This window comes from Oncorhynchus masou, chromosome 30, assembly GCF_036934945.1.
Source record: "Oncorhynchus masou masou isolate Uvic2021 chromosome 30, UVic_Omas_1.1, whole genome shotgun sequence".
Classification (NCBI taxonomy): Eukaryota; Metazoa; Chordata; class Actinopteri; order Salmoniformes; family Salmonidae; genus Oncorhynchus; species Oncorhynchus masou.
Window position 1 is genome coordinate 26545353 of NC_088241.1, and position 144179 is coordinate 26689531.

General features: G+C 44.4%; 2 protein-coding genes and 1 long non-coding RNA gene across 6 annotated transcripts in view; 2 read left to right on the forward strand and 1 right to left on the reverse strand.

Annotated features, from left to right (window-relative positions):
- Positions 1–28526: 28526 nt before the first annotated feature.
- On the reverse strand, positions 28527–105519 carry LOC135522455 (zinc finger protein 516-like). Of its 3 annotated transcripts, none has more exons than XM_064948728.1 (6): positions 104837–105519; positions 88348–88435; positions 52320–54681; positions 42230–43591; positions 38961–39065; positions 28527–31709 (listed from the first exon to the last, which is right to left on the reverse strand). In XM_064948728.1, exons 3-6 carry the CDS (start codon positions 54118–54120, stop codon positions 31372–31374), a joined length of 3606 nt encoding a protein of 1201 aa, XP_064804800.1. In that variant the 5' UTR covers positions 54121–54681; positions 88348–88435; positions 104837–105519; the 3' UTR covers positions 28527–31371. The 3 variants fall into 3 exon arrangements, with proteins under 3 accessions (XP_064804800.1, XP_064804799.1, XP_064804801.1); XM_064948729.1 differs by lacking the exon at positions 88348–88435 and adding an exon at positions 33166–33233 and having other exon boundaries at positions 31553–31709; XM_064948727.1 differs by lacking the exon at positions 88348–88435.
- An 8812-nt stretch (positions 105520–114331) lies between these two features.
- Positions 114332–118030, forward strand: LOC135523131 (uncharacterized). Of its 2 annotated transcripts, XR_010452780.1 has the most exons (3): positions 114332–114407; positions 114608–114701; positions 117040–118030. It is a non-coding gene; the product is annotated as an uncharacterized LOC135523131 (long non-coding RNA). The 2 variants fall into 2 exon arrangements; XR_010452779.1 differs by having other exon boundaries at positions 114338–114701.
- A 14208-nt stretch (positions 118031–132238) lies between these two features.
- Positions 132239–144179, forward strand: part of LOC135522456 (zinc finger protein 236-like) — a 122768-nt gene continuing 110827 nt past the window's right edge. The window contains exons 1-5 of the mRNA XM_064948730.1: positions 132239–132446; positions 136068–136201; positions 137186–137350; positions 137737–137915; positions 138149–138279. Of these exons, the coding sequence (XP_064804802.1) occupies positions 132395–132446; positions 136068–136201; positions 137186–137350; positions 137737–137915; positions 138149–138279 (661 nt within the window). The 5' untranslated portion in view covers positions 132239–132394. The remainder of the gene's footprint in view (positions 132447–136067; positions 136202–137185; positions 137351–137736; positions 137916–138148; positions 138280–144179) is intronic.

The following is a 144179-nucleotide window of genomic DNA, read 5'->3' on the forward strand; positions in this document are numbered from 1 at the left end:
GGAACATGGAGTGACAGTAAGGGTCTCAAATGTTCCATATTTCTGCCTACACTAAATATATACGGAATATATATTTAGTAAACATATGCTTTCGCGGATACTTTTATCCAAAAGCACTTACAGTACAGTGAAATATTTATTTGCACTTGCAGTAAATGCTAACTGTTTAGTTTAAGTGTGTGATCCATGCAGGAATCAAACCCACAGCCTTCACGTTGCTGGCCCCACGTGCTAACCATCTGAGCCACAAAGGACCACAGCATGATACCAGTATATGAGCCTGTGACTCATTTTCTCTGCTTTTCTAATTCTATAGTGTTGGCTCCATGAATGGCATATGATTAGTAACTGAGCCAAACCACGTAATTTGCTCACGCTCTGAGTGTGACATTAATATACGGAACGATCAGAATTGTCTCTCTAATCTATAAGCTATAGATTGAAAATACACTGTAATGCATTTGCAGGGGAGGAGACCATTGTGCTCACAGAACTTATTTTTGAATAACATAAAAATCCCCTTGTGAGCAATCAGGCTCCCCAGTATTTGCCAGAGATGGGTTTCACATGGTTGGGAACCCCCCCCCCCCCCCCCCCTCTCTCCCCACCTCTCTCTCTCTCTCTCTCTCGACAGGGTTGATTTCCATGAGAATCACCGTGGTGATTAATCACTAGCGTTCCTCCATTCACAGATGTCATTCAGCGCCTTTTAAAGCCATCACCCCTCATGATGTTTATGGGAGGAGAAAGACATGGTGCTCCACGGTCCCCCCACCCCCAACCTTTTCCGCCTCTCCCTCAGGGACCTCCACACAGTCAAGAACTGAGCTGTCCCAGACCAACCAGAATCCATCCACCCTTCCCTTGCCACCAGCTGCCTCTTGTCCCCACTGCACTACAAAACCTCTCAGAAAACTTTCCCCCACTTCTCAAGACGCTGACCGGAGACCTCCACTCTATTTTTGGGATGAGGCTGCTGCAGCTTTTGATGTAACAGAAAAAAAGCTGTTTATTTTTTTTAAATTCGTCCTCACAGATACGTTTCTCAAAAAGGGTAAGCGAGACAGGTCTTTTAAATAGTGCACAGTGACATTTGCCTTTAAGTTAGCAGTTTAAATGTGTTGGTGTCAGCTGAGTTATCACCACTGAACACAAGAAAACAAAAAGACAGGGAAGAAGCGGGGGAAAGGTGGTGTTCCAATATTTTGCAGGTCTATGCTGATAACAGTACAAGCGTAAACTGTGCGAGTGAGGATGGTGGGTATCTGGGTGGAGGGGATAGCATTAGCAGCTTTAGCTTAAAGGCCCTGGGGAAGTCAACGACATGTTAATAAACACTTATGGAGGAGCTTGGGGGTGAGGGTCGCGAGGGGGCTTGTGTGAGGGGTGAGAAAGGGTGAGGAGGGGGGTCAGGCTCATGCTAGTCAACCCGCTGTTTCCTCCTGGGCAGGAGAAAGGAGTTAATGACACCCTAGAGCTTCACGTCCTTCCGCTCCTCCCTCTCCTTTATGGGCCTGTGAGCGACACCACACAGCCCTGCTGAGGTGAGGAGGCGACGGAGACAGCGCTCCCATCCTACCAGCCTGCGAGTGGGAGACTCAAACAAAAAAAAAGGGAGAGGAGTGGGGGGAGCCGGGCCACAGATAGCTGTGATTATTATGACTAAATATAATATAAACCGCCAGCGAGGGGGCGAGAGAACGATCCACCCCCCCCCTCCCCCAGGGCCCCTATTGAAACCTCAACACTAGGGCGCTGGTTGAGGACAGGTTTAAAGACAGTGCCTTTTCAATGCCAGTGAGAGGAGGGTTGAGGGTGGGGAGTTAATGAAGGGCTTGGTGAAGAGAGTGTTCAGCGGGACCAGGATGAGGGGAGGTGAGGCTGCCACGCTGTCCGTCTCATCCCAGGGAAGAGATGGGGATTCCAGGGAAGATTCCCGGGGACGAGGAGGGGGGCGGTGGAGGCGGCAGTGCAAGTCAAGGTCAAAGTGGGACTAAGGGTGAGCGGCGACGGTCCAATGCTCATGCGCCACAGCTCTCCACAGGTCTGGACAGAGGCCAATAACTCTGGGACAGTCCAACTATGACTCCCAGGCCAATAAATCCCTCGTCTCTCAATCCAAAATTCATTAATGGCTACACAAAGAGAACAAGAGAGGAGAGAGGGGGAGGCAGTGTAGCAGTGTGATGCTTCAGCGTATGCGGATGCCGGGCTGGTGGGGGGTTATACTGGTATTTCCATTGTAGTGTGAAATTATAACACTTTACCTGCTTTAATTTTCCAAATACAAATTAAATCCTCAGTAAGTTGACTGTAAATCAATAGTTTCATTTAGGGGCCAGCATGATTTAACAAAAATGAAAACTAGCTGGTCTGGTCAATGGAAGCGGGTCATAAATCACAGAGCTTTGGGAGGCAAAAAGCCGATTTGACTTGTATATGGAGTGGCCCCTGGCCAGGGGGAGAGCAGGGTGGAAATGAACTCCTGGTTTATTAGAGCTCCTATTGACCAGAATCTGTTCTACCTCGTCCCCTCTGTATCACACACACACACACACACACACACACACACACACACTACAAAAAAGTTATTCACCCCAAATTATTATTATTTTTTAAACAATTCAATTTTGGCAAATATCTGATTTAAAAACAATGCAAACTTTCAAAGAACGGAAGGGAAAACTCGACCAGATTTTCGAAACAACAGAAAAAAACAACAAATGCTGTGTAAAAAAAGCTGTCTGGTCTCTCTGGTAGGGTTTGTATTTGAACATCAGATCGACACACCTACATCAAACATCTAATGTCATGGCTCTTCAGAGACGCAGACGAAAGGGATAGAGATGCAAGCCTCACATTGTCATCAAACAATCAAACAAACAGTCATCCGCTTCTCCAAACGCCTTGGAGCTGAGCAGCTGAGCTGCAACCAGACAGCAAGCCAGATTACAACAAACGTCCCCCCTAATGTAACACTAAGCAGTTAGCACTACATGCTAACACCATGTCGCCCGTATTCACAGAGCATCTCAAAGTAGTGCTGATCTAGGATCAGGTTTCCCTATCCATATAATCCTAATCAATATGATCTAAAAGGCAAAACTGATCCTAGATCAGCAATACTCTGAGAATCTTTGTGAGTATATATGGGCTCGGTAGCGGAAGAACAATTATTGGAGCTTATGCCCCAAACACAGGTTAATTTGAGTGTTGTCATATCTCTGAGGCCAAAACACAGACTATATCACATGCCAACCCGATCCCTTCCTTCCCCTTAGGCCGGGATTCGATCCTGTTGCTCCTTTTCGGGCTATTCACCATTTAAAGGCAATGCAACCGTGCTACAATGCGATTCTTCCGCCGTCTGGATTGAATCCTGGCTTCAGTCATGTAAGTCACAGACTATCAGCATGATGGAATATATTGTCTCAAAGCAGAACATTATGGAAGGTGGCTGTGGATATTATCGCTGATTGTTAATGAATGGTTGTGAATGCCACAGTAAATCCATTACGAAGCTGTTATGTCCTACTTAAATTCTTCTCCAAAGTGTTTCTCATATATCTTTGCATTGGTTCATTACAGCCCTGGACAGGTAAAGCATTCTGAGTTCTGCCCAGGTTGACCCCCACATGCTGCCTTTGTGTTTCCACTTAAAAATAATGGACATCCCCTGTCCTACACCCATCAATCAGCCACTTAAAATCCTCCAGGAAATAGTTTAGGGGTCACGAATTACAGTTATAAGGGTTTTCTGACTCGGAATAGATTAGCGAGGCATTAACAATGTTTCATTAACCTTGTGTTAAGTGACATCCTCCCGTGATTAATGGACATTATTAACAAAAGGGAGATTGTGATTCCTAAAATGAACCTTTTTGTAAAATGTCTGCTGCAATGTTAATAGATTTGTTTATTAATCATTCGTAAAAGCTAGGACCTGTTTCTTCAACAGATAGATAGAAGTCAGAAGAACTCCCCTCTCTTGGTGCTTAGACAGACAGACAGACAGACAGACAGACAGACAGACAGACAGGCAGGCAGGCAGACAGACAGGCAGACAGACAGACAGACAGACAGACAGACAGACAGACAGGCAGGCAGGCAGGCAGGCAGGCAGGAAGACTTCGCCCTGAGAGAGAAAGAGAGAGAGAGAGAGAGCATCTGGGAGAGGATGTGTATGCTGAGGGAAGACTGAATCCTGTCACATTGATTTTCAGCAGTCTCATGTTTGTGTGTGTGCGTGTGTGCGTGTGTGCGTGCTTGCGTGCGTGGAGGTGTACTGGGGACAGAATAGCTGTAGTCAGGCTGTGGGAAACGTTCAGTGTACCCACCTCAAACCCATTGCTTTGATACACTGTGGCAGCATTCAAAACACAAAATTAGATAGTCTTCATTTACAAAGGTTTATAAAGGAAAGTACTGTATAATTATAGCCAACATCAGTTAATTATATAAAAAAGGGTTAATTCAAATTATGAAATTAGATAAAAAATTAGATGTTGTTACATTGGTTCTATTGCTAACTGATGTGTTAAGAAGATAGCACCACTGTTGTAAATCTTTACAGAGGACTTACCGACACAGCAAAAGGAGCGCACATTCCACAGATTATATTTCTGTCAATGATAATGTAATAATTCCCAGAGAGAGAGAGAGAGAGAGAGAGAGAGAGAGAGAGAGAGAGAGAGAGAGAGAGAGAGAGAGAGAGAGAGAGAGAGAGAGAGATCGTAGGGTCACTCTTCTCTTCTCAAGTTCACACTGGAGATACTCTGTCCATCACCTTCAGTCCGCCAGGCCCTTCAGAGGCTGGCTGTACTGCGTGTAAGAAGCTTGCATGGGGTGAGGATACAGGCCAGGAGGTGTTGGTATCCAGGTATCCTGTCCCCCTGTCTCCGATATCTGCAGGGCCACATGGGACCTCACCTTGCTGAGTGCTGTCTGAAAGGCTGACAAACCAGGTTGCCATCACATTTGGTGTGTGTGTGTGTTTGTGTATGTGTGTATCATACTCTCTACTCCTCTGGGCCAACATATTGCACTCGCTCTCCATCTGAGCTTCAGAAATAAATAAGAAACATACAATTAAATAAAAATGAGCGTCTAACCATCAAACTTGACCGGATAAGCACCTCAATCAGCCGCCTTAATCTGTAAAAGTCCCCAGCCCTTACACACACACACACACACACACGCATACACACACACACACGCACAAACACACACACACACACACACACACACGCATACACACACACGCACAAACACAGACGCACGCACGCACAAACACACACACACACGCAAACACACACGCACACACGCACACGCACGCAAACACACACACACATGCGCGCGCACACACGCACACGCATACAGACTATCACAGCAAATTACAGTTACAAGGGTTTTTCTTTATTTTTAATATTTTTCTATATTGTAGAATAATAGTGAAGACATCACAACTATGAAATAACACATATGGAATCATGTAGTAACCAAAAAAGTGTAAAACAAAGTTAAATATATTATATATTTGAAATTCTTCAAAGTAGCCACCCTTTGCCTTGATGGCAGCTTTGCATACTCTTGGCATTCTTTCAACCAGCTTCATGAGATAGTCACCTGGAACGCATTTCAATTAACAGGTGTGCCTTACAACTTCTTAGAGCTGCAATCCCGTTAACGTGATCGATATGACAACAGCCAGTGAAAGTGCAGGGAGCCAAATTCAAATCAACAGAAATCTCACAATTAAAATTCATCAAACATACAGGTATCTTATACCGTTTTAAAGGTAATCTTGTTGTTAATCCCACCACAGTGTCTGATTTCAAATAGGCTTTACAGCAAAAGCACCACAAACGATTATGTTAGATCATCACCAACTCACAGAAAGATTCAGCCATTTTTCCAGCCAAAGAGAGGAGTCACAAAAAGCATAAATAGAGATAAAATTAATCACTAACCTTTGATGATCTTCATCAGATGACACTCATAGGACTTCATGTTATGCAATATATTTTGTTTTGTTTGATAAAGTTCATATTTATATAAAAAAAATCTCAGTATACATTGGCGCGTTACGTTCACTAGTTCCAAAAACATCCGGTGATATTGCAGAGAGCCACGTCATTTTACAGAAATGCTCATTATAAATGTCGATAAATGCAATTGTTAGACATGGAAATATAGATATACCTCTCCTTAATGCAACCGCTGTCACGCCCTGGTCGAAATATTTTATGTTTATTCTTCATTTATTCGGTCAGGCCAGGGTGTGACATGGGTTATTGTGGTGTGTTTTTGTCTTGGGGTTTTGTGGGATGTCTAGCGTAGTCTATGGCTGCCTGAGGCGGTTCTCAATCAGAGTCAGGTGATTATCATTGTCTCTGATTGGGAACCATATTTAGGCAGCCATATTCTTTGAGTGTTTCGTGTGTGATTGTTCCTGTCTCTGTGTTTGTAGTCACCAGATAGGCTGTAAAGGTTTTCACGTTCCGTTTGTTGTTTTGTATAGTAAGTTATTTCATGTATAGTTCATTTTTCATTAAAGAACATGAGTAACCACCACGCTGCATTTTGGTCCGCTTCTCCTTCAACAGACGAACGCCGTTACAGAATCACCCACCACAACAGGACCAAGCGGCGTGGTAACAGGCAGCGGCAGCAGGAGCAGCGAAAGGAGGAATGGACATGGGAAGACGTTTTGGAAGGCAAGGGTTGTTACACTTGGGAGGAGATACTGGCTGGAAGAGATTGCCTCCCATGGGGACAGGTGGAGGCACTTAGGAGAGCAGAGGCAGCCAGAGAGAGAGGAGCCGGCGATACGAGGGAACACGATTGGCTAGGAAGCCCGAGAGTCAGCCCCAAAAATTTCTTGGGGGGGGGGGGACTCAGGGAGAGTGTGGCAGAGTCAGGAGTCAGACCTGAGCCAACACTCCCTGTTTATCGTGAGGAGCCAAAGAGGAGACCAGAACCAGAGCCGGTGTTGGAGGTGAGCGAAGCAGAGACTGTGAAGGAGTTAATGGGGAAATTGGAGGAGAGAGAAATGAGGGAGTTGCTGTGTTGGTGCTTTTTGCATGGAATTCGCCCGACGGAACGTGTCAGGGATTTGATGGCACCTGGGTCAATTTTCCATACTCGGTGCCAGCCTCACGCACCAGGCCTCCTGTGCACATCCCTAGCCTTGCACGTCCTGTGCCAACACTGCTCTCAAGATCTCCAGTACGCCTTCACGGTCTAGCCCATCCTGTGCCACCTCCACACACCAGCCCTCCGGTGGCAGCTCCCCGCACCAGGCTTCCTGTGCGTGTCCTCGGCCCAGTACCACCAGTGCCAGCACCACGCATCAGGCCTACAGTGCGCCTCGCCTCTCCAGCGCTACCAGAGCCTTCCTCCTCTCCTGCACTGCTGGAGTCTCCCGCCTGTTTAGCGCAGCCAGAGCCTTCCTCCTCTCCTGCGCTGCTGGAGTCTCCCGCCTGTTCAGCGCAGCCAGAGCTGCCAGCCTGCATGGAGCAGCCAGAGCTGTCAGTCTGCATGGAGCAGCCAGAGCTGTCAGTATGCATGGAGCAGCCAGAGCTGTCAGTCTTCATGGAACAGCCAGAGCTGTCAGTCTTCATGGAACAGCCAGAGCTGTCAGTCTGCATGGAGCAGCCGGAGCTGCCAGTCTGCATGGAGCTGCCAGTCTGCAAGGAGTTGTCAGTCTGCAAGGAGCTGTCAGTCTGCAAGGAGCTGTCAGTCTGCAAGGAGCTGTCAGTTTGCATGGAGCTGCCAGTCTGCATGGAGCTGCCAGTCTGCATGGAGCAGCCAGAGCTGTCAGTCTGCAAGAAGCTGCCAGAGCTGTCAGTCTACATGGAGCAGCCAGAGCCGCCAGTCAGCATGGAGCAGCCAGATCCGTCAGTCAGCCAGACTCTTCCAGATCTGCCAGTCAGCCAGACTCTTCCAGATCCGCCAGTCAGCCAGACTCTTACAGATCCGCCAGTCAGCCAGATTCTTCCAGATCCGCCAGTCAGCCAGACTCTTCCAGATCCGCCAGTCAGCCAGACTCTTCCAGATCCTGATCCTGGCAGATCCTGGCTGACTGGCAGATCTGGGAGAGTCTGGTTGACTGGCAGATCTGGAAGAATCTGCCAGTCAGCCAGACTCTTCCAGATCTGCCAGTCAGCCAGACTCTTCCAGATCTGCCAGTCAGCCAGACTCTTCCAGATCTGCCTGTCAACCAGATTCTTCCAGATCTGCCAGTCAACCAGACTCTTCCAGATCTGCCAGTCAGCCAGGATCTGCCAGAACCATCAACCAGCCAGGATCTGCCGGATCCAACTACCTGGCTGAGCTTCCTCTCAGTGCTGGGCTTCCTCTCAGTGCTGGGCTTCCTCTCAGTGCTGAGGTTCCCCTCAGTCCCGAGCTGCCTCTGTCCCGAGCTGCCCCTCAGTCCCGAGCTGCCCCTCAGTCCAGTGGGGTTCTGGGTGAGGACTACTAGGCCATGGTCGGCGGCAAAGGTGGACTATCCTAGGACGCGAGGAGGGGGGACTAAGACATTTATCGAGTGGGTTCCACGTCCCGCGCCGGAGCCGGATCCGCCACCATGGACAGACGCCCACCCGGACCCTCCCTATTGTTTTGATGTGCGTCCGGGAGTCCGCACCTTAGTGGAGGGGTTCTGTCACGCCCTTGTCGAAATATATTATGTTTATTCTTCATTTATTCGGTCAGGCCAGGGTGTGACATGGGTTATTGTGGTGTGTTTTTGTCTTGGGGTTTTGTGGGATGTCTAGCGTAGTCTATGGCTGCCTGAGGCGGTTCTCAATCAGAGTCACGTGATTATCGTTGTCTCTGATTGGGAACCATATTTAGGCAGCCATATTCTTTGAGTGTTTCGTGGGTGATTCTTCCTGTCTCTGTGTTTGTAGTCACCAGATAGGCTGTATAGGTTTTCACGTTCCGTTTGTTGTTTTGTATAGTAAGTTATTTCATGTATAGTTCATTTTTCATTAAAGAACATGAGTAACTACCACGCTGCATTTTGGTCCGCTTCTTCTTCAACAGACGAACGCCGTTACAACCGCTGTGTCAGATTTCAAAAAAACTTTACGGAAAAAGCAAACCATGCAATAATCTGAGACAGTGCTCAGAAGTTGTTTTTTTTCAAATCCGCCATGTTGTAGTCAACAGAAATCAGATATAACATAATAAATATTCCCTTACCTTTGATGATCTTCATCAGAATGCACACCCAGGAATCCTAGTTCCACAATAAATGTTTGTTTTGTTCGATAATGTCCATTATTTATTTCCAAGTAGTTACTTTTGTTAGCGCATTTAGTACACAAATCCAAACGATGGTGCAGGTCCAGACAAACATCGGATGAAAAATTCAAAAAGTTATATTACAGGTTGAAGAAACTTGTAAAACTAAGTATAGAATCAATCTTTAGGATGTTGTTATCATAACTCTTCAATAATGTTCCAACCGGAGAATTACATTGTCAGTAGAAATACCATGAAACGCAGGTCGCTATCATGTGAAATGCGCGTGACCAAGACCTGGCTCTCTGCCAGACCACTGACTCAAACAGCTCCCATCCGGCCCCACAATACAGTAGGAACCTCACTCAAGTTTCTAAAGACGGTTGACATCTCGTGGAAGCCTTAGAAAGTGCAACATAACCAATATCCCATTGTGTATTCAATAGGGGCTGGGTTGAAAATCGACTAACCTCAGATTTCCCACTTCCTGTTTGGATTTCTTCTCACGTTTTTGCCTGCTATATGAGTTCTGTTACACTCACAGACATTTATTTATTTATTTTTTATTTCACCTTTATTTAACCAGATAGGCAAGTTGAGAACAAGTTCTCATTTACAAGTGCGACCTGGCCAAGATAAAGCAAAGCAGTTCAACACATACAACAACACAGAGTTACACATGGAGTAAAACAAACATACAGTCAATAATACAGTAGAAACAAGTCTATATACGATGTGAGCAAATGAGGTGAGATAAGGGAGGTAAAGGCAAAAAAAAGGCCATGGTGGCAAAGTAAATACAATATAGCAAGTAAAACACTGGAATGGTAGATTTACAGTGGAAGAATGTGCAAAGTAGAAATAAAAATAATGGGATACAAAGGAGCAAAATAAATAAATAAATAAAATAAAATAAATACAGTAGGGAAAGAGGTAGTTGTTTGGGCTAAATTATAGATGGGCTATGTACAGGTGCAGTAATCTGTGAGCTGCTCTGACAGCTGGTGCTTAAAGCTAGTGAGGGAGATAAGTGTTTCCAGTTTCAGAGATTTTTGTAGTTCCTTCCAGTCATTGGCAGCAGAGAACTGGAAGGAGAGGCGGCCAAAGAAAGAATTGGTTTTGGGGTGACCAGAGAGTTATACCTGCTGGAGCGCTTGCTACAGGTGGGTGATGCTATGGAGATAAGACGGGACTTTATCTAGCAGGGTCTTGTAGATGACATGGAGCCAGTGGGTTTGGCGACGAGTATGAAGCGAGGGCCAGCCAATGAGAGCGTACAGGTTGCAATGTTGGGTAGTATATGGGGCTTTGGTGACAAAACGGATGGCACTGTGATTGACTGCATTCAATTTGTTGAGTATGGTATTGGAGGCTGTTTTGTAAATGACATCGCTGAAGTCGAGGATTGGTAGGATGGTCCGTTTTACAAGGATATGTTTGGCAGCATGAGTGAAGGATGCTTTGTTGCGAAATAGGAAGCCAATTCTAGATTTAACTTTGGATTGGAGATGTTTGATGTGGGTCTGGAAGGAGAGTTTACAGTATATCCAGACACCTAGGTATTTGTAGTTGTCCACGTATTCTAAGTAAGAGCCGTCCAGAGTAGTGATGTTGGACAGGCAGGCAGGTGCAGGCAGCGATCGGTTGAAGAGCATGCATTTAGTTTTACTTGTTTTTAAGAGCAATTGGAGGCCACGGAAGGAGAGTTGTATGGCATTGAAGCTTGCCTGGAGGGTTGTCAACACAGTGTCCAAAGAAGGGACAGAAGTATACAGAATGGTGTCATCTGCGTAGAGGTGGATCAGAGACTCACCAGCAGCAAGAGTGACATCATTGATGTATACAGAGAAGAGAGTCGGTCCAAGAATTGGCACCCCATAGAGACTGCCAGAGGTCCGGACAACAGACCCTCCAATTTGACACACTGAACTCTATCAGAGAAGTAGTTGGTGAACCAGGTCGAGGCAATAATTTTTTGAGTCTACCGATGAGGATGTGGTGATTGACAGAGTCAAAAGCCTTAGCCAGATCATTGAATACGGCTGCACAGTAATGTTTCTTATCAATGGCGGTTAAGATATTGTTTAGGACCTTGAGCGTGGCTGAGGTGCACCCATGACCAGCTCTGAAACCAGATTGCATAGCAGAGATTGTATGCTGAGATTCAAAATGGTCGGTAATCTGTTTGTTGACTTGGCTTTCGAAGACCTTAGAAAGGCAGGGTAGGATAGATATAGGTCTGTAGCAGTTTGGGTCAAGAGTGTCTTCCCTTTGAAGAAGGGGATGACCGCAGCTGCTTTCCCATCTTTGGGAATCTCAGACGACACGAAAGAGAGGTTGAATAGGCTAGTAATAGGGGTGGCAACAATTTCGGCAGATAATTTTAGAAAGAAAGGGTCCAGATTGTTTAGCCCGGCTGATTTGTAGGGGTCCAGATTTTGCAGCTCTTTCAGAACATCAGCTGACTGGATTTGGGAGAAGCAGAAATGGGGAAGGCGTGGGCGAGTTGCTGTGGGGGGTACAGAGTGCTGTTGACCGGGGTAAGGGTAGCCAGCTGGAAAGCATGGCCAGCCGTAGAAAAATGCTTATTGAAATTCTCATTTATAGTGGACTTGTCAGTGGTGACAGTGTTTCCTATCTTCAGTGCAGTGGGCAGCTGGGAGGAGGTGTTCTTATTCTCCATGGACTTTACAGTGTCCCAGAACGTTTTTGAGTTAGTGTTGCAGGAAGCAAGTTTCTAGCTTCCCTGAAAAGCTGCATATCACGGGGTCTGTTCGATGCTAATGCAGAACGCCATAGGATTTTTTTGTTTGTTGGTTAAGGGCAGTCAGGTCTGGGGAGAACCAAGGGCTATATCTGTTCCTGGTTCTAAATTTCTTGAACGGGGCATGCTTATTTAAGATGGTTAGGAAGGCATTTTTAAAGAATAACCAGGCATCCTCTACTGACGGGATGAGATCAATATCCTTCCAGGATACCCCGGCCAGGTTGATTAGAAAGGCCTGCTCGCTGAAGTGTTTCAGGGAGCGTTTGACAGTGATGAGTGGAGGTTGTTTGACCGCTGACCCATTACGAATGCAGGCAATGAGGCAGTGATCGCTGAGATCTTGGTTGAAGACAGCAGAGGTGTATTTAGAGGGCAAGTTGGTTAGGATGATATCTATGAGGGTGCCTTTGGGGAGATACCTGGTAGGTTCACTGAAAATTTGTGTGAGATTGAGGGGATCAAGCTTAGATTGTGGGATTGCTGGGGTGTTAAGCATGTTCCAGTTTAGATCGCCTAGCAGCACGAGCTCTGAAGATAGATGGGGGGTAATCAGTTCACATATGGTGTCCATAGCACAGCTGGGGGCAGAGCGTGGTCTATAGCAGACTGCAACGGTGAGAGACGTGTTTTTAGAGAGGTGGATTTTTAAAAGTAGAAGTTCAAATTGTTTGGGTACAGACCTGAATAGTAGAACAGAACTCTGCAGGCTATCTTTGCAGTAGATTGCAACACCGCCCCCTTTGGCAGTTCTATCGTGTCTGAAAATGTTGTAGTTTGGGATGAAAATGTCCAAATTTTTGTGGTCTTCCTAAGCCAGGATTCAGACACAGCTAGAACATCCGGGTTGCCAGAGTGTGCTAAAGCAGTGAATAAAACAAACTTAGGGAGGAGGCTTCTAATGTTAACATGCGTGAAACCAAGGCTTTTACGGTTACAGAAGTCATCCAAAGAGAGCGCCTGGGGAATAGGAGTGGTGCTAGGCATTGCAGGGCCTGGATTCACCTCTACGCCACCAGCCGAAAAGAGGAGGACTAGGATAACGGTAATAAAAGTAATAAAAGTAATGAGAATTGGTTGTCTAGAACTTCTGGAACAGAGAGTAAAAGGAGGTTTCTGGGGGCGATGAAATAGCTTCAAGGTATAATGTACAGACAAAGGTATGGTAGGATGTGAATACAGTGGAGGTAAACCTAGGTATTGAGTGATGAAGAGAGAGATATTTTCAATAGAAACATCATAGAAACCAGGAGATGTCATTGCATGTGTGGGTGGTGGAACTAATAGGTTGGATAAGGTATAGTGAGCAGGACTAGAGGCTCTACAGTGAAATAAGCCAATAAGCACTAACCAGAACAGCAATGGACAAGGCATATTGACATTAAGGAGATGCATGCTTAGTCGAGTGATCAAAAGGGTCCAGTGAGTAGTGAGGTTGGTTGGGGTCACGGCGATTCAGACAGCTAGCCGGGCCATCGGTAGCAAGCTAGCATAGGACGGAGGTCTGTTTTTAGCCACCTTGTGCGTTTCCGTCGGTAGGATTAGTGGGGTTCCGTGTGGAAGAGGGGATCAATCCAATTCGCAAAAAAAAGAAAAAAAAGAGATATAGTTATAGAGGCCATTCAGATAACAGCTGATAAGACAGCTAACGATTAGCGGGCTGCAGATGGGCATTCAGGTAACGTCGCGACGGAGGAGCCAGCTGGATAACTGGATAGCTGGATAGCTTCTGGCTAGCTTCTGACTAGCTTCTTCTCATTAGCTTCTGGTTAGCTTCAGGCTAGCTTCTGGCTAGCTTCTGGTTAGCTTCTGGTTAGCTTCTGGCTAGCTTCTGGTTAGCTTCTATGGAGGATTACAGATTTGAGGTAAATAATACTTTTTACATTCTTTATAAATTGGTGAGGCGGGTTGTGGGAGAGTGTTTTGAAGTTGAGTTTATGGAAAATAAAAAATCGATATATAAAAAGGTATGCGAAGAAAGTTGTAAATATATATATATATCCGGGACACGACAAGACGAGGACAAAGGACGTCTGACTGCTCTGCCATCTTGGTGACATCATTCAAACAGTTTTAGAAACTTCAGAGTGTTTTCTATCCAATACTAATAATAATATGCATATATTAGCAACTGGGACTGAGGAGCAGGCCGTTTAGTCTGGGCACCTCTTGGCACCTTTCATCCAAGCTACTCAATACTTTCCCTGCAGCCATAAGAAGTTAATGCTTTTGAGCCAATCCGTTGTGTTGTGACAAGGTCGGGGTGGTTTACAGAAGATAGCCCTATTTGGTGAAATACCAACTCCATATTATGGCAAGAACAGCTTAAATAAGCAAAGAGAAACAACAGTCCATCATTACTTTAAGACATGAAGGTCAGTCAATGCTGAACATTTCAAGAACTTTGAAAGTATGTTCAAGTGCAGTCGCAAAAACCATCAAGCGCTATGATGAAACTGGCTCTCATGAGGACCGCCACAGGAAAGGAAGACCCTGAGTTACCTCTGCTGCAGAGGTTAAGTTCATTAGAGTTAACTGCACCTCAGATTACAGGCCAAATACTTGCTTCACAGAGTTCAAGTAAGAGACACATCTTGATATCAACTGTTCAGAGGAGACTATGTGAATCAGGCCTTCATGGTCAAATTGCTACAAAGAAACCATTACTGAAGGACACCAATTAAAAATAAGAGACTTGCTTGGGCCAAAAAAAACAAGAGCAATGGACATTAGAACGGTGGAAATCTGTCCTTTGGTCCAATGAGTCCAAATTTGAGATTTTCGGTTCCAATCGCTGTGTGTTTGTGAAATGCAGAGTAGGTGAACAGATGATTTGTGTGGTCCCCACAGTGAAGCATGGAGGAGGAGGTGTGATGGTGTGGGGGTGCTTTGCTGGTGACACTGTGGGTGATTTATGTAGAATTCAAGGCACACTTAACCAGCATGGCTTCCACAGAATTCTGCAGCGATACGCCATCCCATCTGGTTTCCACTTAGTGGGACTATCATTTGTTATTCTACAAGACAATGACCCAAAATACACCTCCACGCTGTGTATGGGCTATTTGACCAAGAAGGAGAGTGATGGAGTGCTGCATCAGATGACCTGGCCTCCACAATCACCCGACCTCAACCAAATTGAGATGGTTTGGGATGAGTTGGACCGCAGAGTGAAGGAAAAGCAGCCAACAAGTGCTCAGCATATGTGTGAACTCCTTCAAGACTGTTGGAAAAGCATTCCAGGTGAAGCTGGTTGAGAGAATGCCAAGCGTGTGAAAAGCTGTCATCAAGGAAAAGGGTGGCTACTTTGATGAACATTTTTTGGTTAGTACATGATTCCATATGTGTTATTTCATAGTTTTGATGTCTTCACTTTTATTTTACAGTGTAATCCCAACTTTTGACTAGTACTGCACACGCACACACACACACACACACACACACACACACACACACACACACACACACACACACACACACACACACACACACACACACACACACACACACACACACACAAACACAAACACACACTATCCATGTAGCTAGTGAGGGGCTCTCAGCTCCCTGTCTCTCAGTCTCTGTACTGCTTGTGGGTACACACTGGGTTCTCTGAGCAGATGACTGACACTGTCAGAATGCCTGGCAGTCAAACAGGCCTGGCCCTGACGCTTTCTGGCAAACGCGATGTGACATAGCAAGCAGTATCTAGTTTCTCCTGCACAGAGTACATTTCACATGGCTCATAGGGGCTTAGAACGGCCAGGGGAGGGTGTGTGTGTGTCTCTGTGTGTGTGTGTATGTGTTTATACGTGTGCATTTGTGTTTGTGTATGTGTGCATGCATGCGTGTATGTGTGTGTGAGTGTGCATGTACGCTTGTGTGTTTCAGTGCATGTGCGTGTGTAGAGGGGGTAGGTAATGGATCAGATGTCAGAAGGGAATCTGGGAGATGCTGAGAGAAGACTGAAACCTGTCACATTGATTTTCAGCAGTCTCATGTTTGTGTGGGTGTGCGTGCGTGGTTGTGTGTGTGTCAGTCTGGAAAGGAGAGCTGTGTATTTGAGTAGAGTAAGTTAAGGCAGGGACCTATGGAGGTGTACTGGGGACAGAATAGCTGTAGTCAGGCTGTGGGAAACGATCAGCGTACCCACCTCAAACCCATTGCTTAGATACACTGGGGCAGCTTTAAAAAACACAAAATAAGAGAGGCTTCATTTACGAAGGTTTATAAAGGGAAGTACTGTATAATTCTAGCCAACATCGGTTAATTCTAAAAATGAAGGTTCATTCAAATTATGAAATCAGATTGAATTATAGGAATATAATAAGGAGATAAGATAATAAGCAAAAGGAACGCACATTCCACAGAATATATTTCTGTCAATGATAATGTAATAATTCCCAAATCCCAAGTCCGTATGCAATTAACCCAACTTAATGGGGACATTCCAATCATCCTATCTGCAAGTACCAGTGGCTGTCTAAAAAGGAAAAATAATCAACTGCAATCAACAGAAGCCGTGCTGAGACAACAAAATAAATTGGACAATGGAAGAAAAAGCCACTTAAAAGGAGAATGTGCTTTTTGATACATGTATAATAATAAAACAATGCTATGTATCATGTGATACAAACAGTACATCAGAATACAAAGATACTAGCACTGAAAAATATTTCCTGAAATGAAAGAATGACATTTTCTTCTGTTTGGGGTGGATTAGACTAACTAAATTAGTGACACTGACAATTCACTGAAATGAATGACGAATAAGATAGTGACATGTGTGCACTCAAAACTCAAAATTAGAACATTTATACTCCCCTAACATGACACTATATTATCTCTAGATGAAATGGACTAGTGTATGTGCCAGAGTCTAGGTGAAGAGTACCCTAAATGACGTGGTAGTATATCCTCCAGTCCATCACTGTGTAAACGGCCAAGCTTGTTCAACAATAGGGGCAAGGATATTACATGTACACATTACATCTATTCACATCAAGTGCTTCTCTTGCTCTTCCTCTATGAAACCTAACCAGCGGTGTGTTCAAAAAGGTGAAACATTCAGAACGTTGTAAATAGCAATGGAACGAATAGAACTGACATGACCCCCCCCCCCCACCTATTCTACATGGCAGACAATCGGTTTTGTTCAACACAACACATCCGAAAGTTCTGTCAGAATGTTGCAGATAGAAATGGAATGAATAGAGCTGACATGATGCCCTCATTCTACATGGCAGACAATCGGGTTGGTTCTGCATAATACATTTCTATCTTTACGTGCTGTAGTGTTGCGCCATTCTGAACAGACCCCAGTAATCTCACAGTAGAGGAAGGTTTTTTCCAGTCTGTTGTAACTATAGAGCAGTAACAGCAACAGTAGCACATGGCTCAGCCCTACCAGTAGTATACTGTATGTTACAGGCTACTCGCTTACCATAGTGTGCCATCTTTTGGTCATCTGAGGAACTGCACCTTGTTGAGCTCATCTCTCTCTTACCTGGAAAATGAACTAAAATGACTGAACACCAGTGAAATGGGTGTCATCATCTTGGGATATGTGTTGGACTCATGGGAATGGTAAGTTGAAAGAAATAGAAGCATCTTCTGCAACTTGTAGCTTGAATTGCAGTGCTGTGCCAACAGTGCAGCCTGATCACCAGAAATAGACTTCGATTTCAGATGTTTGAAAAGATATATTCTCTCGGCTCTCACAAAAACAACAACAACAAAAAGCATCACCCAGCACTGGGGGTGAACTCGTGACGCTCAGCGCCAGAGCGTGCTGCTTAGAACACTGCGCCACCACATTTTAGCAAGCCGCCAGAATACTTGATGATACTTGATGGTAATAGCGTATCGTTTTTTATTATTTTGTTTTAAGCCTTCCCCAAACTACAACCTTAACCACTCAGAATTAATGCCTAAACGGTAAACCTTTGAGTTGTTTAGGTTTTAACCCTGTGGAATTAATAGATGTTCTTTCATAATACATTGAGTTTCAAAGAGAAACTATGAGATCTTGTTGGCTGATGATGATGAAAGTGGCATATTTTTTTGAAATACAATACCACAATGTATTTTGGAGTAGTTTGTAATGTTTCTCTTTTCTGTTTTCTCACAGAATGGATATTCAACAGATGGACCTTCAATAGACCTTACAGTCATTGACACAGTCCTGGGAACAAAAAGATGTGAATATGACACACAGTTCTGTTGCCGACCAAATACATATAAAATATCCACACTAGCAAAGTATAATTTTCAGTACAGAGATAGATCTATGTATACAGTGTGTGTGTGTGTGTGTCTGCAAGCGTGCATACATGCCTGTTAGCATAAGCGTGTGAGAGAGAGAGAGAGAGAGAGAGAGAGAGAGAGAGAGAGAGAGAGAGAGAGAGAGAGAGAGAGAGAGAGAGAGAGAGAGTGAGAGTGAGAGAGTGTTTCACCTTCGTCGGGTCACTCCTCCCTTCCTCTTCCTTGGCTCATTAAAAACAGGCCCATTAGCAACACTCCTTCAGTGCCTAGCTTTAGATATGCGTGTGTATGTCTTCTCCACATCTCTGCCGTTTTGGAGGCCTCTCGGCAGCCTCGGAATACATTAAAACCAAAGAGCCCCTTCTCCCTGACTGACTCCTGCTGGGAGTACTTAGCATTTCTGGGGTGAAACTTTCCAGCAAGGTTGTCAAATGCTATACAAATTACAATAGACCTAAATTGCTCTTGTTTATTTATATATTTATTTACCTCTGTGGTTTGTTTATCTTAGCCCTGACAAAGCCTACTCCCCTGGCGCAAAGCAGCACACTGTGGGCAATGTCATAGGAACGGGGCAGAGAGAGAAAGTGGGGGGAGGGGGGAGGGGGGGGGAGATAAATCTGTTTAGTTTCAAACTTCTATAGAACCACAACTCACAATAGGCCTACCTTATAGTTGATGATATGCCACTCGATATGTATTTTAGCCTTTGATAAGACTCTGTAAATAATGATTTCATATTGTCTCTATTGCCAGGCAATCAATGGTGGGAGTGTATTTGATCTTTCACTAACCACTGACCCAGGGACAGTTCTATTCCTAGTCCCTACATAGCAGGCAACATGGATGTGAACTGGATTTCAGGTTATGAAGACATCTTATAACCAGATTATAACCAATTGGTCTCTGTTAAGCAGGTAAATACAACTCATATTAAGCAGGTAAATACAACTCAAGACATTGCATTTTGTCAAATCACCGGTGAAGCCAAGCCAATAAAAAAGCCATAATACAACTTATGTTGCTCTATAACCCATTCGTTCATACGCCACCGTGATATACAGTGCCTTGCAAAAGTATTCATCCCACTTGGTGTTTTTCCTATTTTGTTGCATTACAACCTGAAATTTAAATGTATTTTTATTTGGATTTCATCTAATGGACATACACAAAATAGTCCAAATTGGTGAAGTGAAATGAAAAAAAATACTTGTTTCAAAAAATACAAATGAAACAGAAAAGTGGTGCGTGCATAGGAATTCCCCCTGTGCTATGAAGTCCCTGAATAAGATCTTGTGCAAACCAATTACCTCCAGAAGTCACATAATTAGTTAAATAAAGTCCACCTGTGTGCAATTCAAGTGTCACATTATCTCTCATATGATCTCAGTATATATACACCTGTTCTGAAAGGCCCCAGAGTCTGCAACACCACTAAGCAAGTGGCACCACCGAGCAAGCAGCTCGGAGGAGCTCTCCAAGGAGCTCTCTAAACAGGTCAGGGACAAAGTTGTGGAGAAGTACAGATCAGGGTTGGGTTATAAAAAACAGCCATTAAATCCATTATTAAAAAATAGAAAGAATATGGCACCACAACAAACCTGCAAAGAGAGGGCCGCCCACCAAATCTCACAGACCAGGCAAGGAGGAGATTAATCAGAGAGGCAACAAAGAGACCAAAGATAATCTTGAAGGAGCTGCAAACCTCCACAGCTTGGAGTATCTGTCCATTAGACATTTACATTACATTTAAGTCATTTAGCAGACGCTCTTATCCAGAGCGACTTACAAATTGGTGAATTCACCTTCTGACATCCAGGACCACTTTAAGATGTGTACTCCACAGAGCTGGGCTTTACGTCGGAGTGGCCAGAAAAAAAGCCATTGCTTAAAGAAAGAAAATAAGCAAACACGTTTGATGTTCGCTAAAAGGCATGTGGGAGACTCTCCAGACATATGGAAGAAGGTACCCTGTCAGATGAGACTAAAATGGAGCTTTTTGGCCATCAAGGAAAACCCAGAGAACACCATTCCCACAGTGAAGCATGGTGGTGGCTGCATCATGCTGTAGGGATGTCTTTCATCGACAGGGACTGGGAAACTGGTCAGAATTGAAGAAATGATGGATGGCACAAAATACAGGGACATTCTTGAGGGAAACTTGTTTTAGTCTTCCAGAGATTTAAGACTGGGACGGAGGTTCACCTTCCAGCAGGACAATGACCTTAGCATACTGCTAAAGCAACACTCGAGTAGTTTAAGGGGAAACATTTAAATGTCTTGGAATGGCCTATTCAAAGCCCAGACCTCAATCCAATTGAGAATCTGTTGTATGACTTAAAGATTGCTGTACACCTGCTGAACCCATCCAACTTGAAAGAGGTGGAGCAGTTTGCCTTGAAGAATCTGAAAAAAATCCCAGTGGCTAGATGTGCCAAGCTTATAGAGACATACCCCAAGAGACTTGCAGCTGTAATTTCTGTAAAAGGTGGCCCTACAAATTATTGACTTTGGGGGGGGGAGAATAGTTATGCACGCTCAGGTTTTCTATTTTTTGGCTTATTTCTTGTTTGTTTCACAATAAAACATATTTTGCATCTTCAAAGTGGTAGGCATGTTGTGTAAATCAAATTATACAAACCTCCCAAAAATCAATTTTAATTCCAGGTTGTTAGGCAACAAAATTGGAAAAATGCAAAGGGGGTGAATACTTTCGCAAGCCACTGTACAATAAGGCCGTGACAACAAAAAGACAACAGTCACACAGTGGCGGGATAAATTCAACCGCACATTACATTTGTTTCATCACAAAACCGGAGAGCAAAGTCCACAAAGCAAACATTCCAAGTAACAAACAGTTATGTGACCTGCAGCACGGTCAAGGAGATAATGTTTTCCACACTTTACTAAACAACTAGTGATTTAGAACCACGTAGTAACCGCAAGTCAACACAAAGACATCAGGAGTAATCCTCCAAAATTCCAGCACCATTTCAGTTTAAACATTTAAACATCATCAAATGAACAATGCTATACAGTATATGCTTAGTTTAATACGCTGAATTTAAAAATACCAAAAACAATTTAGTCCATTCAATGTTGCTAAGTAGCATGTGGCTGTCCATGGTACTGATTTCTCTCTCTCTCTGTGTGTGTGTCTATCTGTGTGTGTGTGTGTGTCTTTGTCTATCTGTGTGTGTGTGTGTGTGTGTGTGTTTGCGCATACGTGCCAGCGTGTGTGTGCGTGTGTGCATGCTTGTGCATGCTTGAAAGTAAAACAATTGTTTTGACTACATCTCGGCTACATCTAGGCTACATATTGAACTTAAATCATCTCAGGCCAGGGGCACAACATATGAATTTATGGTTAGATCAGAATCGCTGTCGTAATCATTGGCCTGTACAGAGAACGTCAAAACCACAAATCCAAATGCACATCTCCATCCATGGCTTAGGCAAGGTCTGATTTAGCAAGCTAGATACTGTAGGACATCAACACAAGCAGACCAGAAACAGACAAGTTTATCTGACAGTGATGAAGTTTTGCTCAGGATGTGATGATAGTATACAACTTGGCCATAGCGTCACAAAAGACACCAAATTGATGCTTTGCAACCAGTTTTGCCTACTTGGTATTGGTAATACACTGAACAAAAATATAAACGCAACATGCAACAATTTCAAAGATTTGACCGAGTTACAGTTCATATAAGGAAATCAGTCAACTGAAATGAATTCATTAGGCCCTAATCCATGGATTTCACAAAAAGGTAGGGGCATGGATCAGAAAACCAGTCAGTATCTGGTGTGACCACCAATTTGCCTCATGCAGCGCAACACATATCATTCACATAGAGTTAATCAGGCTGTTGATTGTGGCCTGTGGAATGTTGTCCCATTCCTCTTCAAAGGCTGTACAAAGTTTCTGGATATTGTCGGGAACTGGAGCGCGCTGTCGTACACATTGATCCAGAGCATCCCAAACATGCTCAATGGGTGAAATGTCTGGTGAGTATGCAGGCCATGGATGAACTGGGGCATTTTCAGCCTACAGGAATTGTGTACAGATGCTTGCAAACCGGGGCTGCACATTATCATGCTGAAACATGAGGTCATAGCGGATGAATGGCACGGCAATGGGTATCTCACAGTATCTCTGCATTGAAATTGCCATCGATAAAATGCAATTGTGTTCAGTGTCCGTAGCTTATGCCTGCACATTCCATAACCCCACTGCCACAATGGGGCAGTCTGTTCACAACGTTGACATCAGCAAACTGCTCACCCACCCGACACCATACACGTGCTCTGTGGTTGTGAGGCCGGTTGGACGTATTGCCAAGTTCTCTAAAATGATGTTGGAGGTGGCTTATGGTAGAGAAATTAACATTCAATTCTCTGGCAACAGCTCTGGTGGATATTCCAGCAGTCAGCATGCTAATTGCACACTCTCTCAAAACTTGAGACATCTGTGGCGTTGTGTTGTTTGAAAAAACTGCACATTTTAGAGTGGCCTTTTATTGTCCCCAGCACAAGGTGCACTTGTGTAAGGATCAGGCTGTTTAATCAGCTTCTTGATATGCAACACCTGTCAGGTGGATGGATTATCTTGGCAAATGACAAATATCCACTAACAGATGCAAACAAATTTGTGAACACCATTTGAGAGATATAAGCGTTTTGTGCTTATGGAATATTTCTGTGATGTTTTATTTTAGCTCAAGAAACATGGGATGATCACTTTACATTTTGCGTTGGTATTTTTGTTCAGTGTAGTTAGTTTTGAGAGGAGACAGTTGATTCCAGAAAGTCAAGAAGAAACAGGGATTTGTCCATTCCGGATCTCCTCTGTTTCTCCCATGGTTTCCTCCATTAGATCTCTCCTGTTGGTGTAATGAAGGATGCTGGGTAGCGTCAGTGATTGTCTCATTGGGACGTGCAGACAGAGAGTGGTTGGGGGTGAAATCGTGAGCCGCTCCCCTGCTCCCCACCACCATGCAGTCATCCATTAAAGCTGAACCTGGACTCAAATACTTAACCCATCACAGGTGCCAATAACGAGGGGCCCATGGAAAATTACAGGGGAATTTAAGTCTGCTGGCTAATGGCATTGGCACGGACAGTTTGCCAATATGCATTTAGCACTGTAGCGGTTCGGCCGGCCTGGGGTGCCTAAGGAGAGTGACACGTCTCTCTTGAGCCTGTCCAGGCGGGAGATTGGGCTGTCCGTCAGCGCCAGTGCCCCTGCCATTACCCATGAGCACCCACCACCACCTCTCCCCCGTCCCCCTGTATTACCCCTCCACCTCTCCTCTTCTCCCTCCCCCAGGGGAGAGTGACCAGTTAGAGCGATTAGATGGAACAAGAGGAGATGAGCTCAGCTGCTGTCCTCGCTGTCTCCTTCTCTGACACTCAGTCACCGAGCAATGCTGATGTGTTCATCTGCACGTTTGGTTTACACACAAATAACACATGGGACTGCCAAGCCACAGGAAGGGACTGGCTGTTCAGTGCTCAATGTCCAGGTTTTTCTTCTTTCTGTGCAGTCCTAGGAATGAGTAGGAACACATGGTAGCATTCCTCCTCTTATATTATATCCACGTTGTCCTTTCTGTGATTTGGCGTTGAGAGGAAGACTATAGGCATGCCACAGGGTTGGAGTTTGAAGATGAAGGGTATCGGACAGCATTTGTTTAAAGAGGGGGAGCGGGAGCTAAAATTAGAGACGTGCACAGAAGAGACAAGAGAATGCGACACCCCCCCCCTCTCTCTTAATCTCTGGTGATGCGGATGTCAATTGGTAAAGAGTTTGTGACCTGTAGAATAGATTCTAAACTTAAAGGGGTTTACTACAATCCACAATCTCTGGCTTTAAGTCTTTCTGTTCTCCTTCCTTGTTGTTACTCCTCAAAAGAAGCAGGGTGGCTGTTAGGGAGAGAGAGAGAGAAAAAGTCAAAGCGACTGAAGTATTTCTGCCAAAAGTGTTCCATTAAATTTAAGCTGTAAGAGGAAGCAGCCACAAGCATTAGCTGGTTAAGTATCAGCAGAATAGGGGAACATGAATGTGGAGGGGAAGACATATGAAATGTCATTAATGTTAATTCTAATCACTTTTTGGCTATTAAGCACAAATTAGTGAAGGAGATGTTAAATGCCATGGTCTGTCCAGGGAATCATACAGAGGGTGGTGGTGGTGGGAGTGTGGGGGGCACAGAATAGGCTCTCATTTGCATACTTAAGATCCAACTTAATTCTTGCAAGGAGTGATATAAAACGAACCAGAGCGGTAAACCGTTGATGTTGACACGTAGTGTTAAAAAGCACATACGCTTTTTTGGCAGCTGATTGCTCATTGTTCGCTGGCTCAAGGTTATTTTCTTCAGTGTGTCATCACGAGAATATCATTCCCTTAAATAATTCCACTCAGGCTTCTCTTCCTTTTTGGGCTTTAAGGTTCCAGGGGTATTTAAGACCAATCACGTCAATGTAAAAAATAATTAATCCCACCTAAAATAAATTACATGACTGGAATGTATGTATTTCCTGATTCTGTCTCAGTATTTAGTACCTTTCAGTGTTTTACAGCAGGGCCATAAATAGTTGTGTGACATGTTATTTTAAATGAGTGACAGATGACCTCCACTCAAAGCAAAGTCCACACAGTCCTCCTATGCGTTGTGCACAGAGGGCTCTGCATCTCTCTCTCTCTCTCTCTCTCTCTCTCTCTATTTCTTTCCCTTTCTTCTTGTGGTTCATACACAGCCCCGTTCTATTCATTACTGTCAGCGTTGGTGGAGTGCAGGAGGCGCGGTGAGGCACAGGAGGCAGAGGTCACCATGTGAAGGTCCTCCTCAGGCAGGAGGAGTGCCTGTGGAAGCTGTCACTCTGACACCCTCTCCTTCTCGACCTCCCCCCAACCCGCCTTCACTCTCCTATTACCACAGGCTCCAGGTCATAACCTTTTCTGTGGCATTTGGCGATTCCGGAACCCTTTGATTAGTGCAATATTTACATATTTCTCGGTGGAGAGGGCATTCTCGTGTCGCCGACACTTGAAGTGTTGTAAATGTGTTTGGCCTTTTGCCTGGATTTGCCGAGCAGAGCTCTACTGTTCTGTGTACACGAGTGTGTGTGTGTGTTTTTAAGTTTATTTAGGCCCCCTCCCCCACCCCCACACGGTACAAGTGCCATTTGGTCAGAGTTGGTGTTTGATGTGGCCCTTGTCCTCCCGAAGATGGTAGTTTAGTGACTATTAGAGCAGAATGCTGCACTCTGGTGGCAGGCTCAGATCATGCCCCCTGACACAGACACAACAGAGGGCCGTACAGAGACAAGAGGCACGTAGGAGAGCAAGTCTGAAGAGAAGATAGATACAGACATGTTTACGCAGTAGAACAACAGCAAAGAGCACTGAAGATATGTCTGGTGGCTGTGAAGCATACTGTACATACAGTAATACTACCACTAAGGTCTGAGCTGCGTATTGTAAAGGGATGCGTGATATTTTGTGTCTCTCTTCGGGGTGAAAACAGATGTATGATCACAAACATTTCTAAAATATAGTCCTAATGATTTTTATCCACAGTGGGTTTTATTTGGCCCCTCAAGTTTTTATTTATTTTTCATGGTTGGACATAAAAGACCTTACATTTTTAACACATAATATAGACACGTGATCGTAAACAATGTAAGCAAGGTTTGAAATTATTATGTTCAGGTCAAATATTATATGTTTGGGCTTCTTGAGGTCAATTTTCAGTCTACAAATGATTTGTAATGATGTTTCGGCCCCCCGACTATCCACTCAAGGGAAAATCTCCCAGCGGCTGAATCTAGTTGATGATCCCTGAAGTACTCGAAACTGCAAAAACTGCATTTCACAAGTTTATTCAAGTTCAAATGGATAAATCTATTCAGAAGGCACACATCATATCAGTCATCAAAATGGAGTCTGCTGCCTGAAGGTTGATCCTCTTTCCTCTCTCTCTCCCCCGTCAGTAAGACAGAAAGCAGAGATGTCAGGGAACAGGTTTCTCAGTGAGTGCTGCCTTCATGGCCGTCATGTTGGGCGGCCGCTCTCAGTGACTGATGAGGGGGAGAGTGACAGGCAGCTGCTGTCTCTCTGTCTGTCCACCGGCCTGCAGGCCTCGCTGGCATTAACGTCATGTGCCATGTTCTCCGGGAAAACCTGTCACTCACCACTCAGCCAGTCAGTCCTTCTGTCAGTCAGGTCTCAAAGCACACAGTCACAGGCTAGTACATGAAAAGGACTGGTAAAGTGAGCAGCAGTACTGTCAAGTCCTAGGCAGTCAGTGTGTCTCTGCAATAGGTGGGTGGGAGACTGGGAGTCCTTTTTTGAACATTGCCTCAAGTGGACTTTGGCCCTGACGAGGCAGAACATCAGAAATAGAAACAAGCTCAAGCTATTTTTCCACATTAAAAGGCCCATTGTAGCCATATTTTAAATCAAATCATTTGTGGGTTTTAAGTACCTCTACTCTATTCGTTTTTGATTAGAATTGCCAAAAATAGCTTTTTAGCAAAAAAACATTTCTGGGAGTGGTCTGAGTGGGCAGGGGAAAACTAGCTGTTACTAGCAGAGAAGTTTGAAACACCAATTTACCACCTGGTGATGTCCCCTGGCAAGCTGAAACTTCCGCCCAAGCAAACCTGCTGATTAGAAGGTCCTGGGTAGATGGAATTTTCAAACAGGAACTATCAAGAAATAACACTGATCAACATTTTTTTCACACTTTTAGTTAGTTTCATCAGCTGTTATACAATATGATACAAAACACAGGGAAAATGAATTTTGACTGGACTGGGCCTTTAATCATATAGGTGTCAGTAAGCATCTCATTTCAAGTGTCACGTGGTTCATAAAAAATGATGGTCAACCCCTAAAAATGTATTTTTGTCCCTCCTGGTCTACCATACTTGCATCTGAAAATGGTTTATGCCTAATGAAAATGGCATGTTACTACAAGTTGAAAGTCAGATCTCTGAATTACAAGGATAGTAGAATAGTGTAGAACAAGGTCGTGTTCATTAAGGCACTAAACAACAACAACAAATGTTTTAGAACCTTATGCAACAGTAAACACAAACAAGTGTTTGTTATTGGACAAGTTCAGTTAGTCCTTCCCTATTTTCTTCCATTTGGTGCCAAATGAACATGACCCAGTACTTCTTTGGACCTGTAGGGGGAGAGTGGGATAAATTGAGCTAAAGGGGTAAGTTGAGCAGCCCTTGTTTCTAAGAAACCATACAAAAAATGTATGATTTGACCAACAATTGTGGTTAGAGGTAATAATTTCTTTCATGGAATTGGTAAAGGAAGCAACCACATGGAAAAAGTGGTAAACAAGTTAGGTCCAAAAAAACCATGTGTTCACCATGTGAAATTAATTGATTGTGTTAGAGGTTTCATGATGCTTGTAACTAAACCAAAGTAGATAATTTTAAGATTGTTCTATACATCAGTTGGGAGTCTTTATAAGCTTCAGTATGAGGTCCTAAATCTAGCATGAAAGTGCATCCTTGTAGCTGTGTGGGCTAATATAGTCAAAATGTTTTTAGTCAGTTAAGAACACATTTTTATTTACAATGACGGCCTAAGAACTGTGGGTAAACTGCCTCGGCAGGTAGCCTAACCACTAGGCTACCTGCCACCCCAAAATGTTTGCCTTGGGTAAGTTGAGCCAATGGCAAGTTGAGCAAATTGAAGTTTATTTTCCCCCAGGTGTAATGCAAGGAATTGTCGCTAGAACGATGTTCAAAGTGTTTAAAAAAAGTGTATGTTAGGTGTTAAGCCTGCGTTAAAATATGCTTTAAATGATTAAAAGACAAAAAAGTGATGTTGAATTGAATTTGGGAAATTAACATAGACATGGTTTTAAAAAGGTAGCGGGAATATTTAATTCAGTCTAAAAATGTGTAGGTACCTTTAACTTAAGTCAATTGTGCCAAGAGACCACGTTATTGGACGAGCTATATTTTCAAAACTGTAATGGTAACATGAATTCAGATTATTTCCAGAGATACACAACATCCTGAAATATATGTAGATATCTTTGTTAGAAAGAATACTATATTTCCCTTGACGGAGTAATCCTAAATATTCAACAAAAAAATGGCACAACTTACCCCACCCTCCCCTACTGCATCAGGAGCCGATAGTATTCCATCAGATCCCAACAGGATGCTGCTCATTCTATCACATGCAAGCAAGGGAGACTGATGAAACCGGTTCAATGGTGCCATATTTGTGTATTTAATGTGGACATGATGACTTTACATTTTCTGCAACGATGTACAAAACTTTAACAGAACCGAGAAGGTCTCAGACGAGGTAGAGCTTTCACATCGGGGACAGTGAAAACAAAGTATAAAAACACATCTGAAAATAATCTAATTAAATGACTCCTGTCTGCTTCTGCTCTGATCATTGTAACTAATAAATACAGATGTCAACCAAATGCATTCCAAATAATGTCATCTACGGAACAATTACAATGTAGTTCATTACAAATAAAAAGCCAACACACACACACACACACACACACAACTTGGAGACATTGTTAAAACCCCAAACAAATAGAAACAATGACTTCCACCACGTTCTTTGGGAGGGTAACCATGGCTATCTACTGAAGAAGTTCTACTTTCTTTTTTTAGCAAAGAGAGAGAGACTAAAAACACGCTCTTTATGAAACATATTTATGCGCCTATCATTCTCCATTCGAAAACTGAACTAAGCAGTGTAATAAAATAAACAAACGCCCCAAAAAAAAACACATAGCAAATGATATTAAATGAATCATGAATGTCTATAATAATAGAACAAGACAGAAGACAGTTATAACAGGTTAAAGCAGTAACCTAGACTAAGTGCACCGGAAATGCCATTTGGTATCTAAAGCTGTAACGGGTTCGGTAAGATTATAATACAGACACACACACTTACATACACACACGCACAAATGCTCACTCTCTCACTCCTGCGTGGTCTGCTCATATCTGCTAAGTCACACTTAGGAGTACAAATGTGTATTTTAGGAGTTCATCTTAAAGGGTCATTCTGTACAACAGTATTTAATAAGGGCACTAATTATTAAGGACACTACTTGATAGGCTATATTATCCGTTTCAAGTATTTGACTATCCTCATCTTTAATATACACGTACAGTATGTGTAGGTATACGCAAGCACACTGTTGTATGCATATTCAACCAACCATATAAAGTAACTGACACAGAAATGGTTTCATCGTGTGTTCATGTAAAAACTACTACCGAGGTCTCAAAGTAGACAGTATTATATCCCATGACAATAATTCCATATCTTTGAATCCCCACCCAAATCCCCACCCAATTTTTTTTTGTTTTAATTCTAAACAGCTGATAATTATTCACTTCTATCTGTCACACACTTTGCCATTTGCAGTGTCTTGTACAGTGCACGTGGCCTTGCGTGTATACAACGTTTGCTCAAAAAGACTGTCTGACCAATAGTCTGCTTGTCTGAACGAACATGTTGACATCCCATCCCACCAAAACAAGAATTACTAACTTATTAGAGCTTCACCTCACCTGGGTGGTGTTCATTAGGCACCCAACGGGAGAAGGTGGACTGAAACAGGGAGGGCCCTTCTGGATCTGTCCAATCAGAAATGCTCATTTTTGTTTTTGTTGCAAAATGTGTTTTTTTTGGTGTCTGCCCTAACAAACAGGTAATCCAATAGTCATAGGCATGGCTATGAGTCCAGGAGGCGTTTTATGAGGGTGAATGCAACTTTGAGGAAAAACATCTATGGTTACAGTGAAGCCTCTCCTTATATCGTATATACAGAATACAAGCATGGCTTTGGTCCTCACTTCATACCTGGCTGTACAAAAACCAAAACAAGCTTTTATTGCAAAGGAGGTAGTATGCAAAGCGTCTAAAGGGAGTCTAATACGCAGAGGTAATCAAGGAGGGGGAAAACACACACACAAGCCGCACACACACACACAAGCCGCACACACACACACACACACACACACACACACACACACACACACACACACACACACACACACACACCAACCCTGCGACGGCTCCGCAGCCATCAGAAACAAAACACTGTCTCCAACAATGCTCCCTGAAAGCTCTAGACGCCTGACGTCTCAACCCCCCCCCCCCCCCCCCAAAAAGCTACTGTTGTGAGGACTAGCTTTTAGGAGTGTACTCTTACTCAAGTAGAAAAGAGAGTAAGGGCAACTTGAACCAAACAGTCCGACCACTTTATTCCTGCTAAGAGGTTCCAGTAAGTGGGTCTAATTTGAGGTTGGAGGTGTGGGTGTGGGGGGAGGACTACGCTCGGATCAGAGGGATCAGAAAACGGCCTCTTCTTCTCCTCCCAATAATTGAACGACTGTTAAAACCGCACGCTCGTTTATAACCCCCATTAAAAGCACAGATTCTTTTTAATGAGCAGTAAAGCAGGCACCTCCTCTCACACTGTCATTAGCCCTCTCTCCTTCACTCTCTCTCTTGTTCTCTCTCTTTAATGACCGGCCAAACAGCCTCGGAGTCAGATCGTGTAGTGGTCACTTCACTACAGCCACTCATACTGGAGTCATCATAGTGGTGCTCGAGAGGATAGAACACACACACACACACACACACACACACACACACACACACACACACACACACACACACACACACACACACACACACAGTCTTGAGCTTGTCAAGTTAGCTGCAATCGGAGGGTGAGCTAAGTGAGTTCAGTTCAGTCAGTGTAAACATCACCAACTTGGCTGCTCCATTCTGCCGTGTGTTATTAAGGGATCAGTGTCCTGAGGAATGCACAAAACAATTTAATCCCAATCTAAATCAAATGGGGAAAAATAAGAAAATGGAAAGCTATAGGAACGTCGCTATGCCACCATGCCATCCTTGCCCATGGGTCCACAGAGGAAACAAAACAGCATTTGGTTGTGTCCGATTTTTCTTCTCTTTCCAAGAAATCCTTTTATTTCTTATTTTTAAACACATTTCAAATAGTCCTGGTAATATTTCATCTAAAAGGGCAATAGGGTTGAGTTCATTCTGATGTCACTCTGTCAGGTGGTGTCTCTGACACATCTCTCAGGTCTCTCTGCTGTCTTTGGGGAGGGGCTGGGAATATGGATGGAGTCTCTATCTCTATCTTAGGCCCTGGGGATGTCACGTTGGTGGGTCTGTTATTAGGTCGGGGTGGTGGGTGAGAACCACCACCCCGAGCCTGCTCCTCCTCCTGCTCGGGGCCCAGTCCCGGTGGTCTGTAATCAGGGTACTGGGCGTTGTCGAAATGCACGTGGTGGACACTCTGGACATGGGTCTTTAGGTTCCCTTTCTGAGAGGCTCGGTACGGGCAGAGGCGGCACCGGAACGGTCTCTCCCCTTTGGGACACACACAGAGGTCACAAACAGAGGTCACACATAGAGTTCAAAGATCACACAGAGGGCAGACATGGCATAACTTTTCAGAGAGTACAGTCGGCGGCAGAAATCTCCCCTGGAACGATTTCATTTGCGTTGGATCTAATACGAGGAACAATACATAAAATGACGTACACCATGCTGGGACTGACTGTAGTTAAACAGTACAATGAAGAAGACATGAACACATACACACAGTTATAACACAAAACAGGCACAAAAACGAAGTTAACCCCAAATCATGAAACCTCATGGCAACAGACTTCTAACCATGAAAATATACCGCACCTGATTCCCAAAACAACAAGTTCACTTTCCTATTTTCTAACCTACATGAACCTGCCCTCGTCTCCTGTGAGAGAAGCCTGACGTGTGTGGAAAAGGGCCACACAACCCTACTTAATTTCTCTCTCTCTTTCCCTCAATCAGCCGGCCCCACCCACTCGCTTTGCTAATTAGACTGACCTACAACGGCTCTGACGCCATCACATAAATAAGCAACAGCACACCTGAACTAAACAAATGACAGTACCATTTAATTGCGCCTAATTATCATTATGATAAATGGAAGAATATAAATGGGGGAAAACAAATGACTCCTTCTGCCCTCAACCTCTCTTCCCTCTCTGTTACCTGAAGAAGAAACAGGAAAAATATGTGTGCTATCATACATCATTATATTGCGGTGGGGGAAATAAAACCACAAAAATACACAATTAATCACGCGGAATCTAAAAGCAGAGCCTGGCAATCAGGCGGGCAGGTTGAGACGTGAGCGGAAAGCGAGCACCTCTAGGACACCGTCGTCCTGTTAAGAAGAGAGGCAGGGAGGCAGGCTGGATGGGAGTGGTGCACTAAATTACACTAAAGGTTATCGTCACTGTAAAGCACCGCCAACACTACATCTAATTGGACCCCGACGCTGTTTCTGCTCCCATCATTCATAGCGTTGCGATAAATTTGCGGATGGGTGATTCATTAAGATGGAGGTGCGGCTTGCAGACCTGGCTCTTTCCGAATGTCAAAGCAGAGGAGATTTACCTCACCTAACCCCCCCCCTCCTCTCTCTCTCAGAAAACTTTCATCTGATGCAGAGAGAAAATAGACATTTTGTGTATTCTCAGGGCCAATCCTTCACACAGGGACAGACTACCAGAACTGTATTGTTGCCGTCTATGGTTCTAGTCACTTGGTGACATAGTGACAACAAGAAATATGGGCAGTCTGAAAGCGGATGATTCCAGAAGGACACATAACTCATAGTGAAAAAGACAGAATGAATATAAAACAATAAGGACATGAGCACCAGCAAACTTGCATGCACGTAAACATACACAGACAAGCACATGCACACAAAACTAACGGGCATAAACAATGGGAAGCAGCAACCCAACGTGAATCGATGGGAACAACATACTTGTTTGGGAGCTTCCGAGGGGTTGGTTTGAGCGTCAGCACCTCGGAGTCCGTTATAATCAAACACGACTGTGGGGAAGAAGGAGGGTGGGGGGTGGGGGAGGGAGGGGGGGGGTATTGTTAAAAAAATAGAAGCTCATAGTCTCCATTCACCAGCATCACCACAGCAACGACCAGTTAGTTAGAGAGAGACAACACAACAACAGCAGTGCAGAGTGGAGCTAGATGATGATGATGATGATGATGATGAGACCTGGTGGAGTGAAGCCAGTGATTTAATATGACACAGACATGCTAATGGGAGGCCTCGGGGTGACTGGCCTTTCGTGTGAGGATGACGTCCATGCTGAATAAAACCATCGGTGACAACATTAATTACAGCTCACTCTCTCTCTCTGTCTGTGTGTGTGTGTGTTGGTGCAGTGTGTGTGTGTGTGTGTGTGTGAGTTTGTGCAGTGTGTGTGTGTGTGTGTGTGAGTTGGTGCAGTGAGTGTGTGTTTGTGCGGTGTGTGTGTAGGGGGTAAAGTGTGTGTGTGTGTGTGTGTGTGTGTGTGTGTGCAGTGTGTGTGTGTGTGTGTGTGTGTGTGTGAGTTTGTGCAGTGTGTGTGTGTGAGTTGGTGCAGTGAGTGTGTGTTTGTGCGGTGTGTGTGTAGGGGGTAAAGTGTGTGTGTGTGTGTGTGCATGCCTGCACACGCTCGTGTGTGTTTACAGTGGATGCTGAGGGGGAAGAGGACTCCCTCTGCATCACTTACCGTTTGGCTCCTGTCACTTAGCATCACTGGCTGTGCCACAAATCATTCACACTCTCCATAAAGAAGTTACTTATCTCACTGTCTACCACTATTACAGCTGGCCACCACTGATGGACATGACCAGAGAGGAGAGGAGAAAGAGGACAAAGGAGAGGAGGAGCAGACGAGAGGAAGAGATAAGAAAGGAGGCACAACAACTGGCTTGGCTGCTGAACAAGGATGAGTGATAATGGAGACATATGTGGGCATGATGGACAAATCCTATGGTTCACTACTGTGCCCAATTCCTTCTCTCTAACTGACACGTGATTAATAATGTAGAACATTTGTCACAGGTCAGCAAATCATATTTGTTTACAACATACAGACAGCTATTCTAGTCGAGGGCAAAGAATGAACCCACAGGCCCGAGGAGCTCAAATGAACAAATAATCTAGTTGAATGTTACTGATGTTCAGTATTGGATATGTGATTGTATGTGTATGTGTGTGTGTGTGTGAACACGTGTGTGTGTGTGTACAGGCATATGTGTTTGTGCGCACATACATGTGCACTTTATTTTTATTTTTTATTTATTTCACCTTTATTTAACCAGGTAGGCAAGTTGAGAACAAGTTCTCATTTACAATTGCGACCTGGCCAAGATAAAGCAAAGCAGTTCGACACATACAACGACACAGAGTTACACATGGAGTAAAACAAACATACAGTCAATAATACAGTAGAAACAAGTCTATATACGATGTGAGCATACAGTTCGACACATACAACGACACAGAGTTACACATGGAGTAAAACAAACATACAGTCAATAATACAGTAGAAACAAGTCTATATACGATGTGAGCAAATGAGGTGAGATAAGGGAGGTAAAGGCAAAAAAGGCCATGGTGGCAAAGTAAATACAATTTAGCAAGTAAAACACTGGAATGGTAGATTTGCAATGGAAGAATGTGCAAAGTAGAAATAAAAATAATGGGGTGCAAAGGAGCAAAATAAATAAATAAATAAATTAATTAAATACAGTAGGGAAAGAGGTAGTTGTTTGGGCTAAATTATAGTTGGGCTATGTACAGGTGCAGTAATCTGTGAGCTGCTCTGACAGTTGGTGCTTAAAGCTAGTGAGGGAGATAAGTGTTTCCAGTTTCAGAGATTTTTGTAGTTCGTTCCAGTCATTGGCAGCAGAGAACTGGAAGGAGAGGCGGCCAAAGAAAGAATTGGTTTTGGGGCTGACTAGAGAGATATACCTGCTGGAGCGTGTGCTACAGGTGGGAGATGCTATGGTGACCAGCGAGCTGAGATAAGGGGGGACTTTACCTAGCAGGGTCTTGTAGATGACATGGAGCCAGTGGGTTTGGCGACGAGTATGAAGCTAGGGCCAGCCAACGAGAGCGTACAGGTTGCAATGGTGGGTAGTATATGGGGCTTTGGTGACAAAACGGATTGCACTGTGATAGACTGCATCCAATTTGTTGAGTAGGGTATTGGAGGCTATTTTGTAAATGACATCGCCAAAGTCGAGGATTGGTAGGATGGTCAGTATTACAAGGGTATGTTTGGCAGCATGAGTGAAGGATGCTTTGTTGCGAAATAGGAAGCCAATTCTAGATTTAACTTTGGATTGGAGATGTTTGATATGGGTCTGGAAGGAGAGTTTACAGTCTAACCAGACACCTAAGTATTTGTAGTTGTCCATGTATTCTAAGTCAGAGCCGTCCAGAGTAGTGATGTTGGACAGGCGGGCAGGTGCAGGTAGCGATCGGTTGAAGAGCATGCATTTAGTTTTACTTGTATTTAAGAGCAATTCGAGGCCACGGAATGAGAGTTGTATGGCATTGAAGCTTGCCTGGAGGGTTGTTAACACAGTGTCCAAAGAAGGGCCAGAAGTATACAGAATGGTGTCGTCTGCGTAGAGGTGGATCACAGACTCACCAGCAGCAAGAGCGACCTCATTGATGTATACAGAGAAGAGAGTCGGTCCAAGAATTGAACTCTGTGGCACCCCCATAGAGACTGCCAGAGGTCCGGACAGCAGACCCTCCGATTTGACACACTGAACTCTATCAGAGAAGTAGTTGGTGGACCAGGCGAGGCAATCATTTGAGAAACCAAGGCTGTCGAGTCTGCCAATGAGGATGTGGTGATTGACAGAGTCGAAAGCCTTGGCCAGATCAATGAATACGGCTGCACAGTAATGTTTCTTATCGATGGCGGTTGAGATATCGTTTAGGACCTTGAGCGTGGCTGAGGTGCACCCATGACCAACTCTGAAACCAGATTGCATAGCAGAGAAGGTATGGTGAGATTCGAAATGGTCGGTAATCTGTTTGTTGACTTGGCTTTCGAAGACCTTAGAAAGGAATGGTAGGATAGATATAGGACTGTAGCAGTTTGGGTCAAGAGTGTCCCCCCCCTTTGAAGAGGGGGATGACTGCAGCTGCTTTCCAATCTTTGGGAATCTCAGATGACACGAAAGAGAGGTTGAACAGGCTGGTAATAGGGGTGGCAACAATTTCGGAAGATCATTTTAGAAAGAAAGGGTCCAGATTGTCTAGCCCGGCTGATTTGTAGGGGTCCAGATTTTGCAGCTCTTTCAGAACATCAGCTGAACGGATTTGGGAGAAGGGGAAATGGGGAAGGCTTGGGCGAGTTGCTGTGGGGGGTGCAGTGCTGTTGACCGGGGTAGGAGTAGCCAGGTGGAAAGCATGGCCAGCTGTAGAAAAATGCTTATTGAAATTTTCAATTATGGTGGATTTTTCAGTGGTGACAGTGTTTCCTATCTTCAGTGCAGTGGGCAGCTGGGAGGAGGTGTTCTTATTCTCCATGGACTTTACAGTGTCCCAGAACTTTTTTGAGTTAGTGTTGCAGGAAGCAAATTTCTGCTTGAAAAAGCTAGCCTTAGCTTTTCTAACTGCCTGTTTATAATGGTTTCTAGCTTCCCTGAACAGCTGGATATCACGGGGGCTGTTCGATGCTAATGCAGAACGCCATAGGATGTTTTTGTGTTGGTTAAGGGCAGTCAGGTCTGGGGAGAACCAAGGGCTATATCTGTTCCTGGTTCTAAATTTCTAGCAGGCGGCAACGGTGAGAGACTTGTTTTTATAGAGGTGGATTTTTAAAAGTAGAAGTTCAAATTGTTTGGGTACAGACCTGGATAGTAGGACAGAACTCTGCAGGCTATCTTTGCAGTAGATTGTAACACAGCCCCCTTTAGCAGTTCTATCTTGTCTGAAAATGTTGTAGTTTGGGATTAAAATTTCAGAGTTTTTGGTCTTCCTAAGCCAGGATTCAGACACAGCTAGAACATCCGGGTTGGCAGAGTGTGCTGAAAGCAGTGAATATAACAAACTTAGGGAGGAGGCTTCTATTGTTAACATGCATGAAACCAAGGCTATTATGGATACAGAAGTCGTCAAAAGAGAGCGCCTGGGGAATAAGAGTGGAGCTAGGCACTGCAGGGCCTGGATTCACCTCTACATCGCCAGAGGAACAGAGGAGGAGTAAAATAAGGGTACGGCTAAAAGCAATAAGAATTGGTCGTCTAGAACTTCTGGAACAGAGAGTAAAAGGAGGTTTCTGGGGACGATAAAATAGCATCAAGGTATAATGTACAGACAAAGGTATGTTAGGATGTGAATACAGTGGAGGTAAACCTAGGTATTGAGTGATGAAGAGAGAGATATTGTCTCTAGAAACATCATTGAAACCAGGAGATCTCATTGCATGTGTGGGTGGTGGAACTAATAGGTTGGATAAGGTATAGTGAGCAGGACTAGAGGCTCTACAGTGAAATAAGCCAATAAACACTAACCAGAACAGCAATGGACAAGGCATATTGACATTAAGGAGAGGCATGCTTATTCGAGTGATCAAAAGGGTCCAGTGAGTAGAGAGGTTGGTTGGGGGTCACGGCGATTTAGACAGCTAGCCAGGCCATCGGTAGCAAGCTAGCATAGGATGGAGGTCTATTAATAGTCACCTCTTGCATTCCGTCAGTAGATTAGTGGGGTTCCGTGTGGTAGAGGGAATTAATCCAAATCACACAACAACAACAAAAAACAATAGATATAGTTATAGAGGCCCAAGAATAAAAAATAAATTAATAATAATAATAAAAATAGATAAATAAATTGTCCGATTTTCTATTCAGATAGCAGCCGATAAGACAGCTAACAGTTAGCGGGCCGCAAATGGGCGTTCAGGTAATGTCGCGACGGAGGAGCCAGCCGGATAACTCCTTTGGGTAGATAACGTCGGCAGTCCAGTTGTGAAGGCCCGGTGGGGCTCCGCGTAGGCAGTAAAACGGGTCCGGATAGGTGATTGTAGCCCAGGAGTGATTGATGGAACTCTTCAGCTGGCTAGCTCCGGAATAATTGATGTTTGCTCCGGAATCGACGAAAGCCGATAGCCACACGAATAGCAGCTAGCTAGCTGTGAGATCCAGGTATGAATGTCCAGAGTTAGCGGTTGAAATCCAGGGACATGGAGAGAAAAATTGGTCCGGTATGTTCCGTTCCGAGCCACGCTGTACAAAACTGGCGATAGATTTTCGAGCTAAAGGATAGCTGATGACCACAAACCGTGGTTAGCTGAATACTAACGATTAGCCAGTAAAGAAGCTAACTAGCTTCTGATTAGCTTCTGGATTAGCTTCTGGCTAGTTTCTGGCTAGCTTCTGGCTAGCTTCTTGGAGGATTACAGATTTAAGGTAAATAATACTTTTTTATAAATATAAATTGGTGAGGCGGGTTGCAGGAGAGTGTTTTGAAGATGAGTTAATGGAAAATAAAAAAATATATATAAAAAGGTATGTGAAAAAAGTTGTAAATATATATATATAGATATATATATATATATATATATATATATATATGGGACACAACAAGACGAGGACAAAAGACGTTTGAACTGCTATGCCATCTTGGAAAGGAAAACAAAAGAAAAAAAAAAGTGCACTTGTGCATTCACACACCTGCGTATGTATGTGCTTGTGTGTGTGCGTCTGTGCGTGTGTGTGTGTGTGCGCGTGTTAATCTCCATTTACCTGTGTGGGATCTCATGTGTGTGCGGAGGTGACTGGGCTGACTGAAGCTCTTCCCACACTCTTGGCAGCCGTATTCCCCTGGTCGAACCAGAGACCTCAGCATCCCTACAACACAGACAGAGAGGAACACGGGGCTAAAATGTAATCTTAAAACACACGTCCTCTGTGACGACTGAGAGAGAGGGACACGGGAAGAGAGAAAGAGAGGTAAACAGGGAACGAGTACGGGGAATGGGGAATTGAGAGAAAAAAATATGAAAATCCACACAAAAGTCCCGATGACCAAAATTAAGACGTAGAGATGGATGGGAGGATGGAAAAAAAGAAGGAGAGGTAGAAGGGAAGGACTAAATGAAGGGCGGCACCTGCTGCCTCGACCTCTGAATGCTCTGCTATGAAAAGCCAACTGGCATTTACCCCTGAGGTGCTGACCTGTTGCACACTCTGCAACCACTGTGATTATTATTTGACCCGGCTGGTCATCTATGACCATTTGAACATCTTGAAGAATGAGCTCGCCTTAATGGCCATGTACTCTTATAATATCCACCGGCACAGATCAAGGCAGAGATGGCATGACCTTCCAGAAAGGACAGGTGGTGGCAGAACTCTCCCCTTGAGCAATTTCATTTGGGAGTCATTTAATACGACGAACAATACATAAAATGACGTAAACTATGTACTCTTATAATCTCCACCAGCACAGCCAGAAGACGGCTGGCACCCCCTCAGAGCCTGGTTCCTCTCTAGGTTTCTTCCAAGGTTCCTGCCTTTCAAAGGAGTTTTTCTTAGCAACCGTGCTTCTACATCTACATTGCTTGCTCTTCGGGGCTTTAGGCTGGGTTTCTATAGAAGCACTTTGTGACATCTGCTGATGTAAAAAGGACTTTATAGTCACATGTAATTGATTGATTGGAAGTATATGAATAGAACACAGGGCCATAAAGGAGTAGACACCGACAGACATGGTCAGACGAGTCTCTCGTCTCTGGCTGGTGAGAGCTAGCCTCAACTCTAGTAGAGGAGAGTAGAGTATAGAGAGGGAAGCATCATTAGTATGTCTAATGTGTCATTATGGGAGGCTAGCTCCAGGGGTTGGACTGCAGCTGTCACACAGCATCATCTCAGGCTCTGACAGGCAGACACACACAGCTACACGGCCGCCGCATAAATTACAGCCAATTAAAACGCCCCGGCTGTGATGTGCCCGCTCCGCTGCCCGGCCCGTGTGTCACATGTCAGGTGTGTGTGTGTTTGAGAGAGAGAGAGAGAGAGAGAGAGAGAGAGAGAGAGAGAGAGAGAGAGTTTGTGTTCTGTTTATTTGTACGTGTGTGTACATGTGCGGAAGGGGAATATAAAAGATCTTCGGCGTGTCATCCGGTGATGCAGGATGCAAGGAGGCAGCAGGAAGACGAGAGAGACCAACTTGGTCCATCCATCGTCACATATCCCCTGTCCTCCCCACCACCGCCACTACCAACCCCTCCTATGACCTCTTCCCCTGCCAGCCAAAAAGCCCTTGGGGTGTGTGCAGTGAGTGAGGGGGTGAGTTCCCAGCCCTGCCTTGGCATGTACCTGGGCTCGTGGTACCCGCTGGTGGTATGGGTGACAGGGGAGGGGAGGTGACTGAGAGTGTCTCTGGCAGATCTAACCCTGCCTGGCCCCAGAAAACATCCAGCCAGACCCACAAGCCTCTCTCTCTCTCCCTCTGAGGCACCAATGAAAGACAAGTGAGCTGGACTAAACACACACACACACACACACACACACCACCCCCCTGCCACACACACACACAAACAACACACATCCTGGCTTTCTCAAAAAAAGGTCACTTTATAGCATCTGACTCAAAGGGCTAAGGCGGAGCGTGACGGTATCTGCCTGGACGGGTGACAGCGATGTCATACGTCTGCCTCCCAGGCTGTTTTCTCTCTCTGGAACATGAGGAGGAATAGAAGCCTGGCAGCTGGGTGTCTTAAGCAGAGGCCCACTTGACCTTAGGAAAGCAGCAGCAGAATACGGGGGAAATTCAGGATGTTTTGGTAATCACCATTTCTAAAGCAGCTGCTGCTGGGTTAATTATTATGTCTCTACCCCCCCCCCCCCGTCTGTGAGAGTATCATCAGCCGGAGTCCTGAACCAAACAGTTGGCGACAGGTCACCGGGAGAGCGGAGATATGCCTTGCAGAACAGAGACCCACGAAGGTCCTGCCACATCTTTCACTGTTATAACATCACTCTCTACCAGTGGAGGCTGGTGGGAGGCGTTATAGGACAGGATCATTGTAACGGCTGGAATGGAATCAATGGAACGGATTCAAATGTGTGGTTCCCATATGTTTGATGCGTTTCATACCATTCCATGTATTCCATTGTTGCCGTTACTATGAGCCCGTCCTCCTATAGCTCCACCAGCCGCCATTGCTCCCTACATAACACACACTGCCCCAGATACAGCCCTTTTACAATATACAGTACCTTGTGTGCTCCTACACACACACACACACACACACACACACACACACACACACACACACACACACACACACACACACACACACACACACAGCTACTTTAATGCATCTCCCTTTCATTATTTATGCTCCTGTCAGACTGGCCAGTCGGCCTGTCTATCAATCATCTTCTGCCAGATGGTGTGTGTGTAGGCGTGCGAGTGTGTTTGTGTGCGTGCGTGCGCGGTGTGCATGCCTGCATACATGTGTGTGTGTGTGTACACAACTGAGCCCGTGTGTTTGTGTTGACCACCTCGGGGGCCATTCCTGCTGGCAGATCCAGTCCAGTGAATCTCCCCGCCATATGTGACATGAGCTGTCAATCAGCGAGCCAAAAAAGGTCTGCTCAACATATCCTCACAATTGGCCTTTCCTCTAAACACATGATCCTAAGGCATGTTTATCATCATCCCTACTACCCTCCTCAATGTCTCCCCTTCTCATCACGGCACTGACAGGCTGCCCACATAACATAGATGAAAAATATGTCTGAGGATCTGAGTATTAGAGTAGGCCTAAATGTAGAGAAAAACATCATTTTTTCCCCTCACTGTTTGTGAGAAGGGTGAGTTTTGTGCCAGAGGGTGACTTTACCGTCATTAAAATCTCTTGTGAGAGTGGCAAACAATGAGTGGACGTTCCCTCTGTTTACTCAATGTTATTTTGTGTCCAGGTCATGTGCCAAGTTCGCTAAAAATACTTTCCTATCTATTTAAAGGACCTAAGGTTGTTTGACAGCTCTGCCCTGGCTCTTACCTGTGGGGTCCAGTAGGGGGTTGGCGGCGCCCCAGCGGTGGTAGAGTGTCGCCAGGTCATTGGAGTTGCAGTTCTTCAGGAAGCTCAAGATGTCCATGGGCAGCTCTGGTGTCTCCACCCTCCGTGCCTCCTCCTGTTTCACCTCCGCATGCTGGGCTGAGGATGAGTAGGAGGAAGAGGAGGAGGATACCTGGACGGCGCTCCCTAGTGTCTGGGAGTGGGAGGCTCCGTAGCCCTGGCCTGCCGTGGTGGTGTTGTGGGCTGAGCGCTCTGCCCTGGGTCTGCCCTGGGACTGGGGGTGAGACTGGGTGTGGGACTGGGAGCTGCTGGACTTGGGCTGGGGCTGAGGCGAGCTCCTGGCTCTGCTGTACTCTGCCAGGCCATGTTTGCTGGACAGCATGAATCCAAGGCCTTCTTGAGGCAACATGTACCTATCCACCAGCCTAGTGGTTCCTCCAACACTGGGGCTAGGGGCTGAGTGTCGCTGGGGAGCCCCGGCTGCAGTGCTCTTCTCCAGGGAGCCGGTCGAGGAGCCTCCCCGTGGGTAGATCTCCACCCTGGGCCTGGAGTTGGAGCGAGAGCGCTGGCCCTGATCCGGCACAGCCTCGCCTCTCTGTCTGCTGCCTGCCCTGGGAGGCCGCACACTCTGGGAGCCTGAGGCAGAGGAGGAGGATCCTTGTGTGGAGGAGGAAGAGGTGCTGGGTTGACTGGCTGCCCTGTCCCTGCCGTCTTTCCTCTGGCCCCCATTCAACGATGGGGGGCGTGTGCGGGGGGTGCGCACCACAGGGGGCAACGGGGGACACTCCCTCCCATCCAGAGCAGGAGGAGGGCCCGTGCGTCTCCTGGAGGACGAACCCTCTCGGGGGCCCTTGAAGCCATTCTTCAGGAGGGCCCATTTGGGGGCCAGGGTGCTGCTGTTGATACGATGGGCGACAGTCTGGTGCATCCACAGCACCTCCAGGTAGTGGGTGGAGTGGGAGCAGTAGGAGCACTTATGACTGGGCAGGCCCTTCTGCTGAAGGGCTGAGGAGGCCGGGCCCCTGTGACCCTCGGCTCTCACACACAGGTCCAGAGGAGCAACATGGTGAGGGTCAGTGGGTGAACTGCTCTCGGCGGTGCATTTGTCTCTTGACGGCCGGGCAGAGAGGTAAGGGTGGGGGGCAGAGGATGGAGCAAGCCCATCGAGGAGGGCCCTCTTCAGCTTGGGGAAGCTACTGGGGGTGCCTCTCTCAGAGCTGGAGCTGGGGTTGGGAATTGGAATGGGGCTGCCGTCACAGGTGTGCTGGAGACGTAGATGGGACAGGAAGGCAGAGGACTCTGTGCTGACAAAGTCACACAGGCTGCAGACGTAAGGCTTCTCATCTGTGGAAGGCAAAACAGAACAGAGATGGTTTGGTCACCTCTCTGAAACATTCACCCAGTGGTGGGAAAAGTACTTAATTGTCATACTTGAGTGAAAGTAATTAATACACAATGACTCAAGTAAAAGTGAAAGTCACCCAGTAAAATACTACTTGAGTAAAAGTCTAAAAGTATCTGGTTTTAAAGTATCTGGTGGAAAAAAGTACAAAATGTTCATACTTGAGTAAAAAGTAATTGCATCAAATTCTTTATATTATATTAAGCAAACCAGATGTATTTCTTTATGGACAGACAGGGCCACACTCTCAGACATTATTACAAACAGTAGAAAATAGAGCCACGACTACATGGAACTCTTTCATGTCAGATAGCTCAAGCTAGCATTCAAATCTGATTTCTTTTAAAAACAGATAAAACAACACCTCGTGACACAAAGAGACACACACTAGTACATTGTAAATGTGTGATTGTGGAGCAGTGTACATTTTTATAGCGCACAACGTCTAGTGTGATGCATTGTTTTATTAATGATGTGGACAATGTTTTTATTGCGATCTGTTGTTTTATTCCTGTATGGACCCCAGGAAGACTAGAGGCTGCCTTGGCAGCAGCTAATGGGGATCCTAATAAAATACTAAATACATTAGTGAGTCCGCCAGATCAGAGGTAGTAGGGATGAAGGTGCGTGAATTGGACCATATCGCTCTCCTGCCTGAGCATTCCAAATGTAACGAGCACTTTTGGATGTCGGGGAAAATGTATGGTATGAGTAGAAAGCACATATTTTCTTTGGGAATGTAGTGGAGTAAAAGTCAAAGTTGTCAAAAACTAAGTAGGAAAGTAAAGTACGGGTACCCCCCCAAAAAACACATAAAGAGAAGCCAGTTCAGAAACAGAACCTGAGTCCCTGCCTCAGCCGACGCATGAGATTGCACCAATTAGACGCGACGTGATTGTTTGGCGCCTTATTTGGCTGCGTGATTGTATTTCAGCTGACCGGTTCTGCTCACATCCTGCTACCACTTGCTGCCACTGATAGTATGCTTTTGCTTCCTTTGCCTCCACCTGTTAGGTTCTGTTTTCCTGCTGGGGGATTGGTATAGTTTCCCGCGCTCACTGCTTGTAGGTCATTTTATATTCTGACGCTTTGATTGGGCAGTGAGCTACCCTGAAGGAGCCGAGCCGATATCAGCAAGACTGGCATTATCCATTCTTTAATAAATTGTTAAACATATCTCTGACCTTGGTGTTTCTTTTCTGAACTTTCTGTATTTTTTTTTACTTAGTTAATGTACACCACTGCATTCTTCAAGCATTATATGAACATTCTGTCTTACTAGCGTCTATGAAACATTCTACAAAACATTGATCTGCCTAGAGATGTGCTTGAAATAGTAGCTGACAGGTTTAATTGAGTCATGTTCCATGAAAAAGGGGGTGTTGTGCTTCCTCATGACCACTTGGTGACAGTGTTGGCCTAAATACCAAAGCATAAGAATATATGGAGAGAATCTGAATGGATACCTCATGTCCCCTCTCCTCGAACCTCCTTCTCAAAACCCATAGGAGCAGGTCAGAGGGGTGGGAATTCTGATTTTCTTATACAATGGGTTTGGAGAAGGAGGCCAGGAGAAAGGACAAGGGTCAAGGAAATGCAATTGAGATTTTCCCACAGGCTAAAATGTATGGCATTCGCATCTGATTCAGTGCATCTGTACATGTCACAAAATAATGTCATTCCAGATTATTTCGACATATGAGAGTATGTATCGGGAAATGAACAACATGTAGAAATTCACTCTGATGCGAGAAGTATTCGTAGGCCTAATGATGAGTATGATCACGGTTTCTGATATCACAACAAGAATAACTGAAAGGAAAATAGTCTTCCTTCCTTTTGATACCCTGATTAATGTATTTAATTGGCTGCATTACTACACTGCATTACTACAATGTTGGCAGAAAATTGAATGTTAATTTTTCTACCAAAAGCCGCCTCCAAAGTTGTTTTAAAGAATTTGGCAATACATCCAACCGGCCTCACAAGCGCAGACCACGTGTAACCACACCAGGCCAGGACCTCCGCATCTGGCCTCTTCACCTGCGGAATCGTCTGAGACCAGCCGCCCGGACACCCGGGTCGTCATCCTTACCAGGGTCTTGACCTGACTGCAGTTCGGCGTCGTAACCAACTTCAGTGGGCAAATGCTCACCTTCGATGGCCCTGGCACGCTGGAGAGGTCACTCTGCATGAGCCAAATGGTGGTCACACCAGATACCGACTCGTTTTCTGATCCACGCTCCTCCTTTATTTAAGGTATTTGTGATCAACAGATGCATATCTGTATTCTCAGTCATGTAAAATACATAGATTAGGGCCTAATGAATTGATTTCAAATGACTGATTTCCTTATCTGAACTGTAACTCAGTCAAATCTTTCAAATTGTTGCATGTTGCGTTTATATTTTTGTTCAGTGTATATTTCTACTGTTTGTAGCGTGCAGTTGTCAATGTTCGCCACATGGTGGCATATATACTGAGTTCCCCCTGCACACACACATAAACAGAACCCCACGCAATCTATCACACATAAACATGAGTACAAAAACACTCACACACCCACACTACTCCAGAGCACTAATCACACACCTCTCACTCTCTCTCCCTCACACCGGAAGAAACACAAGACACACACCAATGTCCAGTAACACTTCTTGAGGCCCCTTAAGGCGGCAATCAGCAGTTGAAACAATAACAAGGCATGCTCCTCGCCCCCAGGACTGGCGATATGTAACCACTCTCTAATTCATAGACAGAGCAATGGATGTTTAGTACAAACATCAGGGTCAAACAAGCTTATATGTTGGGTTATGCTGGGGTACCGGAGTTGAACGAAGCTCATGAGGCATTTCTAAGATATATTCTTCAAGAATCAAAATGGGTACATATCCTTCATTTATCATTACAAAAATGGGAAGTAGCAACTCCAGACTGCCCCTTTAATTAAGAAGGACATGTCCACACACTCAGTGCCTTGTGATGTACAAGACCTCCCTTGCCCACTGAAACAAATGGGCATGCACACACACACACACACACACACACACACACACACACACAGACACACACACACACACACCACACACACCACTGTGTTTCCACTCCTCAATTAGAACATGCCACTGCCATCTGCTTTTCATTTTGGCTTCCCTATTATCCACATACTGCAGTGGCTAGCACCCAGCCAGGGTTGGGCTGGAAGCTAATCTCTGTGTGTGTGTGTGTGTGTGTGTGTGTGTGTGTGTGTGTGTGTGTGTGTGTGTGTGTGTGTGTGTGTGTGTGTGTGTGTGTGTGTGTGTGTGTGTGTGTGTGTGTGTGTGTGTGTGTGTGTGTGTGTGTGTGAGAGCGTGTTTTACATTTGACATTTTAGTCATTTAGCTGTTATCCAGAGCTACTTATTGTTAATGCATTCATCTTAAGATAGCTAGGTGAGACAACCACATCTCTCAGTCATACGTAGCTACTTTATTGAGTAAAAATGTACTATCAGAAAAGTCTGTGGTCGTAGGTGGTGCATGCGTGCATGTCTGTGTTTGAGGAGGGGAAAGCCCTGGTTCCCATAGAGCTGTCAGTGCCATAACCTGCCTCACTGCCAAGGGGAAACCACGGGGGGAAATAACATCCATCTGACATAAACAAACACTGGGTGGGATGTCTGCCATTAACTGCACACCTCCCTCGCTCCCTCCCTCCTTCGCTTTCTCCCTCCCTCGCTCCCTCCCTCCCTCCTTCCCTCCCTCCCTCGCTCCCTCCCTCCCTCCCTTCTTCGATTGCTCCCTCCCTCCCTCCTTCGCTTGCTCCCTCCCTCCCTCCTTCGCTCGCTCGCTCCCTCCCTCCCTCCTTCGCTCCCTCACCCCCCCCCCCCCCCCACTCGGCACTCCGTGGGAGTCAAGGCAATCGAGACTGACACTGCAGCGACGCCCCTCTCCTCCACGTGTAGTGCAGCCAGGCAGGGAATCCTGGAACCCAGAACCAGATCTTGCTTGCGCTCGCCATTTCCACTGCCTACAGTAACCATACAAACAAACATTCTAAACCTACATTACTCAGCCATTTAGAAAGCCTGTCCACACTTCATGAGTAACGGCCTGTCTCTGTCTGGGATCGATAAGAGTGATGGACAGGGTGGCAACCTGCCAACTCCTCAGCATTGTATCACCTCACCTCCATGGACCTGATCACCTGGGCAGCACACGCCTGCAGACATGCAGTCATGTTCATTGGCATTTCCAAACTATAAACAACATTGTCAACAGTGCAAACCTTGAATGAACCCCTGATTTGAATGACTTGGGGACCGATTCAATCACATCCGCTTTAACCAACATCCGCACAGCTGATGTCTTGACGTGTCGGAGGTGGAACGGCGTAAGAGCTGTCAAATCCACAAGGGGCTCTCGGTATACCCAAAGCGGACATTGCCATTGGCTGCACGGAGTCGCATTAAGAGAAATCTTGCAGCCATGCAGCCTTGTTTACTGGAATGTGAGATGTAATCTACACCTTCATCAGGCTGATATAAATCCTTATTATTTTGTTTAATGATTTTAATTTGGAGTATGATTATTTTTGATATAGCCTGGACTTTCTCGCTCTGAACTTCTAAGGAGAGTGGGACTGGTGTGGCTTCGTGACAATGATCACATTTGACAGCTCCAACGCAGTTCCACCTCCGACACCGCCAAAACATTGGCTATGCGGTTTGGCCGGATATTGCCGTTCAACGCTTGATCTGATTGAATCTAGGCCTTAGTCTGCCCACCTGCCAACCAGATCACCTGTCTGTCAGCACGCTCGAGTGAAGTCTCGGAGTGAGTGGCTGTGCGTGTGCGTGTGTATAACTGAGTGTGCACATGCATTTATTTGTATTTTACCCTTATTTTACCAGGTATGTTGACTCACAATACATTCTCATTTACAGCAACGACATGGGGAATAGTTACAGAGGAGAGGAATGGGATGAATGAGCCAATATTGGAAACTGGGGAGGATTCGGTGGCCATGATGGTATGAAGGCCAGATTGGGAATTTAGCCAGGACCCCAGTGTTAACACCCCTACTCTTATAATAAAGTGCCATGGAATCTTTAGTGACCACAGAGAGTCAGGGCACCCGTTTAACCTCCATTCTGAAAGACGGCACCCTACACAGGGCAATGTTCCCAATCACTGCTACTGGGGCTTTGGGATCTTTTGTTTTAGACCACAGGAAAGAGTGCCTCCTACTGGCCCTCCAACACCACTTCCAGCAGCATCTGGTCTCCCACCCAGGACCAACCCTGTTTAGCTTCAGAGGCAAGCCAGCAGTGGGATGCAGGGAGGTATGCTGCTGGTGCATGCTAGGTGTGTGTGTGTCCTCTGAGAGTATGTGTGTCCATTAGGAGTGTCTCTATAAATAACAAATCCCTGAGACGTGGGGAGCAGGAGAGGGATCAGGGTGACTGGATGGCGTCAGCGGGGATTAGGTAACCAGCCAGTGGAACATAGAGGGTATAGGTAGGGCAGAGGACGCCCTACTAGGCCCTGTTACCTGACTGTCTGACAGGGGATCTGAGATGGCTCTTTCCACCTTCTCCTCCCTACTTAATCCTCCACCCTCTCCGCCTCCCTCCTCCCTCTCTGTAGACGACTTTGACAACCACTTTGAAAAGAAGACTGACGACATCCGCTTCTCATTCGCTCAGCCTATTGAGTCCAGTGGTCCCACAGAACTACCCTACAACTTGACCGCTTCCTCCCTTCTCTCTCCAGATGAAATCCTGCGGCTAGTGAGGCCCGGCTGCCCAACAACCTGCCCGCTCGACCACATCCCCTCCTCCCTTCTCTAGACCATCTCTGGAGGCCTTCTCCCATTCGTCACTACCCCCATCAACTCATCCCTGACCACTGGCTGTGTCCCCTCTGACTTCAAAACGGTCCAAAGTCACTCCCCTCCTCTAATGTCAAAAACTACAGACCAGTATCCCTTCTTTCTTTTCTTTCCAAAACGCTTGAATATGCTGTCTCTAACCAACTCTCTCACTATCTATCTCTGAACAATCTTCTTGACACCAACCAGTCAGGCTTCACGACAGTTCACTCAATCGAGACCGCTCTTCTCTGTGTCAGAGGCTCTCGGCATTGCCAAAGCTGACTCTCTCCTCTGTTCCCATCCTCCTAGATCTATCCGCTGCCTTCGACACTCCTCTCCACCCTCTTGGGCTGGGTGTCTCAGGCTCTGCACACTCTTGGATTGCATCTTACCTGGCAAGCCGCTCGTACTAGGTGACGTGGAGAGGATCTGTATCTGCGCCACATACTCTCACTACTGGTGTCCCCCAGGGATCGGTTCTAGGCCCTCTCCTCTTCTCTCAATACACTAAGTCACTCGGCTCCGAAATAACCTCATGATTTTTCCTATCATTACTATGCGGATGACACTCAATTACTTTTCTCATTCCCCCCTTCTGATGCCCAGGTGGCGAAACACATCTCTGCGTGCCTGGCAGATATCTTAACTTAGAAGTTGGCTCCCCACCTCAAGCTCAACATTGACAAGACGCACCTGCTCTTCCTCCCGGGGAAGGCCTTCCCGCTCCAAGACCTCTCCATCACAGTTGACAACTCCACGGTGTCCCCCTACGAGAGTGCAAAGAACCTTGACGAGACCCTGGACAACACCCTGTCGTTCTCTGCAGATGTCAAAGTAGTGACTTGCTCCTGCAGGTTCATACGCTACAACATCTGTAGAGTACGACCCTACCCCACACAGGAAGCAGCGCAGGTCCTAATCCAGGCACTTGTCATCTCCTGTCTGCACTACGCTCTTGGCTGGGCCCCCGCTTGTGCCATCAAACCCCTGCAACTTATCCATAATGCCTTAGCCCGCCTGGTGTTCAACCTTCCCAAGTTTTCACATCACTCCACTCCTCTGCACACTCCACTGGTTTCCAGTCGAAGCTTGGATCCACGACAAGACCATGGTACTTGCCTACAGAGCAGCAAGAGGAACTGCCCCTCCCTCCCTTCAGGCTGTACTCATACCCTACACCCGCAACCCGCATTCTGCTACCCCTGGTCTCTTGACCCTCCCACTAGGACAGCAGTGTCCCTGCCCATATTGCAAAAACATGTGAAACTCAACCTCTTCAAAGAGTATCTTAAGAAACCCATTGCTGTGATCTTAAACTCTCCTCAATCTCTCATTAGCCTGGTCCCAGATCTGTTTGTGCGGACTCCTATGGTCATTGTGATGACAAATATTGAGTTGTCTATTCTGCACTAGCAGTTCTGGAGCCAGGCTACTCACTCATGGCTCTGACTGCACGAGCTAATATTCTTAATGTTCTCATACATAGGATGTTATATGCAGTAGCCTAAGGGATATCATAAGTAAGATTCCTTCTCTGCATACTAACTGAATAAATACCTGTTTCTGTCTGAGGATTTAGTACATGAATGACAAACAGGAAGTTCACAACAGACATGAAAAGGTGTTTTCTTTTTTTTTCTTGTGTGTGACACAATGTCGACTAAAAAAGCAACAAGTGCTCTTTTCTTTCTTTAGTCGACTGAACTTCTATGGTTGGGTGTTCTCATGCCATTTCTCTATTTCTCTCTGCTCAATTTTCAAACATTCTCATGTTGAAAGCTTGAGGGGGAGAAAAGAATACAGATATTTCACTGTAAATAATTTAAAAAGGAGAGCAAAAACATATTCACACAGATAAAAGGGGGGGTTTCCTGAGACAGGAAAAGCTGAAATAGCAGACTGCTCGAGCCCGAAGAAAAGCTACTTCTATTTCTGACATTCTAAACCGCCAGGGAAGAGAGTGAAAGACTAAGCTCTGATTCTTAACTGTGTATGAAAACATGATAAGCAGAGACATATTTTCAACAAGTTAGTGCCAACACTGACACCCACTCAAATACCTGTCTGTACCCTACGGAAGAATGAAACATACATACCAAGCAATCTTGAATCTTAAATCAACCCAGATGTATATGTTTATCATGATTTTTTTCCCCACGGTGTTTATAGCTCAAGATTTTCTTGACCGTGTTTATGACGGTGAAGAAATGACAGGCATTCCAAACATTCCAACTCCATTGTGATGCCACTTTCAAAGCACAAGCGTTCATCAAACCACCCATTGACTTTTCATCATGGTCTGCTTTTGTCAACAGTCTTGTTGTTTTCAACAGTGGCTTGAACACAAATGAGAATATAATGACCCGACATGATACAGTCTATCATGTTGTTTCTGTAAAGCACACTCAAAAACAGATCCTGAGCAGTTCCGACTATCGCCACAGGGTGGCTCATGTCCCCATTCTATATGGGACTGAGTTGATGAGATGGAATCACAATGATAGGGATCTCACCAACAGATGTTTGCTAGTGAGAGTGTCAAGATCAGGGGCCTTGAAAGAGCTTGAAAAGGAATGAGCTCCTACAGCATGCTTAACATAGTCCTTACATTGAAGCTTATCTCTTGGCTGTTGTCATTCTAAATCTGCATACAACATCTGCGTGTTGAGGACAGAGCTAAATATCTTCCTGTTGTCAGAGAAAAGGTTTTGTTTACATTCTATTTCCTCTCAAATATTGCCCAATTCCCCCCTCACTAGTCCAACTAAGGTCACCTGACAGAAGGCTTATATTAACAGTCGAGGTATGTTCACTAACCTGCCAGTTGGACTGCATTGGCGGTGCTCATCTCAGGGGCGTCCTCTCCCAGGGTGGAGGCTGGTGGTGAGTTCCCGTACCCTGGGGTGCTGGGCCTGCTGGGGGAGCCTGATTCGGGGTCACTGATGGATCCCCAGCGGTCCACTCCTTGCCCTGCCCTGTTGTCCCCTCCGGACCCGGAACCCCTGCCCCCGTCTCGCCTCTGGTGGACCCGCTGGTGCACAATCATTTGGTGGCGGCTGCGGAACACCTTTCCGCACTCGAAGCACTCGGTGGACTTGGCCTGGCTCTGCTGGAAGGACGAGGGACGTCGGCCCTGGCGGGAGGAGGGACGGTACTCCGAGTCGCTCAGGCTCTCGGGGGTGCGCTCCCCCGGGGAGGTGTGGTGGCTACTACCCCCTCCCCCGCTGGCACTGCTGCGTCTCCCTGAGCGTCTCTCCCTCTGCTGGCCCTCCAGGATGTAGCGGCTGCTCTCCTTCTCGTACACCACGGTCCCTCCAGCCAGGGCCTCGTCCCCTTCTCCACCTACCGTAGCCTTTATACTGTATAACTCCACAGGCTCCAGAACCCTGCCCCGAGTAGCTAGCTGCCAGGCCTGGTAGCTGCAAACTGGGTCCAGCTCGGGGATTCTCTGGCCCAAGCGCCTCTTCTCTTCCTGGGGCTTTTCTTTGGCAGCTGGGCGGAGGCTGAGGTAGTCCAAGAGGCGCCTTTTGGCACTGGGAGAGTCCCCGTCGTCACTAGGTCTCTGGCCCTGTGTCGGCTGCTTAGCCTGGTTGTGGACCTTCTCGTGAGCCCTCAGGCTCTCTCGGTCATGAAACAGGTTGCCACACTTGGAGCAAACCTGGTAAAGGCTTGTGGAGGTCATATTGGTCTCTGGGTCTTGGGTCACGTCGTTGATGGTGGCCGCGGCCTCTTGAGAGTCTGCCTTGGGTTTCCCCCGGCCGGAGGCCTTGGAACCATTGTGGGTCTTCATGTGGCTCTTGAGGAACCAGGCTTCCCTGAAGCGACGGCCACACACCCGACAACAGTGCTCAAGGAGGCCTGCGTGTTTCTTCATGTGGGACTTAAGGAACCAGGCCTGTGTGAACACCTGGCCACACGTCTCACAGGGGAAGGCACCATCAGTGACCTGAGTCCCTGCTTCTCCCTCCGTTACCACTGCCTCCTGACTCACTGGGTTAGTCTCGTCCTCCATGTCGGCTGTGATGTGGACCTTCTCGATGTGACTGAGGAGTTGGTCCTCACGCTGGGTCTGGTACCCGCACAGACGGCAGCAATATGGCCGCTGCTCAGAGCTCGACTTCTCCCTTTTGACGCTCCTCACCGCCGTCTTCCCTATGCCCTCTTCTGTGTTAGCGTCTCCGTTGACGACCCTGTTACAGGCCGAGCTGCTCTTCGTCGGACTGGTTCCACCGTCCAGGCCCTCGGACACACCCACTTCACCTGACCCCTCCTCTTCCTCCTCTGGCCCCTCCTCCTCCTCGGGGTGGTGGCTAGTGAGTGTGCGCAGTTTGTGGCTGCGGATGTGGACCTTGAGGTTGCCCTTCTGGGAGGCGCGGTGGTCGCAGTAGGGACACTTGTAGGGGCGTGCGCCTGTGTGGCGCCGCATGTGCTGCGACAGAGAGCTCTGGAAGGGGAAGCTGCGGCCACACACGTTGCAGTCGTAGGCTGAGGCCTTGTCTTCTTCCCCCTCTTCTCCATCTCCTCCATGGCTGGCCTTGCCACCCTCTTCCCCCAACGCCAATCCACCCGCCTGGGTCTCCATGTCCTCCACTCCTCCTCCGCTCTCTCTAGGGTTCATGGTGCTATGCCGCCCACTCCAACTCCCTGCCTGCGCTAGCTCGCTAACAGTGGATCGACACTGCTATCTGCAGTAGCTCATCTAGCTCTAGCGTTCTGCGTCTGTATCAGCCAATCCCAATGCTATCTGTCCGTGCTCATCCACTGCCAACTGTATGGTTGCATCCAGTGCTATTTAGGCCATGTTCATCTGACACTCTTTGCTTAGTGAATCCAATGCCATCTATCGGTCTTCATCCATGCAGTGACAGTCAGTGAATCCAACACTGTCGATGTCTCTGCACCTGCTATAGGGCCCTTTGTGAAATGGCTTACACAGCGCTATCTGGAATCGCACATCTCCGGGTACCTTACACTGTGTCAGACAGAATCAGCCATGGTATATGGCAACACATTGAGCTCTATCTGTGGCTGTGTAGAGTCAGACACTGTTACTCCATGTCCCCACTCCTGTTCAGTTCACTGGCTGGCTTTTCTTTGGCTTTATTTTTCATCACATCAGCAGCTCCCAGGTTGCATCACTCTCTGTGAGCTCTCTGTACAGCCTGTGCAGGTCCTCACCCTGAGAGAGAGAGAGAGAGAGAGAGCAAATGAAATTGAGTACTCACTAATTATGATAAATGTTTCTAAATGTCTTTTATATCTTGTTCAACATGCTTATTTTGGCAATACAGAAATGGAAAGAGAGAGAGAGAGAGAGAGAGAGAGAGAGAGAGAGAGAGAGAGAGAGAGAGAGAGAGAGAGAGAGAGAGAGAACAAAGAGACAGCATTAGCATAGCCAAAGCATGCCACTTCACCTACAGTGATCCGCTACACATTTGCATATTCATATCTCCAGGTAAGTGTCAGAGCATGCAGCACGTGTGTACGTTTCTATATCAGTAAGCACGTCAGCGTGTGTATGGGGTGATATCATATGTAAGTCTGTTGAAATGTCAGACAGAGAGGGCCACTGTGTGTGATTGTGCATGGCGCTGCCACTGACGCCACTCCAGCTGAGTCGACACTTTGAACACAATCGCACCGCAGAGCAACGTTCATTCACATCAGCAAGATCAGCACCAGTAGCCTGAGCCTAGCCAACATATTCCCCACGCCCGCTTCAACTGACACTATCACATGGCAGGGATCTTAAGCACACAACAGGAAGTTGCTCTTTTTACTCTTCCAGAGTGTAGAGAGTAATATATATATATAATATATATATATATATATATATATATATATATATATATATATATATATATATAGAGAGAGAGAGAGAGAGAGAGAGAGAGAGAGAGAGAGAGAGAGACAGAGAGAGAGAGAGAGAGAGAGAGAGAGAGAGAGAGAGAGAGAGAGAGAGAGAGACAGACAGACAGAGAGAGACAGAGAGACAGAGACAGAGACAGAGACAGAGACAGAGAGAGAGAGAGAGACAGAGAGAGAGAGAGAGAGAGAGAGAGAGAGAGAGAGAGAGAGAGAGAGAGACAGAGAGAGAGAGAGAGAGAGAGAGACAGAGAGAGAGAGAGAGAGAGAGACAGAGAGAGAGAGAGAGAGAGAGAGAGAGAGAGAGACAGAGACAGAGACAGAGACAGAGACAGAGAGAGAGAGAGAGACAGAGAGAGAGAGAGAGAGAGAGAGACAGAGAGAGACAGAGAGAGAGAGAGACAGAGAGAGAGAGAGAGACAGAGAGAGAGAGACAGAGAGAGAGACAGAGAGAGAGAGAGAGAGAGACAGAGAGAGATCATTTATGAGTTGCTTTACACTCGCTCTCCTGTCTCAATCTCACTGTTGCAAGTTCCACAATTCTGAATGTGGGCTCAACAAAAGCCCAATTGAAGTGCAGGACACATACCAACAAAGGCACCAACTAATGTGAACTTTTCACCTCGAAAAGCCCCTTACTGTATTCAGATTCATTTCAATTTGACAAGATACCAGAAGAGACTAAAAGGGATGATAAATATATAGAAAGGAAGAATAATAGAGGAGTGAGTTGGAGTTATAAGGAAGGTTGATTGACAGCACGATTACAGGTTATTACATAACTCATAGCTCACTAGACTGAGTGACTGACTATCGTTATAAGTGGATAATTGACCATGATCACAAGAGGATGAGGTGGGAAATGAGGGGCTATCAAAACACACACACGCGTGCAGATTCACACACACACACACACACACACACACACACACACACACACACACACATCCCAGTGAGTAAATGGTGTTGCTTTTACATGGGGAGAGTACAACACCATATGTCAGTTTAACTGTGCCGATGTAAGTTATCACAAAGCAATTATCATCTGCTGCACATGGACATCATACGGATTGAGCAATATGTCAACAGCAAGTCAGGCATAAACGCAATAGGTATTGTGCCTACATTGTTGGGAGCATGACACTGCCTAATGCCTATGACAGAAGCCCATTGTATTGTATCAGAGAGAGTGAATATCTCAGACGTTAAGATTTCACTGGTCCACATGTTACAATCTAAGCCGCTTAAAGTTAAAAACCAGTTGGAACACTTTGGTTTCGGGCCTCTTCTCCGCATCTCCCCCCCCCACCCCCACCCCCACCCCAAAAAAAACTAGGCGCTATAGCGTTGCTGTTCTCAAAGGTGCTGAAGACAATATGTTCCATTGAGAATTACTGAAAGATTCAAGGTCTGACTGCCAGCCACAACCTAAATGCTAAACAGTCACTGTTAAATAAGTGAGACAGTACAGGTGCTCTACCCTGCAGAGACTGCTGCCCTATGTACATAAAGTCACTGAACACTGGTCACTTCAATAAAGTTTACATACGTTTTCTACTAACTTTCTATCTATATACTGTATTCTAGTCATGGATTATACGATATAACTAGTGCTGTACACAACGTTTCCATTCACATACTGTCCACACTGTCTATGCACACCATTTATATACACTGAGTGTACAATACATTAGGTTACACATTTCTAATATTGAGTTGCACCCCCTTTTGCCCTCAGAACACCCTAAATTCGTTGGAGCATGAACACTACAAGGTGTCGAAAGCGTTCCACAGGGATGCCGGCCCATGTTGACTCCAATGCTTCCCACAGTTGTGTCAAGTTGGCCCACAGTTGTGTCAAGTTGGCTGGATGTCCTTTGGGTTCTTGACACACTCAAACCGGTGCGCCTGGCACCTTCTACCAGACCCTGTTCAAAGGCACTTAAATATGTTGTCTTGCCCATTCACCCTCTGAATGGCACACAGACACAATCCATGTCTCGATTGTCTCGAGGTTTAACAATCCTTATTTAATCTTCATCTACACTGATTGCAGTGGTTTATAAAAGGTGACATAAATAAGGGATCATAGCTTTCACCTGAATTCACTTGGTCAGCCTGTGTCATGAAAAGAGCAGGTGCTTCTACTGTTTTTGTATTCCGGTCTCTGACATAGCTCCTTTGGATATTTCTCAACTTCTTGCTATTCTTTTTCTACTTGTTGGATTATGTGTGGATTGCTATTGTATTGCTAGATATTAGTGCACAAGAAACACAAGAATTTCGCTGCACCTGCGATAACATCTACAAATCCGTGTTCGCGACCAATACACCGTGATTTGTTCTGATCAAAGTCAAGTGTAAGAATGATTTTACTGGCAGAGCATTGAGCCTCAAAACACAGATAGTAGTAATCACAAAAAAAACGAAAAGAGACCTCTATGAATCACACTAAAACAAGCCTTAAGCAAATTACATAAGGGCATTTCCATGTAAAAGGACCCATGAGCACCAACATGTGAAGTTTATAGGAGCATGTCAAATGAAAGCTAGGAGTCTTTCGTTGGGGGAAACTAAGGCATAGATACATTTTTCAACCATTTTCCTTTTTTACATTTTTTTTAAATGAGGCATAAGTAACGGCTTTGGTTTTTTGATAAACCGGTCGAGAAGGGGTCTGAGAAAACATCTATCAGAAAAAGTCTTAAAAGGTATCAAAAATACATCAAACACAATAATGTTGACGTACAGACCCTGCCAACTAATATCAACACTTTTATTTAGTTTTTGTTGACCTTCTGTAGGTTTAAGCAATATGGCCTTGTGCCTTGTAATTCCGTAACCAAAAACCCACATATCTTTAAGATATTTTCAAATCTCTCTCCCTCACCAGGAAGGAGGATAATGAAAGCTCACAGAAGTAACAAGTAAAGGTAGAACCATCAATTAGCTATAGTTATTTTGCTGACATATAATACAGTCTGAGTCTAGACAACCCCTCCCTCGATCTCTCTCCCTCTCCAGGTCACCTCTCCCAGCTCATACTGACACCTACCCATAAGCACCCTCTCTTTCCATTTACTGTACCTGCATTTTCACCCACTAAGCACTGGACGTCCATGGACGTTGAAAAGTAATTGAAATTTGGTCAGTCCACACTGGCGTTGATGTTAACGTCCACAGACAGACTGGACTGGGTGTCACGTCCTGACCTTAGTTCTCCATTTTAGTTTGGTCAGGGCGTGAGTTGGGGTGGGCATTCTATGTTTTTGTTCTATGTTTTGTATTTCTGGTTTTGGCCTGGTATGGTTCCCAATCAGAGGCAGCTGTCAATCGTTGTCTCTGAGAACCATACTTAGGCAGCCTGTTTTCCCACTATGGGTTGTGGGTAGTTGTTTTCTGTTTTGTGTTGCTGCGCCTTACATGACTGTTTCATTTCTTTCATTCATTTTGTAATTTTGTTTAGTGTTTCTGTTCCAATAAAATAACATGAACACTTACCACTCTGCGCATTGGTCCGATCCTTCATACTCCTCGTCAGAAGAGGAAGAAAACCGTTACACTGTGACAAATCTGAACCTATCATAAACATATGATTCGCAAGTTTGTATAGTACAGCACAGTAGAGATTATTTTTACTGTACTGAACTAAACTCTACTTTACTGTCATGTACTGAACTCTACTGTGCTCTACTGCACTGTACTCTACCCTACATTACTGCCCTACTCTATTCTACTCCACCCTCTCCTGCTGTGCTGTTTTGTACTGCACTGTACTCTGCTGTGCTGCACTGTGATGTCCAAACTTGTGAAACATGAGGAGAATGAGATTCAGATCCATAATTATGCATTTCTGTGTAGTACAGATCATGTAATTCCGATACCGTAATTCCGTTACCGGATGTAAATCCACTTCAGTTACTGTAGTTCAATAACCAAGAGATTTTTTTCAAATTCAAGGTACCATGTCATAGCTGACACCCCATTCTTCCGCAGACATCTTTGAATCATAATTCGGAGCATATATTTAACAGAGCTTTTGGAAAACGTGGTCGCATAAAAACCTGAGGGAGATTTTACCATAACTCTGTTACCAAAGTTTGCATCTGCACAGTTATTCCAATGAATTTGTTTTTGTAAACTTTTCTGTAGAAATTGTTAAAACTATTCCTTGTGCATAGAGTTATACTTTGTAATCAATGGTTTTTGTTTGGCATCCATTTTAAAGTCAAAGCGTAAATACCTTGGAATCGCCCATAAGGAATTCACATTGCTGGAAAGGACTGACAAGTAAACACCTTGATCTGAACAGATCTTCATTCTCCCCCTTTTTCTTCCTTAATATCCCTCCCATCTGTCTCTTACCCCATTTAGTCTGAGAGTGGTTACATTTCTCCAGCCCCATTCCTCAGCTGTTCACCAAATCAGTGGCGGGGAGTTCACTTTGTTATTGTTCGAACTGCAGATTGCCCCTTTAATAAATACTTCCTTGTTTATTTCTTACTGTTTAATCGTAAAAAAAAAGAGGATAATGATCTTATTTGTTATTAAATGGGGTTTGCTGATTGGGTAAGTATTCAGCGAGCATGAAGCCTGTCATCCACCAGACGATCACATGTCCAAATTAAACTGTAATGAGATTAGCCTAGCTGAAGGAGAAACAATGTGTTCCCCTCTCAACACAAAGTAAGAAAAAAAGGACAAATTGGCTAATAGTGTATGTGTGTCTCTGTGGACGTGTTTAACTATTCTGGTGGGGACCAGAAGTCCCCACCAGAATAGTAAACAAACAAAAATCTGACCAACTGAGGTAATTTTGTTTATCCCCACAAGGTCAAATGCTATTTCTAGGGGGTTTAAGGTTAGAATTAGTGTTAGAATTAGGTTTAGGGCCAGGTTTAGGAACTAGGGTTAGTTTTAGGGTTAGGAGCCAGGGTTAGGATTAAGGTTAGGTTTTTGGGTTAAGGTTAGGTAAGAGTACGGGTTAGGGTTAGGTTTAGGGATTAGGGAAAATAGGATATTGAATGGGACTAAATTGTGTGTCTCCACGAGGTTAGCTGTACAATACTTTGTGTGTGTGTGTGTATGTGTCCCCAGAGGGACAATGTTACCATTCATTATTATGACTTCTGTGATAAATCAAAGACATGATTTCAACATGTCCACCCCCATTCACCCCACCCCACTGATCCAAAAAAATCCTCATATACATGATAAGCCCAACCTTGAAATGACTGCCTTGGCTGTCATGTAGCCCACTCCATCTTGCTAGCGTTGATCCCAACCCTGATGCAGACGCGATGGTTTGAGAAAGGCTAAGTCTATTACACTGTAGCTCTATAAATGTATCGTACCATGAGTTTAAAACCCAAATAACCGTTATCAGCTGAGATAAGGGGGGTGTTAGTGGAAAGGAAGACAAAAACACACTCCCCCCCCCCCCCCACAAAATGTTGAACTCAGACAGCTGAAGGTCTAGCTGCTGTGTGAAACAAGGAAATCCGCTCTAATTTTCCCATCGGTCCAGAGCCCTTCAAAGTAGGGGGCCTATTTCCATCTCAGATCTCAGGGAGGTTCTTAGGACATCTGGAGCTGGTCTTGCAGCACATTCATCTGTGTGTCAGGCAGGGAGAGAGACAAGGAAGGAGGTGCAAGTGGGTGAGGAGAGCGGAGGGCCAGAGCTTTACTCTCATCGCTGTGATGGACGACACTGTCAGCCAGAGGGAGGGCTCTCAATCACAACAAACAGCGCAAAGAGGGACGGAGATGCAGCACACATCTCCAAACACAGAGGAGGGTGGGGGGGGGGGGTGATTTGGCCTTTAAAAACACACTTTCTCTCTCTCCTTCTCACTCACTATATGCTTTATTAAAGCAAATGGCTCAGGGCCATTTCAGTGGCCATTTCAGTGTGGGGCATGTTGTAGCCTCATTGGTTACACAGAGCACAGCATGGTATGCTCTCGTTGGCTGGCCCTCAATACATATCCGTCACCAAACTCATTGGCTCCAGGTCATCTATAAGTCTTTGCTAGGTAAAGCCCCGCCTTATCTCAGCTCACTTGTCACCATAGCAACACCAGCAGGTGTATTGCACTGGTCATCCCCAAAGCCAACACTTCCTTTGGCCACCTTTCCTTCCAGTTCTCTGCTGCCAATGACTGGAACAAATTGCAAAAATCTCTGAAGCTGGAGTCTTATATCTCCCTCTCTAACTTTAGGCATCAGCTGTCTGAGCAGCTTACCGATCACTGTACCTGTACAAAGCGAATCTGTAAATAGCACACTTGACTACCTCATCCCCATATTATTACTTACCCTCTTGCTCTTCTGCAACCCAGTATCTCTACTTGCACATCATCATCTGCACATCTATTACTCCAGTATTAAGGCTAAATTGTAATTATTTTCGCCTCTAGGGCCTATTTACTGCCTACCTTGTTTATGTGTAACTCTGTGTTGTTGTTTTTGTCACACTGCTTTGCTTTATCTTGGCCAGGTCACAGTTGTAAATGAGAGCTTGTTCTCAACTGGCCTACCTGGTTAAATAAAGGTGAAATTTAAAAAAAATGTTTTAAGAGGAACCTGTACAGAAAGAAAATAAAAAGTGGACTGCTTATTCCCACACACATGCTTGAACAAATGCACAAACATGCACATACACACGCCTGCACACGCACACAGAAACACACACACAGAAATAAAATTGCCAAACAGAGGGGTGCTTTACAAAAGTTATCCACCCAGATTTCGATCTGGTCCACGCACACTGTGAGCTTCTAACACTGCTCCATACAGAGAGAGAGAGAGAGAGAGAGAGAGAGAGAGAGAGAGAGAGAGAGAGAGAGAGAGAGAGAGAGAGAGAGAGAGAGAGAGACAGAGAGAGAGACAGAGAGAGACAGAGAGAGAGAGAGAGAGAGAGAGACAGAGAGAGAGAGAGAGAGAGAGAGAGAGAGAGAGACAGAGAGAGAGAGACAGAGAGAGAGAGACAGAGACAGAGAGAGAGACAGAGAGAGAGACAGAGAGAGAGAGACAGAGAGAGAGAGAGAGAGAGAGAGACAGAGAGAGAGACAGAGACAGAGAGAGAGACAGAGAGAGAGACAGAGAGAGAGACAGAGAGAGAGAGAGAGAGAGAGAGAGAGAGAGACAGAGAGAGAGAGACAGAGAGAGAGAGACAGAGAGAGAGAGAGAGAGTAAGCTTTGAAAGTGACTGGTACATACTGAGAGCTGCAGTCAGTCACATGTGTGCTTTGGGCATTAGACACAGAGAACTCTTTAAAAACACACACACACACACACACACACACACACACACACACACACACACACACACACACACACACACACACACACACACACACACACACACACACACACACACACACACACACACACACACACACACAGTACAGAGACAGGGGCTCATAAAGTGGACATTCAGTGCTCAGAGCGGGACAGCAGTGGTGTGGACAGAGCCCCCGTCCCCTCGCCTCTCCCTCCATCAACCCCAAGCCAGCGGATTCTCAGACCAATCAATAATCCATTATGAACAAACTCTGCTTTGCCTCCCCACTCCCGGCGGGCAGACAAAGAGCCCTGCTGTAAGCTGTGTGTTGGAGAGAACCAGAAGAAGAGAGGGATAAACAACGACAGGAGGACAGGGCAGTAGACGACCCATGGCATGCCCAGTTTGGAAAAGCATGGGCTACTACTTCTGCATACAACTTTTCAGACACAGTGGAGTTATGTTATCTAATGACTTTTGTACGTATGCAATGCATGTTAATGTACATGTGTGTATGACCAATTGGTGTCGCCTGTAGCATACAAATAAAAATTGAATAAATTTGATTCTCTGTAGCTCACTTTGTTGTTTAAATCTTCTTGTCATGCTCCCTGTTCATATAGCTGAATGTATTAGCTTCAATGACAATAATGAGGCTTTCCGTTTTAGTGTAGTCCCAGTCCTGCTGTGTGTGTGTGTGTGCGCATGCATGCATTTGTGCATGAGCACTGTGGTGTGTGCGTGGGACAGGCCCATGTAGTGTTTGGGTGGAGGGCAGCAGAGTCCCATAGCCCAGCACCCTGTGGACTGCTTGGGCCAAGGTCTGGGTCTAGGACTGTCAAAGCAGGTCAAACTCACAGACAGGGAGACCAGCGGGGGGCTCACGGCATCCATTATCCCCACCCCCCCCACCCTCCCATTCTTCGTCCCCTATACCCATACCAATCATACCCCCCACCCAACCCCAGCCACAGCCCCAACAGAAACCCACCATTAATGTGTCAGCATAGACAAAACAATGGAGGGATCGTCTCTCTCCCTCCCTCTCTCTCTTTCTGTCTCTGGTTGTCTCCAGACCTTTGATAAGTGGAATGGAGGAGGGTGGTGTGTGGTGGGTGGAAGAGGAGGGTGGGGGTCTCTCTATTTACGTGAGAAGGGTCTTACAAATGAAAAGCACCCACTGGATCCCTGCTTGGGTGTATATAGCAGGGCTGTAGGAGAGAACAGTGGCCAGAGCAGGTGTTTGGGTCAACAATGTCATGTTAGATTTCGGAGAGTGGGCCGTGCTGCTGGATTTACTGCATGGTCAAGGAAAGGAGGGAGGGGTTTTCAACAACAAAAAACTGTTGTTCTGCAGCACCCGGCCTCCCACCACTAGAATCTGAAGTCAAATGTCTACTGTTGGCTGATAATCTGGTGCTTCTGTCACCAACCAAGGAGGGCCTACAGCAGCACCTAGATCTTCTGCACAGATTCTGTCAGACCTGGGCCCCAAAAATAATGGTGTTGCAAAAAAGGTCCAGTTCCCAGGACCACGAATACAAATTCCATCTAGACACCGTTGCCTTAGGGCACACAAACAAAACAATACATACCTCGAACCTAAACATCAGTGCCACAGGTAACTTCCACAAAGCTGTGAACGATCTGAGAGACAAGGCAAGAAGGGCCTTCTACGCCATCAAAAGGAATATACAATTAGACACACCAGTTAGGTGTGAATCCGTTATAGAACCCATTGCCCTTCATGGTAGTGAGGTCTGGGGTCCGCTCAACAACCAAGAATCCACAAAATGGGACAAACACCAAATTGAGACTCCGCATGCAGAACTCTGCAAAAATATCCCGTGTACAACGTAAAACACCAAATAAGGCACGCAGAGCAGAATTAGGCCGATACCCGCTAATTATCCAAATCCAGAAAAGAGATGCTCAATTCTACAATCACCTAAAAGGAAGCAATTCCCAAACAATTCCATAACAAATCCATCACCTACAGAGAAATACACCTGGAGAAGACCCTCCAAAGCAGGCTGGGGCTCTGTTCACAAACACAAACAGACCCAACAGAGCCACAGGAGAGCAACACAATTAGACCCAACCAAATCATGAGACAAATATATATATAATTACTCGACACATTGGAAAGAATTTACAAACAAACAGTGCAAACTAGAATGCTATTTGGCCCTAAACAGAGAGTACACAGTGGCAGAATACCTGACCACTATGACTGACCCAAAATTAAGGAACTCTTTGACTATACACAGACTCAAGCATAGCCTTGCTGTTGAGAAAGGCCACCAAAGACAGACCTGGTTCTCAAGAGAAGACAGGCTATGTGCACACTGCCCACACAATGAGGTGGAAACTGAGCTGCACTTCCTAACCTCCTGCCAAATGTATGACCATATTAGAGACACATATTTCCCTCAGATTACACAGACCCACAAAGAAATTGAAAACAAATCCAATTTTGATAAACTCCCCTATCTATTGGGTGAAATACCACAGTGTGCCATCACAGCAGCAAGATGTGTGACCTGTTGCCACAAGAAAAGGGCAACAAGTGAAGAACAAACACAGCTGTAAATACAACCTATATTTATGTTTATTTATTTTCCCTTTTGTACTTTAACTATTAGCACATCATTGCAAAACTGTATATAGACATAATATGACATTTGAAATGTCTTTATTCTTTTTGGAATGTTTGTGAGTAACGTTTGCAGACACTTTTGTTAATTATCTATTTCACTTGTTTTGGCAATGCAAACATGTTTCCCATGCCAATAAAGCCCCTTAAATTGAATTGAATTGTTCTGGACACTTTGGAATCTGTTTGAGTTGTTCTCACATTGTCTACTTTGCTAATTGATAAAAAATATATCCTTAATTCTTTATTCTATGTGCTTTACTGGCAGCATCTTACTCATTTCTAGTAAGAAACCATACCAATTACCAAACAAACCAACTTAAAACAACAGTGCACTCTTAGAAATAAAGGTACAATCTAGAACCTAAAGGAGAACCCTTTGAAGAACCCTTTTGGGTTTGATGTCGAACCCTTTCCACAGAAGGTTCTACATGGAACCCCAAAGGGTTCTACCTGGAACCAAAAAGGGGTTTACCTGGAACGTAAAAGGGTTCCCCTATGGGGACAGCTGAATAACCCTTTAATTTCTAAGAGTGTAGTGTACTGTAGACTTGTTGCCTGTATGTTACGCTGTCTAATCCAAATGTGAGAAAGATCTGAAAAAAAAGGGAAACACACTGAGGCTGTCCCCCAACTGGCCCTCACATCTGCAGGGTTAACTCCAGAGGGCCGTTTGTGTGAATGCTTCACTCTCCCTCCCCCCACCACCCCTGTCTGTTTTTCTCACACCACTCGTTAACCCCTAGCTGCTCCCACAGGAACGCCCTGTTTGTATAAATCTGAATGACCTCTTCTACTCATGATAGCATTCCACACAAAGATGCAGTTGGCCACTTAACTTAACCAAACTAACTACTACTGAGCTAAACCACCCAGAGAGATTGAGAGATACAGCAGTGGCTTTACATTGAAAGTAGTGATTAAGGATGGCACAATTAACATATAACCGCGTAAACCGACGGTTAAGGATGAAAATAAAATTGAAATCTTTTTTTTTTACTATTCAAATTTCCAGGGTTAGAGGTTCCAGGTCTGTTGTAATAATTATATTTTAATGTATGCTGCTGCATTGTAGGGGGCATTGCCTAGGCAACTGAAGAATAGTTTGCTACAACACCTTGCTTGTTGTAACAAGGATCAGCAAAGTTTTATCACGTTAAGAGTCCGCATAAACTACCTAAATCACTTGAACACCCAGCCATCCCTTCTTCTGTCAGCTGTTAGATAAAAAACAACATATGCAAACATACATACAAACACACACACATATATATACATATATATACATACATACATACATACATACACACATATATATATATATACACACACACACACACACACACACACACTAGAGGTCGACTGATTATGATTTTTCAACGCCGATACCGATTATTGGAGGACCAAAAAAAGACGATACCGATTAATCGGCCGTTTTTATTTTATTTGTAATAATGACAATTACAACAATACTGAATGAACACTTATTTTAACTTAATATAATAAATACATCAATAAAATCAATTTAGCCTGAAACATGTTCAATTTGTTTTAAATAATGCAAAAACAAAGTGTTGGAGAAGAAAGTAAAAGTATGTGCCATGTAAAAAAGCTGACGTTTAAGTTCCTTGCTCAGAACATGAGAACATGTGAAAGCTCTCTATACCATTTGTATTTCATATACCTTTGACTATTGGATGTTCTTATAGGCACTTTAGTATTGCCAGTGTAACAGTATAGCTTCCGTCCCTCTCCTCGCCCCTAACTAGGCTCGAACTAGGAACATGTCGACAACAGCCACCCTCGAAGCATCGTTACCCATCGCTCCACAACAGCCGCTTCCCTTGCAGAGCAAGGGGAACTACTCCAAGTCTCAGAGCGAGTGACGTCACCGATTGAAACGCTATTAGCTCGCACTCGCTAACTAGCGAGCCATTTCACATCAGTTACACCAGCCTAATCTTGGGAGTTGATAGGCTTGAAGTCATAAACAGCTCAATGCTTGAAGCATTGCGAGGAGCTGCTGGCAAACGCACCGAAGTGCTGTTTGAATGAATGCTTATGAGTCTGCTGCTGCCTACCTCCGCTCAGTCAGACTGCTCTATCAAATCATAGACTTAATTATAACATAACACACAGAAATACGAGCCTTTAGTCATTAATATGGTCGAATCCGGAAAGTATCATTTCGAAAACAAAACGTTTATTCTTTCAGTGAAATACGGAATTGTTCCGTATTTTATCTAACGGGTGGCATCCCTAAGTCTAAATATTGCAGTTACATTGTACAACCTTCAATGTTATGTCATAATTATGTACATTTCTGGCAAATTAATTTCAGTCTTTGTTAGGAATAAATGGACTTCACACAGTTCGCAACGAGCCAGGCGGCCCAAACTACTGCATATACCCTGACTGCTTGCACGGAGTGCAAGAGAAGTGACACAATTTCTCTAATGATAAGAAATTCATGTCAGCGGGCAATATTAACTAAATATGCAGGTTTAAAAATATATACTTGTGTATTGATTTTAAAGAAAGGCATTGATGTTTATGGTGAGGTTTGGTGCAACGACAGTGCTAAATCATCATACGTTTGGCGAAGTAGGCTGCGATTCGATGAGAAATTAACAGGCACCGCATCGATTATATGAAACGCAGGACACGCTAGATAAACTAGTAATATCATCCACCATGTGGAGTTAACTAGTGATTATGTTACGATTGATTGTTTTTTATAAGTTTAATACTAGCTAGCAACTTACCGTGGCTTCTTGCTGCCCTCGCGTAACAGGTAGTCAGCCTGCCATGCAGGCTCCTCGTGGAGTTCAATGTAAGGCAGGTGGTTAGAGCATTGGACTAGTAACCGGAAGGTTGCAAAAACAAATCCCCGAACTGACAAGGTAAAAATCTGTCATTCTGCCACTGAACAAGGCAGTTAAACCACCGTTCCTAGGTCGTCATTGGAAATAAGAATGTGTTCTTACCTAACTTGCCTAGTTAAATAAAAATTTAAAAAATAATGGCCAAATCGGTGTCCAAAAATTGTTATGAAAACATGAAATCGGCCCTAATTAATCTGCCCTTCCGATAAATCGGTCGACCTCTAACACACACTACCATTCAAACGTTTGGGGTCACTTACGAATGTCCTTGTTTTAGGATAAAAAAATTATCACATTTTAACATGTACATTAGAGTGTCTAGTTTGAGAAAGACACAAGTCCTCAAGACATCAACTGGCAACTTCAATAAATAGTACCCGCAAAACACCAGTTTCAATGTCAACAGTGAAGAGGCGACTCCGGGATGCTGGCCTTCTAGACAGAATTCCTCTGTCCAGTGTCTGTGTTCCTTTGCCCATCCTAATATTTTATTTTTATTGGCCGGTCTGGGATATGGCTATTTCTTTGCAACTCTGCCTGGAAGCCCAGCATCCCGGAGTTGCCTCTTTACTGCTGAGTGGGGGCCTCCCACTCCTATTTTGGTTAAAGCCAGTTTGCGCTGTTCTGTGAAGGGAGTAGTACACAATGAGATCTTCAGTTTCTTGGCAATTTCTCACATGCGGTAGCCTTCATTTCTCTTGAACAAGATTAGACTGACGAGTTTCAGAAGAAAGGACTTTGTTTCTGGCCATTTTGAGCCTGTAATCGAACCCACAAATGCTGATGCTCCAGATACTCAACTAGTCTGAAGAAGGCAGTTTTATTGCTTCTTTAATAAGAACAACAGTTTCCAGCTGTGCTAACATAATTGCAAAATGGTTTTCTAATGATCAATTAGCCTTTTAAAATGATAAACTTGGTTCAGCTAACAACGTGCCATTGGAACACAGGAGTGATGGTTGTTGATAATGGGCCTCTGTATGCCTATGTAGATATTCCATAAAAGAAACAGCCGTAGCCAGATACAACAGTCATATACAACATCAACAATGTCTACACTTTATTTCTGGACATTTCTAAGTGACCACAAACTATTGACCAGTAGTGTAAATACAGTTGAAGTTGGAAGTTTACATATACTTAGCTTGGAGTCATTAAAACCTGTTTTTCAACCACTCCACAAATTTCTTGTTAACAAACTATAATTATAACTATATCTAAAATAAGTCGGTTAGGATATCTACTTTTCCAACAATTGTTTACAGACATTTCACTTATAATTCCCTGTATCACAATTCCAGTGGGTCAAAAGTTTACATACACTAAGTTGACTGTGCCTTTAAACAGCTTGGAAAATTCCAGAAAATTCCATCATGGCTTTAGAAGCTTCTAATTGGAGGTGTACCTGTGGATATATTTCAAGACCCACCTTCAAACTCAGTGACATCATGGGAAAATCAAAAGAAATCACCCAAGACCTCAGAAAAAAATGGTAGACCTCTACAAGTCTGGTTCATCCTTGGGAGCAATTTCCAAATGCCTGAAGGTACCACGTTCATCTGTACAAATAATAGTATGCAAGTATAAACACCATGGGACCACGCAGCCGTCATACCGCTCAAGAAGGAGACACGTTCTGTCTCCTAGAGATGAACATACTTTGGTGCGAAAAGTACAAATCAATCCCATAACAACAGCAAAGGACCTTGTGTGTGTGTGTATATATATATATATATATATATATATATATATAATAAAACATTTTGTGAGAGCATCTCGGGGTTAATGAGTAGTGTGAGAAAAACAGATAGGGCCGGTGGGGGGAGGGAGGGAGAGGAAAGCACAGACAGACACACAAACAAGGCACTCTGAGCGTTAAGAGTGCACACTGGATGCTCTGGCTGAGGAGTAGGATTGATCAGAGTGTTCGGACCACACAATGGCAGTCAAGCACCCAAGCTAACTGGTTAGCTTGCTAGCTACTTCCAGACATAAATGAGAGAACAACACACTCAGATGAGATGGATACACTCACAATGGCCACTAGTCCACTCATTACGCCACCATGGACTTGAATGGCAGCACATGCAGTCAGGAGTGGAGGAAAACATTTGTATCTATACTTTTTTTTTTGGCTAATCGCATGGTTAGTACCGAGACTGCGGTCATTTTTTTTTGTTTTGGCTATTTTTAGCTAGCGCTAGTCGACTGCGCCAAACTCTGGTCCATCCTATAGCTTGTTCTCCATCTTCCTTATAAATAGTGAGCCAACATGTTTTCAGCACTTCTATTTCCCTGACTGATCTAGTTCTCATTCGATCTCGTCTCTCTGCAGCAGATATAGTGAACAATATGTTCGGAACATCTCATTGCAATAAAATCACAATATCGAGTCGCAATCGTGAGAATAGCAATACATATCATATCAGCACCTATGTATCGTGATAATATCATATTGTGAGGTCCCTGGCAATTCCCATCCCTAAATGAGAGATCGCTAAAGCTAGCGTGAATATAGGATTTGTCTTACTAATAAAACAAGAAATCCGGTCTAAGGTCCCAAGACAAGACATCTGGTTTAACAGCTAAATTAAAACAAAAATAGTAGATGTGTCACACCCTGGCCATAGAGAGGCTTTAATTCTCTATTTTGGTTAGGCCAGGGTGTGACTAGGGTGGGCATTCTGGGTGGATTTCTGTGTTGTTTGGCCGGGTGTGGTTCTCAATCAGAGGCAGCTGTCTATCGTTGTCTCTGATTGAGAACCTTACTTAGGTAGCCTTTTCCCATCTGTGTGGTGGGGGTAGTTATTTTCTGTTTAGTATGGTTTGCTCCTGACGGAGCTGTTTCGGTTGTATTTTGTGTTCAGTTTAATAAATAACATGAAAACGTGCTGCGCTTTGGTCCTCACCTTCTTCCACCAACAGCCGTTACAAGATGTTGGAACTATAAACACACGTGGACAGTGATAAGATGCATTTGTTTGTTTTTGGTCATTTCATGTTGAGCTCTTTGCCAAACCAGTTCTAACAGGTTTCTTATGGACTTGGTGTGACAGAGGCGAGGGAGAGCGTAGTAGGCTGGGATGAGACTCGGATATGGAACCTCCCTCCCAGGGTCTTCTCTCGCTACGCCCACCTGTGTAGGCAGCCCAGAATAAACCCTGGAACAGCAACTTAAATGAGCCTCTCTGGAATGCAATTAGGCCACTGATCTCCCTGTGCGTTCCCCCTCTGCAGCGCAGGCCCACGAGAGACACTTCCAGCCAGCCCCGCAGCATCACACACACACGTGGCCACAAACAAATTGGGAACAAAAATAATGGATGGAAAGAAGGACATTATCAATGGATAGCTGTGCCAGGGTTTCTCCTCTGTCTTTTCTTTTTGGTCTATTCCATTCTAATGCTTTTTAATCTTGCGGTCTAACTTGAGGTAAAACCTAATGATAACATAGCATGTGTACATTATAGAAAATGAAGTGCATAGGAGGATGAGATGCAGAGGCACGACAAATAGGGATGGAGAGAATGGAAGACATTATATGGAGAAAATATCTCTCTCTCAAGGATATGTGTTTTCACAGAGAACTCCTCAGCTCAATGGAGACTGTGGATGCTCAAACACTAACTTGGCTCAAGCTGTTCAAATCAAATACAATAACACAAAGAGGTGCAACCTAAATAAAATAACCAGTGGGTGAAATCCAATTTCTTCGCCACAAACACTTTGTTATTGTGTCACGGAGTCCACTTCACTATTGGACTGGGAACAGAAAGAAACATCTGCTCGAGGCCTCGGAGCCAACAACAATAAGTCAGAAACAGCACACAGGAAAACCACTACTTTAGGTGTTTGATATTTCACAGTTTCACACAGAACTTTACAAGGAGTTCACAAGCAGACCTAGGTTCAAATAGTACTTGAAATCTTTTGAATACCATGAGAGTTTGCTCTAGCCAGCTGGGAGTGCCAGAATGGCAAGGTTTGGTGTTTTGGAACTATTATATTGGTTTATTGAGCCAGGCAAGATCAATCAAGCTCAGATAAAGTATTTGACATGATTTAAAATAGCATTTCAAACCAGGTCTGTTTACAAGGAAGCTACATGTAAAATAGTTCCTTCAAACTGCGTCTGAGACATTACAATGAGCTTAATGATGTGATTGATAGCAGAACCATGGACATCTGGGTCATGTCTTTACAGGGCTGACTGATTCCCGCTGGTGAACATCAGCCTTGCTTGTTATCTCACCAAGTGGAAAGTATAAACTAAGAATGAAAGCAGTAGTGAAAGCTCCCTCTGAAAAGAGCATGGCGGAGGGAGAGGGAAGGAAGGTTGAGAGAGAGATAGAGATATAAAGAGTATGAGAAAGCAAGATAAAGAGAAAACAAAAGATATTGTGTGAATGATTGAAAGAGAGATACAGAGAGAGGGTAAACCGCAGGCTCAAACCACACCAAGGAAATGCTACATGCTCTCCAATCTCCAATCACTCCTAGCCAAGAAAGCTCCTATGGGGGAGAATCTGATAGGATTAGTATTTCAGAGGCTTCCTCTTTCTGTCAGTTTATAGCTTATGGATGCTACATGCATGTTGAAGACAGGAGTCTCTTTCTGCATCCCAAAGCCAACACAGTATAACGCCACAGTCGCTGTGTGTTAGCATAGCATCATGACTCGACATAGTTACATACTGCATCTAGCCAAATGTTGCATGGGATTTGTTAATACAGATACATTCAAATGGTCTGAAGTCCCCTTCCATTTGAAATGCTAAAAAGTCAAAGTTCAGATACATGAGGTTAAAAACAAGTAGTAGTAAGGACGTAGTGATGTCTGACACAGGTGGTCTCAAGGACCAGCACAGAAGGACCAGCACAGTACGTTGGTCTGCCTCAAGTTCCTCGAGGTCTCCACTCTGCTTTGTTCTTTCTCTGAGAGAGAGAGAGAGAGAGAGAGAGAGAGGAACCTGGGCTGGTCTGTTAATTAGTTACTGATGACCAGGATTGACTTGAGTCGGGAGCCACAAGCTGCCAGCGTCAGAGAACACTACAGCCATATCATCTCCTACAATGACTACCAGTGCCTCTGAAATACCGTCGCCCAATCCAAAATCGACCCCTAGACCCTATGTCCTATGTATTTTTTTTTTAATTCTCTTCTATTTTGTCAAATGTGTGAAATTGTCAAATGTTGGGCTCCCTTGTGAAAAAGACCTTGGTCTCAATGGGACTCCCTGTAGAATTAAAGGTACAATTAACAGTGACGATCAGAGAGAATTTGATTGATATGGTTCTAAATCTACCTCGCCCTTTGATAAGCTAGGTGAAACGTTCACTACATTGCTTAGACATATGTCAGCATTTTCCAAACTTGGGTCGTGGTGGACCCCAACAGAAGCACCTTCTGTTGTTTTGCTCTAGCACTACACAGCGGATTCTTAGCTTGATGAATAGTTCATTGAAGAAATCAGCTACGTAAGTGATAGGGCAAAAAACGAAACGTGTACCTCTTGGGGTCCCCAGGACCGAGTTTGGGAAACGCTGACGTATGGGCAAGGGGTCGATTTGAGATAACATGATTGTAAATCTGTGGGCGGTGTTTGAATGTAAACCCAATGTAAGTGTTATAATACACAGAATGTATCTAAAAAACAGAATGGAAGTACTCTGAAAAAGAGAAATATTCATGTTTTTAAGAGTCTTGTGAAAACCATTGTTGGTGCTTCAGTGCATGTAAAAGGCAACATCAAAACACAAAAAGCTGATTTTGGCAAACTGTGCATCTCATACAACCATACAATCATTTCAATGATTTTGAAATGCCAATAGTTTATAGCGTACATATTGATTCTTTAAATAACATTTTAAAGAAGACAGTGGGAATTGAATACCTTTCCTAGGGTAGGCAATGACACTAATTACAGGCTACAGTTGCCAAGCCCATTGTGAGATTATAAATGATGTTACAATCAAAATATTTAGGGCTATGTGAGTTATAGCTGCAGAGGTAAAATGAGGTAACAGAACAAATACATTTGCAAAGAAAAGAAAGCATTTGAAGCTTCAAAATCATTTCTTGAAAAATACATTTTGTGCTCATTAATTATTATCCTGGACAAACGTATTCATTTCTACTTTCACAAAACAACATTTTCTTTTACCCTTTGTTTGAGCATAATACTGTATATTTGACTTTTGGGAATGACCAATGAGGCGATTATCAGCACACCATATACGAGCAAGGAATATACAACAAGAGGAGGGACTCCCATTTACAGTATTTGGAAAGTCCAGAAGAAGGGAACTTGTTTTGCACCAGACAGTATTCGACACACCATACCGGTGTTTAGGAGCTTAAGAGAGAGGAAACGGCACCAAAAGATAAGGGATCAAACTCTGCATTAGACAGGACTCGAAACGACATAATAGTGTACTCAACCTTTTCCGGGTTAGCACTCTCAGTCTCTTGCGAGGTGTTGCCCGACTCTTGATCAAGTGGTGTTACGACACACTATTCCATGTTACAGAACACCTCAGGATGAATGTTTCAGTACACCTTCAATCTGTATCATAACCCCTTACACCCATGTGTTTTAAAACTCGAGGAGATGTCTAACCCTGACCATAGTTTACTTTGTATGTTTCTATGTTTTGGTTGGTCAGGGTGTGATCTGAGTGGGCATTCTATGTTGGATGTCTTGTTTGTCTATTTCTATGTCTGGCCTGATATGGTTCTCAATCAGAGGCAGGTGTTAGTCATTGTCTCTGATTGGGAACCATATTTAGGTAGCCTGGGTTGCACTGTGTGTTGGTGGGTGATTGTTCCTGTCTCTGTGATTTGCACCAGATAGGGCTGTTTTTGTTTTTTGCACGTTTGTTATTTTATCGTGTATAGTTTCTTTATTTAAATAAAATGAATAACAACCATGCTGCATTTTGGTCCGCTCCTCCATCCCGCAATGAAAGCCGTGACAGGAAAGTTAAGGTTTTGTCTCCTTAACGATGGTGGCAGCTTATTTGCTACTAGTTTTAGTGTTACAAAACACTCAATTTTAACAGTGTACCAGTCACTTATAACATAATGTTAGTGCCCCGGTGGGGCATATTAACCTGGGGTGAGATAATGAGATTTCTGCACTGGTTTTCGACAGTACACTAATGTGAGGTAAACGATGAGTAAGGTAAAGTAGCATAGACAATGATGTCATCAGAGGGTTTGCGCGGTCTAATATGCATGGCTAAGCTGAACTCACACAGCTGAACATAACCATACTGTAAACAGTGGTGATTACAGCATGTCTACAGGTCTCTGGAGAACTCAAGACAGTCAGTGACGGAGCTCAATGATTCCAGCGGGATTCACCTGCCAGGCGGGCCCGCCAGGTTGCCGTGACGACAGAGACCTGGGCTGTGCAAGCGATGCTAAACCCTCAGCCCTGTTGCACAACAAATAAGCAAAGGATTACTACTCATGTAGTTATTTTCACATCAGGCCGAGCTACTGCCCTTCCTTACACAACACACTTTGTCTGTGTGTATATGTGTGTGTGAGAGTGTGCTTTTGCAGCATTTAGGCTAGATGTCTTGCATGGTTTCTCGTATATACTGTAGCTGTGTGAGGATGCATTACTGATGGAAACATCAACAAGACCGGCACAGGTATACGCTCTTAATTTGATTCCCCAGTTGTTGCAGGAAATGCAAACATGTAGTGAGGGGTATTCAACTATTACCCTATGAGGTCTGGAGAATTCTGGTTTTCCGTTGTATCTGAAAATTAATTGCATCCACCTGGTGTCCCAGGTCTAAATCAATCCCTGATTACAATGGAATAATGACGCAATGGCACTGGCTTCGAGGACCATATTTGCGTTTGAGGGGTGTAGGTTTATGCAAGGTTTAAAAAGGTTTCTAAAGTTTGCAATTTCCACAACCGGCCGTGACCCATAGGGCGGTGCACAACTGGCCGTGACCCATAGGGCGGTGCACAACCGGCCGTGACCCATATGGCGGTGCACAACCGGCCGTGACCCATAGGGCGGTGCACAACCGGCCGTGACCCATAGGGCGGTGCACAACCGGCCGTGACCCATAGGGCGGTGCACAACCGGCCGTGACCCATATGGCGGTGCACAACCGGCCGTGACCCATAGGGCGGTGCACAACCGGCCGTGACCCATAGGGCGGTGCACAACCGGCCGTGACCCATAGGGCGGTGCACAACCGGCCGTGACCCATAGGGCGGTGCACAACCGGCCGTGACCCATAGGGCGGTGCACAACCGGCCGTGACCCATAGGGCGGTGCACAACCGGCCGTGACCCATAGGGCGGTGCACAACCGGCCGTGACCCATATGGCGGTGCACAACCGGCCGTGACCCATATGGCGGTGCACAACCGGCCGTGACCCATAGGGCGGTGCACAACCGGCCGTGACCCATAGGGCGGTGCACAACCGGCCGTGACCCATAGGGCGTTGCACAACCGGCCGTGACCCATAGGGCGGTGCACAACCGGCCCTGCGTCATCCGGGTTAGGGGAGGGTTTGGCCGGGGCAGCTTTACTTGGCAACTCCTTGTCGCTACAGCACGGTATGGAGGACGATTGACTCGACCTTCGCCTCTCCCGAGCCCGTTCGGGAGTTGCAACTATGAGACAAGATTGTAATTGGATCGCAATTGGAGATCATGAATTGGGGAGAAAAAAAGGGGGTAGAATACAACAAAAATATATATATACAAAATAAAATATATATAATGTCAGACTTGATTTCCCCAACAACAAATGTATTAACCCCTACAAAAATGGCAATTTCTTATAATCCACACAATAATTCACATTGCCTGTTGCTGCAGGATTATTTTTCGGCTGTGAGAAACTGGTCAAATGAAGATACGACATCTGTATGTCTGTGTGTTTGTCTTATGTACACGTATGTGTCTATAAGCGCAGAGAAGGGCGTCATGACTGTAGAGAGCAGCATATAATAGCAGACATAGGTATGGGTGTGTATTCTGTGTAAATCAGCAGCATGGAACAGCACAGTGGAACACAAACACACACAGCAGCTCAGTGCTACAGCGCCCTGCACAGAGCAATACACTAGCCTATATAGAACTCATGTCAGTGATGCCTGCACTGCACAGAATGAGGTGGTTTAGACCAGAATAGACGAGCACCGAGGAGAGGAGAGAAAAACATATTGGCACAGCTGAAGACAGTTGAAGACATACAGTATAAGGTAGTGGTGGTACACTGACTGTAAAGATCCACAGAGACAAAGGACCACTGTAACATAGCAGCACAACGGAACAGGCTGCAGACAACACAAGTGTCCACTTCACAATTGTCTGCTAGCATTATCTGGGCCAATGACACCTGCCTGCAGCCCCCTGTAAACTGACTCCCTTTCTGCCTTAATAGCAAGGGTCGTGTTCATTAGGCACCAAACAGGACAAGACAAACTGAACCAGGGGGGGACTACCTCGACTTGTCCAATAAGGAACAGACATTTTTGTTTTCTGTTACTAAATGTTTTTAAACATTTTATGCGTCATGCTCAAATGAACACAGCCCTCCTGTATATTCCATCGGTTACGGCGGCGAACAGAATTTTCCACCCATGGCCATGGGGCATGAACTTGGTGATTTTGTGGTAGTCGGCCGGGTATAATCTAATGAGATTAGTTTGCTCTTTAAATAGAGTTCTGTGGCCAGAGATTAGATTATCCCGGCCAAGAGCCTCAAGATCAAAAGAGCCTCTGTCTCGTTGACTTTGTTATGGGAATACCATGACAACAATCATTCCGAGCAAGATAGTGTTATTCGAGAAGGTCTGTGTGTGTGTCACCTCCAATCAATAATATTCTGACAATGAGCTCTGACTCTCCGAGGTCTATTAGATTACCATTCATATGTGGGCTCAGCAAAAACAAGTGTAGTTTTTTTTGCATGGCAAGGTTTTCCTATGGTGACACAGGTCAAACTTGAAGCAACGCTAGAGACCAAACAACTGACCAAACAATTTCCACAATTCTCATCGAAATATATATATTTTTTTCTCCCTTTTTCCTCCTCAATTTCGTGGTATCCAATTGGTAGTAGTTACAGTCTTGTCTCATCGCTGCAACTCCTGTACGGACTCGGGAGAGGCGAAGGTCGAGAGCCATGCATCCTCCGAAACACAACCCAACCAAGCCGCACTGCTTCTTGACACAATGCCCATCCAACCCGGAAGCCAGCCGCACCAATGTGTCGGAGGAAACACTGTACACCTGGCGACCATGTCAGCGTGCACTGTGCCCGGCCCGCCACAGGAGTCGCTAGTGCGCGATAGGACAAGGATATCCCTGCCGGCCAAACCCTCCATAACCCGGACGACGCTAGGCCAATTGTCGTGGCCGGGAGCGCACTCAATGAGCCGCATAGGGCAGTAAGCAAACAAGAAAATCCTCACCCAGAGGCGGTGCTCCTAGTGGCTGGTGACTTTAATGCAGGAAAACTGAAATCTGTTTTACCTCATTTCCCCAGCACGTGACCTGTGCAATTAGAGGCAAAAAAACTCTAGATCACCTTTACTGTACACACAAAGACACACACAAGCTCTCCCTCACCCTCCCTTTTAGCAAATATGATCATAACTCTATCCTCCTGATTCATGCTTACAAGAAAAAACCTGTAAGGAAGTACCAGTGACCCGCTCAATACGGAAGTTGTCTGATGAAGTGGATGCTAAACTACAGGACTGTTTCGCTAGCACAGACTGGAACATGTTCCAGGATTCATCCGATAGCATTAAGGAGTTTACCACATCAGTCACTGGCTTCATTAATAACTGCATCGACAACGTTGTCCCCACAGTGACCGGAGATATAGAACATATCCCAACCAGAAGCCATGGATTACAGGCAACATCCTCACTGAGCTAAAGGCTAGAGCTGCCGCTTTCAATGAGCGCAACACTAATCCGGACACATAGAAGAAATCCTGCTACGCCCTCCAACAAACCATCAAAAAGGCAAAGTGTCAATACAGGACCAAGATCGAGTCATACTACACCGACTCCAACACTCATCGGATGTGACAGGGCATGCAAACTATTCTTATCATTAATATCGCAGAAGACACAACGGTGGTAGGCCTGATCACCAACTACGAGGAGACGGCAGTGTGGTGCCAGGACAACAACCTCTCTATCAACGTCAGTAAGACAAAAGGAGCTGATCGTGGACTACAGGAATCAGAGTGCCGAGCACACCCCCCATCCACATCCATGGAGCTTTTGTGGAACAGGGCGAGAGCTTCAATTTCTTCGGCGTCCACATTATTAAGGAACTATCATGGTCCACACACATCAACACAGTCGTGAAGAGGGCACGACAGACTCTTCCCCCTCAAAAGATTCAGCATAGGCCCTCAGATCCTTAAAAAGTTCTACAGCTGCTCCATTGAGAGCATCTTGACTGGCTGCATCACCGCTTGGTATGGCAACTGTTTGTCATCTGACCACAAGGTGCTGCAGAGGGTAGTGCTTATGGCCCAGTACGTCACTGGGGCCGGGCTCCCTGGTATCCAGGACCTCTATACCAGGCGGTGTCAGAGGAAGGCCCTAACAATTGTCAAATAATCCAGTCAATCAAGTCATAGTGTTCTCTCTGCTACCGCATGGCAAGTGGTACCGATGCACCAAGTCTGGAACCAACAGGACCATGAAGAGTGTCTACCCCCAAGCTATAAGACTGCTAAATAGTTTCTTAAATAGTTAACCAATAAACTACCCAGAATATTTGCAGTGACCCTTTTTGCACTAATCTCTTTTGACTCATCACATACACTGCTGCTACTGTTAATTATCTTTCCCAATGCCTAGTCACTTTATCACTACCTATATGTCACAGGAAGGCCATAAAGATCATCAAGGACAAAAACCACCCGAGCCACTGCCTGTTCACCCCGCTATCATCCAGAAGGCGAGGTCAGTACAGGTGCATCAAAGCAGGGACCGAGAGACTGAAAAACAGCTTCTATCTCAAATCAAATCAAATTTTATTTGTCACATACACATGGTTAGCAGATGTTAATGCGAGTGTAGCGAAATGTTACAATGCCATCAGACTGTTAAACAGCCACCACTAACATTGAGTGGCTGCTGCCAACACACTGACTCAACTCCAGCCACTTTAATAATGGGAATTGATGGGAATTGATGTAAAATATATCACTAGCCACTTTAAACAATGCTATTTAATATAATGTTTACATACCCTACATTACTCATCTCATAGGTATGTGTATATACTGTAGTCTATATCATCTACTGCATCTTTATGTAATACATGTATCACTAGCCACTTTAAACTATGCCACTTTGTTTACATACCCTACATTACTCATCTCATATGTATATACTGTACTCGATACCATCTACTGCATCTTGCCTATGTCGTTCTGTACCATCACTCATTCATATATCTTTGTGTACATATTCTTTATCCCTTTACACTTGTGTGTATAAGGTAGCAGTTGGGGTATTGTTAGGTTAGATTACTTGTTGGTTATTACTGCATTGTCGGAACTAGAAGCACAAGCATTTTGCTACACTCGCATTAACATCTGCTAACCATGTGTATGTGACAAATACATTTGATTTGATTTATATGTATGTACATATCTACCTCAATTACCTCGTACCCCGTGTATATAGCCAAGTTATCATTACTCATTGTGTATTTATTCCTTGTGCTATTATACTTCTATTTATAAAATATATTTGATTGTTTTTATTGTTCTTTGCATTGTTGGGAATGGTCTCACTGTTAGTCTACACCTGATGTTTACAAAGAACGTGACAAATAAAATGTGATTTGAAATTAGTGGAGTTACAGTGAATCACGGAAACAGAATGAGACCACGAAAAAGAGTTTGTTGTGATTCCTAAAGTGTTATAACCCAGTAGCGCTAAGAGAAGCTAGGTTAGATATCTCCAGGGCCCTGTTTGAATAAAAGTACCCTTAAAGTACCCTTAAAGTACCCTTTCTACCATCCTTGAAGTTATCAGTGTTCTGTGACAGCAAGAGTTCCATTCCCCTATTGTCATGCCGGATAAGTGATTGCTTCAAGGAAGGGAGGAAGGAAGCATGCTTTAAAAAAAAAAATAGTAGTCATATGTACAGGATACACATGGTATACAACGTCCAGTGAAATGCTTACTGGCAGGTTCCTGCTCGACCCTGGAAAATGTAAAATGTTTATTTATATGGAAATACATGTAAATTGAAAGAGTTGTAAGAGGGCATGGTAGTCAGTTCATCATGATGAAATCTGACTTCCTTTCTCTCAGTAGTAGGGTAAACAGAGAAGTCTAGTGAATGAGTGTGTTTAACAGCAGCTTCAGATAATCTGAGTCTGGGCCTGGCTACTGGGGGCCCCTCCCTCCCTCCCTCCCTCCCTCACACACACATACATATACAGGACACACACACACATACACACACACATCTGGATATAATGTGGGAATAGGACACCGAGGTCAGCGGGGTAGGGGAGTGTACGGGGGGAGTGCAAGGAGATCTAGGTCTTTAAAAAACACCAATGGACCAATGAGGAGGGGCGAGTGGGGGGGTCGGGGGTCATTGCTAAGAGCTCTCTGACGTTGGTTTCCCCTCTCTGAACCTCTACTACATCACCAAGCCACAGGGCGAGAGGTACAGAGGCAGCAGCTGGGAAACGTGCAATCCCAGCGGAAAACACTGGTCGCTGGCAGCAGTAGCCCATCGAAGACAGAAGGTAGAAGACAGAATCTGGACTAGAGGAAGGTGGAAAACATAGAGGGTCGGGTTCCCAGACTCAGATTAAGCCGAGTGCGGCAAGTAGCAGCAGGGGCGGCAGGTAGCCTAGTGGCTAGAGCATTGGTCCAGTAACTGTAAGGTTGCTGGATTGAATCCCCGAGCTGACAAGGTAAAAATCTGTTGTTCTGCCCCTGAACAAGAGTTAACCCACTGTTCCCCAGTAGGCTGTCATTGTAAATAAGAATTTGTTCTTAATGGACTTGCCTAGTTAAAAAAAAAAAAAAAAAGCCTAGTTTGGGACAATAGTGGAGCCTTTCAGCAGAGAGAGGATGGGGGGAGGCAAAGAGAGAGGATGAGGGGTGGGTGGAAGAGAGAAATGCCACTCAGGAAGCAGTGATGTTTCATTGCCTTGGCTCATGTAGTGGAGAGAGGCCAGCATAGTCAGTGGATAATGTGGTAGCTACCTCTGTCCAGCTTTACATTCAGCTCTACACGTGGCTATGGGGCAAGTTCATTAGCCCCTGGCAGTCATCATCCTCACCCCCATCCTCAGTGACCTCAAAACCAGTCTGCCGCTGTCTCCCTTTTCAACAGCTCTCTCTCTCTCCCTCCCTCTCTCTCTCTCTCTCTCTCTCTGAATTTCAATTTAAGGGGCTTTATTGGCATGGGAAACATATGTTCAAATGTCATATTATGTCTATATACAGTGTTGTAACGATGTAGAAAAGGTTAAAGTACAACCTAAATAAACATAAATATGGATTCTCTCTCTCTCCCTCTCCCTCCTTCTCCCTTTCTCTGTCTCCATCTCTCTCCCTCATTCTGAGAACGCAGACACAGCTACTGACAGAAACAGAGAAATCAAATAACCATCCTAGACTATCCCTCCCTCCGTCTGGCTTTCCACATGAGTAGCTTTGTGAGAGAGATGCTAACTAAGAGAGAACACAACCACAACGAACATTTCAGTTTTTGTTTTTTTTCGGGGGGGGATACTATAATGAAAGCACTTTATTACAGTAAGTAAAAGCAGAACTACTGTTCTGTACTACTTGGACATATGTACGCACGTAGGCACACACTCACACAATTCTAGTGAAGTAGTGTGTTTAACAACAGCTGGGCCTGGCTACTGGGGGAGGCCCCTCACACACACACACACACGCAAGCACGAATGCACACACACACACATGCATGTACACACACACAACCCAATACACACCCATACAAATAGGAACAGAAATATCCCCCTCCATCATGGCAAGGTTAGGTTGACATCAGTGGCTAACGATCAGTTCCTCTGTGGTGAATGATTAGCTGTAGCCCAGAGACATTTCCAGCTTGTTTCCCTAAGTCATTCAGACATCTAACATCACTAGGCTTCAAAGAGCACAATAACTAGGCCTACATCCATCCTGTTCCACTCTCAAAGCCCACATCTACTCAGTATCTTTATCTAGAAACTAGATCATCATAGAATTCAAGTTAAGTGGAAAGCAGAAACATAACTTCTGTTCTATTTTGTTTTCGAGTTATTCTTTAAAGTTTCTCCCTGCAGGCAGTCACTGAGTCCGAGGTGCTAAAGGAGCTCCTTAAACTTGACCCCAAAAACCCATCTGGGTCAGATGGTTTAGACCCTTTCTTCTTTAAGGTTGCTGCCCCATATCATCGCCAAGCCTGTCTCTACTTTCTGGGGAGGTTCCCATTGCTTGGAAGGCAGCCACGGTTCGTCCTTTATTTAAATGGGGAGATCAAGCTGATCCTAACTGTTATAGGCCTATTTCTATTTTGCCCTGTTTATCAAAAGCGTTGGAAAAACATATCAATAATCAACTGACTGGCTTTCTTTTCTGTCTATACTATTCTCTTGGGTATACAATCTGGTTTCCGCTCAGGTTATGGATGTGTCACTTGCAACCTTAAAGGTCCTCAATGGTGTCACCATTGCCCTTGATTCTAAGCAATGTTGTGCTGCTATTTTTATTGACTTGGCCAAAGCTTTTGATATGGTAGACAATTCCATTCTTGTGGGCCTGCTAAGGAGTATTGGTGTCTCTGAAGGGTCTTTGGCCTGATTTGCTCATTACCTTTCTCAAAGAGTGCTGTGTATAAAGTCAGAAAATCAGGAAATGGCCCAGATTTTGAATGCGCTGTGTTCCAATGTCTCCTTATATGGCTGTGAATTCGCCAGGAATTAGCCTGCACTTTCTGTCGTTTCCCCAAGGTGTCTGCAGCATTGTGACGTATTTGTAGGCATATCATTGGAAGATTGACCATAAGAGACTACTTTTACCAGGTGTCCGCTCCGGTGTCATCCGTCGAAATTATTGCATAATCTCCAGCTGTCTGCGCGTTTCCAATTTCTTCAGAGGAGAAAGTCAACTGCCACGAATGATTTATCATCGATAGATATGTGAAAAACACCTTGAGGATTGATTCTAAACAACGTTTGCCATGTTTCTGTCGATATTATGGAGTTAATTTGGAAAAATGTTTGCGTTGTAATGACATGAATTTTCATTTTTTTCCCCTATCCAAGCGTGATGAACAAAACAGAGCGATAAAATAATAATCTTTTTGGAAAAACTGAACATTTGCGATCTACCTGAGAGTCTCCTCATTGAAAACATCTGAAGTTCTTCAAAGGTAAATTATTTTATTTGAATGCTTTTCTTGTTTTTGTGAAAATGTTGCCTGCTGAATGCTAGGCTTAATGCTATGCTAGCTATCAATACTCTTACACAAATGCTTGTGTAGCTATGGTTGAAAAGCATATTTTGAAAATCTGAGATGACAGTGTTGTTAACAAAAGGCTAATCTTGAGAGCAAATATATTTATTTCATTTCATTTGCGATTTTCATGAATAGTTAACGTTGCGTTATGGTAATGAGCTTGAGGCTATAATTACGATCCCGGATACGGGATTGCTCGTCGCAAGAAGTGAAATGCTTTACAACAAAGCATTTTTTGTGTCCAACAAGCTTTCTCCAATCTTAACCTTGTTCTGAACACCTCCAAAGCAAAGGTCATGTGGTTTGGTAAGAATAATGCCCCTCTTACCACAGGTGTTATTACAGGTAGTCACCTCATACAAGTACTTGGGAGTATGGCTAGACAGTGCACTGTCCTTCTCTCAGCACATATCAAAGCTGCAGGCTAAAGTTACATCTAGACTTGGTTTCCTCTATCATAATCGCTCCTCTTTCACCACAGCTGCCAAACTAACCCTGATTCAGATGACCATCCTACCCATGCTAGATTTTGGAGGCATAATTTATAGATCGGCAGGTAAGGGTGCTCTCGAGCAGCTAGATGTTCTTTACCATTCGCCATCAGATTTGCCATCAATGCTCCTTATAGGACACATCACTGCACTCTATACTCCTCTGTAAACTGGTCATTTCTGTATACCCGTCGCAAGACCCACTGGTTGATGCTTATTTATAAAACCATCTTAGGCCTCACTCCCCCCTATCTGAGATATCTACTGCAGTCCTCATCCTCCACATACAACACCCGTTCTGCCAGTCACATTCTGTTAAAGGTCCCCAAAGCACACACATCCCTGGGTCGCTCCTCTTTTCAGTTTGCTGCAGCTTGCGACTGGAACGAGCTGCAACAAAACACAAACTGGACAGTTTTATCTCAATCTCTTCATTCAAAGGCTCAATCATGGACACTCTTACTGACATTTGTGGCTGCTTTGTGTGATGTATTGCTGTCTCTACCTTCTTGACCTTTGTGCTGTTGTCTGTGCCCAATAATGTTTGTACCATGTTTTGTGCTACTACCATGTTGTGTTGCTATCATGTTGTTTTTGTGTTGTGTTGCTACCATGCTGTGTTGCCATGTGTTGCTGCCTTGCTATGTTGTTGTCATAGGTCTCTCTTCATGTAGTGTTGTGTTGTCTCTTGTTGTGATGTGTGTTTTGTCCTATATTTGTATTGTTAATCCCAGGCCCCCGTCACCACAGGAAGCCTTTGCCTTTTGGTAGGCCACCATTGTAAATAAGAATGTGTTCTTAACTGACTTGCCTAGTTAAATAAAGGTTAAATAAAATAAATGAAATACATTTGTCATCCACAAATATTAGGGATGACCAAACAGATCCTTTGTTTTGGGTAAACAATATATGTTTTGGCTCACGGGTATGGAAATATATGCCCCTTTCATTCCAATTAGGTATTTTCTTGACAATAGTTCAGTCTATTTTACGGGACCCCTTTTGGCTCAAGTGCAACCCAGAGGCAAAAGTTCCGTATAGCCACTTGAAATATGCTTCAATGGGTCTGCTGTGCTATTTGTATGTATGACTGTGACTGTTGGGTGTGGTCTTTGTGTGAGCCTGTCCAGCCTACGTTGCCGTGCTAATCTCATCTAATAAGAACATTCACTAACCACCATCAAGCAGCCTCACTCACAGCAGGATCACATCTCCTGTTGTTCACTTCATGGACCAGCAAAAATAACATGCCAGCTAGTTGTCCCACTCTACATAAATCTCAGCTAAATGACTTGTTTGTTTACAAGTATAAGAGCTCTGTATCCGACTGGGATTCAAAGGAATTCGAAGCACCACTTCCGTGGCAGAAAAACAGTAGTATGTATTTTTAAACCAGCGTTGTCATTAAAAACTGTAGTCACCTCTCGAGATTTGAATGCGATATAGGCCAAAGCCATGGACAGAGGAGGCTCCTTTGAGAATCGTTGCCCCAACCCCCACCCCACTTTGTTGCCCTTTAGAACACAGAGTTTGGATTAAGTTTGTAAGTGTCGTCATCTCTCCACCCCTTCACCCCAATCGCTCCACCTCTCTTCCCCTTTACCCCTGCACCCTTCCCACCCTCCACCTCTCCTCTCTTCAGGCCTGACAGTGGGTGTTTAGAGCTCGCTGGGGCTTAGCGACTCGCGTGGCTCATCAAATATGAACAAGGTCGTGAGGAAGGCCGCGGCCTCAGTCACACAGCAGAGACAGACACAGAGCCATGGCCAGTGGAAGGCATAGTGTTGGGGGAATAGTGTTAGGGCACTAGTAGTGTTAGGTAGGAATGGGCACGGTTATTCGAATATCCGAACGGATGTTAGTGTTTGACTACTTGCGAAACCTACACAGGTTTCACGTGTTTGTTGCTATTGTTGGCAAATCAAAGTGGCACTGTCAGTGGCTCCATGTGTAGCAACCAACGTGAGAGATCTCTAATCAATGCAAAATGGAGTTAAAATTTCAGAATTAAGTTAGTTAAATGAGAAGGAGTAGGCTACAATGAGCAACCATCAGGTAGGCTGTTGTTTAATCTGAATGGAGCTGTTGTGGACAAGGATGGAAAGCGCAACAGAATAGCTTCAAGTAGCCTAGGTAGCTAGCTTAGCAAGCTTCTTTACATTGGTTTGATGCAGTCAATACAGTCACCACCGGACGGGATGATAGATTACCTGTTTTTAACGGTGTCTGCATAGAGAGATACCACAAAGGGTAAAACAAATATATTGAGGACATATTACCTGCTAATGTAGACAAAACAGGAGCAATGGCCTCCTTCAAGTCCCGCTTATTATTGATTTAATGATTATCATTTGATCGACTGGTACATTTTACCAAAAGGTTTTCTTTGTTTACGGAAAAGTCATGTTCAAAAGCGAAAGGCCTATAATTGAATCAATTTCATTTGATGACCTTTGTCATTTGAATAAAAAGGCAATGGAAGAAGGTAACTGATCAAAGACAAAATATGATTCTATTAGCGAGCGTTTACCAACAGTCATTTTTACTGTATCATGTCGGTCCTATTCAACACACTGTCTGCTTATAATGTCATTATTCTATTGAGCAGTGGGTCTATAAAAAGGGGATCAATAATACCAGTGAGCTAGTTGCTAGTGACATCTGGGCTGGACAATGAGCTAGCCCCAGCGCGCGCGCGCATGTGCACACACACATACACACACACACACGGAGTCTCTTTCCAATCCCCGATTGCATCCACGTGGCTCAGGGCTACTTCTCCCTAATCGTATTTATCTTCTTTAATCCCTTAGCAATCAGAGCAACAATGCCACCATTGGTTCACAGAGCAGGCAAAAAATCTATTAGATTTATGTTCTTTTTATTATAGCATACCACAACCGCTGGGGATTCAAATAATTACTGTAAGTATTAATCAAAGTAGTGTTTTAAGAATGTATTTGTGATCTGCTGTGGGGGTAAGATGTTGACTCACCAGGAGTGGGACAGATGCATAATCAACATGGTGTTCAATCGTTCTCTCTCGCTCTCTCATGTGAGATGAATGGCCAATAATAGGCATGATGTGTTAAATGGAAAGGAAGCATTTATATGTGTAAGAAGAGAAATCTAACACACACCAGGCAGTCTCGGAATCAAACCTTCCATTGAAACTCCTCACTCAGTCTCAGATGCAGCATTCCAAAATCAGTCTCACAACAACAATCCCTGAAAAACAACAGTAACACTTTTTTTTATAATGCTTCCAATGTTTACAAATATAATGCTTCTAATGTAGATTTTTTTTTAATGCTTATTCATGAATGTGTTTTATCAAGTGTTACCAATACGCCATTAACTGTGCCCCCATCACAACAGCACAGCCTCTTCACTACCTAACCATGCAGTCTCAAATGTGCCACGTTAAATCCCTTGGCCACAGCCTCCCTCCAACCTCATTCCAACCCCTCTCCTCTAACCCCTAATCCCCCGGTGACTAAATCATTTTCTTCGGGTCTAATTTGGCCAGATATCTTGCTAGATAGCTTACTATCCAGCCCATGCTTACGAAGCATGGCATTTTATTGATCCAGCCATGGGGTTACAGGTGTGACCCAAATATGGGGATTGCACACCCAGCTGTTGCCCCTTGCTCAGAATTTGGAGAAAACACACGTGTGTGTGTCTGTGCCTGTGTGTGTGTGCCTGTGTGTGTGTGTGTGTGTGTGTGTGTGCCTGTGTGCGTGCATGCGTGTGCTTGTGCGTGTGTGTGCGTGCGCGGAGTGATGATGAGAGAAGATACAGCAGTGCCTTAAAGGGTCTGCAGTCAGTCTTTTGCCAAATACATTCCTTTTGATTATACTGAGGACATAAGCAATGAGTTTCCTATGGAGGGGCTCATTTATAATTTAATCCAGGAGCCACAGTCTTTCTGAGCTGGCAGAGAGAGACTGCCCTTTCACATGAGGAGTCCCACTGTGCAGCTGAAATCAATGCCATGGCCACAAACTTAACACAGCCTGGTACCACTTCCTATCAGTCTGACGATAAACTAATTATGGGATTGTCTGTCGATAGCCATCAGGTAGAGATTCCATTACAGTAAATTAATTTCATAAAAACAAATAGCTGTTGTAGCTGTTTTACCCAAACCAAGTGAGCCACAAATAAATGAGTCAACACTGTGTGTATGGATAAAAGACGATAGGAAGTATTTTCTACTCTGGATACAGGTTATGCAACAACATTACGTATCTTTTATATCCTAGACTGTAGTAGAGGTGTGGTGTGTTTACCACATCGGACTAGCCCATAAAGGTGTCGCCATGGTAGACAAAAATGGAGGAAACAAAAGACACACCAACTGTGTGTCTTTTATCTGGACAAAGAGACTGGATACACAGGAAATGAAGATGCATAACCAGCGTCTCCAAATGGGGTTCTATGGATCTTCCATAATGACATGATATAAGATATATTAAGACGTGTATGACTCCTGTGTGTGTGTGTGCGTGCGTGTGTGTGTGTGTGTGCGTGTGTTGATCAAAAAGCCCAACAGAGTAATCAGCAATGAAAACAGCAGAGGGAGTTACTGGTGCCATTCAGCTAGGGCCTGCTGCTGTGGAATGTGAGGCACCATTCACATGAGCTAAAAATGCTTTGCAGCCACCACAAAGGCCTTCCTTGTCCTCATTGTTTCACATAGGCCGATAAAACACGTTCGGGTCAAAAAAAATGAAATCGCTAATTTGACTCCTACAGATAGACAAAGGGAGGGGGTACTATAACAAAACGTCTTTGAAAGACATTTAGTGGTAACAGTGTGTAAAGTTTAAGTGTGATAAGCCAAGAGATGTAAAGTCGTACAGAAAAACCAATATTTCAATTGATTTATTTTATTCATCATTCATTTGGAGTCAAAAAACAATGATGGTAAAAGGCAGGTCGCCTGGTGGTTAAAAGCGTTGGGCCAGTAACTGAAAGGTTGCTGGTTCAAATCCCTGAGCCAGCAAGGTGGAAAAATCTGCCATTTCGCCCTTGAGCAAGGCAATTGTCCCCAAACAACAACTGCTCCCTGGGTGCAACAACAGCCCCCTGCATATCTCTGATTCAGAGGGGTTGGGTTAAATGTGGAAGACACATTTTGGTCGAATGCATTCAGTTGAGCAACTGACTAGGTATCCCCCTTTCCCAATCAAATAAAATCTCTGTTCGGTCATGTACTGTATGAGCCACTGTGTGAATTCATGAATATAAAACATTGCAACAGGCTTTTCCACCAGTGGCTTTCTTTTGTGAAGCTCTGCATTTTTGGAGCTCCAACAGCATCAGCTGTGGATCATGGTATGTTGCTACAATGTTGATCCTTAAAATGGATTTGGATTTCCAAGATGGCGTAATCAGTCAGACGTCTTTGTCTTCGTCTTGTTGTGTTCTGTGTATATATCTTCATATATCTTTTTTCTTCGCATAACTTTTTTTTGTTATATTTCTCTTAATCTCAACTTCAACATACTCTCCTGCAATCCGCCTCACACCCAATCTGGTATGGATCTGCGATATTCTTTACTTTAGAACCGGAACCCCAAACGTGAGATAGCCAGCTAACTAGCTACTAGACAGTAGTCAGCTAGCCACTGCTAGCGGTCATCGGCTAACCTTTAGCCCGGACAACTCTTGCCAGTCCGCAGAGCGCGATTCAAACCAGAGTATATCGGACTTATTTTTCTCCATATCTCCGGATTCCTATCGCAAGCTCTGAAACTTTTCACCTGGATCATCTCAGCTAGCTAGCTGCTACCCGAGTGGCCACTCCTGGCTAACGTCTCTGTCCCGAGGCAAGCACCAATTTCCCTGGAGCTAGTCTATTCTAGTCCCATCTCCCGGCTAGTTGAAGAGGTCCATCAGCCACTTCTTGGACTACAATACCTATTTTGCCATTTGGCCTGGACCTATTTAACTGCCGATACGGAGCCACGCCGATCCATCACAACTGGACTACCGACGTAATCTGCCCAAGGGTTTTTTTCTAACTTTTCCTCCATCGTCGCGAGAATGCCCATCTGTTAGCTTGCTAGCCGCGGCCTGCTAGCTGTCTAGAGCATATCGGACTGTTAGCTGAAGCGGCCCATTGGCCAATTTCTTGGGCCACTATACCTATTTTGCCAATTGGAACCTTTTGCTACACGGAGCCCTGCTGATCCATCACGACTGGTCGGCCGACGTAACTGCACGAGGGACTACAACAGACATCTTCCGTCACGATGTCCCACTCAGGCCCTTCTGCTAGCTTGCTAGCCCCGGCCTGCTAGCTGTCTGAATCGCCGTGTAACTACTCACTGGACCCTTATGATCACTCGGCTATGCATGCCTCTCCCTAATGTCAATATGCCTTGTCCATTGCTGTTTTGGTTAGGGATTATTGCTTTATTTCACTGTAGAGCCTCAAGCCCTGCTCAGCCTCTAGCTCTGCTCAATCTGCCTTAGTTAACCCTTTAGTTCCACCTCCCACACATGGGGTGACCTCATGTCTCTCATCGTCACTAAATGCATAGATTTAACTCCACTGTATTCACATCCTGCCATATCTTTGTCTGTATATTATGCCTTGAACCTATTCTACCGTGCCCACAAACCTGCTCCTTTTACTCACTGTTCCAAAAGTACTAGACGACCAGTTCTTATTGTCTTTAGCCGTACCCTTATCCTACTCCTCTGTTCCTCTGGTGATGTAGAGGTTAATCCAGGCCCTGCAGTGCCTAGCTCCACTCCCATTCCCCAGGCGCTCTCATTTGTTGACTTCTGTAACCGTAAAAGCCTTGGGTTCATGCATGTTAACATTAAAAGCCTCCTCCTTAAGTTTGCTTTATTCACTGCTTTAGCACACTCTGCCAACCCGGATGTCCTAGCCGTGTCTGAATCCTGGCTTAGGAAGACCACCAAAAACCCTGAAATTTCCACCACTAACTATAACATTTTCAGACAAGATAGAACTGCCAAAAGAGGTGGAGTTGCAATCTACAGCAGAAATAGCCTGCAGGGTTCTGTCATACTATCCAGGTCTGTGCCCAAACAATGAGCTTCTACTTTTAAAAATCCACCTTTCCAAAAACAAGTCTTCACCATTGCCACTTGCTATAGACCACCTTCTGCCCCCAGCTGTGCCCTGGACACCATATGTGAATTGATTGCCCCCATCAATCTTCAGAGCTATTGCAAATAGGTGACCTAAACTGGGACATGCTTAACACCCCGGCCATCCTTCAATCTAAGCTTGATGCTCTCAATCTCACACAAATGATCAATGAACCTACCAGGTACAACCTCAAATCCATAAACATGGGAACCCTCATAGATATCATCTTAAACAACCTGCAATCCAAATACACCTCTGCTGTTTTCAACCAGGATCTCAGCGATCACTGCCTCACTGTCTGCGTCCGTAATGGGTCTGCGGTCAAACAACCACCCCTCATCAATGTCAAACGCTCCCTAAAAAACTTCAGCAAGCAGGCCTGTCTAAACGACCTGGCCCGGGTATCCTGGGAGGATATTGACCTCATTCCGTCAGTAGAGGATGCCTGGTTATTCTTTAAAAGTGCTTTTCTCACCATCTTAAATATGCATGCCCCATTCAAAATATTTTGAAACAGGAACAGATATAGCCCTTGGTTCACTCCAGACCTGACTGCCCTCGACCAGCACAAAAACATCCTGTGGCGTACTGCATTAGCATCGAATAGCCACCTCAATATGCAACTTTTCAGAGAAGTTAGGAACCAATATACACAGGCAGTTAGGAAAGGAAAGGCTAGCTTTTTCAAACATACATTTGCATCCTGTAGCACAAACTCCAAAAAGTTCTGGGACACTGTGAAGTCCATGGAGAATAAGAGCACCTCCTCCCAGCTGCCCACTGCACTGAGGCTAGGAAACACTGTCACCACCGATAAATCCACAATAATTGAGAATTTCAATAAGCATTTTTCTACGGCTGGCCATGCTTTCCACCTGGATACCCACACCCCAGTCAACAGCCCTGCACCTCCCACAGCAACTTGCCCATGCCTCCCCCATTTCTCCATCACCCAAATCCAAGAGCTTATGTTCTCTTTCTAAAATTAGCCGCCAAAATTGTTGCAACCCCTATTACTTGCCTGTTCAACCTCTCTTTCGCATCGTCTGAGATCCCCAAACATTGGAAAGCAGCCACGGTCATCCATCTCTTCAAAAGGGGAGACACTCTAGACCCAAACTGCTACAGACCTATATCCATCCTACCCTGCATTTCTAAGGTCTTCGAAAGCCAAGTTAACAAACAGATCACCGACCATTTCGAATCCCACCATACCTTCTCCGCTATGAAATCTGGTTTCCGAGCTGGTCATGGGTGCACTACAGCCACGCTCAAGGTCCTAAACGATATCATAACCGCCATCATTAAGAGACAATACTGTGCGGCTTTATTCATCGACCTGGCCAAGGCTTTCGACTGTCAATCACCACATTCTTATTGGCAGACTCAACAGCCTTGGTTTCTCAAACGACTGCCTCGCCTGGTTCACCAACTACTTCTCAGACAGAGTTCAGTGTGTCAAATCGGAGGGCCTGTTGTCCAAACCTCTGGCAGTCTCTATGGGGGTGCCACAAGGTTCAATTCTCGTGCCGACTCTCTTCTCTGTATACATCAATGATGTCGCTCTTCCTGCTGGTGATTCTCTGATCCACCTCTATGCAGACGACACCATTCTGTATACTTCTGGCCCTTCTTTGGATACTGTGTTAACTATGCTCTTCAACCGATTGCTGCCCACACCTGCTCGCCCGTCCAGCATCACTACTCTGGACGGTTCTGACTTAGAATATGTGGACAACTACAAATACCTAGGTGTTTAGTTAGACTAATCTCTCCTTCCAGACTCACATTAAGCATCTCCAATCCAAAATTAAATCTAGAAAGCGGCTTCCTATTTCAAAACAAAGCCTCCTTCACTCATGTTCCAAACATACCCTCAAAAAACTGACTATCCTACAGATCCTTGACCTCGGCGATGTCATTTACAAAATAGCCTCCAATACTCTACTCGGCAAATTGGATGCTGTCTATCACAGTGCCATCTGTTTTGTCACCAAAGCCCCATATACTACCCACCACTGCGACCTGTATGCTCTCGTTAGCTGGCCCTCGCTTCATACTTGTCGCCAAACCCACTCCAGGTCATCGATAAGTCTTTGCTAGGTAAAGCCCCGCCTTATCTCAGCTCACCATAGCAGCACCCACCCGCAGCACCCACCCGCAGCACCCACCCGTAGGGCTCCAGGAGGTTATATTTCACTGGTCACCCCCAATGCCAATTCCTCATTTGGCTGCCTTTCCTTCCAGTTCTCTGCTGCCAAAGACTGGAACAAACTGCAAAAATCACTGAAGCTGAAGACTCATATCTCCCTACTAACTTTAAGCACCAGCTGTCAGAGCAGCTCACAGATAACTGCACCTGTACATAGCCCATCTGTAAATAGCCCATCCAACTATCTCATCCCCATTTAATTTGCTCCTTTGCACCCCAGTATCTCTACTTGCCCTCATCTTCTGCACATCTATCACTCCAGTATTTAATTGCTACATGGTAATAATTTCACCACTATAGCCCATTCATTGCCTTTACCTCCCTTATCCTACCTCATTTGCACACACTATATATAGACTTTTTTCTATTGTATTATTGATTGTATGTTTGTTTATTCCATGTGTAACTCTGTGTTGTTGTTTGTGTCGCACTGCTTTGCTTTATCTTGGCCAGGTCGAAGTTGTAAATGAGAACTTGTTCTCAACTAGCCTACGTGGTTAAATAAAGGTGAAATCTTTTTTTTTTTTCAAAGCGCAAACCAGATGGGATGGCGTATCGCTGCAGAATGCTGTGGTAGCAATGCTGGTTAAGTGTGCCTTGAATTCTAAATAAATCATAGACAGTGTAACAAGCAAAGCACCATCACGTGTTATTTCATAGTTTTGATGTCCTCACTATTATTCAACAATGTAGAAAGTAGTAAAAATGAAGAAAAACCCTTGAATGAGTAGGTGTGTCCAAACTTCTGACTGGTACTGTACTTTAGTTTTAGACTATTATGACCATAATATTTCAATTCATGTCAGACTTTAATTCAACTGACACAACAACAATAACATCCCCTACTCTTGTAAAAAAATTAACTTACAAAAAGACTAGTAAATGTGCCTGTCAAGTGTCATTCTCACAAAGCCATACAAATCTATCGCATTGAGTCACAAGCTTGGTTTCCATTCAATTGGCGACAGATTTGAATGTGAATATTCTAAATTCCACATAAAGAACACCATTGACGTGTTCCAACCAAACAAGACTTGATGCGGGAAGAAAATCAGTCCGTGATGACATAGTGCACGCAACATGTACTTTTTCACTTACGTTTTCATGTACCGAAAACAAATTGAAAGTTCAATGTGTTTCCATTGCATTTTCAACTCCACTGAGAGTTCGTCACAAAGGCTGTTGAGTTAAATAGCAAATGTGGCTACTGTGGTCTTGGCGCATGAGCTTTAGCCGACAGCTCGCAGATTGGTTGTGCGGGTAGGCGAGTCTACATGATGAGATGATTATGGATAAGAGCGAGAATATTTGTATTTGTCAAATGGCAGTCAAGCCTCAATCATCATGTCACCAGAATAAGACCCTCGATATTTATAGAAAAGTATCAAAATCACTGTGCACTTTCAACACCCTGTGAAGTGCATAATAACTTATTTAATCTGTAGCCTAATAAACTGCATGGTTTCTCAAGTCATAGTGGGAGGACCAGACACCATATCATCGCGTGACTTCAAGTTTACATTGAATATGATGGTTATCATATCAAAATATTGCATAAAGGCTTTTCCACCACCATTTTCAAATGAAAAATGATCTGTCAACATTGAGAAAATCACAGCTGTCAATATAAATGTTTTCTTATGGTATGACTTTACTCGCATAACAACAGTGGATGGAAACATGGTTAGTAGCTAGGTTTCCATCCAATTGCAACAGTTAATATTCTAAAATCTGCATAAAACACACATTTCCTCATCAGAGATGTGTTTCCATCAAATTGAAAATTGTGCATAAATGTCACGCCTTGGTCTTAGTATTTTGTGTTTTAGTTAATTAGTTGGTCAGGCCAGGGTGTGACATGGGTTTATTGTTTGTTGTATTCTTAGTGGGGTTTTTTGGTTATTGGGATTGTAGCTGATTAGGGGTGTGTGTTACATAGGTTTGGCTGCCTGAGGCGGTTCTCAATCAGAGTCAGGTGATTCTCGTTGTCTCTGATTGGGAACCGTATTTAGGTAGCCTGGGTTTCGCTTGGTATTTCGTGGGTGATTGTTCCTGTCTCTGTGTTAGTGTTCACCAGTCAGGCTGTAATAGGTTTCACGTTCCGTTTTGTTGTTTTGTATTTATTAGTTATTTCATGTATAGTTTTCGTTATTTGTTTCACTAATAAACATGAGTAACCAACACGCTGCATTTCGGTCCGACTCTCTTTCGACAAACGAAGAACGTCGTTACAGAATCACCCACCACACACGGACCGAGCAGCGTGTCAACAGGCAGGAGCAGCCCAAAGAGGAGCCGCGTATTAAGGATTTCTGGACATGGGAGGAAATCCTTGACGGGAGAGGACCCTGGGCTAAACCAGGGGAGTGTAGCCGCCCAAAGGTGCAGCAGGTGAAGAGTAAACAGGAACTGGAAGGAGAAGGACCCTGGGCTCAGCCTGGTGAATATCGCCGCCCCAAGGAGGAACTAGAAGCGGCTAAAGCTGAGAGGCGCTGGTATGAGGAGGCAGCACGGCGACGTGGATGGAAACAGGAGCAGCCCAGAGAGGAGTACTGTATGTATATTACGACATGGGAAGAAATAGACAGGTGGGCGGCCGACCCAGAGAGAGTGCCGGAGCCCGCCTGGGATTCGCTGGAGCAGTGCGAAGAGGGCTATAGGAGAATGGAGTCGGAAAAAAAGACACGGCGGCGCAGAGCGAAGCCCCAAAAAATTATTGGGGGGGGGCTATCAGGGAGTATGGCTGCGTCAGGTAGGAGACCTGCGTAAACTCCCTGTGCTTATCGGGGGGCTAGAGAGACCGGGCAGGCACCGTGTTATGCAGTGGTGCGCACGGTGTCCCCAGTGCGGGTGCATAGCCCGGTGCGGTATATTTCAGCTCCGCGTATCGGCCGGGCTAGATTGAGCGTCGAGCCAAATGCCATGAAGCCGGCTCTACGCATCTGGTCCCCAGTGCGTCTCCTTGGGCCGGCTTACATGGCACCAGCCTTGCGCTCGGTGTCTCCGGTTCGCCTACATAGCCCAGTGCGGGATATTTCTCCTCACAGCACTGGCAGGGCAACCGAGAGTATTCAACCAGGTAAGGTTGGGCAGGCTCGGTGCTCAAGAGCTCCAGTGCGCCTGCACGGTCCGGTCTATCCAGTACCACCTCCACACCCCAGCCCTCCGGTAGCAGCTCCCCGCACTAGGCTTCCTGTGCGTGTCCTCGGCCCAATACCACCAGTGCCAGCACCACGCATCAGGCCTTCAGTGCGCCTCGCCTGTTCAGCGCAGCCAGCGCGTTCTCCCTCTCCTGCGCTGTCGGAGTCTCCCACCTGTTCAGCGTTTCTAGAGCCTTCCTCCTTTACAGTGCTGCCGGAGCCTCCTGCCTGCATGGAGCAGCTAGAGCTGCCAGTCTGCATGGAGCAGCCAGAGCTGTCAGTCTGCTTGCAGCAGCCAGAGCTGTCAGTCTGCATGGAGCAGCCAGAGCTGCCAGTCTGCATGGAGCAGCTAGAGCTGCCAGTCTGCAAGGAGCTGCCAGTCTGCATGGAGCAGCCAGAGCCGTCAGTCAGCATGGAGCAGCCAGAGCCGTCAGTCAGCATGAAGCAGCCAGAGCCGTCAGTCTGCCAGGATCTGCCAGTCAGCCAGACTCTTCCAGATCTGCCAGTCAGCCAGACTCTTCCAGATCTGCCAGTCAGCCAGACTCTTCCAGATCTGTTATTCAGCCAGACTCTTCGAGATCTGCCAGTCAACCAGACCCTTCTAGATCTGTCAGTCAGCCAGACTCTTCCAGATCTGCCAGTCAACCAGACTCTTCCAGATCCGCCAGACAGCCAGACTCTTCCAGATCCGCCAGACAGCCAGACTCTTCCAGATCCGCCAGACAGCCAGACTCTTCCAGATCCGCCAGTCAGCCAGACTCTTCCAGATCCGCCAGTCAGCCAGACTCTTCCAGATCCGCCAGTCAGCCAGACTTCCAGATCTGCCAGTCAGCCAGACTCTTCCAGATCCGCCAGTCAGCCAGACTCTTCCAGATCCGCCAGTCAGCCAGACTCTTCCAGATCCGCCAGTCAGCCAGACTCTTCCAGATCTGCCAGTCAGCCAGACTCTTCCAGATCTGCCATTCAGCCAGACTCTTCCAGATCTGCCAGTCAGCCAGACTCTTCCAGATCTGCCAGTCAGCCAGACTCTTCCAGATCTGCCAGTCAGCCAGACTCTTCCAGATCTGCCAGTCAGCCAGACTCTTCCAGATCTGCCAGTCAGCCAGACTCTTCCAGATCTGCCAGTCAGCCAGACTCTTCCAGATCTGCCAGTCAACCAGACTCTTCCAGATCCGCCAGTCAGCCAGGATCCGCCAGTCAGCCAGGATCTGCCAGATCTGCTAGTCAGCCAGGATCCGCCAGTCGGCCAGGATCTGCCAGTCCGCCAGGATCCGCCAGTCATCCAGGATCTGCCAGATCTGCTAGTCAGCCAGGATCCGCCAGATCTGCTAGTCAGCCAGGATCCGCCAGTCGGCCAGGATCCGTCAGTCAGCCAGGATCTGCCAGTCAGTCAGGATCCGCCAGTCAGCCAGGATCCGCCAGTCAGCCAGGATCTGCCGGATTCAACTGCCTGGCTGGGCTTCATCTCAGTACTGGGCTTCTTCTCAGTACTGGGCTGCCTCTCAGTGCTGGGCTGCCTCTCAGTGCTGGGCTGCCCCTCAGTCCCGAGCTGCCCCTCAGTCCCGAGCTGTCCCTCAGCCCCGAGCTGCTCCTCAGTCCCGAGCTGCCCCTCAGTCACGAGCTGCTCCTCTGTTCAGTAGGTTTCTGGGTGAGGACTATTCGGCCATGGTCGGCGGCGAGGGTGGATCATCCCAGTACGCGAAGGGGAGGAACAATGACATTTATGAAGTGGGGTCCACGTCCCGAGCCGGAACCGCCACCATGGACAGACGCCCACCCGGACCCTCCCTATGGTTTTGAGGTGCGTTCGGGAGTCCGCACCTTGGGGGGGGGTTCACGCCTTGGTCTTAGTATTTTGTGTTTTAGTTAATTAGTTGGTCAGGCCAGGGTGTGACATGGGTTTATTGTTTGTTGTATTCTTAGTGGGGTTTTTTGGTTATTGGGATTGTAGCTGATTAGGGGTGTGTGTTACATAGGTTTGGCTGCCTGAGGCGGTTCTCAATCAGAGTCAGGTGATTCTCGTTGTCTCTGATTGGGAACCGTATTTAGGTAGCCTGGGTTTCGCTTGGTATTTCGTGGGTGATTGTTCCTGTCTCTGTGTTAGTGTTCACCAGTCAGGCTGTAATAGGTTTCACGTTCCGTTTTGTTGTTTTGTATTTATTAGTTATTTCATGTATAGTTTTCGTTATTTGTTTCACTAATAAACATGAGTAACCAACACGCTGCATTTCGGTCCAACTCTCTTTCGACAAACGAAGAACGTCGTTACAATAAAATCCTTTCTAGTGCACATAAAATACATTTTGCAGTTCACCCTCAATGGCATGGTGTCGCCCTCGGGTAACAAACTACCCCTTTATTAAAAAAAGAATATATATATATATATATATATATATATATATATATATATAATATCACCTGACATGTCTGTGTCCAATGAAATAAGGGGCTGAAGTGGGTGTGGCCTTTTGTCTGGGGGTGGAGCAGTCCTTTCAGGAAGCAAAGCCGCATGGGACACAGAGCCACCAATTGGTAAGATAAAATCCATTTTAACATGTTTAAATTGAAATTACTTTATATAAAAAAATATATACATGTGCATGAGTATGTATAGAAGTATGTTTGATTGTTTAAAGACTTATTTCGTTTTTATTTATATACTAAAACTCTGTTTTTTGGTTCGTTGCCACAGGGCAACAATGTGCAGTTAGACCACTTTTGTTCTGGCAATATCATGCTAAAGTGTGGAGATGTGCTTGAAAGCATAATTATGACCATAGTCAATAGTCAATGTATTTACTTTAATATCTACTGATACTTACAGGAAATGGACACAAGAACATTTTATGGGTGGAAGGAACATGATCAAGTAGTTAGGGTCATTCCCTCTGACAGTGAGGACAGAGCTTGAGGAGAGTCAGGAAGAGTGGATCGCCGAATCAGGTTTGAGAGACAGTTAGGAGGTCAGGGGTCAGTTAGGGGTCAGTCAGCAAAGTAACGTGTGTGTGTGTGTGTGTGTGTGTGTGTGTGTGTGTGTGTGTGTGTGTGTGAGAGAGAGTTGTACAACCCTGAGCTAGCAGATGTGGGAGCAAGTGGCAACGTTGTCTTCAAAAGATGATCACCAAAGTCCCCTGCCCTGCTGTGGTGAAAGAATACAACAAGAATATGGGTGGGGTGGAGCTGCTTGACTCACTGATTGCACTGTACCGGAACAAAATCAGATCAAAGAAGTGGTACCACCGGCTGGTGTTCCACTTCTTGGATATGATCATTGTGACCACCTGGCGGCTCTACCGAAGAGATTGTGAAAGCACTGGCATGAGAAAGAGGAGAACAGGACCTGCTGCTCCAATTCTAGTCCCTGATGTGTGCTTGGATGCCACAGTCTACTGGATGATTATGGCTGAAAGAAAGGGGAGATGCAAGGTACCAGGGTGCACATGTACACCAAAAGCCAAGTGCCTGGAAATGTGATGTCCACCTCTGTTTCACATCCACCAGCAACTGCTTCCTGAGGTTCCACACAGAATAGGAAATCAAAGTATGCTTTGTCAAAAAGAGAAACATTGATTCAAACAATCACCCAAGCAAACACACATTCAGACACACTGAAACACACTTGCACATATACCCGCGCACACAGGCTAACCCCTCCACACACACAAACACACGCAGACATTTGGATGTTGGTTTATATGCTCATATGAAATGTGAGAAACATTTATACATGAGGTGTTAGTTGTAATTGGTAGTGGTTTGTTCATTTGATTGTTTGATGTTTTGACTTTAAAGCTTCTAATTGTGATTGGTTGGAACCATTTGTGGTTGATGTTTGTCAAAATAAAAAACTTTTTCTAATGCATATATTGCTTGTTTTCCTTATTCCACTTATATATGTTATAGAAAACCATAGTGTTTCAGTACCCTCCTAGCATATCATTTTCCCCAACAACAAAAAAAGTCATGCCATAGAGGGTTAAATTCCCATGTACCTAATCAAAATACAAATGAAAAGAATTTCCGACGCATTTTCAACTCTACTAATGGTTTTGTCACAAAAAAAAAGCTTCATTTAGCTAATGTGCCCACTCCGGTATTAGCACGTGCACATTCGCTCTGACCGACAGACTGCGTACAAGGCCTACAGCGCAGGTATAGCCTACATGATGAGATTATTAAGGACAAAAGAGCGAGATTATGATTATTTGTCAAACTGCAGCCAAGCATTGATCATCATGTCACCAGAATAAGACCCTTCAATGTTTATTGGAAAGGTGAATGTTGTTATTGGACTAGTAACCGGAAGGTTGCAAGTTCAAACCCCCGAGCTGACAAGGTACAAATCTGTCGTTCTGCCCCTGAACAGGCAGTTAACCCACTGTTCCTAGGCTGTCATTGAAATAAGAATGTTCTTAACTGACTTGCCTAGTTAAATAAAGGTAAAATAAAAAATAAAATAAAAAATGTTGCTTTGCCACCTTGCACTTTCACCAACCTGTTTTTTCCATCTGTAGCCTAATAAACTGCATGCTTTCCCGAGTCGTAGTGGGAGGACTAAATAACATCTCATTTGGTGACTCCAAATTGATATAACGGTTATTATATCAATATTTGCGCACAAAAGCATTTCCAGAGCCATTTCTCGCATAATACATTTTACCAACACAAAAAGATCCCACCTTGCATAGCCTATTTGTTTAGTTGACATTTGGAAAGTTTACCGACAAATTTGACGTTTCCATCAGGCCTGTCATGACTTTTTTTTTTTTATGCGACGTGATTTACTCTCATAAAAAGGTTGGATGGATACCTTTTCTCTGTAATGAATTCGAAGATAACACGTAGTCCTATTACATCAGGCGGCGGCTCTCCAGTGGATTATCATTCTAATTTCATTGGCTACTCAGTTCTGAGGGAGAATACAATTAGGCTACGTCATGTGTTGCAATCGTGTCCAAATGTCACGGAAGAGATTGTGGGTCGCAAAAAAAAAAAAAAATGTTCTCATCAGCGGACTTTTGAAAGGTGAATACAATTTTCCTATAAATCTGAAACCTGACTCCGCCAGAGATAACAACTGCATCCTGGGAAACAGGTGTGCAAGGCTCAGGAAACTGTCCCCAATGCTGACCGCTGCACTGTTATAAACCTGCTAAAGTCTGCTTTGTATCAAACATGTCAGGTTATTTTTCCATCTTTCAAGTTATGTCTTGTTGTAGGACAACATCATAACCTTTTTCAGCATGCAGGGTCATTCAAAACACTCACTGATTGTACACTACATTGTTGCCGAAATGTAGCCAGACGAGTACACTGCTATACTGATATATTGTTGCAATGTCCTCGAAACAAAACAGCCATGTTTTGATGTTATGACATTCTTTAAATCAGGGCACAAGCAAATAAAACTAAATAGTAGCCTAATTTAATGACCACTCCCATTCCTCATCAAGTAAAACTAACACTGTAACACTGTGTCCACAGGGGCAAGGAAATGAATGCTTTGAATCTTTGGCTAGTCAAAGAAGTCTGTCTGAGGCTATAATGCCATTCCGACCTGCAACCAGGACCAATAATATGTATGTAGCTACTTCCTTCCCAGTAAGACAGTGGACAACCGTTTTCCCTTAGGAGAGATATGGTTATGCAGTATGAGGGAATTACTCCAGATAGGCCTAGACGACTTGGGGCACTATTTCGAGAGTGCCGGTTCCACTATCATATTTTTATTCTATGCATTATTAGTTCCATTGCATGACACGTTTCTAGCGTACTTTCCTCGCGCTGCTCTCTTGTTGCCCTAGGACTGTACAGGTTCCATGCTCTCTGTCTCTCTCTCTCTCTCCCTGTCTGTTTGTCTGTCTGTCTCCCTGTCTGTCACCCGCTCTCTCTCTCTCGTGTCACTTGCGCTAAGAATGTAGAGCACCCGCGTGACGTCCCTGCAACTAGAACCGAGGACAGGCAGTTCGAGGTTGAAAAAAAGGGAAACAGAAAAGTTTTATCAACATTATTCATTGCATACTAACCCACAGCTGGATTAAATTGTTTAGGCCTTCGTCTTTCATTGTTAGCCTATACGGCAATAGATTTGGGTACTGTGCCTATAGCCTTTGTGCCAGTAAATAAAACAAGTCAAATATGTAAATACATGTTTTTTTATATACGAGGTTTGAATAGGCTACGTTTAGCCTAATTGCCGGAAATCTGTGCGCAGACTTGTGATATTCTTCCTTGCGCTACGTGGACACTACTTTGCGATTGTTAAGGCACAGCCCTCCTGCTTTTCTTCCTTCCACAATGTCACACACATCTCCATGTATAGGAGATTTAGGCTTCCCCATATAGAGCATAGGACATACGTCCACAATGGTTTATTGACGTTTATGAAGGACAATAAAACATGAATACCATGTGGTTCAAAAGTTGTGCTGTTTCCCGACACCCCCACTCAGCCCGCATCTTTCGACTCCCCACCCCCGCCACATGTTAATGAGCTCCAACTAATTTTGATGGTAGGCTATTTAAGATGTTGGGGACTTTTGCGTCAGCGATCTCAAAATCAGCTATTATGAACGCATGACATTTGTGCCATGTTCCTCTAACTAAATGACAGCTATGGCATGTCCATTAGGCCTATGTGTAGGACATTTGACTTCCTAATATGGATGTTTTCCTCTGTCTCTGCCTGTTTTAAGGAACAAACAACAAAGTATATTAAATAGCCATTTAATAATTGACTATGATTATATAACAACAGTCATGAATCTAGTCAACCAAGCTCTTCCAATAACGTTCCTCCAAACTGATTAATCCCTTGGGTTTTGATGTTGCATGATAACAGAGCAACGTTTTCAACTTCACATTTTCAAGAATATGACAAAGCAAAGGTAGCCTATATTAGGGCAGCTCTATCAAAACCATATGATATAACCACGTACTAATGTCGTCATTGATACCGATACAGACTATTGCTAATGGAACGTGTATTATGTTTGTTGGTTTGTTTGATATAGTCTCGAGTGTGTTAATAGGTTCGTATTCGCTCATATTCCTACTCATACTCCTCGACTCGGCTGCCATTCAAAACCCTCACCAAAACACACGGAAGCGAAACATCAATGTAATCTAAAATAGTTACGTACCTGTGTGCAAGTGTGTGATCGAAACATATCCTGCAAGCACTCCCAAAGAATAGGCGAAAGCAAAGACGAAAGCAGCATGCGCTGTATGTTGAAGTGCATATGATTGAGTGAGTCGAAACCACTGTGACACAGGGATAGTCATCGGTCTCCAAGCATTCAATGCACTAAGAGCTTGATTCCTCTCGAGCAATGACGATAAGCAAAGCCTCCAATTGCTTCTTTAACTCCTAAGTATAGCCTATTTCCTGGACTGTGTTACATTATGAGCAAAACCAAGACGTTTGCGCCTCGATCGTTTCATAGAAACACCTTTCAGTGCTGTGGATGGTCTCTCCCGCATTAAATGAACTATTTACTATTGTCTCCATCAGCACAAAGTTATTGATACTATACTAAATAAAGTGTTCGGTTGACATACACGACGACATGATATGTAGACCTAACACTTGTATATTCGCCAAAATATTGAGTATCAATGTGTTATCATTTGGATTCAAATCAGACAGGTTCTCAAACCTGCTTACGGACGTCATAGACAACAGCCGTTTGGAATGCACGCAGTTACAGACAGAGGAATCAGATAAATCCCAAACAAATAGCCGTTGGTTGTATGCCTTTCACAGAGGCCTTGGTTCGCTTCCCACGCCCCTCGTTAGCTATATCGGTGTCAGAAATGGGATGGGGGTAGTGGGGCCATCGGATTGCATCGTGAGACTGAAGTTAGTCGAAGCATGGGTGTTGCATGGGGACGTACCTTCCTGCTCGGACGGGGCAGTGAAGCCCTCGTTATTTGAACCACATTACAATTCCACAAAGTGAGTTAACCCTATTGGTACGGTGCATACGGTGTTTGCCTTTCCAGAGACCCAGTAAGCTTCCCGCTCCCTCCGTTCGCTGCAACACCATGGCATTTTATTAAAATATCTTTCATTAAACATGCATTAGCTATATTAAAACCTTTACAAATGTGTAATTACATTTTTATTCTGTAAAAATTGCTAAATGCAAAGTGTATTAATTTGTCAATTGCATTAATACAGAATATGTTGTAACCTAATCTATTATTTTTGATACAGTGGAATCAATTTGTGGTGTTAAGAGGTCAAAATAATAATATATCTTTTCAGTGAAAAAAATATCTGCGTGGTAGGTTGGCTGGTTTTTGTAGACTCACTAGCATAGGAAGGCTGTATAAGCACACCGATTTGAAATATAAATTGAGGGTTATTTCTTGAACAGCCTAAATTGACTTTAGTCTATGGTAGGTTGAATTTAAACTAAGAGGCCTTAGATAATATGATAATACATTTAAATTGTTACACTTTGAGTTAAATTTAGATTGTGGGTAGATTCACATCTGCATTGCAGTGAGTAAGCCATGGATAGGGGTGTTTTCTTAGCATGCATAGGGAAGAAGCCTTCTTCCTAACTTCTGATGTACCAGTGATTTAAGTCAACCACAAGCCCTTGAATCGGTATGCACTGACACACCACCCTCCAGCTCACAATGGCTTCCATGGGCATGGACATATACAGTGCCTTTGGAAAATGTTCAGACCCCTGTACTTTTTCCACATTTTGTTAGGTTACAGCTTTATTCTAAAATTGATCAAATATTTTTTTCCAGCAGTCTACACACAATACCCCATAATGACAAAGCAACAACGTTTTGACAATTTTTTGAGATATGTCTACAACTTGATTGGAGTCCACCTGTGGTAAATTAAATTGATTGGACATGATTTGGAAAGGCACACACCTATCTATATAAGGTTCCACAGTTGACAGTGCATGTCAGAGCAAAGACCAAGCCATGAGGTCGAAGGAGTGCCGAGAGGATTGTGTTGAGGCACAGATATGGGGAACAGTACCAAAACATTTCTGAATCATTGAAGGTCCCAAAGAACACAGTGGCCTCCATCATTCTTAAATGGAAGAAGTTTGGAACCACCAAGACTCTTCCTAGACCTGGCTGCCTGGCCAAACTGAACAATCAGGCCTTGGTCAGGGAGGTGACCATGAACTCTATGGTCACTCTGACAGAGCTAAAGAGTTCCTCTGTGGAGATGGGAGAACCTTCCAGAAGGACAACCTTCTCTGCAGCACTAAACCAATCAGGCCTTTATGGCAGATTGGCCAGACGGAAGCCACTCCTCAGTAAAAGGCAGCCCTCTTGGAGTTTGCCAAAAGGAACCTAAAGACTCTCAGACCATGAGAAACAAGATTCTCTGGACTGAGGAAAACAAAATTGAAGCCTTTGGCCTGAATGCCAAGCGTCACGTCTGGAGGAGACCTGGCACCAACCCTACGGTGAAGCATGGTGGTAGTAGCATCGTGCTGTGGGGATATTTTTCAGCATTTGGGACTGGGAGACTAGTCAGGTTCGAGGCAAAGATGAGTGGAGCAAAGTACAGAGTGATCATAAAAACCTTGAAAAAAACCTGCTCCTGAGCGCTCATAACCTCAGACTGGGGCGAAGGTTCACCTTCCAACAGGACAACAACCCTAAGCACACAGCCCAAGACAAGACAGATGTGGCTTCGGGACAAGTCTCTGAATGTCCTCGAGTAGCCCAACCAGAGCCCGGACTTGAACCCAATCGAACATCTCTGGAAAGACCTGAAAATAGTTGTGCAGCAATGCTCCCCATCCGACCTGACAGAGCTAGAGAGAATCTGCAGAGAAGAATGGAAGAAACTCCCCAAATACAGGTGTGCCAAGCTTGTAGCATCATACCCAAATATACACAATGCTGTAATCACTGCCAAAGGAACTTCAACAAAGTACCGAGTAAAGGGTCTGAATACTTATGTACATGTAATATATATATACAGTATATATATATATTTTTTAATTATACATTTGCAAAATATTCTAAAAACCTGTTTTTGCTTCGTCATTATGGGTTATTTGGTGTGTAGATTGATGAGGGAGAAAAACGATTTAATCAATTTTAGAATAAGGCTGTAACATAACAAAATGTGAAAAAAGTCAAGGGGTCTGAATATTTTCTGAAGGCACTGTATATTCACACACACACATGCGCACACACACACATACACAAAGACAAGCGAATAAACCATTATTTTGGGAGAGGTACTTACCCTTTAAAAAATGTGTATGCACTGTACATGTGTACAGTACACACAATATCATATAATAACACCATGGCTATAGAGCTCCCTTCCTCTTTAAGTTTTTCTGCAGTGACTTAGACTAGTGCTCTGAGATGCATCTTGTCACAATAGAGGGGTCGTACTCCAAGCTCCCTCTATCTCTACCATCTGAGAGGCAGGGAGGGTCAAGAGACAAGGTGTCCTCTGTAAGCCACTCATTCAAGAGGCTTCCCTGTCATTTGTCAAACGTCCTGTTGCAGGTTCTTTATTCACACTGCAATAACGCTGCTTTCAGGGTTGTAAACAAAACTTCAATGAGTCATTCGAAGCAATGTCACCCTAGCCTTCTAGGCTTCATTCATACTCACACACAAGTAACTAGGGTAGTGCACACGCACTCACACACACATACACACAAAAACACACACACACACACACACACACAATCACATGCTGGTCCTAACCTCAGGACAGGCTTTTAATAGCTTATACTTGTATTCACCACAATGCCATACGCTATGTAATATTCCACTCATACAGGAACGCGACAGAGACTATATTTATAAAAGCCCTTCAGTTGAGTTAGTTTGTAGTAACAGTGAAGGTGTGTTACACAACTGACTGACACCACAGCCCCTTGTGCTCAATTAGCTCCCAGTGCAATATTGACACCTTGCTAATTGTCAGCTGTTTGGTGTGCACCGATAACCTTACTGCCTTACCACAGGGATTGAAGGGGAGGGCTTTGTTACCTCACGGCCAATGACCACATCATGAGCACACGCAATCCCCACCATAAGGCTATACAATATCAAATATTCATGTGATATATCAGATTACTTGTTTTGAATAAGAGCCAAATAACTAACACTCTATTTACCCTCTGTTTTCTATCCCTTATCCTTCGTCAATTTTTTTAATCAGTTTCCTTAACGCCCCCCTTTCTCTCTCTCTCTGTCTCTCTCTCTCTCTCTGCCCCCCATCTCTTTCTCCACCACCCCCCTTTCTCTCTGTCTCTCTCCTCCACCTCGATGTCTTTTTAAAGCACTGTTTGATTTTCCCTCTTATCAAGTTCCACTGTAGCCTTAGAGAGGGGATCCGCCCACATCATTGATCATGCTATTTTAGCCACGTCGTTCAGGACCGGGGGAACACATCCGACCACAGGCCTTGACATGCAACACAAAGCATTACATCACAACAACCCCTGTTATCAATGCCAACAGAACAGGCAACCAACCGGGGTTGGTAGTGAACACCATACGGCGTCACACACACATTAAAATGCTGTTCTTTTGTCAAAAATGTGTTATGCATCATTAATAAAAAGGTGACGATACTTGACATCTAGGCATTGCACATTGGTCTCGTCTGCATTTTACTATTGAAGTGGATATTGATGCAGGTCCACATTGTTGTGTAATATGAATAGATGCCCGTCATTGTTCATTGGGTGTGTGATTGTGTTGACAAGTACTGCCTCAGATAGGGAATAAGGCAATTGATTGGGAAGTCCCAGGTTGCATCCTCCTCCGCTAATATAATCATGTGGTGTAATCATGTAATATCATGCTAATCCTATCTTGGATGAGAAAGTGGACTCCTGCGCAGCCAACAGCCAACCCAGGAAGTGAACCCATTTCCTGTGGGGGCTGTGTGTGTGTGTGTCTCTGGCAGTGCATTTAACAGCAGTGACTGCAGGAGGAGGAGGAGGAGGGAGCCTGATGGATATGGCACACAGTGATGCCACTGCAGCGCTGACATTGTCTTCTTCAGCTCTCCTTTCTCCACCCACCCACCCCTCCTCTGCCTCTCTTCACCAGAATTATCACTGTCTAAAACCCACTCTCCTCGACATACATCTGCACGCCAACTTGCATGCAGGCACACACTCACTCATGCAGATATGCACGCACACACGCATACAGGCACACACACACACACATGCACGTACGCAGGCACAAACACACATGCAGACACACACACATGCACACACACACTATACTCCCTTCTGCAAAACTACTGTATCCCCCCTATCTCACTCACACATGCAGTCCCGGCTGCCACACGTATAGGAACGAGACCATTCAAAGCAAGAGAAGCATGCACACAGACAAGGTGCCGCAAGAACAAACAACAAAAACAAAACATCAGGAGTCTATGACGTGAATGTATGTGTTTTATACAAAGATACAAAGAGGGTAAAATGATTCCTGAGCTGAGGAGATGATCTGCACATTGTCATCGTACCCTACCTTTACAGCTTATTGAATACATTGTATACATATCCTGTTTTGGAGCACAGAGGCAGGAAGTACTTTCTCATTCCTTGCCAGGCATGGTTTCTCTTTCGATGATGGCCTCATCGTATGTGGCTGAGGACACATTATATGGAGGAGAAAGGAAGGAAAAACCTTCCCTCCTCATCAGTATCTTTTAAATACATATATTGACTTGTATTGGTTTTGTAATGCTACAAATTTAGCATTTGAGGATAGTGGCCAGGTGAACAAAACCAAAGCATGGTTTAATGTCTTACCTTGTCCTCTTACAGGGTAAGGAAGACAATATCTTGTAGATTGGGTGAACTATCCCTTGAATCATGTCGAACAGACATTTCTACCAACACTGTGTGTATGGTTGTGTCTGTGTGCCTGAGTGAGTGGCAACTCAGCTCGTGAAATGTTCTGATTATCAAGCTCATTTTACGTTGGCATACTCCAATACAAGACGTTTGCTATCGTACTATAACGTCACTGGCTAGCTGGTTGCACTTTCTGCTGCTTAGGTTGTCCAATGACATTGTTCTAAAATGGCACCTGTACATAAGCCCCTTATTTATTTGTTATTGTAACGCTTCATGTAACAGTTCATCAGGTAGAGTGAGCCACCAGTCATTTAATTCAAAACATGCCATTTTGTTAATGCCTACATGTTTCAAGCAGACCACCATAGTCCCTGTGCCCAAGAATGCCAAGGTAATCAGTTTAAATGACTATCGACCTGTATCCCTCACATCTGTAGCCATGAAATGCTTTGAAAGGCTGGTCATGGCTCACACCAAAACCATCATCCCAGACACCCTGGATCCACTCCCATTCACATTCCCGCCGAACACATCCACAGGTGACGAAATCTCTATTGCACTCCGCACTGCCCACTCCCACTTGGACAAGAGGTATAGCCATGTGAGAATGCTGTTCATTGACTACAGCTCAGTATTGAACACCATAGTGCCCTCCAAACTCATCACTAAGCTAAGGACACTGGGACTGAACATCTCACTCTGCAACTTCATCCTGGACTTCCTGACTAGGCAAGTAAGTTAAGAACAAATTCTAATTTACAATGACGCCCCACACCGGGCCAAAGCCCGACGACACTGGGCCAACTGTGTGCCACCCAATCACGGCCGGTTGTAATACGGCCTGGATTCGAACCAGCGCTGACCTTCTAGCACTGAGATGCAGTGCCTTAGATGGTACTTCTTGTTCACCCACGACTGCATAGCCACGCAAGACTCCAACAGCATTTCATTAAGTTTGCTGACGGCACTACGGTGGTAGACCTAATCAGAGCTGATCAGCCTACAGTATATTGAGGTCAGAGACCTGGCAGTGTGGTGCCAGGACAACAACCTCTCCCTGTATCCCAGGGCTGTATTGGAGCGGGTCGAGAGCTTCAAGTTCCTCTGTGTCCACATCACTAAGGACATATCATGGTCCACACTCACCAACACAGTCGTGAAGTAAAGGCAGAACAATGCCTCTTCGCCCTCAGGATGCTGAAAATATTTAGCATGTAGAAAAAGTTATACAGATGCACCATTGAGAGCATCTTGACTGGCTGCATCACTACCTGGCATCCGACCACAAGGTGCTACAAAGGGTAGTGTGTACGGCACAGAACATCACTGGGGCCGAGCTCCCTGCCATCCAGGACCTCTGTACAAGGCACTATCAGAGGAATGCCCTAAAAATTGTCAAAGACTCCAGCCACCCAAGTCATAGACTGTTCTCTCTGTTACCACACGGCAAGCGGTACCGGTGCACCAAGCCTGGAACCAACAGGACCCTGAACAGACTGCTAAATCATTTGTCCCCATAACTATCTGGTTAACTATTTAACTATCTGCATACTTAAACAAAAAACTTTTCACATACGCTGCTAATACTGTTTATTGTCCATCCTGTTGCCTAGTCACTCTATTCCTAGTTATATGTTTTGCACATGTCAACCTCATTTACCTCATACCTCTGCACATCGACTTGGTACTGGTACCTTGTAAATATAGCCAAGTTATTTTTTACTCATTGTGTATTTATTATTATATGTTATTACATTTTTATTATTTCTCTATTTTCTTTCTCTCTGCATTGTTGGGAAAGGCCCGGCCCGTAAGTAATCAAATCAAATGTTATTCGTCACATGCGCCGAATACAACAACCTTACAGTGAAATTCTGACTTACGAGCCCCTAACCAACAGTGCAGTTGAAAAAAATATGGATAAGAATAAGAGATAAAAGTAACAAGTAATTAAAGAGCAGCAGTAAAAAATAACAATATATACGGGGTGTGCCGGTACAGAGTCAATGTGTGGGGGCACCAGTTAGTTGAGGTAGCATGTACATGTAGGTAGAGTTAATTAAAGTGATTATGCATAGATGACAACAGAGAGTGGCAGTGGTGTGGAGAGGGGATGGGGAGGCAATGCAAATAGTCTGGGTAGCCATTTGACTAGATGTTCAGGAGTCTTATGGCTTGGGGGTAGAAGCTGTTTAGAAGCCTCTTGGACCTAGATTTGGCGCTCCTGTACCGCTTGCCATGTGGTAGCAGAGAGAACAGTCTATGACTAGGGTGGCTGGAGTCTTTGACATTTTTTAGGGCCTTCCTCTGACACCGCCTGGTATAGAGGTCCTGGATGGCAGGAAGCTTGGCCCCAGTGATGTACTGGGCCGTTTACATTACCGTCTGTAGTGCCTTGCGGTCGGAGGCCGAGCAGTGTCCATGCCAGGCAGTGATGCAACCAGTCAGGATGCTCTCGATGGTGCAGCTGTAGAACCTTTTGAGGATCTGGGGACCCATGCCAAATCTTTTCATTCTCCTGAGGGGGAATAGGTTTTGTCGTGCCCGCTTCATGACTGCCATGGTGTGCTTGGACCATGTTAGTTTGTTGGTGATGTGGACACCAAGGAACTTGAAGCTTTCAACCTGCTCCTCTGAGAATGGGGGCGTGCTTGGGCCCTCCTTTTCCTGTAGTCCACAATCATCTCCTTTGTCTTGATCACGTTGAGGGAGAGGTTGTTGTCCTGGCACCACACGGCCAGGTCTCTGACCTCCTCCCTATTGGCTGTCTCGTTGTTGTCGGTGATCAGGCCTACCACTGTTGTGTCATCGGCAAATGTAATGATGGTGTTGGAGTCGTGCCTGGCTGTGCTGCCATGAGTGAACAGGGATTACAGGAGGGGGCTGAGCACGAACCCTCGAGGGGCCCCTGTGTTGAGGATCAGTGTGGCGGATGTGTTGTTACCTACCCTTACCACCTGAGGGCAATCCGCCAGGAAGTACGCATTTCACTGTTAGTCTACACCTGCTGTTTAAGAAGCAGGTGACAAATAACATTTGATTTGATTTTTTACTTGATTTGATCATCTTATTTTACCATCTTGGCAGCTTCTAAAGGTTTTGATGCACATCATGGTCTGACATTAGGATTCTATTAGCCCAATTGACTGGGCTCTCCAGCTAGCACATTGCTGCTGAGATATCCTCAGTAGACTCATAATAAAACCTAAACACTTATTCTTAAAATTAAATGTCACAAAATAATGCAAATCCAATGCCTTGCTTTTAGGTGTCTATAGAATGTAAATGTCAAAGTCCAATTATATTGCAAGACCAGTATAACACATACTAGGAAATTCACAGGCTCAATGTAGATTTATTGCTTATCTCTTCACTCATCTTGATCACACTAATTACATCTAAGTAAGTACTGTGTGTGTGTGCTTGTGTGCGTGCGTGCACGTGTTTGTGTTTGCACATGTGTGTGCACGCATGTGTGTGTGTGAGTGTGTGTGTTTGTGTGTGTGTGTGTGTGTGTGTGTGTGTGTGTGTGTGTGTGTGTGTGTGTGTGTGTGTGTGTGTGTGTGTGTGTGTGTGTGTGTGTGTGTGTGTGTGTGTGTGTGTGTGTGTCAGAGACAGCTGCTGTTTGTGTAGGGCTGAGTGCTCAACCCGTCTTGTAATTAGACAAACGCTTCAGTTTAGTGAGTAGAGGAAAAAAATAGAGGAACTGGAATCCCCAATCTCCAATTCCTCCCTCCTCGACACACTACCCCTCCCCCAAACTGACACATGCACACACAAAAGAACTCACTCACACACACTCCAGACAATAATAGCTGAAGCCAACAGAAGCCCAGCTGACTTTGAGACATATAGTATCATCCGACAGGTGAATGAGAAAATGTTTCCAGCTTTAGGAGTGAGATATGAGTACATTTCCGAATTTAGCGACTACATCTACAATGTTATGTTATCTGTATTAATAATCGAAGTACCTTTTCTCACATATGTTTGGGAAACCTGTTGCATTCTTGATAGGATTGAGTCTATTTCACATTAGGGCAACTCATTTTGTTGTTGTTGAAGCAGCAGTAGCCTGAAGTGCGAGAAGCTCAGATGGAATTGTTTCAGAAAAAGAAAGAGGGAGAGAAAGAAGGGAAAAGAACAGCGCCAACATCAGAAGGTAATGGAGGAAATCATGGAGCTACTGCTTTTTGTGAGAGGGGGGATGGGTGGTTTTAGATTCTCCCTCCTCCCTCTTCCTCTGTTCTCTCTTCTCATCTTTGTTCGAGTGCTTGAAGAAAAACACTCTCTACACCCTGAAATACAATAAACAAGTGAAGAACAACATATCTCAAACTTGAGAGAAGCACGGTAAACGTTCTCTGTCAAAGTATTTGTGTCGGCATGAAGTTATAGGATATGTTATGGAGTCAATATCCACCTTTAGTTACATTTAGAGGACATTTCTAAGCATGGGACAGTGGAATAGTTTTATACTCGTCAACTAAAGGAAATGTGTATTAATAGGATGCTACACACTTTTTGCCTTTACGGTTCACTCACTCAATGTGCACATCGATCATCATCATCATCATTGAGACAGTCCTTTGGGGCGGCAGGGTAGCCTAGTGGTTAGAGCGTTGGACTAATAACTGAAAGGTTGCAAGATCAAATCCCCAAGCTGACAAGGTCCAAATCTGTCATTCTGTCCCTGGACAAGGCAGTTAACCCACTGTTCCTAGGCCGTCATTGTAAATAAGAATTTGTTCTTAACTGACTTGCCTCATTAAATAAAGGTAAAAATACAAATAAACAAAGGAATGATCACATCCTCTGGTTTATAATAAGTCCTTATCTAATGAGGAGGGACTGGTCACAGCAGGGTGCCCCATCCTCCTTCTCGCTGGGCTGGGGCCTTGCTCTGGGTCTTGTCTGCTCTGTCTAAAACCCCCCTCCCATCTTCCAATAACTGCCCTGCATGCCTGTCATCTGTAAATCTCTTTTAGAGTGATGACACTTCATTGGAGGCAGTAGTTTTCCCAAAACGTTTAGCAAATTTCATTCTTAATTGGATTCATCTTAAATATTGATGGCACTTGATCTGGCCTAATTCAGTGAGAGCTTGTCAAACAAGTAGATACGATGTTTGTGTGTCGACCGAACGTTATCAATGATAACCAAACTCATTTGGATCTCAGCTAAACACCAATCAATGTGGTTTCCTAACCATATTTTTTATTTTAACCAAATAATAAAAACGTTACTTCTGTGAAAATGCATCGAAGGGGAAATTGAGATCAGATATAAAAGTAATTGTGTCTTTTAGGGGTTACACTTTCAATACTATGGATACCAAAGCTGTGAAATCATTTGAGACCGGAGAGTTTTGTGGATTAAATTCCAAAAACAAAGCTGTCTTGTCATGAGAATAATCACACAGGAATATTTCTGTTGTAAAATGGGAGTTTCTGGAGGCCTTCAATCATGTGATTTGTTATCCAACTGGGTTTATGGCACTAAGTGAAACGTAGTGTGTTGAACCATGACATATTTCGGCTCTGAATACAACCAAGGCGATTGCCAATTGGAGGATAGAAATTTGCAATATGTCGTGTTATCATCATAATGATAATATTCCTCAATGTTCAACATGTTTTACAATTTTGTGTTTGAATTGTAAGAATTCAGCATTTTTATTGTACGACTCCTTATTTTAGTTGATGAAATGTCTTTGGATACGTTTATTTCATCTTCCATCAACGCAAACAAAAACAACAGTACGAAATCAGTCATAATTGTACTTTTCCATTGCATACAGGAAGCTGTTTAGCACTTAGTTTATGAAAGCACAGAGATAGAGAGGGAGAGAGAGAGAAAGAGAGAGAGGGAGAGAGAAAAAAGAAATAGAGAGAGAGAGGGAGAAGAAGAGGAGGAGGGGCAGAAAGACCCCCATACGTATTTACTCCATACCCACACTGCGTATTGACACTGTTCACACTCCAAGGCACAAACTGAACTGAATCTTCTGAATTGGAAGAGCGCTACTTCTGCTGCTACAGATGTGACCTTTAAAACTGATACAACTATCATGCAACAGCCCCATGCTTTCATGATTTACCTTAAAATACGTTCTCATGCAATATTAATGAGGTATACTTTGTTGAAGGATAAATCATTTATTCACTCCCTACTGCCTGCTTCCAACATCCCCATTAACCCAGCGCTCACGCTCAAATCCCTTATAGAAAACAGGGCTGGGTGAAACTATGTGAGGAGGGAGTGGAGGTGTTCTCACTCATTCCACACTACCATCACTCCACCACCGTTCTATTGAAATTATAGATTTCTGTTTCCCCCCAGGCTTCAAAGTTTATTCACTACTGGTCTCTCACGGCTCCTGCTATTTTGCTTTTTGCTCTCTTTCTTCTCTCCCCCACCTCTACTCTCCTGTGTCTTTTGTATGAGGCCATTGCATCATCCCTATTGTCATGTTAATGCCCTGTTTGTTCTCTTTGCAGAGGCCTTACCATCCATCAAAGCATCTTCCAGCTTTTCATCTCGCCCAGACTATCTATACCTGTAATTAGGTTTGGGTGAGGGAGAAGATGGATTTGGTTTGCAGCACCATGCAGAGAAAAACAAGACGTCAGGAAGTCCTTACCGCTGTTCTGGGACCAGCCCTTAATGGTGTCTAATTGACCTGGTCTGTCATGTGGCCATGGCTTCATACGGTCGGGGGGCGATTATCTACATGTGTCATCCTGAAAGGATTAGCATTAGTAGTCTGTGTGTGTGTGTGTGTGTGTGTGTGTGTGTGTGTGTGTGTGTGTGTGTGTGTGTGTGTGTGTGTGTGTGTGTGTGTGTGTGTGTGTGTGTGTGTGTGTGTGTGTGTGTGTGTGTGTGTGTGTGTGTGTGTGTGTGTGTGTGTGTGTGTGTGTGTGTACGGTTGTGGGTGAGGGGTGGCTGCATGGGGTTGCTATAATTGCCTTCCAGATGAGATGTGAGTGAATCAGGAAAACATTAATGAATTAAGATAGTAGCCTTCAACCTAAAGCTAACCCAGTGATCCGGCTTCCAGATTTCCAGCATTGTAATTTGTACAACATAGAAATAGGTGGACAAATAGAAGAGGGCAATCACATTCTTTGCCTACTCAAATGCATGCATGGGCTTAACAACACATTATCTGAAAGAGGAGGGTTAAAATCTATTATCCAAGTGCTCTATAAAAGAGAGGAGTGAATCCAGCATCTCTTTTATTTACTTCCTGTCTCTGGTGCAGCTGTACTGCAGACACGCACATCGCTTCAGTGACCTTCACGATGATATGAAAACGAAGGATGATGCCTCCAGTGTGTTTCTGGTGTGTCTCATCTCCCAAGATGGACAGCCGTGCATTATTGATCACAAAAAACTTCAACAGTGCTATGTACTGTGTCGCCTATGGAAGCACGTTTGAGAGAACACATTACAGCAATTCAGGTTTTTCTGCTATAAAACGTGTGATGAAATGGTGTTAATCGGTTGCGTCTGTTTGTTTGTTTGTTTGTTCGTTGTTATCTCTCTTCCCCACGGTCTCTCTCCCGACCCCTTCTTGTTTGAAAACCCACAGGGAGGCTGGATGGTATAACTGGAGTGACATCTCCCTTACCTCTCCTCTCTGTTCTGTTGTTCACAAGGCGACGGTCCCTTCCATAACAACTCCCCCTCATCTACATTGAAAAAGAGGCCATTTCCTTTCAGCTAGCTTGTGTTCCTCTACTGGCTATGTTCAACATGCAGTTATAGTCTGAAGCTCATTGCAAGCATTTGGAAGTACATTGAAAGAGCCCCATCAAACCAAAAAATTTGTAATACCAGACTACTGTCAAATAAATCCACATCTTTCTTCAAGAGAGAGCAATGCAATGCCCTTTTCATGTAGTATGAAACCTATTTACCTATTGATAGATGTGTCGTTTCTTCAAGGCAGGTAAAGCAGACCTTTAACAGCACAGATAAGTGGACTCTATACACCCTGCTATGCAAGCTGGCAGACACTATTTGATATCAGCCAAATAAGAGATGAGAAATGAGAAAAACAAGACGTTTGTGTCCATTTGTGTGTGTGTGTGAGAAAGAAAGAAAGAAAGAAAGAAAGAAAGAAAGAAAGAAAGAAAGAAAGAAAGAAAGAAAGAAAGAAAGAAAGAAAGAAAGAAAGAAAGAAAGAAAGAAAGAAAGAAAGAAAGAAAGAAAGAAAGAAAGATGACTGTGGTCAGGTACAGGAAATGGCTCCCAAGTGTCATGTAGAATAGATATCTCATGCATTGACTCAAAAGTACAGAGTTGCTGGATATTAAGTGAAATAACCTAACCTAATATGAATTCAAAAATACAAGACAATGTAGAAATATGAAGATACAATACAAATCAAGGCAGGGGAAATTGGAAATATAAATAAAACAAGCAACATTGATTCTAACAGCGAACACATTGATTCCTTTTGTATATTTGACCAATTATCTAATGTTTGACCTGATACCCACATTTATCAGTCTACATATTTCAATTAAATATAATTTCTAATTAAATAACTATGTATTGATTGCAATAATATTGGTAATCGTACATGCCCTGTGAGAAATTGTGATGCGTTTTTTTCAATTTTCAGCTCACAGTAATGCACTCAAGAATCCCTGAGTTTAATTTAATTACTTTATTTACTCATAAAGAATTTCAGTTGAACTATTTTACAGGGGAGATAGATAGAGACACTGAGAGATGCTGAGAGCACATGGCTGTGCTTCCTCTGTCCCCTGTCGAGAGGCCACAGGGGAGGAATGCCCATAGCGAGCACTGAGCCACCCTGTCAGATGTTATTTCCATGATGCCTAAGAATGATTGGGTTCATAGATCCAGTTGCCCCTCTCTGACAGCAGAGGGGACACATCACCGTGGTTACCACACCTGGGACATGACGTATGGGCAGGATGGGAAACGTAGTCAGTACAAGGTCATTACCAGAGGTCTTCGGCTCATCTCTACACCTGTCACACATCACGTATAACCCATATAATTATGCCAAGTTTTACTAATGGACAAAATACAGAATAGGTTTGATAATAATTAGAGGATCAATTCAAATGACTAGATTCTTTTTGTTAACATCTTATTTATTAGATTTTTTTTATGTGCTGGTATGTGTATTCATGTGTGTGGGAAATGGCTGATATGATAATGACATGTTTGTTAGTAAAGGATATAGGTTGTTCTCCATCTCTGGAGACGACGTTTTGTTGAAATGCGTACGAAGATAAATAATACCCCCTCAGCAAACAAGATCAATTGTGTTTTCTTATTATTTACTTAACTCATGGATATTCAGGTGACATCACAACATTATATAGGCATAACGGTTACTGCTCTTTCTGGTGTTAGCCTAAACAGTAGCGGTGTGTGGGTAAAATCACTGGAGAAGCCAACGACCGGGGAAGCCAACCACCGGGGAAGCCAAGCCAGGGGGAAAAAAGCCATATTACTTTGTTTACTCAATAGCTTGTTAATTCGTATGCCTTGCGACCTTGATATATAGACCTAAATGTCAAGAAAATAAGAAGACACAATGGCAGAATAAATTCATCACAAAACCGGAGAGCAATCTCTGACCGGTGGAATCCACAAAGCATTTTACATGTAACAAACAGTTACATGACATACAGCATGGTCAAGCAAGTTCATGTTTCCAACATTTTCATACTGCCAAACAAGTATTGATTTAGAACAACAGAGAGTTTCCACAAGTCACAAAGAAAACAGGAGCTGCGTCCAACCATTCCAGCACCACTTCAACTTCAACGTCATCAAATCACCTACGCTTAGTCTAATACTGTGACAAAACTAAAAGATACCAAAAACTATTTTGTCCAATCAACGTAAGATAAATATGATCTGGCTGTGTGTGTGTGTGTGTGTGTCTACTCAAATCTGGCTGTCCAGACAAATTTGTTGACATCCTTTGCCAGTTCCATAATGGGATAATGGCTCGGTGGCCATCGGAGGGCAGGAGTCAATGCCCTCTTGAGTAAGCATCGGAGACAGGGGTGTGTGCTGGCGCCTGTACCATTTAAAATCTTCATCCTATGTGTCACCCAGCTTCTCCATAAGGAGCTTGAGGACAGCAGCGGTGTTGCGGTGGACAACATCAGGAGGCTCCAAACAACCACCAAGGTTTTGACAGAGCGGGTTCTTTAGCTGCAGTATGCTAATGATGTGCTCTTGTGGCCCACACTTCAGAAGACCTTCAGTACGTCCTTGTAGCGGCTGTGAGGGTGTATAGCATGAAGGGAATGTCTATCAACACCACCAAGACGGAGGTGGTCTTTTCATACTGGTCTGCCAATGCATATCCAGCCCTCCACCCACAATGCCTGTCTTCACCATTGAACACAAATCACTGGCAATAGTCCCGTTATTCAAATACCTGGGCAGCATCCTCTCGGAGGACTGCAGCATCGACCTCAAAATGCAAAACAGGATCAAGCAAGCATCATCTGGCTTCAAGAAATTCAGACACAGGGTCTTCCTAAACAGAGATCTCCAACTCCACATCAAAGTCGCTGTCTGTCAAACCGCAGCTGTGGTCACTTACAGTCGCCACAACAAGCAGCTCGAGCAATTCCACATAAGATGCCTGCAGCGCATCCTGGGAATCACCTGGTGTGACTGTGTGCCCCGTACAGAAATACTTGCTAAGACCAACTGCAAGAGTATGGAGGCCATGGTCACCCAACACCAACTGCGCTGGCTTGGGCATGTCTGTCACATCGGCTTCTGCAACGCTTCTGCAATGCTCATCCTATGTCTCCTTGACCTGCCGCATCCCCCAGTGCTCTTTTCCTCTCTCTCTCTCTGTGTGTGTGTGTGTGTGTGTGTGTGTGTGTGTGTGTGTGTGTGTGTGTGTGTGTGTGTGTGTGTGTGTGTGTGTGTGTGTGTGTGTGTGTGTGTGTGTGTGTGTGTGTGTGTGTGTGTGTGTGTGTGTATGATTGTGTGGGCAGAGACAGGTGTGCTGAAGTCAGAGCAGATCCCAACCAGCTGCAACTTGTTCCATAAGCAAGACCTCTACTAATACTCAGCCCTGCCGCTTTCACACTGTCAGATCGTAATCTCAGCTCATTCAGTCTACGTTTCTAGCCGTTTGTTACTATTCAGATCCTGTTATCCTGCTGTGCCTGTATTCCTTGCCTGATGCCGTTCTCCTCTCCGCTACAATTCTGCCCGCTCTGTCTCTGGTCCTTGTCTCCAGTCTCATGTCTTGTCATCCTGCTACTCTGTCCTGGATTCCCCACTCTACTACTCCTTTGGATTCCCCTCCGGACCTGCTTACCCTGTCCCTACCCCTCTCGCTCCAGCCTCAGCACCTGGTTTCCTGCAACCCGCCTGAGCTTCCCCTGATCTGCATTCCATCTTCCCCCTGTGTTTCAATAAATACCTTGGTTACTTGATCCCAGTCTCCTCGTCTGAGTCTGCTCTTGGGTGCCCCTATTCCACTCGGCGTAACGATGTCATTGGAATGTCTCAGGAGCGCTTGCCACGGAAGATCCTATATGGCCAGCTACACCTTGGTCGGCGGTCTGCAGGGGAGCAGATGAAAACATCACTGAAGAAGTGCAACATCAAACCCACAGACCTGGAGGATGCTGCTGCCAACCTTTCCACCTGGCGGCAGCTCTGCCAGAGTGGTGTACAGAGGTGGGAGGAGAGGAGCACAAAGAACCAGCAAAAACAGCTCAGGAGACATAACCATGCCTGCCCCCGCCAACACAGACTGCATATTGGTCACCAAAGAATTGACCTTTACCTCAGAAGTGGAAGTCACCATTGGATACGATGGACTACCATAACGTAACGTGTGTGCTTGCGTCTGCTTGCAAGTAAAAAAAACAACATGTTGACTCACCCTACTTGTAGAAATGACATCCTCCTCTCTTCCATGTTGCCTAAACGGTCTATGACTCTGTTATACAGTGCACACAGTTAGTTTTTGTTGTCCTACACTACCTGGCAAAAATGCTTGCTCATTATTCTAACTTCCTTTCATGGGTAACGATGAGCCAGGCCAGCTAGTTAACATTAGCCTACTACATCTAGCTACATATGGAACGTCCATCCTTTCAGGCCAGGGACACAACGTTTTCATTTATGGTTGGATCAGAATCTTGGTTATAATCATTGGCCAGTACAGAGAATTAAGTAAAACTACAAGTCTAAATTACTATCTCCATCCATGGCTAATTTAGGAAAGGGACAATTTTAGTTCGCTAGCTAGCCACTGGAGGACAACAACTCAACGAGATGCAGACAGACCAGACAGCATCAGATAGATGGGCTTGGGCTTCACATACTGAGAAAGAGGGCCGAAGTTTTGCTCGCTCATATGCTTTCTCCGGTGGGATTCATTCAACCTCTTGCGAATTATGAAACACAAAGAGACAAAAGATACGTTATTTTATGTTTTTTATTTTTTTATCTTTTATTAATCAGTCAATTTTGGGGGGAAGCCTGGCTTCCCTCCCTCGTGGTTCGCCTGGACCACTGATCTGAGTGATGAAAACAAAAGCCTGGACATCACACTGACCTTGAGGGATCCTCAACGCCCCTGTTTTTCTCTCCTTTCTTATCCAGCAGTCTGTTTCTCTCTCTCCACGGTGAAGAGGGGAGTGATCAATCATGAAGATTGTCACTGCCAATGGCAGGGTGATTGTGAAGCCCACCTCTCTGTTAGAGAGGGACACACTGAGGGACACACTGAGGGACACGGCAAAAACACTAAGGAAATGTGATGAGAACATTGTGATAACCTCATCTCTGCCCTAGTCCAAAGCCTTCCCACTAACAAGTTGCTCTGCTTGCGCTGACATCAATGATACTGAGTGTCTGGCTTTGCAGACATTGAGTCAGACTTGAAAATAGAGAGCGAACACTCTTCATTGTCCTGTCTGTACTGGACATGTACTTGAGGTGTGTGATTGTATTGGAGTTTGGATTGTCTATATTTAGGCTTGGTGGTGTGTACTAATGGATGCCAAGACAGGCAGAATACACTTTTAGAAACAAAGGTGCTATCTAGAACCTAAAAGAGTTCTCTTGCTGTCCAACATAGGAAAAACCCTTTGAAGAACCCTTTCTGGTTCCAGGTAGAACTCTTTTGGGTTCCATGAAGAACACTTTTCATAAACGGTTCTACATGGAACCCAAAAGGGTTCTACCAGGAAACAATTATTATTATTTTTTTACCTGGAAACAAAAAGAGTTCTATGGGGACAGCCAAATAACTATTTTGGAAAGCTTCTTTTCCAAGAGTGTGGATCAGGTGGCAGGAACAGATGTTCTAACACAATGAACATGGATCTCTTCTTTGGTCGGAGTCGAGAGTGTGGCTTCCTCCAACCAGAAATCAACTGGGAGCCACACTGCATTCCAATAACTATACATAACAGGGATGTAAAGTACATGTAAACACATAAAACCAAGTTATGGAGGGAGTTACTTTCATGTCCACATGTATAAATGTAAGAGAATTGCCATGCAGACCCACAACATCATATTAACAACAAGCACTCAAAGGCTGTGGAATACGTTTTAGAGTTTTCTTTTCACTCTCTCCCCATGCTTCCCCCGACCCTTTGTGTTCATATGGCTGTGAGGCTCCTCTCGCTCTCTCTCTGCCAGCTCAGCTATAATGGGCTTGATTCCACAGAGCCACTATTTTTGTCACATTGAATCACAAACATCAATTCTCCCAACTTCTTGTCTTTGTATGTGTATGAAAGCTTTGTTATTAATACTCGTCACGGGTCATTCACTGCCGAGGACAAACGTTTAACATTCAGGTGATTCTCCCTTTCAGCAGAAGTGACTAAGCAGAGGATTGTAATTGGCCTTTTCTCAATTAGATTTGCTCACCTCCTTCGTCATCTCTCCTCCTTCCTCTCTGGCCCCCGTTTGAAAAAGGTCAAAGGTAATCGGGGAGAGGCAGCAATGAGTGGACGAACATGCACTTGTATGAAATGATACTCTCATCCAATTGCGCGTTATCAGGCAAACTAAGTATACAGGGTGGTATCCCAATGTAAATGTATAAAGTGATAAAAACAAATGTAGCTAGTTGTGCAAGTATAGATAAAAGGATAAGTAACATATCGTTTTTAAATGTTTGCATGTTTTCCTCTTTCCAGAAAACAATAGCTGATTCTAAAGGGCCATGGCAAATTTCAAAAGTCTTCTGTGGAGGATATACTTGTCCTTTCTTGCCAAAAGGAGGCTAACGAGGAGGTGAGGACCAACAACTCATTTTTTACAAGATACAGGAAGTTGAGATTGCCTCTCTAGGCAGATCAACTGATCTCAATGGACCATATCTTACTTTAGCAGCAATGGCAGCCTGTTGATAATATTCAGATTATCGCTTCTGTAGCAACTATGGCAAAAATTCACAACTCACTGCTGTCCTCTACTGGTAGATATATTTACCTTTTTTTCACACACCAAAACCAACCCAAGATACTGTATCTGTGTGTGTGTGTGTGTGTGTGTGTGTGTGTGTGTGTGTGTGTGTGTGTGTGCGTGCGTGCGTGCGTGCGTGCGTGCGTGTGTGTGTGTGTGTGTGTGTGTATGTGTGTGCGTGTGTGTGTGTGTATGTGACGTGTATGACTCCTGTGTGTGTGTGTGTGTGTGTGTGTGTGTGTGTGTGTGTGTGTGTGTGTGTGTATGTGTGTGCGTGCGTGTGTGTGTGTGTGTGTGTGTGCGCGTGTGTGTCTGTTGAAGATGTATGTGTGTGTGTGTAGGTTTATGAAATCTGGAGAGCATACACACGGGTCCACCAGAGGTGCATAGTTTTTGCCCTGTGATGGATATGGAGGTGCTGTGTGACCTCAGAGTGGGGGAAAGGGAAAGGTTCACATCAAAACAAAGGGTCTTTTAGTGCTCCAGTACAAGCACAGCACGAAACATAGAGAGAGACTAATGACTCACAGTGAATTGTACCCCTACTGAAAGTTTAATTAAATAATAAGTTACATTATACTGTGAAATGTAATGTGGTAAATTCAAAATACATTTAAATATATTTGCAATATGTTCATGAAATACTGTTTATACAGTATCAGTCAAAAGTTTGGACACACCTACTCATTCCAGGTTTTTAAAATATATTTTACAATTTTCTACATTGTAGAATAACAGTGAAGACATCAAAACTATTAAATAACACATGGAATCATGGAGTAACCAAAAAAGTGTTAAAGAAATTAAAATACATGTTATATTTGAGATTCTTCAAAGTAGCCACTCTTTGCCGTGATGACAGCTTTGCACATTATCTCAACCAGCTTCATGAGGAATGCTTTTCAAACAGTTTTGAAGGAGTTCCCACATTTGCTAAGCACTTGTTGGCTGCTTTTCCTTCTCTCTGCGGTCCAACTCTTCCCAAACCATCTCAATTGGGTTGAGGTTGGGTGATTGTGGAGGCCAGGTCATCTGATGCAGCACTCCATCACTTTTATTGGTCAAATAGCCCTTACACAGCCTAGAGGTTTGTTTTGGGTCATTGTCCTGTTGAAAAACAAATGATAGTCCTATTAAGTGCAAACCAGATTGGACGGCGTATTACTGCAGAATGCTGTGGTAGCCATGCTGGTTAAGTGTGACTTGAATTCTAAATACATCACAGACAGTGTGTCTGAAGCAAAGCACCTCCACACCTCCTCCTCCATGCTTCATGGTGGGAACCACAAATGCAAAAAAATAATCTGTTGATATAATGTTAACTTTCACTGCTATGCGGATGACACACAGCTGTACATTTCAATGAAACATGGTGAAGACCCAAAATTGCCCTGCTAAAAACATGTGTTTCAGACATAAGGAAGTGGATGGCTACAAACGTTCTACTTTTAAACTTGGACAAAACAGAGATGCTTGTTTTAGGTCCCAAGAAACAAAAATATCTTCTTTTGAATCTGACAATTAATCTTGATGGTTGTACAGTCGTCTCAAATAAAACTGTGAAGGACCTCGGCGTTACTCTGGACCCTAATCTCTCTTTTGATGAACATATCAAGACTGTTTCAAGGACAGCTTTTTTCCATCTACGTAACATTGCAAAAATCTGAAACTTTCTGCCCAAAAATGATGCAGAAAATTAATCTACGCTTTTGTTACTTCTAGGTTAGACTACTGCAATGCTTTACTTTCCGGCTACCCGGATAAAGCACTAAATAAACTTCAGTTAGTGCTAAATACGGCTGCTAGAATCCTGACTAGAACCAAAAGATTTGATCATATTACTTCAGTGCTAGCCTCCCTACACTGGCTTCCTGTTAAGGTAAGGGCTGATTTCACGGTTTTACTACTAAACTACAAAGCATTACATGGACTTGCTCTTACCTATCTTTCTGATTTGGTCCTGCCGTACATACCTACACGTACTCTATGGTCACAAGATGCATGCCTCCTAATTGACCCTAGAATTTCTAAGCAAACAGCTGGAGGCAGGGCTTTCTCCTATAGAGCTCCATTTTTATGGAATGGTCTGCCTACCCATGTGAGAGATGCAGACTCGGTCTCAACCTTTAAGTCTTTACTGAAGACTCATCTCTTCAGTGGGTCATATGATTGAGTGTAGTCTGGCCCAGGAGTGTGAAGGTGAAAAGAAAGGCTCTGAAGCAACGAACCACCCTTGCTGTCTCTGCCTGTCCGGTTCCCCTCTCGCCACTGGGATTCTCTGCCTCTAACCCTATTACAGGGGTCACTGGCTTACTGGTGCTCTTTCATGCTGTCCCTAGGAGGGGTGCGTCACTTGAGTGGGTTGAGTCACTGACGTGATCTTCCTCTCTGGGTTGGCGCCCCCCCCTTAGTTGTGCCGTGGCAGAGATCTTTGTGGGCTATACTCGGCCTTGTCTCAGGATGGTAAGTTGGTGGTTGAAGATATCCATCTAGTGGTGTGGGGGCTGTGCTTTGGCAAAGTGGGTGGGGTTATATCCTTCCTGTTTGGCCCTGTCCGGGGGTATCATCGGATGGGGCCACAGTGTCTCCTGACCCCTCCTGTCTCAGCCTCCAGTATTTATGCTGCAGTAGTTTATGTGTCGGGGGGCTAGGGTCAGTTTGTTATATCTGGAGTACTTCCCCTGTCTTATCCAGTGTCCTCTGTGAATTTAAGTATGTTCTCTCTAATTCTCTCTTTCTTTCTTTCTTTCTCTCTCTCGGAGGACCTGAGCCCTAGGACCATGCCTCAGGACTACCTGGCATGATAACTCATTGCTGTCCCCAGTCCACCTGGCTGTGCAGCTACTCCAGTTTCAACTGTTCTGCCTGCAGCTATGGAACCCTGACCTGTTCACCGGACGTGCTACCTGTCTCACACCTGCTGTTTTAAACTCTCTAGAGACAGCAGGAGCGGTAGAGATGCTCCTAATGATCGGCTATGAAAATGTTATAATCGGTTATAATCTCCACCTGGCACAGCCAGAAGAGGACTGGCCACCCATCATAGCCTGGTTCCTCTCTAGGTTTCTTCCTAGGTTTTGGCCTTTCTAGGGAGTATTTCCTAGCCACCGTGATTCTACACCTGCATTGCTTGCTGCTTGGGGTTTTAGGCTGGGTTTCTGTACAGCACTTTGAGATATCAGCTGATGTAAGAAGGGCTATATAAATTGATTTGATATGAACAGTTGATGTTGAGATGTGTCTGTTACTTGAACTCTGTGAAGCATTTATTTGGGCTGCAATTTCTGAGGCTGGTAACTCTAACGAACTTATCCTCTACAGCAGAAGGTAACTCTGGGTCTTCCTTTCCTGTGGCGGTCCTCATGAGAGCCAGTTTCATCATAGCACTTGATGGTTTTTGCGACTGCATTTGAACAAACATTCAAATTTCTTTAAATTTTACAGATTGACTGACCTTTCATATCTTAAAGTAATGATGGACTGTTGTTTCTCTTTGCTTATTGGAGTTGTTCTTGCCATAAAATGGACTCTTTTACCAAATAGGGCTATCTTCTGTATACCACCCTTACTTTGTCACAACACAACTGACTGGCTCAAACACATTAAGAAGGAAAGACATTCCACAAATGAACTTTTAACAAGGCACACCTGTTAATTGAAATGCATTCCAGGTGACTACCTCATGAAGCTGGTTGAGGGAATTCAAAGAGTGTGCATAGCTGTCATTAAGGCAAAGGGAATGCTACTTTGAAGAATCTCAAATATAAAATATATTTTGATATGTTTAACACTTTTTTGGTTACTACATGATTTCTCATGTGTTATTTCATAGATTTGAAGTTTTAACTATTATTATATAAATAGAAAATAGTAAAAAACCCTTGAATGAGTAGGTGTGTCCCAACTTTTGACTGGTGCTGTATTTATTCGAAGTAATGTTGCGCTGCTTTTTTTATTGACTTGGCCAAAGCTTTTGATATGGTAGACAATTCCATTCCTCTGGGCCGGCTAAGGGGTATTGGTGTCTCTGAGGGGTATTTGGTCTGGTTTGCTAATTCCTCTCTCAAAGAGTGCAGTGTATAAATTAGAGCATCTGCTGTCTCAGCCACTGCCTGTCACCGAGTGAGTTCACTAAGGCTCGATGCTCATCTCAATTTACATCAACAACATAGCTCAAGCAGTAGAAAGCTTTCTCATCCATTTATATGCAGATGATACAGTCTTATACTCAACTGGCCTCTCCCCGGATTTTGTGTTAAACAACAAATCTTTCTTAGTGTCCAACAAGCTTTCTCTGCCCTTAACCTTGTTCTGAACACCTCCAAAACAAAGGTAATGTGGTTTGGTAAGAAGAATGCCCCTCTCCCCACCGGTGTGATTAGTACCTCTGAAGTACTTAGGAGTATGGCTAGATGGTGCACTGTCCTTCTCTCAGCACATATCAAAGCTGCAGGCTAAGGTTAAATCTAGACTTGGTTTCCTCTATCGTAATCGCTCCTCTTTCACCACAGCTGCCAAACTAACCCTGATTCAGATGACAATCCTACCCATACTAGATTATGGAGACATAATTTATAGATCGGCAGGTAAGGGTGCTCTCGAGCGGCTAGATGTTCTTTACCATTCGGCCATCAGATTTGCACCAATGCTCCCTATAGGACACATCACCGCACTCTATACTCCTCTGTAAACTGGTAATCTCTGTATACCCATCACAAGACCCACTGGTTGATGCTCATTTATAAAACCCTCTTACGCCTCACTCCACCGTATCTGACATACCTACTGCAGCCCTCATCCTCCACATACAACACCCGTTCTGCCAGTCACATTCTGTTAAAGGTTCCCGAAGCACGCACATCCCTGGGTCGCTCCTCTTTTCAGTTGACTGCAGCTAGCGACTGGAATGAGCTGCAATAAACACTCAAACTGGACTGTTTTATCTCCATCTCTTCATTCAAAGACTCAATCATGGACAGAGTGTCCAGTAAGAGTTACTGACAGTTGTGGCTGCTTCGCATGATGTATTGTTGTCTCTACCTTCTTGCCTTTTGTTCTGTTGTCTGTGCCCAATAATGTTTGTACCATGTTTTGTGCTGCTACCATGTTGTGTTGCTGCCATGTTGTGTTGCTAACCTTGCTGTGTTTTCATGTGTTGCTGCCATAGGCCTCCCTTTATGTAGTGTTGTGGTGTCTCTCTTGACGTGATGTGTGTTTTGTCCTATATATTATTATTTTTGAATCCCCCATCCCCGCGGGAGGTCTTTTCCCTTCTGGAAGGCCGTCATTGTTAATAAAAATGTGTTCTTAACTGACTTGCCTAGTTAAATAAATGTTAAACCCCCCAAAATGAGAAAAAAATGTAAAGTCAAATGGCATCCCAATCTTGAAATATTTCTGTTCCAAAGAACTTTGAGCCCCTGGTTGTAGATGTGTCCATAAACCAGAATACACATTTATTTGTTGCTGAGCTTTTACCCCCCCAGCATCTGATAATAAATATAGTTTCTGTTCCTAATAAACAACTATGAACAGGTACATATTCCTTGTCACACATACCCTTAATATATAAACAATCAATCCCTAATATATATATATATATATATATATATATATATATATATATATATATATAAAACAATCAATCCCTATATAAACTCAGCAAAAAAAGAAATGTCCCTTTTTCAGGACCCTGTCTTTCAAAGATAATTCGTAAAAATCCAAATAACTTCACAGATCTTCATTTTAAAGGGTTTAAACACTGTTTCCCGATGCTTGTTCAATGAACCATAAACAATTAATAAACATGCTCCTGTAAGACACTAAAAGCTTACAGACGGTAGGCAATTAAGGTCACAGTTATGACAACTTAGGACACTAAAAAGGCCTTCCAACTGACTCTGAAAAACACCAAAAGAAAGATGCCCAGGGTCCCTGCTCATCTGCGTGAACGTGCCTTAGGCATGCTGCAAGGAGGCAGATATGGCCAGGGCAATAAATTGCAACGTCCTTACTGTGAGACGCCTAAGGGAGACAGGACGGACAGCTGATCATCCTCGCAGTGGCAGACCACGTGTAACAACACTTGCACAGGATCGGTACTTCCGAACATCACACCTGCGGGACAGATACAGGATGGCAACAACAACTGCCCGAATTACACCAGGAATGCACAATCCCTCCATCAGTGCTCAGACTGTCCACAATAGGCTGAGAGAGGCTGGATTGAGGGCTTGTAGGCTTGTTGTAAGGCAGGTCCTCACCAGACATCACCGGCAACAACGTCACCTATGGGCACAAACCCACCGTCACTGGACCAGACAAGACTGGCAAAAAGTGCTCTTCTCTGGCGAGTAGCGGTTCTGTCTCACCAGGGGTGATGGTCGGATTTGCGTTTATCGTCGAAGGAATGAGCGTTACACCGAGGCCTGTACTCTGGAGCGTGATCGATTAGGAGGTGGAGGGTCCGTCATGATCTGGGGCGGTGTGTCACAGCATCATCGGACTGAGCTTGTTGTCATTGCAGGCAATCTCAACACTGAGCGTTACAGGGAAGACACCCTCCTCCCTCATGTGATACCCTTCCTGCAGGCTCATCCTGACATGACCCTCCAGCATGACAATGTCACCAGCCATACTGCTTGTTCTGTGCGTGATTTGCCATGGCCAGCGGATAGCCTGTATCTCAATCCCATTGAGCATGTCTGTGACCTGTTGGATCGGAGGGTGAGGGCTAGGGCCATTCCCCCCCAGAAATGTCCGGGAACTTGCAGGTGCCTTGGTGGAAGAGTGGGGTAACATCTCATAACAAGAACTGGCAACTCTGGTGCATTCCATGAGGAGGAGATGCACTGCAGTACTTAATGCAGCTGGTGGCCACACCAGATATTGACTATTTCTTTTGATTTTGTTCAGGGACTTATTATTCAATTTCTGTTAGTCACATGTCTGTGGAACTTGTTCAGTTTATGTCTCAGTTGTTGAATATTATGTCCATACAAATATTTACACATGTACGTTTGCTGAAAATAAACTCAAGACGTTTATTTTTTTGCTGAGTTTACATCTCAATACATCATACTTCAATGTTGCATTCCCCCAAGTCGTAATTGTATGCTGTCATTGGACATAAAAAAAAATCAAATAGACTTTATTCCCTATTGATGACACTCATGCTCCTCCTTGAGACAATGCACATACATATACGCTAGATGTCTCCCTCCTCCATGCATCAGAGCCTCACAACAAGTAGCCTCGCTCGACGTGCACTACTACCGCACTGAAGTGTTCATGTGTTCGCTGATTTCTGTGTCCGCGAGGTGCTCGTCGTGAGGCAGTCGCCATTTTGAAACCCAAATCGTTCACAGTACACCCGCCCTGAAACCTGGAACTATGCCGCGGGGCCGGCCTCGCAAACTGAGGGATAAAACCAACGACGGAACAGGTAATCAGTTCCAAAATGTCACGAATAAAAAAGGCAGCGACCATGCTGTTTACACAAGTTCATAATGAATGGACAAGCTGTTGCGTAGCTGAGATAAACTCACTTGAATATAGTGTATATAGTCCCCGGATATAGTATTGCGGGTGTCCATTGCTTTGTGCTGTAAAGTGGTGATTGAGGCGGAATGATATTAATAACATTTCGGTGGCTCTACTTATTCGGATTCAGTCTAATTTACTATTCGGTGAGGCAACAGCTCTCGTAGTGTCCCGTCAAATATAGGGCATTTGGCTAGGTAACGTTAGTTAGTGGTTTTCTGACTCATGTGTTAGCATGTTGGTGCTTGGCAGTTGGCTAACAGGCTAGCCTTTGTTTTTAATTTGTGTATGCGAGAAGACCGCTAGCTAGATGTCACTCAGCTAGCCAAACCATCAGGAAAGTAGTGTTTCACCATCCATTCTCTCTCGGTTCGCTGCAGCTCGATACGATATCCACATTTGCGACTTATAACTACAACCGTTAACTAGCTAACTAACATTAGTTTAGCTAGTTAGCGTCCATGTCGAGTGATCAGAAGAGAATGGGTTTTCTGCATGTGGCTAAGTTTGTTGCTATCCTATAGCTAGCTAACGCGTTGCTAGCTAGATACACCTGAGCTAGCAAGCTAACAGCACAGATAAACAATGCACTCCAGCCGCAAATTGTCTTGGCTAGGTGTAATAAAAAAACGAAGAATATCCCTATGCCAGAATAAAGTCAATTTGTAGTTAGTTAGCTAGTATAAGAGTAATAACGTTAGCTAGACAAGAGCTATAGTACAAGTTAGGGTATTTTGTCATGTTTAGTTTTGACAGCCTATTAACTCGTCCAAGGTAACTAGTTAGCGTAAAAATGACTTGCCTAGTTAAAGGTTAAATAAAAGTATTTCCAACCAGCTCGGCCATCAGGTGTGTAATCATTACTCCTAGAAAACTAGCGTTTCTATTGGTCAGATTCAGGTAGGTCCATCCCAATTTGCTGACCGGTCCAATAGAAACGCTAGTTTTCGTTCAACAGTTTGATGATTACACACCAGTAATATTCAGTGGGTTTGTTTGGTGCAGTGGTCACCAACCATTTCTGTGTCAAAATGCAAGGTGAGATCTATCGCTCAGATTTGTTTTAAATATGACTTAAAAGTAAGCCTATGCAACATTAACGTTTTAAAAACAGTACTGTAGTAAAGAGGTTCATGCACTAGCCTATAGGCCCAAAATATTGTCACTGCATTGCTTGAATTGCCCTGCCAATGCATTGTTTGGACCATTTAAAAAAAAAAAAAAGGTATATATATTTATATTTCAACATTTGAGGTAAGTTATAGGATCACACCAGTAATAGTCCGTTGTTGTATTACTTGTGAGGTTCAGCTGAGTGAGCTTACATTTCAATAATTGTATTTTTTATTTTACTGGGCTGATGGTGCCTGCATCTGGTCGGTCTCAGTGGAGAGAGAGCGAGGGCAGAAGACTGAGGGTCTGCCTTTCAAAGTCCCTACACTCCCTTTCCTCCTATGACACTGACCAAAAAGTGACAGTCTTCCAGTTGATGCTGAAACTCGAGTCACACCGCATTATGTCCGCTTCATGCACAAATTCATGTTACTCCTATGAACAGTTAAATAGTACAGTTAAATATTCCATGATATAAAAAATAAAGACCCAAGCCGCTAATAATAATGCAAGCCTATCGATACACTTTCCGAGTCATTCATTACAACTTAGTGCTGGTTGTAGTGGAAGTAAGGAAGAACCCACATTTTATGTCTTATAAAAGTGTTGAATAAAAGGTGTTGACAGTGCGGAGTAAAAACAAGGACTCACTCAAAAACATCAGCTCTGTGATGTATTTGTTGACAGTCTCAAGTAATGTCTTTAAAAGTTTTGAAATCTCACAGTATCGACTTTCCTGTAGCTTACTTTTACGCCTGCTATGTTACTGCAGACACTGTAATCTTAGCCATCCGATTGGTCAGAGTTAGGCCTATAGTGCACTTGATTTGCTCTCCGGGCACGCCAGGAATGCAGAGTTCATACCTTCAGACAAATGAAATGGTTCAAAATCAATGTTGACAAAACAAAATACGCTAGACAAGGTGGGATATTTTTTGGTCAATTGTGGTGGAAACCCTTTTATGTGCAAATATTGATAGAAAAACCATAATGTCACAGTGAACTTGGAGTCACGTGATGTAGCCTACTACCACCACGACTTATGACCTGCTCATATGATCATTACATGCAACATGCGCAATGTCTGTAGATATAATTACAGTGACCTCTTTCAAAAACAAATTGTGTACCTCTAATTTTATATCAATGAGCTGGGCACATGTAGTAGTTCCAGAAAATATACAGGCCTATATATATATTACAAAATGACCAAGTTGAGTGCAACAGTTGTCATTAAAAGTAGGCCCAATCCAGAAAGGACTCCTCGTCCCCCTGATATTCAAATTCGGCCCCTGACATTTCATGTGGACCCCGGTGTTCACTAATTTCATAGACTTAAATAACAAATCATTTTGAGCGTTGTGCGTACTGTTGAAACTGAACTCCATATTTGCTCTGTAGCCTGTGCCCCTCGCCCTAATCCTTCAATGTTTGCAGATCTGTAAGGTCAGTCTGACGTATCAATATGGTGGTAGCATCACCACTGCACTGTGTATGCTACCTATCCAGACCCTTCAGATTTGCAAACATCGAAAGATTAGGCTAGTACCAAGGGGAAGGGGTCGGTAGTGATTTGGGACAGGCCCATATCTGTTACCCTATGTAAGCCTACCCATTACCTGATTTTGCTACCAGATAGACCAAAACATATTGGTGGATGCTCTGTTTATTTATTTTTATCTTTATTTAACTAGGCAAGTCGGTTAAGAACAAATTCTTATTTTCAATGACGGCCTAGGAACAGCGGGTTAACTGCCTTGTTCCAGGGCAGAATGACAGATTTTTACCGTGTCGGCTCGGAGATTCGATCTTGCAACCTTTCGGTTACTAGTCCAACGCTCTAATCACTAGGCTACCTGTTGCCCCTACCCTCCTGTCTTAACCTTCTTTTTAGTTTAGGTATGAAAATTACAATAAATGTGATTATTAGGCTTTTACTTTTCTTGTCTGTTTGTTATTTGGATTAGTTTAGTTTGAAATATCTCCTTTCCACACATCAATCAGACAAATGCATACAAACCCAGGGTTTTCCCCAAAGACTGTAAGAGGTGCTGTGCCACCTTGTGGACTGGCTGCACCACTATGTAAATATATATAAATATATTTTTAAACTGTGTTATCATATAAGGACATTATTTTCTCTAGTTTACATGAAATGGCAGTTGCAGTTGTTCAAAAGCTGCCCCCCTCCGGGTCTCCCCGTTTCCATACATAGCAGCACTACCCTGTTAAAAACAATCCTGGAGAGAATCCTGCAAATCCTAAACCTAATATTTTACTGTCTGGAATCTGCTGGGAAATAGGCTGGTGGACCAAAACATTAGGGAAATTGCAGGTACCATTTAAGTAACCTAATTATGAACACCTTGGTAATATGAGTGTCTGTCTCCCTCTCTCTTTTTGCCAACAGAGGGTATATCTGGAGCCAAGCAGGACAACAGCCATGGGGATTCCAAGGACAACAAGTGCACTGTCTGCTCCCAGAGCTTCACCACTGAGAGCCAGCTACAGAGGCACCAGCGCGACCATGAGGCCAACGACAAGGCAAGCATAGTGCAAAGGGCCAGACGAGGCTGTCTGACACAACATTGGCACCCAGGCTAGGTCTTTCCAGCCTGTCTCTTTCGCCAACTCCTTATGGAATTGTCATGCCAATGTTTAGCTTGACAATGGAGTAAGCAAAATCATAAACCCATCTGGGACTGGGCTAGTACAGACCTACCTTAATGATCTTATTTGATATGGATAGAAATGTCCTTCATTCACATGATGGATTTTGTATATGTATGAATGGTGTGCTGGATGTGAAAACATTAGATATATGTTACATCCATTGTTGATTAAGGTGAAGAACCCCAAAAAGTACCAGCATATAGGCCTAGTCCTTTTACTGATGTTTATGCCTGACATACGGATGAGTTGTCCTCAGATGACAATTGTAGCTTGTCCACAGAGATACAGTATGAGTGGATTTAAGTTTGTGTTTACTATTCACTATTCAGCTGTCAGAGTGGGAGAGCCTCTTTGCAGGGCAGTGAGCAAACAGTCAGACAGACCGAGGGAACATCCTCTTAAGACAAATAGCCCAGTGTATGAGGGAAATGTAGTGGCACTAGAAAGCAAATGCAACTGACACAGAGTTATTGAAGAAATAAATATATTAGAAATATACCCAGGAAATAAGACCTTCAGCCAAACAGACCAACTGGCATTTACCTGAAAATTATAATATAAGAGAAAATGTACTGGCTTGACTGTTATTGTAGGACTCAGTTACTCATTCACAATTTTTAAAACGTTTAAGTCATTTAGCAGACTGTCCTATCCAAGTTGACTTACATGATCAATAAGGGTTAAGTGCCTTGCAAGGGCACATCGGAAGATTTTTCATCCACTGCTTGGTGAGTTCGGTTACTGGCCCAACACTCTTAACCACTAGGCTACCTGCAGCCCACACAGTCACTCACTTGCGCACACTTGCTCACTTACTCACTCATGAACTGCCTTTTCTCTCTTCCTCACTTCCAGCTTCACCGGTGCGACCAGTGTGCTCAGACGTTTAACGTGGAGTTCAACCTCATGCTCCACAAGTCCACACACGCCACCTCGAACCCCACCTGCCCGGTGTGCCACAAGAAGTTCTCCCGCGTGGCCAGTCTCAAGTCCCATATCATGCTGCATGAGAAGGAGGAGGTTTGTCAATCAGTGATATGATTGAACCCATTGAAACATATTTAAAAAATGTGATTGTCTTGAATCTGCTGGGAAATATGGTTTTTATCAAAGCTAAAAATGTAATTTGTAGCTGGTGGATTAGCCTACTATTAATTATCTTATTAATTCAATTAATCAATAAACAACTGTGGACTTTTTCACATCAGGTCACAACCATCCTCATAATAATAATAATAATGATAATACATATCATTTATATAGGTGACAACTTTCTAAACCGCAAAGACGTTTGTATGATCGACTCATGCGTGTCTTCTGAATTGTGGTCCTTCTCCAGCTTCCTCTTGTCTGTGACCTCATCTTCTCATTTCTTTCCCCCTCTGTTCCTTCCCTTTGTCCTCTAGAATCTGATCTGTACAGAGTGTGGTGACGAGTTCATTCTCCACAGTCAGCTCATGCTGCATCTGGAGGAGCATCGCAAAGAGCTGTCTGGGGCCAAGGTGTACACCTGCAAGACCTGCAGCAAGGAGTTCAAGATGGCGGGCCAGCTCAAGGAGCACACCAAGACCCACGTCAAGATGAGGTTAGAGAGCGAGGGGACAGTATCACAGAGGGTCTCCGGTTGATTGATACTGTTGTCCAAAGTGCTTGTTTAGCAACACATTACTAAGTGGATTGAGTGCTCTTATCTCCCTGTGTCTTTCTGTTTGCTATTTTTCATTTGGAGGACCACCAGTTAAATTGTGTTTCAAAAGAACAACCTGACATTCCACATTGGGTTGATTTCTGTTTCTCTGCACTTGTTTTTTCCGTCAGGCCACTCAGTTCGAATTCCAGAAACTACAAGAAGAATATCGATCGGAGTGGATTCACCAACAGCTGTCAGCACTGTGGCAAGACGTTTAAAAAGCCCAGCCAGCTTGTTCGACACACACGAATACACACAGGTAAGCAAAAGACAGCTGAGTCATGTTGATTATGGCACGCATCAAAAAACATTTAGCAAATTAAAATGAGTCCCTCCCTGTTTTCAATTGGTATTCTTCTGTTTCACGCCTAATGAACACGATCGAGGCTTGTTCTGCTTTATACAAGATTTGGATTTGTTGATTTTGAAAGGGAATTAAATGGAGAGCATGAAATAAAATAATGGCCTCAGTCAGTATGGTGTATCACTGTTGGACACCAGGGGTCTCTACCATGATCCTTGCCTCTCATCAAGATATCCAAGATGGAAAGACTTGTTTGTTTTTGTCTCGTGTAAAAAAAAAAAAATCTGATTAAATATACCTTCCTGCAACCTGCCTCACCCAATGTGGTACGGATCTGCTATTTTTTTTAGACCTTATAACTGGAACCTCCATAAGAAGCTAGCCAGATAATTAGCTACTAGTTATTTATTCATTGTTAGACACTGCTAATGGCATTTACCTTTAGCTCAGACACCAGCCGCTTTAGCCCTGTCAATACCTGCCAGTCTGCACAGCGCGATATCAGCCCTGAGCATATCGGACTGCTTTTTTTCCCACTACATCACCGGATTCTCGTCGCAAGCTCTGGACCATTACACCGGATCGTCGCTAGCTGCTACCGAGTGGCTATTTTGGCTATCGCCCTTGTCCAGGAGCAAGCACCAGTTAGCCTCGAGCTAGGCCCATCTCTTGGCTAACAAACGAAGAACACCAACTACCGAACCTCTCTTGCCATTTGGCCTGGACCCTTTGTCGACACGGCAGCCCGCCGATCCATCACGACTGGTTTACTTGTCTGCTGACGTAATTCGGCCAATGTGCTCTCAACCGGCCTCTGCGTCGTGGATGTCGGTGAAGACCCATCTGCTAGCCCTGGCCGCTAGCTTTCTACGCTCGCCTAGCGTAGTAACGACTACTGAATGGTTCCCTGTTCCATCTATTGCTGCTCATTGGTCCCTATGATCACTCGGCTACACAGCTGATGCCTGCTGGACTGTTCATTAACACAGTACTTTGTTTTGTTTATCTGTCGGCCCCAGTCTCGAACTCAGGCCCTGTGTGTAGCTAACTGACCCTCTTTGCCCATTCATAACCATTTACCCGTTGTTGTTGTCTTAGGTGTTTACCCATTGTTGTCCCAATCAACACCTGCGATTGCTTTATGCCGCTCTCATGTCAATATGCCTTGTATACTGTTGTTTAGGGTAGCTCTCATTGTTTTATTTTACTTCGGAGCCCCTAGTCCCGCTCAACATGCCTCAGATAGCTCCGTTGTCCCATCCCCCACACATGGGAGCGTGCACCTAGCTTAATTGGCGCATCCAGAGATGCAACTTCTCTCATCGTCACTCAATGCCTAGGTTTACCTACACTGTACTCGCACCCTACCATACATCTGTACAGAAATCTGCTCCTTTTATTCTCTGTTCCCAACGCTCTAGACGACCAGTTCTTATAGCCTTTAGCCGTACCCTCATCCTACTCCTCCTCTGTTCCTCTGGTGATGTAGAGGTTAACCCAGGCCCTGTGTCCCCCCAGTCACTCTCATTTGTTGACTTCTGTAACCGCAAAAGCCTTGGATTGTTAGGAGAATTATTGTCAGTTATCGTCACAGCTGTGTATATACCCGATTAAGCAGACACCACGACTGCCCTCAAGGACCTTCACTGGACTCGACGTAAACTGGAATCCATATATTCTGACCATGCATTTATTGGAGCAGGGGATTTTAACAAAATAAATTTGGGAACAAGGCTACCTAAATTCTATCAGCATATTTATTGCCGCACTCGCACGGGCAATACACTTGATCACTGCTACTCTAACTTCCCCAATGCATACAAGGCCCTCCCTTCGACAAATCCGACCAAGACTCCATCTTGCTCCTACCGTCTTATAGGCAAAAACTCAAACAGGATGTACCCGTGACTAGAACCATTCAACGCTGGTCTGACCAATTAGAATCCATGCTAGAATCCACGCTTCAAGATTGATCACGCGGACTGGGAAATGTTCCGGTCAGCCTCTGAGAATAACATTGATCTATATGCTGACTCTGTGAGTGTATTTATAAGGAAGTGCATTGGAGATGTTGTACCCACTGTGACTATATTAGCGTCCCACCCGGCCAACATCCGGTGAAATTGCAGAGCGCCAAATTCAAAATACAGAAACTCATAATAAACATTCATAAAATATACAAGTGTTATACATCGGCTTAAAGATTAACTTCTTGTTAATCCAGCCGCTGTGTCAGATTTAAAAAAGGCTTTACGGCGAAAGTATACCATGTGATTATCTGAGGATAGCGCCCCGCTTACAAAAGCATGCAAACATTTTCCAGCTAAGTAGATTAGTCACGAAAGTCAGAAATAGCGATACAATTAATCACTTACCTTTGATCTTCATATTTGCACCCACAAGACTCCATGTTACACAAATGTTTGTTTTATTCAATAAAGTCCCTCTTTATATCCAAAAAACTCTTGTTTTGTTGGCGTGTTTTGTTCAGTAATCCACTGGCCCAATGGCGGTCACAACAGGCAGACGAATAGATCCAAATAGTACCGGTAAAGTTTGTCGAAACATATCAAATTTATGTTTTTTATTAATCCTCAGGGTGTCTATTGTCTTTATAATCAATAATATTTCAACCGGACAATAGCATACTCAATACAAAAGAAAAAGGATGGGGTGAGTGCTCCCGGGCACTGGCGCAAAAGCTCTTGTTCATTCGAGCGACCACTCAGAAAATGTTGTCATTCTTACTAATTTTTCAGAATAAAAGCATGAAACAATGTCTAAAGACTGTTGACATCTAGTGGAAGCCATAGGAACTGCAATCCAGGTCCCATCCATTTATATGGTGGTTATGCTTTCAATGAAAAACACTCAATTCAAAAGAATGCCACTTCCTGGATGGATTTTCCTCATGTTTTCGAGTGCCATATCGGTTCTGTTATACTCACAGACATTATTTTAACAGTTTTGGAAACTTGAGTGTTTTCTATCCAATACATATCCTAGCTTCTGGGCCTGAGTAACAGGCAGTTTACTTTGGGCACGCTTTTCATCCGGATGTCAAAATACTGCCCCCTACCCTAGAAAGGTTAAAACCTACCCTAACTAGAAACCATGGATGGATGGCGGCATTCACGCAAAACTTAACCATGGAAAGAGGACTGGGAATATGGCCGAAATATATAAACTGTGTAGTTATTCCCTCTGCAAGGCAATCAAACAAGCGAAATGTCAGTATAGGGACAAAGTGGAGTCGCAATTCAACGGCTCAGACACATAGACCCCGTCACATTGTATGTGGCAGGGTCTACAGGAAAACACGCTCTACAAAAAGAAAACCAGCCACGTTACGGACACCGACATCTCGCTTACAGACACACAAACACCATCTTTGCCCGCTTTGAGGATAATACAGCGCCACTGACGCGCCTGCTACCAAGGCCTGTGGGCTATCCTTCTCAGTGGCCATTGTGAGTAAGACATTCAAACGTGTTAACCCTCGCAAGGCTGCAGACCAGCTGGCTGGTGTGTTTATGGACATATTCAAATGCTCCCAATCCCAGTCTGCTGTCCCCACATGTTTAAAGATGGCCACCATTGTTCCTGTACCCCAGAAGGTAACTGAACTAAATTACTACCATCCCATAGCACACACTTCTGTCATCCTGAAGTGCTTTGAGAGACCTGTCAAGGATCATATCGCCTCCACTTTACCTGCCACCCTAGACCCACTTCAGTTTGCAAACCACCCCAACAGGTCCACAGACGATGCAATCGCCATCACACTGCACACTGCCCTATCCCATCTGGACGAGAGGAATACCTATGTAAGAATGCTGTTTACTGACTACAGCTCTGCATTTAACACCATAGTACCCTCCAATCTCATCATTAAACTGGAGGCCCTGGGTTTCAACTAGAGGTTGACCGATTATGATTTTTCAACTCCGATACCAATTATTGGAGGACCAAAAAAAGCCGATGCCGATTAATCGGTCAATTTTTTTTTTTTTTGTAATAATGACAATTACAACAATACTGAATGAACACTTATTTTAACTTAATATAATACATCAATACATGGGATAAATAATGAAACATGCATAAATAATGTGTTGGAGAAGAAAGTAAAAGTGCAATATGTGCCATGTAAAAAAGCTAACGTTTAAGTTCCTTGCTCAGAACATGAGAACGTGAAAGCTGGTGGTTCCTTTTAACATGACACTTCAATATTCCAAGGTAAGAGGTTTTAGGTTGTAGTTATAGTATTTATAGGACTATTTCTCTCTATACCATTTGTATTCCATATACCTTTGACTATTAGATGTTCTTATAGGCACTTTAGAATTGCCAGTGTAACAGAATAGCTTCCGTCCCTCTCCTCGCCGCTAGCTGGGCTCAAATCAGAAACACATCGACAACAGCCACCCTCGAAGCAGCATTACTCATGCAGAGCAAGGGGAACAACCACTCCAAGTCTCAGAGCGAGTGACGTTTGAAATGCTATTAGCGCGCACCCCGCTAATCAGCTAGCCATTTCACATCGGTTACACCAGCCTAATCTCGGGAGTTGATAGGATTGAAGTCATAAGTAGCGCAATGCTTGAAGCACAGTGAAGAGCTGCTGGCAAAACGCACGAAAGTGCTGTTTGAATGAATGCTTACGAGCCTGTTGCTGCCTACCACCGCTCAGTCAGACTGCTCTGTCAAATATCAAATCATAGACTTAATTATAACATAATAACACACAGAAATACAAGCCTTTGGTCATTAATATGGTCGAAACTATCATTTTGAAAACAAAACGTTTATTATTTCAGTGAAATACGGAACCGTTCCGTATTTTATCTAATAGGTGGCATCCCTAAGTCTAAATATTGCTTTTACATTGTACAACCTTCAATGTTATGTAATAATTACGTAAAATTCTGGCAAATTAGTTCTGAATGAGCCAGGCGGCCCAAACTGTTGCATATACCCTGACCCTGCTTGCAATGAATGCAAGAGAAGTGACACATTTTCACCTGGTTAATATTGCCTGCTAACCTGGATTTCTTTTAGCTAAATTTGCAGGTTTTAAAAATATATACTTCTGTGTATTGATTTTAAGATGTTTATGGTTAGGTACACGTTGGAGCAACAACAGTCGTTCTGCCCCTGAACAAGGCAGTTAACCCACCGTTCCTAGGCCGTCATTGAAAATAAGAACGTGTTCTTAACTGACTTGCCTAGTTAAATAAAGGTGTAAAATGTAAAAAAAATCTGCCAAATCGGTGTCCAAAAATACAGATTTCCGATTGTTATGAAAACTTGAAATCGGCCCTAATTAATCGGCCGACCTTTAGTCTCAACCCCGCGCTGTGTAATTGGGTCCTGGACTTTCTGATGGGCGGCCCCCAGGTGGTGAAGGTAGGAAACATTTCTGCTTCGCTGCTCAACACTGGGTGCTCACTCACCCTTATGTACTCCCTGTTCACCCATGACTGCGTGGGCATGCACACCTCCAACACAATCATCAAGTTTGCAGACGACACAGTATTGGGCTTATTGGGCTTTATTACCAACAACGGCGAGACTGCCTACAGGGAAGAGGTGAGGGCACTTGGAGTGTGGTGTCAGCAAAACAACCTCTCACTCAACGTCAACAAAACAAAGGAGATGATCGTGGATTTCAGGAAACAGCAGAGGGAGCAACCCCCTATCCACATCGACGGGACAATAGTGGAGAAGGTGGAAAGTTTTAAGTTTCTCGGCGTACACATCACAGACCAACTGAAATGGTCTACCCACACAGACAGTGTGGTGAAGGGGCAACAGTGCCTTTTCAACCTCAGGAGGCTGAAGAAATTTGTCTT

Bases quoted from the DNA above. Each gene is read 5' to 3' on its own strand.
- LOC135522455 (XM_064948727.1), bottom strand. From the start codon at position 54,120: ATGAACCCTAGAGAGAGCGGAGGAGGAGTGGAGGACATGGAGACCCAG. The intron at 39,066-42,229 runs GTAAGAGCCAGG...TCTGTGTTGTAG, and splicing joins CCCCCTACTGGACCCCACAG to GGATGCTGAGGTCTCTGGTT. The intron at 31,710-38,960 runs GTAAATGGAGAT...TGTGTCCCAAAG, and splicing joins ACACATGAGATCCCACACAG to GGGAGAGACCGTTCCGGTGC.